The following is a 144,179-nucleotide window of genomic DNA, read 5'->3' as shown; positions in this document are numbered from 1 at the left end:
GGATCGGCACTGGGGCCGAGAGCTCACAGCAAACGCGACTGTTCTCGCACGGCGACGTCCGGCGAAAACGCGTGACACATCTCACTCCAGTCGAGAGCGGCACTCTGCTCCCGGTGGGTCGGCGGATCCGGTTTTCCAGGCGGCGCGCCGCGGCTTATAAGCCCCCAGAAACCATTGTCACTCAAACGGCCCAATACAAAGTGAACACTCGACGGTCGTCGAAGAGGTCCAACCAGCGACCACGCTGGCCACCCCGTTCAAAGTTGGCGGGCGCGGTGACCTCCAGGGAAGGGGAGGTACGGCGCCGGGCTGTCTGGCACTTGGCGACACGTTTGAACATGTTGCCCGCCGATGCTTCTCCGGAGGACACCACTGCCTGACGGCTCAGCATCTTGACTTGTCAAGGGAGAATTAGGGGGCTGTGCCTTTCGGCGCAGCCCCGGGTTTGTCCAAAGGGCGCTCGCAGGAAAATTCTCCATCTTGCAGATTCGGAATCCGGGCTTGTGGTAATGGCACAACAGCATCCCCGCCCTCAGATAAGGCGCCAGGAAGACGAGCTGCCTCTACGTGGCTCGGATGCCAGGCGCGCACGTTCGTCAGGCTCGTCCAAGTTTACGTCCAGTGTCGGGACGCCAGGTCACTTCACGTGCCCAGGTCCCACTCGCCAGGACAGGAGCTCGGCTCACCGCGTTGTCGCCAAGGCACCTCAACCAGCTCCGCTCGGGTCGTTCCTAAGCCCTTGCTTCTCGCCACTGGTCCCGGTTGGTCGTTCTGCAGCTTGCAAAACCGACCGGCAAAAGGCAACACCCAACACGAACAAGTGCCCTCTGTCTCCCGTCAAACACCAGACAAGGCTATAATCCAAATCAACCTAACTGAATTGCTATCCCCCTTTTTGCTCCCGCTGCAACAAGAGGCAGGTGTACGATCTAGTATACAAGGCTCAAACAACCCTTTTTCAAATGAACAACACACCAAAAGATCAGGAACAATTAATAATCAGCAATAACAATGACAAATAGAATGGTCCCCTTGAAATCACTTGGACCGAAAACATACTACTGAGGAAGCAAATGAGGTCATTCATTTTTCCCGGCGATATTTTCGCGGAATCCGAAGCTGCTTATATTTGCGACCCTGCTTATCCGTGTAGCGGCGGTACAATAAGCCAGATTCCTTGCCAAATGAAACCCACTTTTTTTCCACTCCCCGTTAGACGCTCCTCCTCAGATCGGCTAGTGAACAGTCTTCCTGTTGCTCGCGAATCAGAGTTTCTCTTTCAACTGCCGCCTGCTCCTGCCAGCTGGCGGAAACCGGAGCGAGTGTGGAGCCCGCGTCGCCTAATTGCGGCGTCGCGTCTATATCGCGGCTAGCACTGCACGCGTCACTCCCACTCACTTCCAGGACCCGCTCGCCTAGGCCAGCCTCCGAGCTCTGCCTCTCCCGTGACTGCTCGCCACTCATGTTACCTTGATCAGTCCGTGTGCCGCACCTCTGTTCGCTCACCGACTCAAAGTCAAGTTCCCTCGACAGCTGGCGCGCTTTGGATCGCGTGAGGGCCATGTACGCCACGTCGGCAAAGAATGATTTGCCCTGATCCTTCAGCAGCTGTTCCGAGCTATTTGAGAAGAGGTAGGGAAAGTGCTCCGGTAGGGCGGCAGACACAGCGGCTTCTGTGTTCAGTTTCCCAAACTCTCCTTCAATGATAACCGTTGCGATCGGTAAACAGACACTCTCCTCCTCGGCCACTTGCCGTATCCAAGCGCACTCTCCCGTAAGATCACTCGAGGAGACGAAAGACGGGTGAACAACGTCCATAGTTGCTGCAGAGTCCCGAAGTGCTCGGCACTTCTTGCCGTTTACCTTAATTTCCCGCATATATGGCTCCAAGAGTCGTATGTTTTTGTTAGTTTCCCGTATTGTTGCAAAAGCAATTTTCTCTGGGCAGCTCGCAGCGATGTGCCCTTGCTTTTTGCAATTGTAGCAAGTTAACGGCTTCCGTTTTTCAAAAGAACGCGTCGTATCGTTTCGCTGCTTGGGACCATCGTTAGCATTCTGAGACGTATTCTGTCCTTCCCTTACAGTTTCTTTGGTAAGGGACTCGTCTTTCCGAAACTCGCGACGCGTAATTTGCTTCCGTTCGTCGGGCTTCCCGGAAAACCCATCTCTCCTATCTGCTTTTTCTACGCGCACTGCCTTGCTGTGCAAGCTGCGGCGGGTGTAATACTCTTCCGCTAACTCTGCTGCCTTGTTTAGCTTAACCTCTTTTAGCCTATCTTGCAGCCAGAGCCTGACATCCTCATCAATGCAACGGTAGAACTGCTCCAACGCGATGCATTCGACGATTTTGTCGCGGTCGTCGTAAACCTCTTCGCCCTTCAGCCATTCCACCAGATCGGCTTTTAGACGAAACGCGAAGTCAACATTCGACTCCTTGCCCTTTTTTGCATACCGGAACCTCTGCCGGAAAGCTTCGGGCGACAATTTGTACTTCCGCAGTAGCGCTTCCTTCACATCACTGTAGCTCTCAAACGCCTCTTTCGATAAGCAAGTTATTACGTCTGATGCCTCCCCAGGAAGCAAGGCTAACAGATTCTGTGCCCAGAGGGATCGCTCAATGCTATTCCGTTCGCACACGTGCTCAAATTTCACGAGGTATTTGGCCATATCCTCTCCGACGACAAAGGGTGGAAGTTGATCGCGTATTCTCGGAACATTAGAAGTGAGACCAGGCGCGGGCGAGTTATTTCGGATCTCCAACTCTTTCATTTTAAGCTCGTGCTCGCGACGTTCTCTCTCTCTCCTTTCCTCCTTTTCCTCCTCGCGACGTTCCTTTTCTCTCCTCTCCTCCCTTTCCTCCTCGCGACGTTCCTTTTCTTTCCTTTCCCGCTCGCAACGTTCCTTCTCCTCCCTTTCCCGACGTTCATTGATACCCGCCAAGGCTTCTGCGGCTTCCTCAGCCGTTACGTCCCCAGTCCTCATGACCTCAAGGATCGCATTCTTTCTTTTGGTTGAGCCCAACTCAATGCCCAACTCCTCACAAATTTCGAGAAGTTCCTTCACCTTGTACTTCTCCATCGTTCACACTGTCCTCCTGCTGTTTACCCTTTTTGAATATACCTGCCGTACGCTACTATAATGCTACTAGTAAGACATATGCAAGTATTTCACACACTGCCCTGTTTACCCCCTCAGCATCCCCTGGTTTTCAAAACACTCTTACTAGGCTTGAAACACACAAGGTTATCACAATGCAACACCAAATCCTTCCCTAAGCTACTATAACCTGTGTCAGAGAAAGTCTGGTGTTTGAGGTAAACTTCAGGCACTCACCGCGCCGAGGTAGCTGATGCCGGTCAATCCCACCGCTGCCACCACTGTTACGACTTTGAGGTGGTCCCGTAGCGCTCGTCACCCGTTTCGTGACAGAGCGTTGGTAGCGAAGACTCCGAGTCAGGCGTCGGTGAGAATAACAAAAGGGACTTTATACACTATATACAGGTCATTATACAGGACATGAAGGGATCGGCACTGGGGCCGAGAGCTCACAGCAAACGCGACTGTTCTCGCACGGCGACGTCCGGCGAAAACGCGTGACACATCTCACTCCAGTCGAGAGCGGCACTCTGCTCCCGGTGGGTCGGCGGATCCGGTTTTCCAGGCGGCGCGCCGCGGCTTATAAGCCCCCAGAAACCATTGTCACTCAAACGGCCCAATACAAAGTGAGCACTCGACGGTCGTCGAAGAGGTCCAACCAGCGACCACGCTGGCCACCCCGTTCAAAGTTGGCGGGCGCGGTGACCTCCAGGGAAGGGGAGGTACGGCGCCGGGCTGTCTGGCACTTGGCGACACGTTTGAACATGTTGCCCGCCGATGCTTCTCCGGAGGACACCACTGCCTGACGGCTCAGCATCTTGACTTGTCAAGGGAGAATTAGGGCGCTGTGCCTTTCGGCGCAGCCCCGGGTTTGTCCAAAGGGCGCTCGCAGGAAAATTCTCCATCTTGCAGATTCGGAATCCGGGCTTGTGGTAATGGCACAACAGCGCGAAGAAATCGTCGCCGCGCGGTGTTTGGGCACAGAAATCGCGAACATGGGCCAGCGCACGACCGTGTACACACGCCTGGCGCCGCGATTCGGCAGCACGGGGGAGAGAGAGTTGGGGATGTGGTCGGATCCCGCGGTGTCCGGGGCACGCTGCCACTCGTATGAGCAGCGCTCCGAAACAAGCGCGAGATCGATCACTGTGGCGGTCCCGCTGCGACGGGCGAAGGTGGGCTGGCCGCTGTTGATGACGGCAAGGCCCGCCGCACCGGCCGCGCCCATCAAGTTCTTCCCCCGGATGGTGGTCTTCGCAGAGCCCCAGCACCCATGATGCGCGTTGAAATCGCCGCACACCACACAGTCACGCGCGAGCGAAGCGGCGAGGCGCGACAGGAATGTCATGTCGCACTGCAGAGCGGGTCGCACGTACACACTCGCGACCGACGTATCGGTGCCGCGCACACGGACGGTAACGGCCACGCACTCGACCACTGCACAGCACAGATGTTCCGTGGCGATGAGGGCGTGCGGGAGAGAGGCACGCACATACACCGCTGCGCGAGGGGAGCCAGGCGGGTGCGCCGCGTCGGTGCAGGGCGCAGCATCGCAGTCGTCGCGTCGGCACTCTGTGGGGCTGCTGTATCCGATGTAGCCGGGCAGCGAGACCTCCTCTGCACGCGCATACGTTTCCTGGAAGGCGAGGACGTCATAGTCGTGCAGAGGCAGCTGCTCGGCCAACTCGGCATGCCTTCGCCGCAGGGAGTTGCAGTTCCACTGCAGGATGCGCGGACGACATTCAGCAGTGGGACTGGCCATGATGGTTCGGTGGCTGTTGTAAAGCCACTGCCTGCAGGCAGATGGGTCGTAGCGGGTGGTCAGCTGGCAGCATAGCGCCGACTGCTTGCATGGTAACCAGCAGGTTTGCTACCAGCTGATCCACTGTAGTCTGGCCAGGGGGGGGGGGCAGCATTGTCCCGTGTCTCCTGATGGCGGGAGGTTCGAGGGGCTGGTACCAGACGCTTGGGTGCGGGGCTGGGGCCTTTCAGCGCGCTCGCATATGACCGCGCCAAGGTTGAGGACTGCTGCTGCTGCTCCTCCCTGACTGCTGCCCTGACAGCACGCCTCGACAGTGCTGCGGTGGAAGAAGCCATGATGGTCGCCACCTGGCGTTCTTCTTGCCATTTGGGGCAGGCGGGGGTGTCGGCCCTGTGGGGGCCCCCGCAGTTCCTGCAGCGAACCGTCCGGCAGGGTTCGCCCTCCGCATGGCTTTTGCCGCAGGAGAAGCAGTCGGACGGCCAACTGCAGGATTCCAGCACGTGCCCGAAGCGGCCGCACTGGCGACACTGCACCGGACGCGGCCTGGCCGGCCTCACCCTGAAGCCGAGCTTGAAGAGGCTCAGGTGTTCAGGGGGGACCGGTCCCGCGAACCGGACAGTGACGGTGCTCCCGTCCCGCGTCGCCGACAGCACTGGAACGCTCGACTCCATGGCTCCTAGCAGGTCAGCGTCCGCAGGTAATCCGTTCACCCCGTGCAGGTAGCCGGTGCTCTGGCCGCGCACGGCCGGCAGTCGGGCAGTCACCGAGATGCCGTGCAGCTCGGTTATTGCCAGCAGCTCCTCCTGGCATTCCCGGGTGGTGGTGTCGGCGGCCACGATGTTGCGCCTGTGGTTGACGCGCACCGCAGCAACACCGGCCCGCGATGAGAGGGCCGCCGCGAGTGCGAGGCGCGGTGCTCCCCTGAAGGCTCCGCCGGGCGCCGAGGGCCGGAAGAGCACCGTACCGATGACCGCAGGATTCCACCGGGAGTGCTGCAGTCTCCAGGGCCTTCGCACGCCGCCTGTCCCACCTCGATTGCACGAGGGTGAAGCCATCGGAGGTTGGCTCGCTGGCGGGTGGTGTCTGCCTCATTACAGCCGCTGCAGGCACGCTGGGGGTGACAGGGCTGGCGGGCGGGCGCCGCGAGCCGGCCGAAGCGACGGGAGACGAAGACGAGGCAACGGCAGGAGCTTTGTTGTGCCTCTGGTGCTTCTTCCCCTTTCGCCTCGGCAGCGGGGCAAGCTGGCGTGGCGGGTCCCTCAGGAACCGCGCCGCGGGGTGCTCGGCGCCCCGCTTGGACGAGCCGGGGGGAGGTGCGTCCGCCAGCTCCATCGCGTCGGTAGCGTTGTCGCGTGCAGCCGAAGCGCTAGCGGACGCCGTTTCCGGAGGGGCACCTGGTTGGGCGGCCGGAGAGGAGAGGGTGGCGGCTGCTTCTCGGGAGGGTGGCAAGATGGCGCCGCCCTGGCCTGCCTGCTCCACGTGGCCGCTGGCTTCGACGTGCTGCTCCGCGCTGGGGGGAGCATACGGCGGCTGCTTGCGACGCGCGGTTGCCTCGTCGTCGTCGCTCTCCGTTTCACGAGCTCGTTTTCTGGAGCTCGACAGGTCCATCTCCTCGTCGTCAGAGGAAGGGAGCGGGACTGAAGCACGGGGCTCCTCGCTTGCTGGGAAACCCTCCGCGGTAGGCTTCGAGGCTACCTCGGGGGCTGACGGATTCGTGGTGTCTTCCGGGGCAACCTCAGTCTGTGAGGGAACCACGGGTGGAGCAGTGGTGGTGGTGGCTCGTTGACGAAGCCATTCGCCCAGCATGCGTGAGGCCCTCACATGCAGATCCTCCCTAGCGCGTAGCTCGTCAAGGGACGCGGGGCCGAGCGTCAGCCGGCTCATGCTAGCATGGCGTCGGTGGCGCACGGGCGGCGGGCGCTCGCTTGGCGAGCGAAACTCCATCATAGGCTGCGATGGCCTCTTCTCGCGAGCGGGAAGAAGGCCAAGTGCAGCGAAGGCACGTCACACGTGTATCTCGAAGGTCGCAGGAAGCGTCCGTTGTCGTGCTCGGAATAGGCGAGGAAGAGCGCGTGAGACGCTGTAGCGTCTGCTGCTGACGCAGGAGCTCCAAACCTCACGTCCGCACACGATGGTAGCTCCGAGTGGCGACCGTCATATAATGACGTACACTTCAGAGGTGGCACCCTCTCATCTATTGGTCACGTACTCCCCTTCTTCCACCGCCGGCTTGGGAGTGGCACATCTAATGACGTAAGCGGCGAAGCGGACGGTTCGTATTCCAAACCGTTATAAGATTCGGCCCCAGGGCACTATAACGCTTACCCCCCCTTTCCACTCCTACGAGCGGGTCGCAGGAACGGTGGCCTATTTTAAAACTCTGGCTGAAGTTAGCTAAGTGCTCATCTAAGTGCTCTGCGTAAAGCATGTAATTTATTATAAGGTTTTAAAAATGCACATCGCTGCCGATCACAGCGCACTGCTCGGCGGAATCTTAAGCCGCCCCTACCCATGTGACGTCAGTGGGGCGAGCTATCCGATTGGCTGACCAGGGCGCGTGATCGATAATTTTTCCAACTTTATGGTAAACAAATGATCTTCGTAATAGTTGGAATGTTAGTTAATTTGTTTTTATGAAAAGAAAGTAACATAAAGAGAATGCACAAGAACAATTTTTCAGTACGTTAAGCACTTCCGGCACACAGCAAGTGTCGTCTGCTTGCGTTACAACGTACTCCATTTTGAAGGAAGCTCCGCGGTCACAGTTGGTCTCAGTCTTTTCGCGAGCACTATGATTCGACTTTGTTGCCTTGTGGACTGAAAACGTAGCGACTGGCAATATGTCAAGCTGCGACATCGTGTCCCTCTGCAAGGCAGCGTACGAGCGGACTGGCTGCTGCGCATCGGACTACCGCTATCCGATCGGCGCCAGGATTTGCGCGTTTGTGGCCGTCACTTTACACCGGAAGATTACTAAAGCAACAGCGTTTCGCGAGTGGCAAACGTAAGCGCAAGGGGACAGGGTCTGGCCGCTTGACTGTGCCGTAACGGGATGAGCCGAGATGAGCAGAAGGGCAAATGTGAATGGTCTGCACGGTGCAGCCACCTGGTGGCATAGAGCGCAACCATACACAGTAGCAGCAACGAAGCGTATTTTTCTTTGCTGCTGGTGCGTATTTTTCGCAGGAGTGTAATCATCGACACGTTGTTTTTATGAATGTTTAAAATGTTTTACACTTGGTTAGAGCAATATTAGCGCTTTGTTTGGCTGGTTAAGCGCTGCGCCAACAAGTGTCTGGACCGTGTAGACCGATCAGGCCGCTCACGTACGTCTACGCCAAAGTTCCTTCATCAGCTTGAGTTTATGCCTCCAGTGATTTGCCGAAATGACCAGCTTGCCTGTGGTTAACGGACACGTTCGGTGCTACGACAGAATTCTCGCAACGCACACTGCTTCGATAGCTCTCGCTTGGGGTCGACAGCCAAGCGGCTAGCGGAGAGGTCTCGCGCGGGCGGGGGCGGGCTCCAAAACAACCGGAAGTGGACGATGTGACGTCGCATCGTGACGCAGGACCAGTGAAGGCGGAGCGTGGCCCCGCTCGCTCGGCGAACGAGTTGTGGAGGAAAAGCGTGGATGGGGAGGAGCGTAACTTCTAATCGCTTAATTGTAGCTCCATTAATACGTAACGCTTCAATCAAATTGTGGTGCGAATGTTCTACTTAAGCTGTACCCTACGCGTCTACAAAATTTGTCCGAACCGTTTCAGGGGCCCTTTAAGTACTGCCAACTTGCCCTCCTCCTCCACGCCTCTCTCCCACTCACCCCCTTAGCTTCCGGTGCCAAGCGGAACTTACGTAGCTGCAGCTTCCTGTTCCGAGTGGAAGTGACGCTTTGTTTTTTAGCGTTGTTTACTTTCGCGTCACTGGAGAGGCTTTAATTATGGTGTTCTAGAAGGGGGTAGTGGGCTCAGGAGCCGGAGCGCCCTATGCATTGAAGCGAGGCGGCGAGTGTGGACGGGACGTGGATTTCGGTGGCGGCGCTGTAGTCGCGTAGGCAGGCAGGAGCCACAAACACGCGAACATCGGTACTGTAGGAGAGGTGACAGGAATAAGCGCAAGAGCCAAATTAAGTCAGACATAGGGTTCATTAACATGCAAGGTGGCAGAAATAGGCTAAAATGGGAGGAAATCGAAGAACAACTAAGGCAGGAGAACTTAATGGTTTATGGGTTTGTAGAGACACATCTTAGGGACACGGAACAACCGCCCTGTAACCCTGATTATGCATGGGAATACTGCAACAGAGTGCAGGGTAGCAGAAAGGGTGGGGGAATTGGAGCATTCATTCATAAAAATACAAATTGGCAAAGGGTCAAACAGGAATGCAAGGAGCATTTATGGCTAGAAGGAAAAGTAGCAGGGGCGAAAACACTTCTGGGCTTTGTATACCTTTGGACAGGATCAAATGCTAAAGAGGAAAACAAAAAAATGTTGGACTGTATAGCAGCGGACATCAATGAGCTAGGAAAAGGATGTGAAGTAATTGTATTAGGAGACATGAATGCGCATGTTGAAGATATGGATGGGTACACAGACTCCACAGGTAACATGCTGCTGGATATGTGTGAGAGGCTTAACTTAGTTGTCTGTAACTCTACTGAAAAGTGTGACGGGATCATAACATGGGAGGTAGGGGGTCGACACTCGACAATAGATTATGCGTTGATGTCACATAGGATGTACGATAGATTAGGAGCCATGATTATAGATGAACAGGGCTCCAGAAGTATAGGTAGCGACCACAAACGTATCAAGTTGAGTTTTAAGAGGGAAACTAAAGCACGAACGACGCGCGAGGAAACGCCAGATGTGATTTTTTACTCAGAAGACGAAGTGGAAATAGCGGCCAAACAAATTGAAGAGGAAATATCAGAGAGTGCTGAAACTGATTGGACTTACCCAAAGTTAATGAGACTATTTGAGCGTGAGCTAGGTAAGGCGCGAGTCAGGAAAACAAGGCAAGGGATACGAAAACTCAAGAGCTGGTGGGATGAAGAGGTTAAGAAGGCCATAAAGAAACGTCAGGAAGCCTCCAGGGAACACAGGTATTCCAAAAGTAAGGGAGAACCTGAAGCAGAAGTAGAGAGGGAATGGGTAAACTACATAAAATGCAAAAGGGAAGCATCTTATTTGATCAACGAGAAAATCAAGACAAAAGGATCCCAATGGCTGTCAAAAATAAGCAATAAAAAAGATAAACAGGCAGCTAGAAAATTCTGGCAACATCTGAACTCCTTGGGTAATAGGACAAGCCTAGAGCAGAGGTATATAGTAACAGCTCAAGGTACTCGGTTAGAAGGAGAGGCGGCAATGGAGCATATAGGAACCATGATGAGGGAAAAATTTACAGAACAGACAAATGGTACATGCAGTACGTCGGAGAGGGATAGCCCGGTCAACCCACTGCTTTCGCTTGGACAAAAAGAGTGGGAAAGGGCGTAGAAGAGGGTACCAAGTAGCACATCGGCAGGCCCCGATGGTATTCCAATTATGTTAATAAAGAAATTGGGCCCGAAATCTAAGAAAGCATTGAGGGAGGTGGTGAGCAAAATGCTAGTGGATGGTAAAGTACCTGACGAATGGAGGCTAAGTAGGATGAGAATGATATATAAGGGAAAGGGGGACAAAGCTGACATAAATAACTACCGGCCTATAACAGTGACGTCAGTGGTTTACAGGGTGGTTATGCAGATTATAAAGGACAGACTGCAGGCATGGGTAGAGAACGAGGGGGTACTTGGAGAGCTACAAAATGGGTTCCGGAAGCATAGGAGGCTAGAAGACAATCTGTTCTCGCTAACACAGTGCATTGAAATAGCTGAAAAGGAACACAGACCCCTATGGCTGGCTTTCTTGGACATCAAGGGAGCCTATGACAGTGTACTTCAAGAGGGCTTGTGGGGCATTCTGGAAACTTTAGGAGTGCAAGATGGAGTAACCAATTTCTTAAAAGATATCTATAAAGGTAACCGGGTGATTATACAATGGGAAAAGCAGGTTTCGGAGCCTGTGATGATTCGGCGGGGGCTTAGGCAGGGGTGCCCATTGTCACCTCTGATGTTTATGCTGTACCTACAAGGTCTAGAGGCCAAAATACAGCAAAGCGGACTCGGCTTCAACCTATCATTTCTCAAGCAAGGAAAATTGATTGAACAGTCATTACCAGGACTGATGTACGCGGATGATATTGTATTAATAATAATAATAATAATAATAATAATAATAATAATAATAATAATAATAATAATAATAATAATAATAATAATAATGTTTATTTCCCATCAAGCAAGATGGAGGAGGCTGCAGGTAAAAGCTGCACGAACGAACGGCAGCTTGACAGGAGCCCGCAGCCCCCTCTACAAGGCGGCAGTAAAAGGGTTACAGAAAAGAACATCGAAAAACATACATAGGCACCGAAATGGACACCGGGAATGAACACAAAAATTATTCAATGAGAAAGATTAGCTACCTTATACATAGTGTTGTCGTATTGCAGCATTAGTTACTTTTAAAATATCAGTGGTAGTTTTGTTGTAATTATTCAGGAGAGTGGGCAGGGTGAAGGACAGTTTTTCTGTAGAGTAGTTAGCGCGAGGGGTTATAACATTCCATTTTTCTTTGTGCCGGGTAATGTGTATGGAAATGTTCTCTTTTAGTGATGATAAGTCGCGTAGAAACGTTCTATTATCAAATACTTCGCGTTTGAAGGCTAGTGTTAGCTTATAGTCATAAAGATTTTTGACTGGTATAATGTTTGTTTTTTGAAAAAAACTGTGTGTATGGCTGTTATAGGGTAAGTCATAAAGCAGTCTGACCATTTTTTTCTGGAGGACAAAAAGTTTCTGTAAGTTAGTTTGAGTGGTTGTGCCCCAAACCAATAAACAGTAATTTAGATTAGAGTAAAAAAGCGAATTATAGAGAAGTAGTTTGACCTTGAATGGCAGGCATGTCCTTAGGCGAGATAAGGCGCCAACTACACGAGTTAACTTGGTCAAAAGAGTGTCAATGTGGTTATCCCAAAGCATATTATCGGAAAATGTTACGCCAAGGATTTTAATCTGATCAGTTATTTGTAGTGGTTCGCCCCCATACGTTAAGTTTGCTGGAGCATTGAATTGTTTCGATTTCGGCCTAAATATAACAGCTTTTGTTTTATTAACATTGATCTTCAGCTGATTTGCTATTGACCATTTTTTCAGGTGTATAAGGAGGGAGTTTGCTGCACTTACCAGTTGATAACAATCGGGAGCTGTTATAAAAATACTGGCGTCATCCGCATATAAAATATATTTTGATTTTGTACAGATATTTGTAAGGTCGTTGATGTAAATATTAAAGAGCAGTGGACCCAGAATGCTCCCTTGGGGAACACCTCTAATAATAGATTTCAAGTCAGATTGATATGATTCAATTTTTACAAACTGTTGCTGGTGACTAAGGTATGACTGAATTAGTTGCAGGAAATGTCCACGGATTCCATATATTTCAAGTTTTTTAAGTAGTGTACAGTGATGAATACAGTCGAAGGCTTTAGAGAAATCCACATAAATACCCAGTACTAACATTTGTTTTTCAAAATGTGATAAAATAAATTCTTTCTGTTCAAGTAACGCCATTTCCGTAGATTTGTTTTTGCTGAATCCAAACTGTGCAGGTGAGATTAAATTGTGTTTATCAAGGAAGCTGGACATTCGAATATGAATAACCTTCTCCAATCCCTTAGAGAATATGGGTAGTACTGAAATTGGTCGATAATTACCCATGTCATTCGCATCACCCTTTTTGAACAGTACAGTCACTTTTGCAATTTGCATTCTTTTCGGAAATAACGCACTCGATAAGCAGATGTTAAAATGTAAGTTATATAGGGACACAGAATGTCAAGAACATATTTAATTGGGCGAATTTGCATAAATTCTGCGTCACAGCTTGGACTATTTTTAAGAGAGGAAAAAACTGACATCACCTCGGATCCGGTTACTGGACTGAGAAAAGCGCAACGTTGGTTGTGAGCAGGCATGAAGTCGATGAACTCATTGAGTACTCCACAATCAGAATAATCAAGGAAGTGATCATTAAAAGAATTGGCAAGTGCATTGCCGCTTACTTCTCTGCCATCCAATGACAATTTCCAGATACCTGGTGTCGATTTTCTAGGCCTTATAAAGGTATTAAGTTTTTTCCACAGTTGATCACTTTTGTATAGACAACTCTCGAATTCAGAGTAAAGGTAACGAGATCTGCTCGTTCTAATCTCCTTGTTTAGCTTATTTCGATATGTTTTATATTTCTTGAGAAGATTCGGATCTTTTGTTTTAACGAAGCTATGGTAAAGCGAGTTTTTGTAGTTAATTTTGCTGCGCAGTGCGGGTGTAATCCAGGGCTTACGAATATTTCTACCCAGGGGAAACGTTTTTAGCGGGAAATGTTTCTTATAAATCTCCGTTATTTTATTAATAAACCTGTTGTATGCGTCATCAGCATTTTCTATTTCTAGAAGCCATTCAAAGTCAGACTGCAGTAATTCGTTTCTAAAACTGTCTAGACCAGCCTTCGTAATGGGTTGACAAACAACGCGCTGTCGGATTTTACGGGCTTCCATATTGTGTTTCTGTACCATGAGAATTATCGGGAGGTGATCACTAAGATCGGATGATACAACTGCTGTCGTGATGTTCGTTTTGTCAATGTTTGTTATGAAAAGGTCAAGTAATGTTTCACAGTCTTTTGTTACTCTTGTGGGTAATGTAATTGTATTCTCACACCAATTTGAGATAATGAGCGTTTCCATTGCTTTTTGCAGATTAGTATTTGCCAGCATATCAATATTAAAATCACCGCCAGAAATCACATAGTAACCATTGTTAGAAATGAAATCCAGGAATTGCTCATAAAAGTTAAAGAAATTCGGAGCATTTCCATCAGGAGGCCGATAGCAAACAGAAAATACGTGTTTGTTCACACGTGCCGAGAGTATTTCAAAGTCATTGCAAACAACGCAAAACGAATCAAGCAGTTCACAATTGACACCCGGTTTTATCAGCAACATAACACCACCACCACGGCGCGTGGCTCGATTTAACGAAAATGACTGATAAGAGGAGAATGTGTAGTTATTTTGGCCGTCTTTACACCAAGTTTCCGTCAACATGACGACATCAAACAAAAAAGAAAAGCTAGCAATAAAAGCATCAACTTCGGTTTCCTTGTTACACAGTGAACGGGTGTTTAAGTGAAGACATTTGAGGGAAGTTTTGTTATAACTTCCTACAACTGTGCTTACCTCATCAGGAAGAAAGTAAGTGCGATTAGCCATGGCAAACTTTCATACACATGGCTATAACGTAATAAGAAGAATTATGTAGGAAGATCACGTGCACTGCGCACTACAATCACTGAATCACCATTGGCTTTCCGCACCAAAATTTTACCATTTCTGTGCCAGACGTACTGGTGCGCATTTTGCTTCGCCCAGTGTTTTGTTTGTTGTAGCAATTGACGGTTATGGTTTGTCAAGTTTTCTAGAATGGAAGCGCTACATTTGCTCTCCTTCAGTTTATGCCTTCTTTCAAACCACAGATCCCTCACTGCTTGCCTTGCGTATCTGACGATAATTCCGGGAATTTTATCAAGTTTGGACGGCAATCTGTGAATAGCATGAATGTCTGTATCGTCAAGCCTGGACACACCGATCACGTCGGCCACAGAGTTCACTTTGCTTAACAGATTTTCATCAGTGGATACCTGAATTCCGTGAAATTCAAGGTTTAGCCTTCTGCCTCGCCACTCAAGGTCGTTAATTTCACTTCGTAGTTTTTCATTTTCGGCTTCTGTTTTCTGTGCTTTTAGTTGAAGGGCTTCCAGTCTCTTTCGCATTTCTTTCGCGTCCTTTTCTTGAGTGACGAGTCGCTGTAGAACTTCGTCATATTTTTCTGACATCAGCTGAACTGATCTTTCTATGTTTGGCACAGTCTCTTTTAGTGGCATCAATTCATCAAGTTTTTCGTTTATGCTAACTAGGATTGACCTTATGTCGGCTGCCTCCTCATTAGCCATCTTTTCATGCAAGTTCTCTCCTTTGCGCTTCATAGTTTTGCACGTTGCGCAAACCCATTTCTGTTTCGCTGACTTTTTGTATTGTTTCTCTGTGAGCGCAGCACACGTTCCAAAATGGTATGGGTGGTCACAGTCATCACATAATACAAAACTTTCACCTGACGCGAACGTATCCTTACAGGAAAAGCAGACATCTGTGGTCATCGCACACTTTGATTGCACGAATAAATTACTTAAAAGCACACACACAGCAGGAATATACTATGGCTACAGGAACAAAGTACTTAAAAGAGCACACACAGCAGGAATATCAGGGTGGCAGCAGCGGCAGCAAACACATGTTTGACAATGCAGAAGATCTGCAGGAATTAATGGACATATGTGGTACAGAAGGAGACAGGTTGGGCTTGAGGTTTAGCAAAGAAAAATCAGCAGTCATGATTTTTAATGGTAACAGTTGCGGCGAGCATAAGATACAGGAGGCCACGCTGGAGATAGTCGATAAATACAAGTACCTTGGGGTGTGGATAAATAATGGCATTGAGTATCTGACAGAGTACGAAAAATATCTAACGACTAAAGGTAACAGAAGAGCAGCGATTATGAAGAGTAGGGCACTGTGGAACTACAATAGGTACGAGGTAGTACGAGGGATATGGAAGGGGGTAATGGTACCAGGCCTGACTTTTGCCAATGCAGTTCTATGTATTAGAACAGAGACCCGGCAACAGTTGGAAATTAGGCAACGTGGTGTGGGTAGGCTCGCTCTGGGAGCACATGGCAAGACATCAAATCTTGGAGTGCAGGGGGATCTGGGATGGTCTTCTTTCGAGGGCAGAGAGGCTAGTAGCAAGATAGCATTTGAGGAGCGATTGAGAAAAATGGGGGAAATTCGGTGGGCTAGGAAGGTTTTCAGTTACTTATACACGAGGAATGTTGACACGAGGTGGAGGAAGCGAACTAGAAAATTGACAAGCAAATACTTGGGCAGTAGCGGGGGGACAAGTAAGGAATCATCTGTGAAGAAAAAGGTTAAGGAGACAGAGAGGGGTATGTGGAGTACAGAGATGCAAAGAAAATCGGCATTGGAGACATACAGGACGTTTAAGCAAGAAATAGCCAAAGAAAATATTTACGATAACTCTAAGGGAAGCTCATTGTTGTTTGAAGCCAGGACAGGTGTACTGCGGACTAAAACGTACCGAGCCAGATACCAGGAGATAGATTTGGTGTGCGAGGCGTGTGGAGAGGAGGAGGAAACGGCTGAACACCTGATACTTGCTTGTAAACAACTTCACCCTGCAGTTGAATCTAACGGGGAACTATTCAAAGCCTTGGGTTTTAAAGACAGTGAAAGTAGAATAGACTTTGAACAGGTAGAAATAACTAAACGGAGGCTATCTGATTGGTGGACAATATCAACGCAAAAGTAAAGGAGTAAATACATAGGTATGCATGCATATAGAACCATTAAAGGCTAGGTGGCGCGCGCCGCCGCCGCCCGATTCAAAGGGTTGAGCCACAATCATCCATCCATCCATCCATCCATCCTGGCTCCCTCCGCTGCTTCGCCATAGAATAAAGTGCTTCGCGCGCTTGTTCATGCGGGCTTGATTCGCGACGTTGACTGTTTTTTGGTGTTTCAACCCACCGTTCGAGTCTGTTTCGCGCGCAGTAGGCAGGTCGAAACGTCAACGGCAGCGACCCTGCTTCGCTCCCGGCTCTGAAACAGGATATAAGTGGAAAAAAAGGAAAGCAGCCGTCGTTCACCGCGCCGAAAGATGAATAAACACGGCGAATTTGGGAACGCAACTTGCACCGCCAAGACAAAAAACTCGACGAAACGTGTGCGGTTTGTGTGCGAAACACGCTAAAAGAGTAGGTGGATTTTTAAGCGATTCAACTGCACATGGCCTAGGCCATCTGCAGTTGCTAAGGGTGACGATATCTAGCGCATTATCACTGTTGGATTATCTTGTCAGCCAGGGATTTAGGTATGTTATGACATCCAGGTTAAGCCAGGATTCGCTGGAAAACTTTTTCGGTATAGTCAGGCAATCATGTGGGTCTAATGTCCACCCAACACCAACGCAGTTTCTAATTGTCGTTAATTGCCTATCCTTTTATAACGTTGCGAAAATAGTACGCTCAGGCAATGCTGACCTTAATGGAGCTAGTGTAGAAATGAGTTCTCTCCTGAGTGCGCAAGATGCTCCAGCTCAATAAGCCAGGGCTGCTGCAATCGACCATATCATTGAGGAAGGAAACCTAGCTTCAGCCGAGCGCATGCTTCGTAGTATTCCTGCTCTCGAGCACAGAGAATTGGTGGAGCAGAAGAGCGGTCGACGACAGTCTAATACATTACATGGCAGGGTATGTTGCTCGAAAGTTTCTGAAGTGTTATGACTGCATGCCTTGCAATTGAGGCCTTTCTTATGGAAATCCCCAATACAGAAAGCAGAAACTCTGAGTTCACTGTGACATGCGACAATTGAGGGAGGGTTGTTATATCCTTCGCTGGAGCTTTTCAGGGCAGTGAAGAAGTTGGAGGACATCTTCACTGTGTTCTTCAGCCGAGAGAAACTCTGCAGTGACAGCATAGTGGCCAGATGTAATGTTGCTAGTGAAGGACAACTTCGGCTATGCCTTAGGCTGCAGCCAGCACTAAGATGCGCTCACAACAGAGTTGACCAAGTTCTATGTGCTGACCAGGCTGTACTTCTATGTAAAATGGATCAACCAATCGCGACAGGAACGGCGTAAAAAGAAGTTGTACGCAAAGATAAGCCGTTCCTCATAGTGCCTCTCTCGTAGCAGCCATGCACTTTGAGAAAGGAGTAGCTGCCCATCTTTTGTACCAATAAAGAGTTAATGTTTGTGGCTACCACGAGTTCTCTTTATTTTGCTGTGTTACGAAATTTCGCTACCCCTGGTAACCACTACGACCGCATAATAGTGGCATCACCATAGGATTGACTCCCTAGCTTTCAGTGGATATATGCTTTCGTAAACAAAATAGCAGTTAAAGGAATAAAACCTCATCATATCTGGCCTCTGTTCCGAATGTATTAGTACACGCCCCGCAATTGTTTGGCTCACTTGAACTTGTGAATGCAATTCGGTCCTGACCTGTATAAAAAGTGTTAATGGCAAATAAATTAAGCAATTTACCCATTCACATATTTACCTCTTCTACGGTGTTCGCGAGCTTTTAGTTTAGAAACCAGTCGCATCGTTGTGCGGCCGTTAGTCTGCACTCGTTGAGTCGGCTTTATTTTCACGCAAGCTTGAAGAACGTCTGTCTTTCCACCTTTCTCTGCGCCTTGTCTTAATTTCAGATGAAGTTTTCAGAAAACATGCTACGGAGCTGCGCGCTTTCTTTTTTCGGCGTGACACGAAGCGCACACGGCTTTCTCTAAGTTGAAAATGCTCAGTTTCGCATTCCGTACAGGATGGATGGATGGATGGATGATTGTGGCTCAACCCTTTGAATCGGGCGGCGGTGGCGCGCGCCACCTAGCCTTTAATGGTTCTATATGCATGCATACCTATGTATTTACTCCTTTACTTTTGCGTTGATATTGTCCACCAATCAGATAGCCTCCGTTTAGTTATTTCTACCTGTTCAAAGTCTATTCTACTTTCACTGTCTTTAAAACCCAAGGCTTTGAATAGTTCCCCGTTAGATTCAACTGCAGGGTGAAGTTGTTTACAAGCAAGTATCACGTGTTCCGCCGTTTCCTCCTCCTCTCTACACGCCTCGCACACCAAATCTATCTCCTGGTATCTGGCTCGGTACGTTTTAGTCCTCAGTACACCTGTCCTGGCTTCGAACAACAATGAGCTTCCCTTAGAGTTATCGTAAATATTTTCTTTGGCTATTTCTTGCTTAAACGTCCTGTATGTCTCCAATGCCGATTTGGTTTGCATCTCTGTACTCCACATACCCCTCTCTGCCTCCTTAACCTTTTTCTTGACAGATGATTCCTTACTTGTTCCCCCGCTACTGCCCAAGTATTTGCTTGTCAATTTTCTAGTTCGCTTCCTCCACCTCGTGTCAACATTCCTCGTGTATAAGTGACTGAAAACCTTCCTAGCCCACCGAATTTCCCCCATTTTTCTCAATCGCTCCTCAAATGCTATCTTGCTACTAGCCTCTCTGCCCTCGAAAGAAGACCATCCCAGATCCCCCTGCACTCCAAGATTTGGTGTCTTGCCATGTGCTCCCAGAGCGAGCCTACCCACACCAGGTTGCCTAATTTCCAACTGTTGCCGGGTCTCTGTTCTAATACATATGGACTGCATTGGCAAAAGTCAGGCCTGGTACCATTACCCCCTTCCATATCCCTCGTACTACCTCGTACCTATTGTAGTTCCACAGTGCCCTACTCTTCATAATCGCTGCACTTCTGTTACCTTTAGTCGTTAGATATTTTTCGTAATCTGTCAGATACTCAATGCCATTATTTATCCACACCCCAAGGTACTTGTATTTATCGACTATCTCCAGCGTTGCCTCCTGTATCTTATGCTCGCCGCAACTGTTATTATTAAAAATCATGACTGCTGATTTTTCTTTGCTAAACTTCAAGCCTAACCTGTCTCCTTCTGTACGACATATGTCCATTAATTCCTGCAGATCTTCTGCATTGTCAGCCATTATTACAATATCATCCGCGTACATCAGTCCTGGTAATGACTGTTCAATCAATTTTCCTTGCTTGAGAAATGATAGGTTGAAGCCGAGTCCGCTTTGCTGTATTTTGGCCTCTAGACCTTGTAGGTAGAGCATAAACATCAGAGGTGACAATGGGCAACCCTGCCTAAGCCCCCGCCGAATCATCACAGGCTCCGAAACCTGCTTTTCCCATTGTATAATCACCCGGTTACCTTTATAGATATCTTTTAAGAAATTGGTTACTCCATCTTGCACTCCTAAAGTTTCCAGAATGCCCCACAAGCCCTCTTGAAGTACACTGTCATAGGCTCCCTTGATGTCCAAGAAAGCCAGCCATAGGGGTCTGTGTTCCTTTTCAGCTATTTCAATGCACTGTGTTAGCGAGAACAGATTGTCTTCTAGCCTCCTATGCTTCCGGAACCCATTTTGTAGCTCTCCAAGTACCCCCTCGTTCTCTACCCATGCCTGCAGTCTGTCCTTTATAATCTGCATAACCACCCTGTAAACCACTGACGTCACTGTTATAGGCCGGTAGTTATTTATGTCAGCTTTGTCCCCCTTTCCCTTATATATCATTCTCATCCTACTTAGCCTCCATTCGTCAGGTACTTTACCATCCACTAGCATTTTGCTCACCACCTCCATCAATGCTTTCTTAGATTTCGGGCCCAATTTCTTTATTAACATAATTGGAATACCATCGGGGCCTGCCGATGTGCTACTTGGTACCCTCTTCTCCGCCCTTTCCCACTCTTTTTGTCCAAGCGAAAGCAGTGGGTTGACCGGGCTATCCCTCTCCGACGTACTGCATGTAGCATTTGTCTGTTTTGTAAATTTTTCCCTCATCATGGTTCCTATATGCTCCATTGCCGCCTCTCCTTCTAACGGAGTACCTTGAGCTGTTACTATATACCTCTGCTCTAGGCTTGTCCTATTACCCAAGGCGTTCAGATGTTGCCAGAATTTTCTAGCTGCCTGTTTATCTTTTTTATTGCTTATTTTTGACAGCCATTGGGACCCTTTTGTCTTGATTTTCTCGTTGATCAAATAAGATGCTTCCCTTTTGCATTTTATGTAGTTTACCCATTTCCTCTCTACTTCTGCTTCAGGTTCTCCCTTACTTTTGGAATATCTGTGTACCCTGGAGGCTTCCTGACGTTTCTTTATGGCCTTCTTAACCTCTTCATCCCACCAGCTCTTGAGTTTTCGTATCCCTTGCCTTGTTTTCCTGACTCGCGCCTTACCTAGCTCACGCTCAAATATTCTCATTAACTTTAGGTAAGTCCAATCAGTTTCAGTACTCTCTGATATTTCCTCTTCAATTTGTTTGGCCGCTATTTCCACTTCGTCTTCTGAGTAAAAAATCACATCTGGCGCTTCCTCGCGCGTCGTTCGTGCTTTAGTTTCCCTCTTAAAACTCAACTTGATACGCATGGTCGCTACCTATACTTCTGGAGCCCTGTTCATCTATAATCATGGCTCCTAATCTATCGTACATCCTATGTGACATCAACGCATAATCTATTGTCGAGTGTCGACCCCCTACCTCCACTGTTATGATCCCGTCACACTTTTCAGTAGAGTTACAGACAACTAAGTTAAGCCTCTCACACATATCCAGCAGCATGTTACCTGTGGAGTGTGTGTTACCTGTGGGTTTACGCAGCCCATGCTCTAGTTGCGCCATCTGGCGGCGTCGACGTGAGATGCCACACTCGCGGGCTCTCCCTGACCCCACTACCCCCTTCTAGTTCACTATACTTTAATTGCACCAGCTGCGGTTGAAACTGTGAGTGCAATTCCAGTCAAGAACCACCGCCTATTGTAACCAGCGATCTGCTCGTGTTCGCTGCTTCGCGTCAACCTGCGACCGGTTGTGGCACGAGCGACAACGTACAGTGGAATGTATGGCCTGGGCGCTTGGAGACCACTGCCGTTTTTCGTGCATTTGGAAAACAGTGACCGCCAACTACTACTTCAGCGGAATACAACAGCTTGTCACCTTTGCATTCTTCTTATGGCGACTGCCACAGCTCAACTAAGCACGCGCGGGCGTCTCACCATCGTCTAAAAGCAGTCAAAGCGGAAATTCCCGCAGCGCAACTCCAGGAAGCGGAAACGCCGGAACCGGAAATTTTAAAACGCTAAAAACAGGTTGGCGCTACTTAAAGGGACACTAAAGGTTACTATTAAGTCAACGTGGACTGTTGAAATACCATCCCAGAAACCTCGAAACGCTTGTTTCGTGCCAAGGAGAGACTTATTTTAAGAGAAAATGCGTTCTGAAGCGTCCGCGTACCTCTAGCGCAGTTCAAATCGCCCGCCCTCCGATCGAGGAGAACTGACATCATGGTCTCATAGTGACGTTGCGCCATCGGTGAGTAGAACGGCGTCCGCAGACGGCGCTACGGCTTTTCTGCGCAAAACGCGAACGCGCGGCCAGAAACAGAGCCAAGACAGAGCCGACAGCAGAGCGAAAGCGGGAGTATGGTGGCTAGCGGAAGGAGAAACTATAGTGCCTAGAATATACTGGCTAGTGTGCCGTGCACCCGCTCTTTTCAATGGAGGAGCGTGGCGCCGCCTGCAATGAATGCCCACGGTGGCCGACAGAGGTCGCTGCCACACGGGTGGGTGCAGACTGCGCGTGTCGTCTGCTTCGCATATCAGTTTCGCAGCTGTTGCGTCGGTTTCTATGTTGGCGTTTTCAGTGTTATTACAGCGTTGCGTGTTTGTTCTTGGTGTTGTCAAAGAGTGAGTGCGTCGCTGCTGTGTTCGTATGCTTGCCATTACGAGTACTATGTGGTGGCGGTGAGAAAATGCCGAAGAGAAAGTGCGAGGAGAGGACCTGCTTTGTGCCGTTGTGTCGAAGCGGTCACCGCTCGAACAAAGGGCGTGTACCCTTGTTCACTCCACCACTGATACGAAGCGGCAGTAGAATAGGCAAGAATGATCAGGAGAGCGGACAGAAGGCCGGTACCAACTGCTGTGATTTGCGAAAAACATTTCGAAAACAGCTTAGTCGAACGCGCGTTCTCTATCACCGTGATCGGCGTTGTCCACGAGATTCCCCGCGGTAAACCACGCCTGAAACCCTACGCTATACCCACGATATTTCCTGAGTATCCTAAGCATGCATCTTACTTTTCGTGAGTACCAGGGAAAAAAACAAGAAAAAAGGAGCAGTAGTGCTTTAATCTACTATACTGTTATGTTGCACGAAAGATCACTGCCCAAAATTCTTGACCACAGTGTGCAGGCTTCCATTGCGTAAGTAAAGCTGAAGCTAGTGCCGACGCTGCTTCACTACTGCATTGCGCATTTTGACAATGGAGGCCTTGTCTATCTTAGTCAGACCTTGTCAACCGCTGTGAAGGCCGTGGAAGATGCTTTTACTGTGTTCTTTAGCAAAAACGAGTTACATGTAGCGAGCCTAGCTGATTTTTCAGGTCAGCTGCAGACACTGGCCTTTCTCCAACTAGGGTACCCAGAGCATGAAAAACCAGCTTTGAAAACACTTGTGAAGTTCTATGTTTTCTTGAGGTTTCGGTTTTTTTTTGTAAAAGGCATCAACAAAGAGAGGGAAGCGCAAAGGCAACGACAGAAGCTCTTTAAACTGCGTCACTGCCACTAGATCTATCTTCTTCATGTATGTGTGCATTATCTCATCTAGGCCTGTCTTATATGCCCGTGTTTGACTGTTGTTACGCGAGAATAAAATATTTGTTACGCTTAAATGAAATATCTGTTTCCCATTTTCGTTCACTTATATCAGACATAAAAAAGAAATCTGCACGTTTGTACCAGATATTAAAAAATTCATAGTGCACAGAACACCGCGTGCAGTCCATTTTACAGGCAAATTTTTTTTTACCTATTATCCTATCCTCGTGGTCCAATGGGCATTGTGAGGAGATGGGTACATGGTTTACAAACAATCAAAAACATTCAAACCTATGAGGACAACAATAAGATAATAGGCAGAAATAGCAGCAAATAATATTAAAAAAAAGGACAGCGAAATTCAATTCATTTCAAAAGATTATCGGTTACAGCGGTTTTCAATGGTTATGCATCAATATAACATCTATGGAACAGTAACGTAACCTTAGAATTCCTTTACTTTATTAGAATGAAGAATGTAACCTAAAAGCTACCCTTACAAAATTACGCTGCCATCATGGCTAGAATAAAAAACAAGTGCCCTTAGCTATCGCCGAAGAGACACGAAGGCGAACGCCTTGTAAAGCCTAATGTAGTTCACCTTAATGCCCCCTAATAATCCTTAATTAATACACCTTAATCCCCGTAATTCAACCTATTCCCCCGTAATCCGATCACTATAATCAATAATTAAATTTGCTAATGATTAGCATCTCTTATACACGGCTGGACATGCTTTGGTTCGTTTCTGGCCTTCCTTGGATCGTGTGATATGTTCTGTACCTCGCAACACGGCTTAGGAACATGGAGATCAAGGCATTTGCCTTAAAAATTACGTTTTCTCTTCGCCAGCATAGAAACACATCGAGTTCCCCGCTCGAAGCCCAGCTGAGCTAGCACACGCTTTTCATGCAAGCGACAAGCGCTAGAGAAGCCTGTTGTAGTCAAAACAAACCCTGATTTATAAATCAGCTGCCCACATTTGAACTGTGCTGCTGCTACAGCTTAATAAAAACAAAAAGCGCAGCAGCCCGCTTGCCGATGCTGTGGAAACACGGCGGGCTACGAAGACCGGATGGTGCCGTGGCACCCACCTGCACTGCAGCGCTCCTAGCGGCAGCCGCCGGCATTCATTGCATCCGGTGCCACCCGGGAGGCCACGGACGGCACACTAGCCAGAATATTCTAGGCACTATAGAGAAACGAATTACGTCCCACGTTACGTCCCACGGCACACGGAGAGTCCGTTTTCGTTAAACTATAGGCTGCAGCGAGCTCGCAGCGTGGTCGGCGTGGTTTATGAGAAGCGACGAGCCTTTTCGCACTCGCAACAGGGCATAAAAATGTGCGAATCGACGCAAAACTCGGCCTAGAAACGTGCTTCGCCACAGCCAGGGCTCAATACGACCCAAGCTGGCACGACCCAGATGTCGTTTCCCGCACCGCCACCAGGCGCCGCTACTATACCTCACACTCCAGCGCAAGACGCCCATAAGCTGGTACTTCATTCTATGACGCTAACTTCGACGCTCGTCGCAATGGACCCTGACACCGACAGATTGGCTCGCGATGGTGGGCTCAACTTAGCGATTTGAGCACCGACGAGCGCGACCTGCTTCTGAGGGCTCGCACTGCCGGCGTCGTTGCGTACTACGACGGCGGCCTCGACACCGGCTCTCCGGAGCGGGAAAGTAACGAGGGCTTCCCACGACATCACATGGACGTGGCATTCTCGCTGCTTGTTCCAAATGAAAGTTTCGCGAGCCAGCAGAACCCTCACAGCACGACGCGATAACGAAACTACTGAAACTCCAAAGCGTGCGCGGCGCAGAGGCGAGCGCGCAGAGTCGAGCGAAAACGAAACCTTTCGAACACCCATATTACTGAAGGGTAACGTCAAAATGTTATTTTTTCTTAGAATCGAATAGACGTAGACAAGTAACATTTTTTTCCGTCTTCTAATCGAATGAAATGATATTTTTAATACGAGTAGTTGAGTATTAGTAACACAAATTATGAGGAGTCCTTTCGTCATCGGGCTAGTACCGGAATGTCGCTGGGGGGTCTCAAATCGTGTCATGCATTTACCTCAATTTCTCGGTTACTAAAGCTCTGTTCGCGATTATATTGACGCCTTAGACGTTCTAGAACATTGCTCTACCACTTTAACTTGAGTTTCTGGTAACCTTTAGTGTCCGGACACTAAAGGTTACCAGAAACTCAAGTTAAAGTGGTAGAACAATGTTCTAGAACGTCTAAAGCCCAGACCACACGTACGCTTGCGGACGCGCGCAAGCTCGCGTTCACGCGCCCACGCATGCGCAGACGGTGCGGCATGGCTCGTACGCGTCGAAACGCGGCGTGATCTTGGGCAACAGCTCCGCTCTGTTATCGAGCGCTTCGGTTGACTCGCGTCGGCGCGCCTAGCTACGCAGCTACAGCGCGAAACGTTCACCTCTCGATGAAGCAGATTTATATCGTGCAAGAAAGTGGTTCTTCTTTCCTTTTTTACGCTTCTCTAACAGCTATAAAAATGTTACAATTACGTTTATATAAATTGAAGCATTTTGAAACACTGTCGATAACGCAGTACGAAGCGGTGCCTACCAAGGCGTCTGTGAGTGAGCCCAGTGAGCGCGCGCTGTCGCGCGTCTTTGTGGATGCAAACCGCCATTACTCGCGAGGCGCGGCAGGCGCTAGGCGCGCGGGGCGAGCTTACGCGCGTCCGCAAGCGTACGTGTGGTCTCGGCTTAAGGCGTCAATATAATCGCGAACAGAGCTTTAGTAACCGAGAAATTGAGGTAAATGCATGACACGATTTGAGACCCCCCAGCGACATTCCGGTACTAGCCCGATGACGAAAGGACTCCTCATAATTTGTGTTACTAATACTCAACTACTCGTATTAAAAATATCATTTCATTCGATTAGAAGACGGAAAAAAATGTTACTTGTCTACGTCTATTCGATTCTAAGAAAAAATAACATTTTGACGTTACCCTTCAGTAATATGGGTGTTCGAAAGGTTTCGTTTTCGCTCGACTCTGCGCGCTCGACTCTGCGCCGCGCACGCTTTGGAGTTTCAGTAGTTTCGTTATCGCGTCGTGCTGTGAGGGTTCTGCTGGCTCGCGAAACTTTCATTTGGAACAAGCAGCGAGAATGCCACGTCCATGTGATGTCGTGGGAAGCCCTCGTTACTTTCCCGCTCCGGAGAGCCGGTGTCGAGGGCGCCGTCGTAGTACGCAACGATGCCGGCAGTGCGAGCCCTCAGCAGCAGGTCGCGCTCGTCGGTGCTCAAATCGCTGAAGTTGAGCCCACCATCGCGAGCCAATCTGTCGGTGTCAGGGTCCATTGCGACGAGCGTCGAAGTTAGCGTCATAGAATGAAGTACCAGCTTATGGGCGTCTTGCGCTGGAGTTTGAGGTATAGTAGCGGCGCCTGGTGGCGGTGCGGGAAACGACATCTGGGTCGTGCCAGTTTGCGTCGTATTGAGCCCTGGCTGTGGCGAAGCACGTTTCTAGGCCGAGTTTTGCGTCGATTCGCACATTTTTATGCCCTGTTGCGAGTGCGAAAAGGCTCGTCGCTTCTCATAGACCACGCCGACCACGCTGCGAGCTCGCCGCAGCCTATAGTTTAACGAAAACGGACTCTCCGTGTGCCGTGGGACGTAATGTGGGACGTAATTCGTTTCTCCTTCCGCTAGCCACCATATTCCCGCTTTCGCTCTGCTGTCGGCTCTGTCTTGGCTCTGTTTCTGGCCGCGCGTTCGCGTTTTGCGCAGAAATGCCGTAGCGCCGTCTGCGGACGCCGTTCTACTCACCGATGGCGCAACGTCACTATGAGACCATGATGTCAGTCATAGAGTTTCTCACTACATTATAGTGAGAAACTCTATGATGTCAGTACTCCTCGATCGGAGGGCGGGCGATTTGAACTGCGCTAGAGGTACGCGGACGCTTCAGAACGCATTTTCTCTTAAAATAAGTCTCTCCTTGGCACGAAACAAGCGTTTCGAGGTTTCTGTGATGGTATTTCAACAGTCCACGTTGACTTAATAGTAACCTTTAGTGTCCCTTTAGGAAAGCGGCGGTGGCGCGTGGATGCAGGGGCTTTAGTCACGGGAGTTTGAAAACTGAACCTAGTCTAGTAACGTTGACTGTGGCCGCATCGACATCGGGCTTGACCATAGAGGGCTTGACACCATCAGATTTTAGTATGAGGTGTTCCATATTTACCACACACAGTACATGTGTCTTCTTCTTCGTTAAATTTCTTTTTATAGCTCCGCGTTCTAAGACATCCTTATCTAGCTTCAAAGAGTAGGGCACTAGTACTGCCTCTTGAGTTATCATAAAACGCTTCCTTCCTGATCAGCTGTTTCCAGTATCGATATAGTTCCACACTATTCTTCTTTTTCATTGAATTTATCCAATTTTTACCTTCCGCGTTTTTAACCTGTCGTTTAATGATCTGTCTTTCTTCGTCCTCGTGTCTGGCATACTTACTGGTTAGCTTCCTAGTTCTTTTCCGCCATTGTGAGTCAGCGCTCTTTCTGTATAGGTAGAAACACCTTAGCTGCCCACCTGTTATCGTCCAATTTCCTCAGATGTTTTTCGTATAGGATTTTACTCTGAGCTTCCCGTGCTTCGAACGATGCCCAGCCCATGTCCCCCTGTACTGCTTCGTTTGTGGCTTTCCCGTGGGCACCTAGTGCTAACCTTCCCACAGCTCTCCGATTTACTTCTAGTCTCGACTGAACCTCTGCCCTTAAACACAGGACCGCATTCCCGAAAGTAAGCCTTGTCACCATTACTCCCTTCCCAATACCTCTCAGTACCTCATACCTGTTGTACCCCCACAGTGCCCTATGTTTCATTATCCCGGCATCTCTTCGCCCTTTTGCTATGAAAGACTGTTCGTGCTTTTCCGTGTACATCTGCCCTTTGTTTATCCATACCACAGCGCAGCAGCGCCAGATTTCCCTCTAGTATGACTCGTTGTCTCCAGTTACCTTCGGTTTTAAATTACGGCAATAACTCAAAGAAATATATTTTGCCGCCCCTTTAATAAACAATAAAACAATAATATTAGTAAGTTGTGTTTTATTGAACTATATTTAGGTGACGTCATAGCGCATGGCGGCATCCACAGGGCAGCGAAGCAGCGGCTTTAACTAGACGCAGTCAAGATCGGCAGTGCTTGCGTTGGGAATAGTTCGTGATGTCGTCCGAGCGTTACAGCTTTTCTCTTACCACATTCAGGTAAACAAATGCAGCTTTTTATTTCGAAGAGAGTCGCTTTCTTATAAGCCATGCATAAGCTGGCAAATCGCGGTTGTCTCCTGTTACTCGCGAGCGGTTTGTGCTGTGTCATGCGTGCTTGCTTGCTCGAGAGTCTCACCAAACGTAACGCTGATCCTTCATTTATATTGTGGCTCAAAAGACAGAAAGCAGCAGGATCGTTATGACTGGTTTCTGTTAATATCTCCTTCTGGCATGTGAAGCAGTTCAGAAGCAGATTTTGTTGAATGAGATGCATCACATCTAGCAGTATATATATATATATATATATATATATATATATATATATATATATATATATATATATATATATATATATATATATGTTTTCGAAGAACAAATAATAATCAAATACGTACGTCGTAAGTTGTTAACAACAGTCCGGCATCCATTACAATTGTCCAATCTTAAGGGACGTCACCGACATTTGCGAGTTGATGTTCTTCCGAAATTCGAGAAAATTTCCGGTATGATCCCTGTTCCCTGAGAGACTTTCATTCGCAGCCCCTCCGGGAAGCTGGTGCAGATCGAGTATGCACTGGCTGCAGTTGCTGCCGGAGCGCCGTCCGTTGGCATCAAGGGTGAGGAGCCGCGTGGTGTTATTTGCCTCGCCAGCAGCTCTTGATTTTCCTTGACGCGCAGCATCCAACGGTGTGGTGCTGGCGACGGAGAAGAAGCATAAGTCCATCCTCTACGAGGAGCACAGCATTCACAAAGTGGAAATGATCACCAACCACATCGGCATGGTCTACAGCGGCATGGGCCCCGATTACAGGTACGGGGGTGTTTTGGCGTTATCTTTCATAACTTGAGAAGGTGATCAGCATTTCAGTTCTTACACGTTCCAAAGTAGACACTTTGTGGGCGTGCACTGAAAGTTCCGGGATTGGTGAGATCCCGACACATTTCGCCCCAAAGACATCAAGTTCCATTAAAATATTTGTCATTTGGAGAAGCAGTATGTAGTGAGTGTGGAGCATTGTTGCATGTATTGCATGGCTGTATTTGCCTGGGGTTCAGGAGCACTTGAGATGGCTCATCACGTGTGGTTGTGCTACATGAAGAGAATGGGCATGAAAACGAATGCCACCTGCAAATAAACAACCAAAACTTTATCATGAATCAAAATGTAGGCAGGAAATATGACAAAAAAGAAACAGTTCACAGAAAACAACACATCTAATACCTAATGTGGCATAACAGAACAGAGAAAACATAGGGACGGCGGGAGATGGAAATTCAAGAAGATGAGCAAAATGAGAACAAGGTGAAAGCAGGAGCCAACGTTTCGACAAGTGGACTTGGCTTGTCTTCTTCAAGGTGACATATGTTTTATTCGCCACAGTATATATAGGTGGGGGCGAGAGGGCGTAAGGCGATTGGGTGCGGCAAAAGCGAAGTTGTGTTGGCGGCGAGGGTGTCAAATTGAGAATGAAGGAGTGCTGTGCACAAGGCCAAGGACACGGCCGTCTGTCAATCACGTGTCAACGCCCGTGTGTCAGCCAGCGTGCCAATGGCATGCACAGCAGCCCTCTATTACCTGTTTCTCTGGTGGTCGTGGGCTATGGTGTCTCTGAAAGAGATAATAGAAGGAGCGGAAAAAACTGGTGCTTGTAAAAAAAAAAAAAAGTATATATATATATATATATTTATGATAAAAGAATGTCTTGACATTGCAACTAATAGGCATAAACGTTTCAAAGGGAGCTTTATAATCTATTCATTATGCTAAATTTCAAGCTATGGGCAACAGCACTTAACGTTTAGTTTCTTAGTGTTTTTTTTCCTTCATTTATTTATTCCATTTCAGTATTTTCTATTCTTTTATTGTTATGTTTTTTTCACGAGCACCGGTTTGTGTTGTTCCTTCTATCATTTCTTTCAGAGACACGATAGCCCATGACCACCAACGAAACAGATAATAGAGGGCTGCTGTGCCTGCCATTGACACACAGGCGTTGACACGTAATTTACAAATGGCCGCGTCCATGGCCTTGTGCACAGCACTCCTTCATTCTCAATTTGACACCCTCGCCGCTAGCACATCTTTGCTCATTGCCGAACTCTACGCCCTCTCCCTTTCAGAAGTACCCCACCTATAATACTGCGGCGAGGAAAGCATATGTTGCCTTGAAGTAGACAAGTCACTTTGTTCTCGTTTTGCTCATAATAACGGAACAGAGTGCTTTAAGGAACAGTGTGTGAATTTAGCAGCGAGCTGACAGTTTAAACATCCATCATCCGACACAGTGTGGTGACGTTGGTTCACCAGTAGAATTTGGCACTGTGGCTCCTGTGGATGTAGAAGCTTGGGTGATCGTAAGTCTCGGCGGGGGCAGTGGGGCAGCCGGCGGAGTTGGCCATGACGGCACCTGGCTTCGGCCAAAGTTGTGGGCTGGCTTTGTTCTTCAGGCCTTTTAGTGCCTGCATGATCCAAAGTCGAATGTGTCTTTCCACCAACTGCCATCCTTGGATTCACAGTCCTCCGGCACCCAGCCGGGGTGTAGCATTTCCTTCTTTGTGCTGAAGTACCTTTGTTTTTGTATGTTTTTTGAGGTTTGGCTCTTTGGGATGGCCAAGAAATTTCAGTGCAGCAACATTTATTGATGTTGCAACTTACTGTAAGATACTTATCTGTCACGAACTTTTTTATGAGTTCTTTAGCTCATTCAAGCCTGCTCTCTTTGTGGGGATTGAGGTGCCCTCCCACGCGTTGCTCTTAGCTCGGTCTTCGGGAAATGCTGCCCCAGTGACAGCATGGCAGACATGGCTAGCACGCCAGAGCTAATTTCCCGTTCAAGCATACATCATCAGGACACACCCTAATTGGCCTCCTGAATGGTGGCCTCTGGGCATCCTCTCCACCCGAGCTGTCTTCCACTGAGCGTTTCATTGCCACAGGCCGAAGACGAGCTGTTTACGCGGGACCTTTGCTCCCTCCATTTCTCGTTCTCATGCTTGGTGGACTGCTACATGGTTAGCGCTAGTGCAGCAAGTGCGCATACTCTGTCGGTCTTCTGTGAACCTTTGCCCTGTAACACCGCGATAGTCGCACTGTGTTGTACCTTCCATTAAAGGGCCCCTCATCAGGCCACATAGCAAACTTGGGTTATACGCTAGGTGCCCTCTAGAAAGCGTTCACAGCAAGAATTTTTAGGTTGGTTCATTAATAGGCGAGATAGAAATGTTTCAGTGCCGCGAACCCATGATTTTGGGAGGCGAGCGTCATCGCCAACAAAATGTTCTCTCCACTTGTCTCTGTGTAGTCTCCGCAAGTGAAATTCCTTCCCTGTGTTCTCCCATACCAAATCTGGAGGATCGCGTGATGTGTATATCATGAGCCCCACCTTCTTTTTTCTCTCGCGCGTTTTTGCTGCACGGTGCATTTCCGTTGGCAGTCTCTCGCACAAACTGTTGTTTGCCTGGTTTCGCGCAGTGCAATTTTGCACACTGTGCTTAACAACACCTGCCTAGCATTATAAGTCAGTGTTACAGGAACATTGAGGCAGACCCAAACGGATCACAGAGCATGATCGCGCACTGGAAAGCGGTAGAAAATTACATAATTTGGCTCTCTGCATGTGCGACTGCACGACATGGGAACAAGCAGACGAAACGGAAGTACACTTCTCTTGCTACGGCACAAAGCAAAAGAAAGACAAGCAGACAGTCAATTTGTAGGTTTTATTATTTCTCTAAACCTTAATTTGTATAGGGAAGCAACACATCAAACACACAACTACTGTTGCCTTGAATAATTCTTAAAATCATGTGCCACTATCAGCGAGATCACAGCACTGCCCTGTAGGTAGACAAACTTGTGCTGTACATGTCGACTTTCCAGCTGGGAGTGCAGCACCCGCGAGAAGAAGGGCAAACGGCATATGGTTTGAAACTTAAGCTATTTCTGCAGCACACAGGGATGTAATATTTAGCAGACACATTCGCTGGCACGCATTGTATGCATTACGCTTGTCAGCTCCAAATAGTCAGACCTTGTAAGGGGTGCTTTAATATTTGGTTGGCTGTCTGATTCCTGAGCCTTCTCTACACCGTGTCAGAGAGTCGATGAACGCTGCTGTAGCACCTTTGTGTGTTGTGGAGTGGAGGAGCGTCAAGCCCTGACTGTCGCTAGGGTAAGCTTTGTGCAGACCTATCTCTACACCTTGTATGGACCAGAGGCCCAAAAGCGGGCTTTTGATTTGAATTGATTTCTGGCATATGTTTGGGAGAGCATTTGTTGTGGAGCTGTTTGCTTTCAAAGTTCCCTGCAAGGCCTGTCCACCAGTCTTTCCACCTAACCACAGCATTGCCAAAAACGTGCTCCTGAAAGGTGCCAATAAAGTGAGAGGCGAAAGTAGTGCATGAAACATAAAGCTTTGTGTCTATTTCAGTGTCCACGTGCGTGTATTATGGTGTGCTTTGCAAAGTGACCTGAGCCCTTTTGCAGGCTGCTGGTACGCAGAGCACGCAAGTTGGCCCAGCAGTATGAGCTGATGTACAGCGAGCCCATCCCAACATCTCAGCTGGTGCAGAAGGTTGCCTACATCATGCAGGAGTACACACAGACAGGGTAAGGAGAGCTTTGCCTTTAACTTTATGCATTTTGTTGGGGCACATTAAACCTGTAAATGTCGCCTTTAAAGCATAGCATCTGTGGGGGTCTCATTCGTGCTCTTGAGACAAAGAAAAGACAACACAGTAGTGCAAATAATCACAAGGGCATTTATTGCACCTTTCATTCACTAATGCCTGCTAGCCAACTCACAACACACAGAATGTGTCGATGGGCGCGCAACAAATCTAGGAAGTCTAACTCACCGCGACCGAATAGCAAGCAAATATGTACGCTCCATGCTTGACACCAATGCCTAGACACCAATGCGTACGGTCACAGGAACGATGGCACGTTCAAACCATCATGTTCGTTCATTCCGGTGTAGGCCTTGCAAGACGGTCTTGCAGAAGCATGGATCGGCGTTCGCGCGGAATGCCTGCACTGCTTGCCGACCCCGAGCCAGAGAGGAACAGCCCAAATAACCCAGCCGTTTGGGGGAATTAGCAGCGCAACACTCGCACCATTTCTTGTACAGTTGAACCCACATATAACAATATTAAAGTGCCACGAAAATTCCATTGTTATTTATTTATTTATTTATTTATTTATACAAGTACCTGCAGCGCCACAAGGGCATTATTGCAGGGGGGGACAAATTGAAGAAAAGTGAACATGTGGCAAAAACTTGATACAGCAGAGCACAGGTGGTAAGAGTAACAAAATACGTAACATAGATGAGTCATCTCGACGGCAAAACGGTCTTGTGAAATGCGGTGCAAATTTGCAAGACAGAAATGGAAAGGGTACACTATCGCATGAAGTGCAATGCCAGCCAAATGATATAAAGAAAACGGGATAATATACTACGACAGACTGCGTGACAATAAAGACAGAAACTCTGAACACGTTTTACATTCACCAATGCTCCTGGGAAGCCTATTCCAGTGTGCGGAAACATGCGGGAAAAATGAATTACGGTAGACATCAGTACGACAGCGCATTTCAAGGACTTTCAGCTCATGATCACATCGTTTAGAGATGAAGTGGGGAGGGAAAATGTACAAGTTCTTGTTTATTCCTGTGAGATCAAAGTAGATTCGGAAAAAAAGTTCTAATTTTGCAGTTAATCGGCGGTGTGCTAGTGATTTCCAACCAAGGTCCTCTTTAAGCAATGTAATACTGCTACGGAAATTATAATTACCAGAAACAAATCTTGCAGCGCGGTTTTGGACGCGTTCGAGCTTTTCTATAAGTTTAGAGCTTTGAGGGTCCCATACCTGGCAAGCGTATTCGAGTACCGGACGAACATTTGTTATGTAAAGCTGTTCTTTTACTTTCTGGGGGGCGTTATAAAAATTACGTCTAACAAGGTTTAGTATACGAGATGATTTTAAGGTTAAGTATTCAATATGTCTGTTCCATGTTAAATTTTCTGAAAAATAGACCCCGAGGTATTTGTAGTGTTCGACCTTTTCAAGAAGTAGTCCGTCCAATTTGTACACTGATTTCACAGGAAAGCGTTTACGGGTGAATGACACAAGTTGGCATTTAGCGTTGTTCAAAGACATGCCCCACTTAATGCACCAAGCATGAATTTTGTTTAGATCATTCTGCAAACTACTAACATCACAAACATTTTCTACATTCTTGTATATGGCACAATCATCAGCATATAACCTCACTTTGCATTCTAGATTGTGCACAATGTCATTTATAAAGACTAAACATAACAAAGGCCCCAAAACAGACCCTTGGGGCACGCCAGAGGTTACGGTGACAGGTGTTGATTTGGTTCCGTTTATTAAAACATGCTGTGTTCGTCCAGACAGGTAATTTCCAATCCAATGTACTATTGCAGGGTGTATACCGAGACAAGATAATTTATGTAAAAGCAATGCATGAGAAACTGTGTCGAAAGCTTTCCGGAAATCTAAAAATATACAGTCTACCTGAAATCCAAGGTCAAAAGAGTAAAAGAGATCGTGAGCGAACTCTACCAGTTGAGTCGTACATGACAAGCCAGGCCTAAATCCATGTTGAAAATCCGAAAAAAATTTATTGCTTTGAAGGTGTTTCATCACAGCACTGTATATGATGTGTTCTATTGTTTTGCAACATACACATGTTAGAGAAATAGGCCTGTAGTTTTCTAGTACATTTTTGGGACCGTTTTTATGTATGGGAACGACATGCGCTACCTTCCACTCTGCAGGTAATGAAATGGTATTTAATAATTTATTAAACAGAGCGACTAAAAAATGCGCAATTTCTTGAGAGCAGGATTTCAATACCTGCGACGGAATACCATCGGGACCGCCAGCTGATTTGTTGTTCAGATTGGAAATAAGGTTCAGAACACCGTTATATGTGACAGTGACCATAGGCATATTCTCATAGACTATTTCTTGTATTTCAGGCGGTTCACCAGTGTATGTCTCAGAAAAAACACTTTTAAAATAGGAATTCAGACAGCAAGCCTTCTCATAATAATCAAGCACTGTTTCTCGCCAACTGATAAAATAGGGACTGTTGTGTCCACTTTACCATTTATCTTAACGAATTTCCAAAATTCTTTAGGATTATCCCTTAACTTAGCGTCAAGCGATGAAATATAAGTTTGTTTATTCACCTTTATTTCTTGCTTAATACTGTAGTTCACGTGACGCATTTCATGGAAAACAGATTGATTGCGAGTCTTCAAATACGAAGCATACAGGCGGCGTTTTTTGTTAATTAGCGAGCGAATTTTCTTATCTACCCACGGTTTATCTTTCCGGCGTCTAGTTGTCAAAAGCTTGGAAGGTATGTATTTTTCAATTAAGCCCTTTAATTTATCTCTAAAAACTAACTAATAACCGATAATTGTTATAACTGGGTTGCATGAAAAAACATTCAAAACGGGGGATGGCGTAGCTGTTCCGAGAAAACAATAATGACAGGGAGGCCAGTTCTCCTCCCCGCCGCCTCCCTCCATCCGGAGTCTGATTGTGTTGACCCTAACTTTATAACTCTGCTTCCCACGCGCTCTGATTGCGTGTTGTTAACAAGCCGCGATGGTCGGCGTTCAACAATGGCACTGCTATAACAACTGCAAAGAGAGGTCACGTGTGGCAAGTGACGTATGAGCTCCATCGAGGCATTGCTTTGGGGGCCCCAAAAAGCGCCTTTTAGACAATGTGGAAAGGTTGCCGTGACAGCATCTCAGCTTGAGAAATCCAGAAGAAACGCTGGGACGAGATCACCACAAGTATCTCACCACGTACTTCCCACTGGCTTTCACGAGAAAACCGCATGTCTATCAGCCTTGCTTGCTTTATGCAAAGCTTGCCGACATCTTTCTCCAAGGCATCCAGGCGCTCCACGTAGTGAAGTGGAAGGTCCCTCGCAAAAACAAGTCTATGAGGGACTGAATCATCTACAGGACCTCTCGTGGGGACAATGTTGAGGCAGCCTGCCCTACAGTGTCAGCGCTATCGTCGCGGCCGTCACTGTCGCTATCACGAACGTACTTGCATCGGCAAGTACGTTCGTGATGATCGCTTCATCGGTTAGAAGCACTTACTTTCCAAATCTGGAGCAGCGCGCTTCCTTTTCACCAGCAATGTTGTGTATTGCCGATGATCAGCGGGCGAATCGGCCATTTTCCATTTCAGTGGCGAGTCACAATGAACAAAGACAAGCACGAACGACTTAAGGGGGGACCAGAGGGCTCTCTCTAAGGAGGGGCTCACTTTGGGACCGAAAATCGGCCCAAAATTGGAATTTTTAATTTCCGTGTTGCTGACCCGTTTCCGCACCAATCTCTGAAGTTTGGTGTGCTTGAGCATTAGTCCACCATCCGTCCTTCCGTTTTCTGCATTTGCTCTATCAGCATGAAGTGCCAAGTTTAGCATGATGCCACATTTAAAAGGGAAGTGATCATGTGTGCTTAGACGGACGGAAATCGGGCCGTATCACGGGCGTTTGGAGTACCCGAAACTTGCCTGCGAGATGGGCGCAAACAGATGGAGATGATTTTCACCACCAAAGCAACACAGCGGACCGAAGCAGGAGGTATTTACGACGACTCACTTCGGTGATACGATCGCCTCTGGTATCTTGAGAGCGATCTGCGACGGGACAGAGTCCGCTGCGTGCTGTGTTTTTGCTGCTTACAGTTTGCGTTGAAGCGAGAGGCAGCTGCTGCTGCACTTTCTCACTTCAGCGTTTTGACAGCAAATATCCATGGTCATCGAGTGAGATGTGGCCATGTTTTCTTGTGCACGTGTGACACCACGCTTGTTAATTTAGTTAATTGTTAATTTTGTTTATTGCATTTAGTGAGTACTGTACTGTACGGGTGCACATTAGAATCGACTAAATATGGTATTTGTGTTTTGCACGACTGCGGCTTTGACATATGGTATTGACATGCATGACAGGGAGTTCTGGTTTGGGGCCTTGGCCTTCGCGGCTCCCGTAGCAGCTCTGTTCCACATTGGAACTCCGTTAGCTCAGTACTTTCCCAAGCTTTGATTACGACTATAGGTCAAGATTCTTTGGTCACGAATATAGGTCAGTAGTTAATTATGGGTAATATTTCTGGAAAAAATGGTCAACCCATATTCCAATACATACGGTAGATTTAGGTGTACGTTAAAGAACCCCAGGTGGTTCAAATTTCTGGAGCACCCACTGCAGCGTGCTTCATAATCAGATTGTGGTTTTGGCACGTAGAACCCCATAATTTAACCCTTTGAGGGTCGATTTTTTTCGCCATATGCGACCGCCCAGGGTCGATATTTTTTATTGCAGATTCCAATTCTTTGTAGGGACTTATTTCGAAATAAATTTACCGTAATTTTTCTAAGGTGACCGTAAGGTTAGAAAAGGATATTTTGTGTTGGTATATACGTACTCTTCATTCATGAATAACAACAATAAAAAAGGAAATAACCTGATAAGAATTAAAAATTTGATGCATTGTTATACACATAGTTGAAGGCTTTAAAAATGCGCACAAGAATATTTTGCAAGACTCAAATGTTCCTGCTTTTACACTAATATGTACATCCAAAGCGTAATCGAACTGCGTAGGTGTGCACACTCAAGAAAACTGTGTGGTTGTGTGCCCATCAAAAAAACAAAATGTGCAACAAACTTCCGCTAACCTTCATCGCCAACCAAAAGCAATTATTTTTCTCTAGTGTCAAAAAAGTAAAAAAAAAAGCAATGGAAATGCATGCGCAGCGGCATCCTTCCTATGTGCACCCCCGTGAGCACTAAACGAGTGAGAAACAAGCGGTCGCCCTTTGACCAATTAGTAACGAGATAGCCATCAGTTTTGCAAGTGCAAGAAGCCGAAACTGGCCGCAGAACAAAACCCAAACCACCGCCCACGCAGGCGTGTGCCAATGCGCAAGTGTTAGTATATAGACGCGCGGGAGCTAACCAGCTCTAAAACAAACCATGCAACGAAAACCGAGAGAGGGAGGCGCGCGAAAAAGTTTCCTGTATTCCCAGTGGCACATGACAGAAAAGAAAAAAAATTTCGGAAATTGGTGCACTTTTTAAACATACACAGCGCCATAAATATATGGCATCGACCATTTTTGGATTTGTTTGCGGTGCCGTATATTTACGTCATTGACACTCAAAGGGTTAATTTAATTTTGAACGACATATTCTGGTGAAACATGTCGCTTGGTCTAACAGCCACACATGCTTCGCGAACAAGAGGTAGTACAGGGGAACCCGCTTGTAACAATATTCAAGTGCCACGATAATTCTGTTGTTATAACCAGGTTGCATGAAAAAAAGAAATCAAAATGGGGGATGGCGGAGCTGTTCTGAGAAAACTACAATGGTTGGGAGCATAGTTCTCCTTACCACCTTCCTCCATCCGGCTGCTGAGTGAGTTGACTCGTTTCTGTTTAACCCTGATTCCTGCGCGCTCCGATCGCATTTGTTAAGCTGATCGGCGTTCAAGAATGGCACTGCTTTAACAACTGCAAACAGGGGTCACGGACAGCAAGTGACATGCGAGCTCCGCTGAGGCATCGCTTTGGTGGCACCAAAAGGCACCCTTTAAAAAATGTGGGAAGGTTGCCGTGGCAGCATCTCAGCTTCAGAAATGCAGAAGAAACGCTGGGACGCGATAGCCACAAGCATCTCTTCATGTACTTCCCTCTGGCTTGCATGAGAAAACTGCATGTCCGTCAGCCTTGCTTGCTTTACGTGAAGCTTGCCGACATCCTTGTCCAAGGCATCCAGGTGCTCCACGCAGTGAAGTGGAAGGTCCCTCCCGAAAACAAGCCCATGAGGGACTGAATCATCTGCAGGACCTTCCGCAGGGTCAGTGTTGAGGCAGCCTGCCCTATCGCGTCAGCGCTGCTGTCATGGCCGTCACTGTCACTATTCGATGCAAGCACATTCGCAATGATTGCCTCATCGGTTAGAAACACTTTGTTTCCAAATCTATAGCAGTGCACTCTCTTTTCACCAGCAACGTCATGCATTGCCGATGATCAGTGGGGGGATCAGCCATGGTCTGTTTCAGCGGCGAGTCGAATGACTTCGACACAACAAAGACAACCACGAGTGACTTAATCCATTAGCATAATTGCCCAGAATGAGGGCGCAGCGAGCAATCTGGGAGCAGTGCCGTCAGCGTAGTTGGGTCGGTCCGTTCCTGTTTCGGAAGGGGGCGCGGTGCAGAGCTAGGGGCGCAGCCCGTTTGTGTTCGGACGAGTGGAAGGGCGATGGGAGAAATGCGCATGAGCCTGGCGGGCATCTCTCATGGAGAGAAGCACACGATGGCAGTTGGGGTAGTGGACGATCGTGCAGCGGCTCGCATTTCACTTTTTCTTTTTTCTTTCCAAGGATTTAGCATTCCGTTACCTTTCGGCACGGACACCCAACAACCAGGCTTCATCGTTATAAGTAATAATCGAGCATGAGGGCATTGTAGTAAGCGGGTTATTTCTCCATAGAAAACATACAAAGGTTGACTGTGCAGCAGCTTTTCATTGTTATAACCAATGTATTGTTAAAACTGGGATCATTATAAGTGGGTTCGACTGTAGCTGCAGCAGTGGCTCACCGAGGAAATGTCCACATGCTGTCCATAACATGCGAGCCGACATTGTCTCTGGGGTACACCGCTGGCGTCCGCTGGTCACGGCAGCAGCTCTGCAGACTCGACGGCACGACTCGAGGCCAGGACTCCGGAAACAGCGACACACTCACGAGGCTTCCATACTCACTCGCTTCAGGCTTGCCAATGCTCTGCAGGCACTAAGCCTCGCTCTCTCATTGGAACATGGTTTTAACAGCGCGTTTTGAGGACAGGACATAGAAAGAATGCGCACAGGACAGTCACCAATTCTTTCTGTGTCCTGTCCTCAAAGCGTGCCATTATAACCAAGTTCCATCAAGCCAGCAACCAACTAGCCCAGCTGTCTGTTACTCGCTCTCCCACAATGCAGACCAGGTGGCTCTCGTACAGACGCATGTCATTAAAAAAAACACTTGCGAAGAGGCTTAGCTTGTTGAAAAGTTCTAACACGCTACAGTAACCATCGCTGAGCTCAAGAAAGCATGACACTGTCACTAGCGATTAAAATCCACGCTAGCCCTGTGCTTCGGTTCAAACACTGGTCTCGAACGAAGCAAAACTGTTAAAGCTCTCATCAGATGCCCCAAGAGACCTACGTTAGGCTGCCAGATGTGGGGCTCACCCGTACTCTACGTACCCGCCGTGGTTGCTTAGTGGCCATGGTGTTGGGCTGCTAAGCACAAGGTCATGGTATCTAATCCCGGACACAGCGGCTGCATTTGGATGGAGGCGAAATTCGAAAACACCTGTGTAATTAGGTTTAGGTGCACGTTAAAGGAACCCCAGGTGGTCCAAATTTCCAGAGTCCCTCATTACAGTGTGTCTCATAATCAGATAGTGGTTTTGACATGTGAAACCCCATAATTAAAATTAATTAATCTGTGCTCTACACCAGGTGTGGGGGTCTCACCCGTGCTCTTGGAACAAAGGAATGACAACACAGTAGTGAAAACAATCATAAGGGCATTTATTGCACGTTTCATACACCAATGTCTGCTAGCCAACTTGCAACACATAGATTGTGCCGAGGGGCGCGCGACAAATCTAGGAAGTCCGACTCACTGCGACTGGATAGCAAGTGAATATGTTCGCCCCATGCTGGTGCTCGACACCAACGCGGGGTCGTTCACATGTACTGTAACGCGAACGTTCGTGCATTCGAACGATGACGTTCGTCCATTCCGGCGTAGGCCTCCCGAGACGGTCTCGCAGAAGCACGGATCAACGCATGTGCAGAATGTCTGCGCCGCTTGCTGCCCCGAGCCAAAGAGGTAGAGCCTACTCCCTGTCGCGCCCGACTAACCCCGCCGTTAGGTGGTGTTAGCAGTGCAACACTTGTGCCATCTGTCGTATTATTCTGCAACCACACCGACTGCTGCCGTAAAGCTACACGGCAAAGCTGGATTACAGGAGACGAGAGCCATGCGAGGAACACAACATCCGGGGACTTGTGAGAGTTGCCTATCCCCACACATCAAGTAAAATGTTCTCAAAACAATATACCGTATTTACTTAATTGTAACAAAAATTTTTTAATGATTTTCATTGCTTGAACTTCAATGTGGCACCAATGGGAAGGCCTTTGTAGAAAAATGAAATGTAGAAATGTGGGACTGGTCGGAAGGGCCTCGTAGTAGCTTGGTACGGTCCTCGAATGTGTGGTTGTGTGGTCTTTTAATGAGTACTGAATCTTCAACGAGCTCAACAGCATGGATGACTTGATTCTCGGGCCATTGCTTTTGAAAGTAGTTTCACTTTCACGAGACTTAGCTTGTTTTGGCACTGAACCCCTCGAAGTACATGGCTGACAGCGATCTTGACACTGATAACGAGTTTTGAACAGCGCCAGAAACACTTGTAGAGGATGCTTTCAGTGCAGAGTCGTGTGAAATCTCCCAAAGGGGGATTGCCCGAGAATACCACCTAAGGAAAGCTCCATCTCCTTCTCAGAGGATGATAAGTGAACTCGTTTCCAAATTGATTCCTTGAATAAAAGTACCATTTCTGTTTCCGTTCACCTTGCATTACATTCGCAGTTTTATTTTTTCTTCATTTTGTGAACTGAAGAGCCAACCCTCACATTACAATCACAGTCATGTTACATTCGAGTAAATACGGTAACAAAAGGCAATCGCAGATAACTGTGGGTCACCTTGATAATAACAGGTCCTCTTATAACGATTGCTTTCTGCCTCACAAGCTTATGCAGGCTATGTAGGTGATACAGACATGCACGCAGGCATTACAGAAGATGCTGAGGCATCGGCTTCTTCTTTCGTGTTGTGGTGGTGTTGAGTACTGCTTGAGTGAAAGGTTGACAGACGCAGCAGCAATGGAAGGTGCCCTGGCCATATTGAAGGCGTGCAAGTGTTTTTTTTATAACGCCAAAAGCAGATGCACCACTTATCAGTTCGCGCGACTGCCCAACATGACGGCAACATCGGCGTGCAAAGACGTACCTGCACCACAGGTGCTGCCGCTAACCACGGAGCACGTGACAAAGATTATCCGGCACAAAATTGAGGCTATGTCTCCTGCTTCCATGTGCTCCTACACCTTTGAATCTATGTTCCTGATAATATCACTTGTCCAAGCCATCGTTCATGAGGAGCTGTCCAGTTTTGGCCTGGACTCTGTGCGTGCCATCGATTCCTCACGCTCGACTGACAATCTCTTATGCTCAAAGTCAGAAGCTCCTGCTACATCATCACAGTCCGACCGAATGGAGGACTGCTGATGGTCAGCCTATTTGCTTCAGCTGCCGTCTTATAGGTCACATTGCCCGCTATTGCAACCACCGTTGGTCCTGGCTTCCTCGTGTGCCCTTTGCCTATAACTGTCACTCTTAGAGCAATCCTCACTGTTTTTAACCTAGCCTCACGTGATTGCATGCCAACAGCAATGGCGCTCCCTCCATCTATGCCTGGATTCCAGTCCTGTTCGTCGCTATCTCGTCGTCCGTCATCTCGCTTGCCCCAAATTCACCCACTGGATGTCTACCCCCAGTAAACTAGACAGTGCAGCACCCGGAGGTGACACTGCTTTAATGACCTGTCCGCAAAATCTTCTGACCACACTGCCAACTAGACGTAACCTAACAGATGTTGGAGCGGACAGTTTACACATTGTTGCTCTCGTTGACAGGGGTGCACAAATATCTGTGATGTGTTCTCAGCTCCGTCATCGCCCGAAGAAGGTCATCACATTGCCCACATTATCAACCATCCGTGTCACTGATGGTGGAACACTTCTTGTCCTTAGGATGTGCTCAGTACCCATAAGTTTCGCTGACAGCTACATGATGGGACTACAGTTAAACCTAGATATAACGAACTTCAGTATAACGAAATTCTCGATATAACAAAGTACAGTCGAACCCGGTTATATCGAACTTGCAAAAAAAACGCCTATCAGTTCGATATAGAGCATAATTCAATATAAGCCTGCTAAATAATTGGATGTCATAAAAGCCCATACCATTTATAAAATCACTTTGTTGATGAAACTAGCTTACTTTCGCATAAATTAGTCCTGCATTTTATTCTGCTTGGGCAATTTCGAGGGCACAAGAGCCTCTGATTGGCTGTCTGAGCAAGCGCTGCGGGCGGCACAGGATCATTTTTTGCCGGGGGGTGTCGACAGCTCGCCCGAGCCAGCGCGGTCACGGTAGGGGGAGTGGTTGGATGGAGCGTCGCTGCCGGGTTTCCCCGCTACCGCGAGAAAAATCTAACTTCTGGGGGCACTGTTCCGCCGCTTGACGTTCAATATATCGGGAGTCGCTGCTATTGTTGTTCGATGTAAGCGTACGTTTTGCTATACAGTCGAACCCGGCCATATCGAACTCGCAAAAAAACGCCTATCGGTTCGATATAGAGCATAATTCGATATGAGCCTGCTAAATAATTGGATGTCATAAAAGCACATACCATTTATAAAATCACTTTATTGATTAAACTAGCTTAGTTTCGCACGAAATAGTCCTGCATTTTCTTCTGCTTTGGCAATTTCGCTGCCTGCGACGCACGCGCTTTTCCACATTAAGGAGTCGGAGCAGCTGAGGCTGCAACTTTCCGCATTGGCGCAGAAGCACCGGACTAGTGCGAGCGCACCAATCACTTCGGAGGATGTGGGCCAAGGACCGTCGTTGCTTTCCTCATTGTGCCCACTTTCACTTGTGCTCGGTACGATGTTGGCAATGTAGTCTTCATTCAGCGGCGGCTGAATGCTCCGCCGGCGCTTTATATGCGCGGGCGTCTGTTAGCGAGCGTTATCGCAGGCCTCCGAGATGGCAACAAACGCCATGGTAATCTCGGAGGCCGCAGCACATGATCTAGGTTGCAGACGTCCGCCACTAGCGGCACTCGTTGCCTTTTCGCGGAGAGAAAAGGGAGAGGGCCAGGAACCGAGTTTAAGGACAACGCGGCTGGCATCTAGTAAAGGAGGCATTGACACAAACACAGCGAGACAAGTCGCACTTTCGCCATCTTGCATGACGAGGGCACAAGATCATCTGATTGGCTGTCTGAGCAAGCGCTGTGGGTGGGCCAGGATCATTTTTTGCAGGGGGGGTGCCGACGGCTCGTCCGAGGCAGCGCGGTCGGGCGCGGTCACGGTACGGAGAGCGGTTGGATGGAGCCGCGCAGCCGGGTTTTCTCCGCCACCGCGAGGGAAAGCCAACTTCCGGGGGCACTTTCCGCCGCTTGACGTTCGATATATCGGGTGTCGCTGCTTTTTTTGTTCGATGTAAGCGTAATTTTTGCGATATATACTCATTGTAACTATATCGTGTCCAGAAATTGTTCGATATATAGAATAATTCGATGTAAACGGGTTCGATATAGTCGGGTTCGACTGTATATACTCACTGTAACTATACCGCAACCAGAAACTGTTCGATATATAGAATAATTCAATGTAAATGGGTTCGATATAGTCGGGTTCGACTGTACTCAACTTTTCATAACCTTTTGTCCATAGAACACCATGTAATTAGAACCTACATATAACAAAGTGTCTTTGTATGCGATTTCAATATAACGAAATTATGCTTCCTCAGCAAAGGAATGCCAAGACAAATAAGCAGAAAGTTCCATGGACGTAGACTGTCAAATGATTGAATTACAAGCGGCTGCTTGCAAACGCACCTCTCAAATCGCGCGCAGCGTGACACGAACGATTGCCGAAGTGAAGCCACATCATGTCCAAGTGCGATAACATCCTATCGCACCCCGTGCACTTCGTGCTTAGTGTAGAGGGCACTGCCTCTAAAACCAGCTTAGAGCTGGTAGAGCATCCAACAACCCTATGCTGTGAATGCGTACATAATGGTTGACGTGCGACAATAAAGGGTCTTCAGTTCTGCTTCGGTACGGCCGTGTGTGTTGGCTGCTGCGGGTCTCTGGTCTTGCTCGTAGTACGCGTAACATGGTGTCAGAAGTGGTCACGGTGCGAGTGTGATGAAGCGCTTGGTTTTTGTGCCAGCGATTCCCCTTCTGGCAGCAACTGCATGGGCAGCACGTTTCTTCACCATCCACGGAGCCTAATCCTCCAGCCAGCAACTGCGTAGTTGCTCCTGTCTGCCTCAACAACGCTTATTTTGGCAGTACTCGCTACCGCCAGTCGGCCTACCACGCGCTAGTCAATTGCCTAAAGGGCATAGCCGCCGTACTCGGCAAGCATCATGCCCTTGCTGAACGGTTCGTTACAAATGAACGCTCCGCAAGCCGATTCGTCGCAACCAGCCGCCGCTACAGCTCCGGCGAACGCATCATGGGTAGGTCTTTCCTTGCGCCAGCCCGATGACTTTGACTTCGAAAATGCGGGTTCCTGGCCAATGTGGTTAAGCCTATTCGAGGACTGCGTGTTCGTTTCAGGCCTTCACCAAGTGCCGCGAGACATTCAAGTTCGGACTCTGCTGTATTGCATGAGCCTAAAAGCTCGCCCGGTTCTTGCTTCTTTCGGCCTGGACATGTCTCCAAACGACTACACGGTCATAGGTTCACGTTACATTTCGTCCATCCCGTTAATGAAGTGTACGAGTCGGCGCAGTTTCATCAAAAAGTCCAGCAACCGGATGAGACTGTGGACAGCTACTATGTGGAACGCAGCAAAATATCTAAAAGGTGCAACTACTCTTCCGCTCAGGTCGAAGAATGTCTCGTCTGCGACCACTTCATTGTGGGTCTACAGGATGCTGCACTCACCGGTAAGCTCTGCAGGAACCCTCAGCTGACCCTCAAGGAGGTGTGGATTCAAGCAAGGCAAGTGGAAGACGCCGAAAAACAGAGGAGTAAGCTTGGGGCACAAGCAGCAGTGCAGGGTGCACTAAATCTCAATGCTGCCAAGCACGGGGTTCTCAGCTGAGATGTGAAAGACGCGCCGAGCTGACGCCAGGCAGGCAGAAAGCTGCCAGCCAGAATTTGCGATTTCTGTGGTCACGCTCCACATGCCCGCACCAAGTGCCCAGTGCGCAATTCGCAGTGCACCTACTGCTAGAAAAAAGGCCATGCTAATGCAAGAAAAAAGGTCGTGCTATAAAAACAAGACAGGCCAGTGTCCGCAGTCCAGCTGGATGCAGTTTAGAGCATGGGCAACGCCAAGTACGTTGAAATCACCGTTGCCAGAAGTCTTCAATGTTGACTCTTGTGCAGAGGTTTCTGTTGTTTCGGATACCTTCTCTCATCTCCCAGAAGCCCTCGACAGAGTTGACAGCATCCTCTGGGGACTGAGCAAACAGCCACTCAACGCCATGGGATCCTTCGTAGCAACCTTGCTATGGAAAGACAAGTCCGTTGTTCAACGCTTCTGTGTAATCAAGGCCCTGACAGTGCCGCTATTAGGCTTCCCGGCACAGGAAGCTCTGGGAGTTGTCAAATTTGTAGACAAGGTCTTTGCCAAGCCGTCCAATGCTCTGTTCTAAGGTCTTGGCACTCTTTCACTAGAGCACAAGATACGGCTTCAGCCGGAAGCAGTTCCGTATTCCCTCAGCATGCCAAGGCGCATTCCTATTCCACTCCGAGAAGTGGTTAAGGCACAGCTTCAGAAGCTGGAAAAAGATGGTGTGATACGCAAGGTGGGGGGACAAACCAACGCAATGGTGCGCAGGTCTAGTGGTCATCCCAGAAGTGTCCGGGGGCCACAGACTGTGTGCCGACCTCACCAAGTTGCATAAAGTTGTCTTGTGAGAACGTTATGATCTGCCGACAGTAGACCAAGTCCTGGGCCTTCTGAGAGATGCGAAGATATTCACCAAACTGGATGCCATAGAACGACAGAAAGCTGAGCTGTAAGGATTCATAATGCAAAAAAGAGGTGAGGCGTGCAGACAGGACACAAGAGTTGGACACAAGAGTTGGTTGGCGTTCGTGTTGTCCACTTCTCTACTCTTGTGTCCTGTTGGCACGCCTCACCTCTTTTTTGCATTATGAATGCCATATCTGGTTTTTTGTCAAGTCAAGCTTGTGGAAGAACTACAAGAGCTCGTGACCTTCATCACGCCGTTTGAGCGCTACTGCTTGTCAGATGCCCTTTGGCATCACATCGGCACCAGAATTTTTTCGGAAGCAGATGTCATGACTTCTGGAAGGTCTGGAAGGCACAGTGTGCATGATTGATGATGTGTTGGTTTTCGGCCTCTTGAGATGAGCATGATGCTCGCCTTCAAGAAGTCCTCACAAGGCTTTCTCAAGCTGGAATCACCTTGAATAAGGAAAAATGCAGCTTTCGCTGGACATAGCTTTCCTTCCTTGGGGTGAATGTGTCAGCACAAGGCACCCGCCCAGATCCCAACAAGCTCAAGGCAATGAGGGACATGAGTCCATCCACAGACATAGCAGGTGTGCGGCGACTCTTGGGCATGGTCAATCATCTGGGCCACTTTATCCCACATGCATCGGAGGCCACAGCCCCAAACAGGGCTTTTTTAGGCAAAAATGCTGCTTGGACATGGTCTCATGAACAAGAATCTGCATTTGCTGCAGTTAAGGACATGCTCACTTCCGACTGTTGCGTAGCAAAGTACCATACTGCATACCCAACGATAGTTTCTGCTAACGCAAGTTCATTTGGCTTGGGAGCAGTACTTCTACAAATGCAACTTTCGGGTGACAGGCGTCCTGTTTCATTTGCTTCTTGGTCCTTAACAGTGATGGAGCATAGGTACAGCCAACTGAAAAAGAGGCTTTAGCTGCTGTGTGGGCTTTTCAGAGGTTTGACAAATTTCTGAAAGGTCTGTTGTTTGAAGTTTAAACAAATCATCAACCACTAGTCTCTCTCTTTGGCAAGCTAAACTTAGACGCACTACCACCTTGCATCCAGCGCTTGAGACTCAAAGTCATGGCATACCAGTCCAACGTGCAGTACGTGCCAGGAGAGCTGCTTGCCACAGCTGACACATTATCACTTGTCCGTATGGAGCCAGCAGATACTCCTCATGCTGTTGACACAATTGAAGTATTTGCCACCGAGGTCTCGCAAGTTTTGGCAGCAGTAGCAGTACTGCAGCCAGGAAATGTCAAGATGGCGCAAGCGCAAGATGGCGAGTACAGTGCACTGATTTCTCTTTGCCAGAATAGCTTCCCAAGAAAAGACAAGCTTCCACTCCACATTGCAAAATACGCTGTTATCATCGACATGCTCTCAGTCTGCAGTGGCCTTCTTCTCAAAGGCATTCGCTTGGTTGTCCCAGCCGCCTTACAGCCAAGAGTGCTAGCGCTTATTCATGAAGGTCATCAACAGATGTAGGTCCAGAGGCCGTGAGTCAGTATGGTGGCCTGGCATCAGTACAGACATTAAGGTCCTTATCTCCAGGTGTGAGCAGTGTGCTTTGTATCGGGTGAATCCAGCAGAGCCCCTCTGCAGCAAAGTGCTTCCAGATCGTCCCTGGGAATTGCTAGGCACAGACTTATTTCAGTTAAATGGACAGACTTTCCTTCTTGTAGTTGACTACTACTTCCAATACCCAGACTAAGTCACTGTCAAGACTACAACGACATGCCGAGTCATTGAAATCTTGAAAAATATCTTTGCATGGCACGGCATCTCGAAAACGCTGAAATCTGACAATGGCCCTCCATTCCAGTCCAAAGAGTTTGCGCAATTCATGACATCATATGGCATTGCACACGTCACAAGTAGCCCAAACTACCCTCAGTCCAATGGAAAAGCTGAGCTAGCTCATGGTGTGCACAGTGAAGAATTTGTTCCGTAAGCCACCAGATCTCTACTTGGCCCTCCTGAGCTACAGAGGTACAGTGGCTGTCGCAGGTTCCAGCACTGCACAACTTTTTATGGGCAGAAGACTACGAACAAGGCTGCCCAAGGAGGAGCAACAGATGCTACCATCAAGTGGTGACATCTGTTGAGGGAAAGTGTGCGAGGTTGAGAAAGAAAGATGGAGGCTTTAGGCATTGCGGTAATGTGATCAAGCGCACGCGTGAGTGGCAAGGTGTGTGTGTGTGTGGGGGGGGGGGTGTAAGTCAGCGTGCGTCGCGATTTCTGGCACGCAGCTCGGCCGTGGCTGTGCACGGCTGAGCGCAGCCACGCACTCTGCTTTAGAGGTAATCTGCCGCGTGTGCAAAGAGTGGGCTGAGATTGCGTGGCATCACGCAAGCTGTCTCCTCATGCGTTTAGTATTGAAGGTTGCGTAATCTCGAGTTTCAGTGACTCATTGCAGCAAGAGGCAGACAAAGCATCCGCTCCCCACTGCCGGTGTTTTTCATAGTAGCATTGTCCCAGTGTGTGCGACACTATCAGCCGTTGGGGCAGAGTGCACACGAAAGTGTGACTGGCTTCGCCTAATTCTTACTGCCTATGTGAAGATATTGTCAATGTGGCATGAAACCGTATCATTCGTCGCCGACTCCCAAATTCATCAAAATTAATTGTTTTCTCATTCAAGTTAGCTTTTTTCGATTGCCCCATAATTCCGAAAATTCTGTGGCCGCTTTCCATGTTCAAAAAATCAATCGGCGACTGTACTTATTTGCATAAAAGGTCGAATTTCAATACAATGAAATTTCAATGTAACGAAGCAAATTGTCTATTTTACCTACTTCGTTATATTGAGGTTGAATTGTACTTGCTGTGCTCGAGCAGTGCTCCTGTAGACTCATCCTCAGGATAGACTTTCTATCAGCCCATTCTGTAGCGTTTGATCGTGGAAATGGTGTGCTCCAGCTCGACCTATTTCTTCACTCTGACGCTCTGCCCACGCGTCAACTGTGTTTATGCCAACAGAAAGCTGAGCTAGTTGGTAACGATTCATTATGCAAAAAAAAGTGAGGCATGGAGACAGGACACAAGAGAAGAGAAGTGACAGTCTTCAGTTGATAGTCGGCGTTTGTGTTGTCCACTTCTCTTGTGTCCTGTCTGGACGCCTCACCTTTTTTGCATAATGTGTTTATGCTATGTTGTTTAAGTTCAACTGCCCTCTCAAGCCGTTATATACATGAACTTTGTGTCCCTGTCTTCAATCTCCGATGGTGATTATGTGTTGACTCCAATATGCAATGTTCTATTGGCCCGAAATATTACTGTTCCCGAGACCCTCATTATCATTACTAATAACACAGTATCACTGCCCATCTTGAACTTTAGCTGGTGCACGCAAATTATGCCTATAGTCATGGCTCTGGCCAATGCCAATTCTGTCGATGAGCATGTCATTTCTGCATTTGCTGCTGATGATTCTTCGTCTTCCACTGTGGCCATCACCTCGTCCAGTTCAGCTGATGTCAGTTTTGACGAGATGATAGTTCCTGACCTCGTGCCAGCACATGCTGCTGATCCCCGGCAGCTGTTGATGTCTTATTGCCACATCGTTGACTTTGATGACCGCCCTTTGGGCCAGACATTCGTCGTAACTCATTGGATTCATACTGGAGGCACCAGCCCTATTCGACGACATCCTTATTGCATGTCCCATGCTGAGCGACAAGTGATTCAGCACGAGGTTAAGATGCTCACCAAAGACGTCATTGAGCTTTCCTGTAGTCTCTGAGCATCACCTGTCATGCTCGTAAAGAATCAAGATGGCAGCTGGTGCTTCTGCATCAACTACCGCCACTTGAACAAAGTCACACTTAAGGATGTGTACCCACTGCCTCGGATTGATGATGCCCTTGACTATCTTCATGGGTCTACCTACTTCTCATCTATTGATGACCTGGACCATGAAAAGACTGCATTTGTTACAGTCGGTGGTCTTTTCCAATTTAATGTTATGCCTTTTTTCTTATGGAATGCCCCCACCATGCTTGAAAGAATGATGGACTTTTTGTTTCGTGGCTACAAATCGTCGACATGCCTCTGTTATCTAGATAATGTAATCATTTTTTTGCCAACATTTGGAGCCATCTGACTCGCCTATTGGCAGTGCTTGGCATTTTCCAATGAACTGGCCTTCAGTTAAACCCTTCAAATTGCAGCTTCGGACGACATGAAATTACTGTCCAAGGTCACCGTGTGAGTCTTCGTGGCATCCAACCTTATCCCGACAAAATTAGTGTCTGGAAACATTTCCGTGTTACGCATTTGGCCAAAGACGTCTAAAGCTCTTTTGGTTTGTGTTCTTATTTCTGACGTTTTGTCAAGAACTTTGCCGGCATTGCCCGCCCCCTAACACAGCTCCTGGAGAAAGAAATCAAATTTTCATGGGGTCCTGAACAAGCTGATGCATTTTGCATGTTCACCAGATTGCTCACTACTCCTCCCATCTTGGTGCATTTTGACCCCACAGTGCCTACAGAAGTTCAAACCGACACCAGTGGACACGGCATTGGCACTATTCTCACACAGCGGCAACTAGGTCAGCACTGTGTCATCACTACGCCATTTGCCTCCTTCCCTTTCAGAGTGCAAGTTCTCATTCTCTGAACGCGAATGCCTTGCTCTGGTTTGGGCAGTCAAAAATTTTCGACCCTACTTGTCTGGCCACACCTTTTCGGTCATCATGGACCACCATGCGCTGCTCTGGCTATTCTCTGTCAGAGATCCGACTGAACAAATTTTGTTGCTGGGCATTAAAGCTTTAGGAATACAGCTTTGATGTTGTTGGCGCCATGCACCAGAACGCTGATTGCCTGTCACATCATTGCGTGGACCTTCCCGACTCCACTGCTCATGATTCCGACAGCTGCATCCTCGCTATCTCTGACTTGAGTGATATACGCAATCAACAGCTCAGCAATGCAGACTTGTGGTCTATCTTCGATCGTCTATGCTCTAATCACTCCTACCTGTCCCTCCGCCTGTTCATGCTCTGTGATAATCTTCTCTGCTGTTGCAATACCAACTCTGACAGTCCTGAGCTTCTGCTCGTAGTGCCTACGACCTTTTTTTCTACTGCTCTCCACCAGCTCCACAATGCCCCAACTCCCGGCCACGTCGGAGTAATCCACACATACGACTACTTGCACTGTCAGTTTTTCTGGCCAGGCCTTACCATTCTGTGAGCCGGTACTACGTTGCTGGTTTCTAGGTAGTTCTTCCAATGCCGCAAGCAGTCGTCCTTACAGCCTGCCAGCCCACTTCAACCTACAGACATTCCGACTAGCCCGTCCTACCACATTGGCCTTGAACTAGTTGGACCACTCCCGACGTCTCTATTGGGGAATGAGTGGATCGCCATAGCTGCTGACTACGCGACAGGATCACTAGGGCACTGCCAACTAGTTGCACCACTGACGTTGCAGACATTATCCTCTACCACAGCAGCTGCTGACAGATTGCAGTTTTCCTTTCCCAAGTCGTCTGTGATATTGTTGGCTTATGTTCCACACGTCACAAGCTAACCACCATCTTAACTGTACGCTCATCCCAATGCTATCCATGTGTGTTTGAGCAGATCACCGGGATTGGGACAAAAGTTTGTGTTATATGACATTCGCGTGCAACTCGTCCCACCATGACACCGCCGGCTTTTTCCCCTTTTTATCTACTGTCTGGCTGCCACCTCCCACGTTACCGTTTGAAACACTACTTCCATCAGCTACACATGCTTCTACAGAATATGTCTGCGAAGCTGCTGCTCCTGCTCAAATGGTTTGTCGCATCATGAGACCTTCTCTGCCTTGCAGCCGACTCAAAAGGCCTCTTACGATAGCCACCACACTGCCATTCATTTCAAACCAGGCTCTTTGGCCCTTCTTTGGATGCCTTGCTGCCACCTGTCTGCGAAACTTCTTTCCCGCTACTCGGGGCCCCTACAAGGCTTTATGCCAGCTCAACGAGGTCACATGCGAGATCAGCCCATTGGATGGCTGCTTGTTACTTTCAGTGCCCTCCACCGGCATTGTGTCCCGTCACAAGCTGTACATTTCATTCATAATGGGAACAGCGCGAACAAGACGACGACGGAGTGAAAGGACACAGGACGAGCGCTGACTCACAACTGTTGCGAGTCAGCGTTCATCCTGTGTCCTTTCACTCTGTCGTCGTCTTGTTCACGCTGTTCCCATTATGAATGTATACCAACTCACCCAACTTTACACTTTATTACTGTACATTTCAGCCTACAGCCTTTCGTTCCCTAAGCGCCGACACGTCCAGCCACAGCGGGTCATAGGTTACAGGCCATTCTCGCATTCTGAAAAAGGCGCCCAGCAGGGTAACGAAGAAGACTATTGAAAAAGCATGTTCGTGGTTGTTCTGCCATCTTGGCTGTCACTTCTCTGTATACTATTCTTTATCTACTGCATACCGTATTTACTCGCATAATGATCGCACTCGCGTAATGATCGCACCCCTGAATTTTGTCGTCAATGTTCGATTTTTTAAATTTCCCGTGTAATGATCGCACCCCGAACTTGCCGCAGCGATATGTCGTGTGCCAAGTCTAGCTAATAATGATCGCGCTTACCATCTGTCGAATGCTACGCGAATGACTCAAGAGAAGCCAAATGGTCTGCATGCACCAAACATTCTTAAGTAGATGCCTCATTTCATTACTTTCATCACTTTCCGCACTTCCATGACAAGAAGAGGTACAACGAAACTTGCCTTTATTATGGGTAGGCTTTATAATGGTTGTGATAAAAAAAATACAAAAGGCGCCTTTCGATTCTTTTCATCTGCACTCGTGAGCATGCAACAAATCGCGCGCGACAATGATAGTAGCCACGTTTACACTGATACGTTAAAAGTGTACCCTATTCATACGCCGACGCTTGTAACACAGCTAAGATATTCGCCCACCCTTAGTGGAAACGTGCCGTGTTAGGATATTAGTGAAGACAGATGCCGCAGTTTCCGCAGCACGCCGGCCATGCGTTTCTATGTCACTGGCAGCTAAGTGCGACCATCTGTTTCTGTCCCCTCAAAGTTGACATGGCTATGTTATTGCCGCAACCTTGCCGATATTAACGATATTATTCATCACTGATACAGAAGAAACTGTTTCAATGCACGTAATGTACTCACGAGAAGAAAAAAAAAAAACTCGCGTTCGGCTTGCTCCGCCGGCCGCCATTTTTGTTTTGGTGTCCCGCACCAACGCATCCTCTAGAAAGATGCCTGCGGTGTCGCTCGCTTACCCATTGTAGTTGTCGCGCCTTGAGTTGCGGTCGGTTGTCAAGAGATGGCGCCACCTACTTCCCTATCTTCGCCAAGGGGGCTGGGGTGGTGTGGTGTCGCGGCGGTAGTGGCGGCTGCGCCGGCCGCGCTGCCATGCGGTGATGTGCGCATGCGCACATGTGTTGCAAGCGACCACCGCAAAGATAGCTAGCTACCACCTCAAGTGGAAAGGAGGAAAAGAGGAAAGGTAAGGGCAGTAGGTTTTCGGCGCACGTGGCAGGCATCTTTTTAAAGGAGGCGTGCCTGCCCACATCCCGCAGCAAACGCGGGACGAAAAAATTTTTTTTTTCCACGGGAAAATTAACCCGCGTAATGATCGCACCCCTGAATTCGCGTCAATTTTTCTGAAAAAAAAGTGCGATCATTATGCAAGTAAATACGGTACTCTTTATCTTGGTCGCAATATGTTTGTGCAAGGTTTTGTCATTCTTAAGGCATATTCACACCGAAAGCGGAGTGTCTAAACGGCCAAGCGGATTTTAAACACGGCGAGGCGGTGAGCGCGTGTACCTGTTCAGACCGGACGGCTTGCCTGGCGGCCCGCATCGCAGGGAAGGTGGGGCATCTCGCAATTTCTTTGGCAATTTCAGGGACGTGCCGCCATCTCACGGCACTTTGGGTTTGTATGCGCACTTTCAATCTTTTTTTCATCGTGGGTTGGCGCGCTTCCGTCCGCTATCTACTTCTGCAAGATGATGAGCTCAGATGAAGAAGACGAGATCGTTGGCATTTTACTTGCCCCTTGTCTAGTCGCTTTTCAAGTTTTGTTACCGTGCAACACAAGACAAGAACAAAAGAAGGTATAAAGCGACGACACGGCGCCGTGTCGTCGTTTTATACCTTCTTTTGTCCTTGTCTTGTGTTGCGCTATAACAAACCTTACTATGAACCCGACCAACTGACCCAAGTTGCCATTTTGACACTTTTCAAGAACAGAAGCGAAAAGCCCAGAGAAAGACATTCGTTTACATTCATTAACCATGCGCTTCCTCAGTGTCGGGTTCCGATTGGCTGTGGCCAAAGCGGCCAACTTGTCCGCGCGATCGGTCCGGGCGCGATCCGGCCAAGCAGCCGTGTATTTTCCGCAAAGCAGAAATTCCGCGGCCACTTGGCCGGGTCCGTTTGTCCGCTCCGCCTTCGGTGTGAACGTGCCTTTACACCTGAGACTGTGTTTAAGCCTGTGTTGGTACTAGTGCTTATGCTTTGGTGCATTAACCCATTGATTGCCAAAGCTGGCAATATGCTTAGTAGGAGGTATTGGTAGCCTAAAAAAACTATTAGTAGATAGCCCGACAGCCAATATAACTGTGCAAAATCGGAATCTTGTCGATAAATGGCAGTAGGATGTCCACTTCAGAGTGGTTTAATTTTTTTTTTATAGCGAAACTGTAGCCGATTTGTCCTTCCGTCTGTCGGTCGCCTGTATGCCGAAAACTCCTCCAGTGCAATCCTATGCGCATGCGCAATGAAAAAGGAAAGAACGAGAAAGAGAGGCACAGGATTAGCCAACACCACCTAGATAGCAGAAGGCCTGTTTAGCAGGTCCACGATGTCATGCTACCTGGCCTGAAATTTCCATTGACAAGGCTGGTGTGATGAAAGTGGTGACTTTAATATCACTGTGCCTACTCGGGAGCATCCCTGTTAGATGCTGTGGCAGTCTGGCCAGGTAATACGTCGTCATGAATCAGAGCGAAAAGTAGGTGGTATTAAATTAGCTGCACCAGTAGTGACGTTATTGCTCTCCGTCACAGCCAAGCGTGCGTGCAGCAATTTCTCTCCAGCTCCGAAATGGGTTGGCCACGTGTCAAACATTCTCCTGAGCAGCAGGCAGCTTTCAATCAGTGACGCTGTGAGCAGAACCGGCAAAGAGCTCTTCTACGCCGTGCCGATGCTGCAGCCTGGGAACAACAGGCTCGTGCAGTCGAGCACAAGCAGCAACTGTGTAGCGAGGATCTGGAAGCCTTGCAAACCATCGTTCAATGGACCATCAGGATTAACCCAGTGATAATTGCCGAGGCCGCACGTCTCAGCTTCAGTGGTTAACCATCTGTACGGAGTGCTTGGGCAGTGATTTTTATGCTTGCCCTCATTGGTTTTTTTTTAATTGACATTTGTAAAATGTTTGCACATGCATTCTGACAACTGTGTGCCCTCAAGGCAGTGCTGTGCATGCATTTTCGATGTCATATTCCGCTAAAGAAACAAACAGTGCCGTCGTATGTCCCTTTCTCACATTCTGTGATACTGTTGTGCTGTTTCTGCTCATCATCAACCAACCAGCAGAAATGCACGTGCTTCTGCCAGCAAAATTAATCATGGCTGCGCAAAGTGTGCAGTGATACAAGTAAACAATGGTTGAGAGTGTGAAATATTGATTCTGCTCTCCACGTGCCTGAGTGTTTCAAGATTTTCCACTGAAAGTTGAATCTGTGACTGTGTTATGGTTCTGAACTAAACAGTGCTGCTGTGTAATATAATAAAACTCCTTTCTTTTGCATTTTTCAGCATTTATTACTGTAAAGCATTATATAATGAGCACGACAGTAGAAATCCTCGTAGAATAATTAGAATGTGGGGCCATGGTGCAATTACATTTAGTAGCCAATGGCTGAACAGTACGCAAAAAAATTGAAAAGTGTGCGTTGTTAAAATCAGCCTGCAGGGGTGGTGACCTTCGAACTTCTCCCAGCTGCTGCGACGAATCGCTGTGTAAAGATAGCAATGTGCAGAGAACCAAGCCGTCTTCGGACAGCCCAATTGCGCCAGCAAGGCTAGCCACGTTTGGCGGACTGGGTATTGTTTGTTGGTTTGCTGTCACCTTCACGGTCTAATTGGAGCAAGAGAACTCCTGGAGAAGGGTGTTTTACGTTGCTTTTTCACGGGCCCCAGTAATCGTCACAGTCGTTTGACAGACATGGCGGCTAACCGTGGCATTGGCTCTGGAATCAAGAGGCGCCAGCTTGAGTCAAGCGTGACAACCCTTGTCTACGAGGACCCTCTCCGCTCAGTGTGTTCAATGAAGCAAAAGGCGTGGGAATGAGTGTCATCTCTTGCCCTCAAATGCGGGTCGACTTCGACGACTTTGGACGGTCCAATTGGACGAAGGTTGGACTGCAGTTTTCCTTCACCTAGGGATCTAGGGAAGACAGAGGGTTTTTAAGCAGCCGTTTTCGGCTTCTTGGTGTGCTTCATTTTTCAGTCATGCTAGACTGATGAAATGTAACGTTCTCCTGTCTTCATGTGGATATTGCAAATAAATCCCATACTCCTAGTTCTCGATGAGAGCAACTTCCTCCCTTCAACCACGTCCCAAACGTGGATGAGTCTGACGACGGCATGGGCCGCTACCCCTTATTACATGCCTGACCCCAACTCGCACAACTGGTTGCCAGCGGTGGGATTGTCCTACAACTCGTAGACAGAAATGAGATCTCACGGACTTTGGGACGTTGTGACCGACCAGTATCTCGATCAAATTGGAGGCAACTTGGGATTGACCACCGCTTACAACTGACTGGATACAGCGGAGAAGAACTGGTGATATGGTGGTGCTTGAGTGGCTAAGCGTTTGGTTTTGGCTGTAAGATTTACCAGGCTTTAATTTCTCTGGGTTTGTAGATTTGAATCGCTGGGGATATTTTACTTGTATTCTGATTTGCTTGGGTATCCCAGTAAATATTGTGTGACAGCAGAGCCAAAGCTTAATGTAGCCACCATGGTCCTATCGTGTTTGACGAGAGCTGACCTGTTGTGGTTGTGTGAAGAGCTCGAGGAAGACCTAGACGAGGACTTGACGGAAGCAGAAATTCGTAAGACCATTCTCCAAAGTGACAATGATTTGAAACTCATCTAACAACTAGGTAAATGAATTCTGAGCAAAGAACAGGAACAGGAAGCAATTAGGCTAGAACAGGAAGAAATCAGGCAAGAACAGGAAGAAGGTAGGCAGAAACTGAAAAGAATTTGGCAAGAAAAAGGCCTAGCAGAAGTAACGAGGCAGTACGTTGCTGCATTGAACAAAGAGATTCAAGGTTTGGCACAGGCACTTGAACGAAGACAACAGTGGCTTGAGAAATCTGTAGGCTGGACACAGCAAAAGTGGGACGAAGTCGATAGCAGATATTGGTCGAAAGCCGAGAGAAGTAGTACCTGCGAGATTAGCCGCACGTTCGTAGGTGAACTCAAAGTGCTAGCAGCTAGCGATGCCTTAGTAGCAACAAAGGCCGTTAATGGCCGTAGTGAGAGCGACGAGGTGATGTGCCAACAGAGCACTGTAGAGACAGCTAGGCCAGCTGTGAATGATTTGACACAGTTACTGCACGTGTGCATCGCATGTAATGTTAACGAGGTCGTTAATGAATTACAGAGTACTGCTGACCCGACAGACACGAGCACCCATGTCGAGTCAGATCTGCGTGCTAAAGTGCAGTGCCAGCTGGACGATGCAGTTGAGGACAGTTTGTAGGATTGCGAGCTGTGTAGCTCAAGAGAAGACAACTGCATTGTTCAGGGATTGGTGCAGCTGTCCACCACTCTAGGTAGCCAAGAGAGGGATGATTTAGTTGTGGCGATTGAGACCGACGACCTGTGTGCCAATGCACAGCGTGAGCTGGGCAATGCAGTAAAGGGCAGTTCGCAGGAGTGCGAATTGCTTAGCTCGAGTAAAGACTGCTGCATTGTTCCAGAGTCGGTTGAGCTGTCTGCCAGTCAAGGCAAAGAGTTAATTTAAATGAAAACTCGGACTGTGCAGGTAGGAGAGCGATCTGGGCCGACGAGATGTGTCCCGGCCAGCTTGAGGCGTGAGAAGGCGGCATGAAAGGGAGTTCGAGGAAAAGTGCCATAGAAAGAAGCGCGGTAAAGATCGGAATGCGGTGATCTGAGACTAGAGTTTCTTTCAATATATAAAGTATGAGCTTTCCTTATGTTTTCGTTTGAGAAGCTCCGAGGTTTGAAGGAGATGTTTTATGTCAACCTTTAGTTTCGTGAAGTGTTAATTAGTAGATAGGCTTTCTTTTTTTGTGTGTGTGAATAACCTGGAGCGTCAAGGTTATCGGTTAGATGCCTGTGGTAATGTGCATGTGTATTAGTTAACTTTCTTTTTTTTAGAAGTGTTTTCGAAGTTTCTAAGGTTGATCGCGTAGGTTTTCAGTAAGTGCATGATTTGCACCGAGGAGCGTTGTTAGTTCCATTTGCGCATGTCCTGTGCGGACAAAAGGAAGCAGAATGTTTGTGGCTGGGTCGCTTATGTGTGTTGAGGGCGGCCGTGTTCGGACTTTTCTAGTAAGCGTGCGTAGAACTAGTTATTAGAAGACAAATTTTTTTTGAAGGTTCTTCTGAGTTGTTAAGTTACGCAAGTTTAGTTCTTTTAAGGTATGTGTCCTGTATGGACTAGAGGAAGAAACGTGAGTAAGTGCTATGAAACGTTTGCTTACGACGCAAGCACGTGTTGTGAATAGGGACCACGAAGCTAGCACAATTGCTATTACGTACCTCTAGAGTTGACGAGACTATTCAGTGGCACCAGTACAGGTGATAGGTACGCCACTGCGATGGGGTAAGAACAGGCTGTTCGTGAAGTTAGGGTGCTTAAGTTATGTTGGGGTATTGGTGGTTTAGAGCCTTCGGTTTAGTTCTGTGTAAACCTTTGCTTTTATGCAGCATGACAGCCGGTTTTGGTTAAATTAAAGGGTAACGTGAATGCTCGCTTTGGTGGCACAAAATTTTGGGGGCAAAATTTGGGGTTCCCATTTGAGTGGGTTACGTTGAAATTTTGATAGAAAGCCTGGTGGGTTAACGGCTGATTCCGGGCTTTTGCATGCTGGGTAGTATTGTGTTGCCGGAATCGACTCTTCTGTGCCGGTTGTTGTGAGATGGTTTAAGGCATTCCAAGTTTCCAGTTGTAGAGAGCCAAGCCACATTCTTGGTCGCCAGCCATTCTCATCCTGCCCAGCGGTTATCATCACTGGCCAGTCGAGATTTTCCGGGCCATGGAGAATGTCACGATCCGCCCAGGTTTGTGAACGAGGGAGGGCTCGAGGCACCCTCAGTTAGACAGACGCTCCACAGCATGGTGGTGATGAACAATGACTGACCGCCGAGCAGCTGTGCTCGTCAGTGTTTATTGGGTGCCACCGGCGACTAATATTTCCTCCCAAGCCTGGCAGGCCACTGAGCCTGACGGGCCAATGAAGATTATGCCCCAGGGGGCATCACATGCTTGTTACAGAGGGGCTGTTACGATCGGCCTGTGGTGGTAGTGACCTTCGAACCTTTACCAGCTCGCTGCGATGAATCGAATGCGCAGAGAGCCAAGCGACCTTCGGACAGCCCAACTGCGCTAGCAAGGCTAGCCACGTTTGGCGGACTGAGTATTGTTAGTTGGTTCGCTATCGCCTTCACGGTCTAATTGGAGCAAGAGAACTCCTGGAAAAGGGTATTTTATGTAGCTTTCTCATGGGCCCCAGTAATCGTCACAGTCATTTGACAGATGCGGTGGCTAACTGGGGAGTTAGCTCTGGAATCGAGAGGCGCCAGCTTGAGTCAAGCGTGACAACCCCTGTCTATGAGGACCCTCTCCGCTAGGTATGTTCAGTAAAACAAAAGCGTGGGAATGAGTGTGTGATCTCTGGCCCTCAAAGGCGGGTCAACTACGACTACGACGAATTTGGTCCGGTTGGATGAAGGTCGGGTGGCAGTTTTCCTAGGGAGGACAGAGGGTTTTCAAGCAGCTGTTTTCGGCTGCTCGGTGTGTTTCAGTTTTCAGTCATGCTAGACTGATGAAATGCAACGTTGTCCTGTCTTGATGTAGATATTGTAAATAAATCCCGTACTCATAGTTCTCGATGAGAGCAAGTTCCTCCCCTCAACCATGTCCCAAGCGTGGATGAGTCGGACGACGGCATGGGCCTGCTACTGCATTTTTACATGCCTGACTCCAACTCATACAGCATGCACATTGTTCAGTTTTTGTTTCCTTTTTTTTTCATATTTTAGGCTTGCTATCAGAGCTGAGAGGTACCATTGGCACACTTGATTGGCTCACTTCACTGCATCAAATGTTAGTATTGCATATCAAAGGGAGAGTGGCTGAGAACTTTTCTGAAATGCTGCAGCAGAAGCCAAAAATAAAAACATATTTTGGGTGAAGCCTTTGGCCAGATGTTTGTTTTGCTAGTGCTGTCTGCTGATCCCTTGGGGATATCTATCATGCATTCAGGGGTGTGCGGCCCTTTGGTGTGTCCTTGCTGGTGGCTGGCTGGGACAATGGCCGTGGCTACGTCTTCCAGTGTGATCCATCGGTGAGTATCTTTCACACTGACAATCTCTTGAGTTGTGCATCAGCCAGACCATTGTTGCTTTGGCCAACAAAGTGCAGCTAAATTCCATAAAATGGAAAATTCAGGGGAAGGGGGGTAAGAGTCCACCACTGATCTCTACTATAGGGCACTGGATAGCACCTTGACTGAAGCCCCGAACCGAAGTTCAGCATTTCTGCTTCTCATAAAATGCCCGCATGTTGTGCTGTAAACTACACAAGCAGGCCAGAGAAGTCTTTGGGGAATACATCCACAATGGCCCATTGCTACACCAACAGCGTTAACATGAGTGGCATGCGCTGAAAACGCTGGTGATTGAGAAAACGCTTTACGTTTAAGAAAAAGTATTGCATACAGGTTCAGATTATTGTAAAAGCTCTTAACGACCATACAAAAACGACACTCCCTAAAAGCAGGAAAACCAAAAAGAAAAATTATGGCCACAGTATAGTCCGACTACATGGGCTACAGTCGCCGACTGAGAACCCGGATATGCTCTGTAATCCGGACAGCTTTGTGGCACCGCCACTGGCCCCATAGACTTAATGTGTAAACACTACCATTATTTCGAACAGTCACCAGCTTTACATTTGATTATCTGGACTCCGTCCATGGCTGTAGCGCACGCCGACTCTGCCGCCATTATCTCCTGTGCCAATCTTGACCGGACATCAAGTATAGCCTCAGAAATTAAGCGCTAAATGGTAATCGCTAAGGCCATGCCTTAGTCGCAGCACTGCGCCTGAAAGATTTCACGGCAAATGCCTGAATTGTGAGGTCTCATCAACATTGTGATCATCACACCTATCACAACTTCAAATAACGTCACAACTTCAAAACATCCAGCTGAAAACTGTGCAGTTTCTCTTCATATTCTTCGGGCAATTTTTGGCATATACCTGACCACCTTCGAAGAGAAAATACTTTTTCTTTTCATAAAACTTGATAGCCAGTACCTGCTCGCTTTGAAGTCACTCCGCATTAGCCCTTCCTGTAGGGCTAACTGCATCATTCGTACTTTGAACAGATCGGTCGTCACAGGCTGCTGTGCCGCTCACTGCTCTTGCACGTATTCTGCGAGCAGCTCTTCTATTTTGGCGAAGCGACCCTGCTACCCTTCCTTGTTGCTTTGCTGGCAAAAATATTCTCATGTTTGCGCCAGTCCCGCACGCAAGTGTCGGGAACTCCAAACGCCCCTGATGGCGGCCCGATTTTCGTCCGTCTCCGCGCACATGATAACTTTCCTTTTAAATGCGGAATCATGGAGGACTCTGTGTGTCTTCACAGTCGGCGTTTCCACGCTGACCGAGTAAACGCAGAAAATGGGAAGACAGGCAGTAGACTAGGTTACACCAGCGCCTGGTTACACGTACAGCATGGAGGTATGCACATATGGAGGCAGCTAGGCTAGAAGTGCATACGAGGCGGCCATTTTACGAATGCTGATGGTGATATGGTAACGTAGATTTAGGGTTGTACTCGATTCTAATTCGCATGCAATTTTTGTACCCTTTTTATTCGAATGAAGGTGCACGTTAGATTAGAATAAATAAGGTATAAGTGCCCCCATGTGCGCTACATAAAAACTAGACCTGCACCGTGAGTAGCATGAACAGCGGGGGCTCAAACGATGAGAACCGCCGTTAGTCTCAAGTTCGTCAGTGGAGCCCAACTCAAAAAAAAAAAAAAGTCTAGCAATGCGCATCACTTCAGTATGCAACACGTGTCACTGAACAGTGGGTAAAACTAAGATATGAAGTGCAACTTCTGTGTGTGAGCCCAGCGACGTTTTCAACTACAATGAAACGAGTGCGCCAAGCAATGTGCGCAACATCATAATGAAGCCTGCTGAATCAGAAGCGTGAACGGCGAGGCTCAGACAACATGAAGCACGGGTTTCGTAGCAGTGGGTGAACGTTTCCAACTACAACCATGCCGAACGTTATTTAGGTTGAAGAAAGGCTGCAGACGCTCGCGCTTCCACCAAATCGTCCGATAAGATACGAGTGACTTCTGATGAACGGCCACTTTCCTCACCAAGGCGCGGATCCCACGTATTTTCAATGTTTGCCTGGACGATCCTGTGCAGCCAAATCTTTCAGCGAGCCGTGTTGCTTCTTCCGGATGGAATAATGAAAAATCTTTACCTCTAGCCTCCTCGGTTGTTGCACCCATAAGCACAACATAGGCTAGGCAACGCCGCAATACGTAAATGGTGCCAGCGCTAGCGAAACGCTTCCTGCCAAAACTTTGCCGCCAGAAACCAAATGAAGCGTGATTTCGATACCAAAAAAAGCACGTGCTAGCACGTGACCACGGCGACTAATAGCAGGGGCAACTCTCTGGAGGCGTGGCAGGCAAGAGCGAAAGCAGCAAAGTTTGGAGGAATTCGTTGCTTCTTTATTTAGGGGCTTTACTGGCGATAATGCTGTGGCGCCATCTGCTAACTGCAAATCAAGCCACTTTTATGGCTTGATGTCACCTCTATAATCCTAGCAGTGCCAAAACAAACAGCTGATCTCAGTAATAACAAGTCAGCTTTGTGCTCTGCGGGTGATGAGACTAAGTGACAGTGCTATTTACAGTGAAATCTTGATACAGTTGGACCTCTAAGTAACAAATCCGGCAGGGAACTAAAAAAAATTCGCTTTCGCGGGAATTTCGTTGTTGCGAAAAGAGACAGCACAGATAGGTAATGCGTTGCAGAACGAAACTTTACTGTCAAAATTCTATTAGCCTACTTTGGCAAGCTTGCTCAAGGATATAGAACCACGTTGCCGACAGCACGAAGTGCACCACATGTGTCGATTAGCACTGGCAGCACTGCTGTGGAGCATTATTCTAGGTGAGTTGCTTTTCGTGATGTGATCACTTTTGAGAGATCTTGTGTAACTTGACATTGGACGCAGTGCAACAGTGTGACACGTATGCCATGACGTCTGTGATTTGATAGCCAGCTGATGCGACTAAGATCAGCCTCGCAAGTGCTCCATGCATGCAGCACCATTTCTCCAGCGCACGCTGTCGCCCGTAGCGCCAACGCGTCTGGTACGGAGTACGAAAGTGATTGTATTGTTATGTTGCAGAAGTTACATATAAAGTTGTATTTACAATACTGTTACGAGGCAAAAGAAGTCGGAAATATATTTACAGGATATTTACAATTACTGTAGCAGCTGACAAGACGGTAGACAGTGTGTGAAGTTGCGCATAGTCCTCTTTGGACCAAGCTTAAAATGTCTACTTTGTCAGCATGTCACATGACCTCCGGTGGCTAAAGCACCGGCCCGGTGCTGGTTAGGAGGCGGTCGAGTGAAACGACTTAAGAAGGCGTGATGTGTACCACATCGGAGCAACGCTGAGCCACGGTTGGATCAAGAGGGGCGATTTCGTACGTGATGCTAGTTACTTGACGCAAAACACTGTAAGGGCCAGAGTAGTGTGAAAGTAACTTCTCCGAGAGGCGAAAGGAGAACTAGGGCACCCAGTGTGTAATAGATGTCATGATGGCGGGCGTCATTTAAGTACCACTGATTTTCCTGCGACTCCACAAGTTGAAGTCAAGCAATATGGCGCGCTTCTTGTGCTTTAGTATGGCTTCATGGGCATACTCGAATGTGAAGTTCAGACTAGCAGGCAGAACAGTGTCGAAAGGTAGAGTAGGGTCACGGCCAGGCAAGAGGAAGAATAGAGAGAAGCCTGCGGTATCATGGCGAGACGAATTATAGGCAAAAGTTACGAACGGCAATGCAACGTCCCAGTTGAGATGGTCAGCGGAGACATACATAGACAGCATGTCAGCAAGGGTTCGGTCGAGATGCTTGGTTAGACTGTTCGTTTGTGAATGGTAAGCAGTAGCAAGTTTGTGCTTAGTCACGCACGAGTCTAGAATGTCATTGGCAACTTTAGAAAGAAAGCAGTGGCCTCGGTCGGTGAGGAGCTGTTGAGGGGCACCATGGTGAAGGATGACATTCTCTAGGAGGAAGTTGGCGAGATCATTTGCACAGCTTGTCGGAAGAACCTGTGTGATTGCGTATCAGGTGGCGTAGTCTGTTGCTACAGCACTCCACTTGTTTCCCGAAGTAGATGTAGGAAAAAGGCCTAAAAGATCAACACCTGCACGGAAGAATGGTTCGGGTGGTACATCAATACAAAGGTGTAAAGGTCACACGTAGCGATATAATGGCAGATGTCATGTCGGCAGGCCAAAAGGAGCGCTGATGAACGTGGTGATAAGTCTGCGACACGCCAAGGTGACCGGAAGTTGGTACATCATGAAGCTGGACAAGAACAGTCTGACCGCAGATGCTAGGGCGCATCAAAGAGTCGGTCAGGGCCGTTTGGGTGCGTGTTCGAGCGATACAATATGCCGTCGTGAAGTTCAAACATGCGAAGGTAAGGATTGGGCGTCATTGAAGTCGGCTGTTGAATAAGGTCTTGTAAGGAGGAATCACGACGTTCCGCTCCAACATCCCGAAAAACAGCCAGAGAGAGATCGGTGACAAGTATGCCGGTCGCAGAAACGTCAGGTGGGTCGACAGGATGGTGCGACAAGCAGTCCGCATCTTGACGTAACCGGTCGGTTGTGTATACAACTGAACAGTTTTATTCTTGAGGGTGTAGAGCCCCACGGCCAAGGTGCCCTGAATGATCGTTCAGGGACGAAAACCAACACAGAGCATGGTGATCAGTGATGACTGTGAATTGCTGGCTGTACAAAGAGGGGCAGAATTTACACTGCCCAAACAAGAGCCAGAGACTCGCGTTTGGTGATAGAATACTTGCGCTCAGCAGGGGAAAGAAGGCGACTGGCATAGGCAATAACACATTCTTGCCTTTGTTGTTTCTGGGCCAAGATAGCTCCATACCGTGGCCACTGGCATTGGTATGGACTTCTGTTGGAGCTCATCAGCTCCAACAGAAGTCCGTACCAATCAAGACAATGGAAACGGAATGTTATCACTGAAACAACATATCATAATTGAACAAAATATTGTCCGAGTTGCTTCCTATTATAACCTGCAATATCTACATATTTGTTGAGAATAAACGATAAGTTGCAGGCTAGCGATTGGTGTTTGTAGCAGTATGTACAGAAATGTGGACTAATCCATTTGTCAGATTTCCTTGTGTTTATCTTAGGCTTGCGGTGTTCTAAGCATGCTAGACGTTCAATGAAGTTCTTTACTAATGTGTCAGAAAATTGGATCACATATAATAAACGGTATGTGTAAAGGTGATCTACTCTGACAATATTAAACAATTTATGTGCATCTCTAGTCGTAGGCAAAGGTTCCGGGTTTCCGATGTGACGAATAATTTTTTTCTGCTATATCAAAAGTCTGTTTATATTGGCTTTAGTTGTCGGGCACCAGACCAATGCACAGTAGTTTAGGAGTGAATTGAAAAGGGCGTAATATATCTGTAGTTTGGCGGAGGCTGTCGGCATGCCGCGACAACGGCATAGTACTCCCGTCACAGAGGATAGTTTTTTACATAGATAGCTTACATGTGTATCCCAAGTTAAAGTAGATGAAAAATGAACACCAAGAATTTTGTAAATCTCAACAATCCCTATTTCTCGATCCTCAAAAATAATTTTATGGTTTAATATTGCCTTTTTGTTTTTCGCATGAAATATCATAACCTTTGTCTTTGTTGTATTAATTTTAAGTTGATTTTCCTTAGACCATTTATAGATAGCTTCTTTAGTAGATCGTTACATTGTGATGATAACTGGTTTATATCAGATCCTTCCATTAAAATGGTGCTGTCGTATGCATATATAATAAATTTTGCCCTTCTGTCTAAATCTACGATATCATTAATATAGATTACAAAGACGGCGCCGAATAAAACAAAACACAAAGAAGGGGGACACGAGACAGCACAATGTTAAATACAGACAGATGTTAAATAAAAGTTGCGCCAGCACACTCCCTTGCGGTGCCCCAAATTTATTGTGTAAGAGAGTTGAGGTTTCGCCATTTATACATGTGCACTGTAGCCGTTTACTAAGATTTGATTGTAATAAATTTAAAGAATTACCATGTATACCATAAGACTGCAATTTGCCAAGTAGTGTAGAATGATCAAGGCAGTCAAACGCCTTGCTAAAATCTACAATAGAGCAAGCGTAAACATGTTCTTTTCTATGTTTTGTAGGATGTATTCCTTTATTGAAAGTAGAGCTGTCTCTGTTGATCTTCCCTTTCTGAAACCGAACTGTGCATTTATTAAAACATCACACTTGTTGAGAAATTTTGTCATGCGAGAGAATAAAATTTTTTCGAGACCCTTAGAAAAAACAGGCAATACAGATATTGGCCTATAGTTACTCGGTACATTGTGATCACCACCTTTAAAGATCGCTGAAACCCCGGTACATTTCATTTGTTCTGGGAAGCTTCCAGATTGCAACACTAGGTTGAATATATGTTCCAGTAAATTAAAAATGTAACATAAACAGTATTTTATGGGCTTTACCTGTACATTTTCAATATCGACTGCATTGCTATTTTTTAAGTTAATGAAGGTACTGTAAACTTATATTCATCAATGGGCTGCATAAAAATGGATTGCTGAACAGTGTTAAGTAAACCTTTGGTGGTAGAAGGTGTATTTGTGGGATCGCCGTATGCGAGGGCGGTTTTAACAAAGTGCTTGTTGAAAAAAAATCTGCAAGTGATTTACCGCTGAGTACGGAACCATTGTGTATTACTGTATTCGGGACACTAGTTTTGTTCTTACGACCCAGTAAAGTATTGATTATTTTTCACGTTACATCCGGTTGCTGTCGATTGACATCCGCAAAAATACTTTGATAATATTGTTACGGTTAATGTTAAACCGGCTTTATTTAAGAGACGAGATTGATGGCGAAGTCAAGATGGCGTCCCGAGGCTGCACATGCTAACGTCTTCTTTCTCTTCTGCTCGCCCGGCTCATGCCGTAGCAAGCCCTGGTTGCCAGACGAAGCCTGCTGGGCAAGTCCAAATCACTCTGAAAGCGTAGGGTGAAACCGCTTAAGACGAGCAACATGTACTAACTGGGTCCGGCTAGACCGACGACCAGTGGACGTCAAGTCGCTCAAGCGATCTACAATGACGAATGGGCCCGTTTACTGGGGTAAAAGCTCTCGCATAAGCCACGTTTACGTTCCGGAGTCCACAACTACACAAAGTCTCCTTTAGCGTACGAGACAGACTGGTGTCGGCTGTCATAGCACTCTTTCGATCGGTGTTGCGATGCCACAGTACAAAGATGAGCGATACGCCGGGCTTCTTCGTCAAGACTAAGCGTCTTGGCAACAGAGTACTCGCTGTGAAAGTCAAACGTTAGTATAGTGTCAATGCAGCTTAGCGGTGAATGTGCGTAAAGGAGATAAAAAGAACTGTAATCGGTCATCTCATGCTTTGCAGTATTATAAGCATAGGTGATGAAGGGGAGTACGTCATCCCAGTCCTTGTGATCGGAAGATACGTACATGGCCAGCATGTTAGTTAGAGTTGTGTTCGTACATTCTACAAGCCCATTTGTCTGAGGGTGATAAGGCGTTGAATGACGGAACTGCGAACTGCAGAGACGAAGCAGTTCTACGGCATCCGCAACGAACTGACGTGCGCGATCGCTAATGATGACATGGCGGGGATCATGTAGAAGAATCATGAATCGAAGCAAAAACGTTGCAATGGACACAGCTGTTGAAGATGGTACGGCTGCCGTTTCCGCGTAACGGGTCAAATGGTCGACACATACGATCACCCATCGGTTGTCGTTAGATGATCAGGGAAATGGGCCCAGAAGATCGATACCCACTTGTTCAAATGGCAGGTGAGGCGGCGGTAGAGGGAGAAGACCTGGCGGAGCGGTCGTAGGGCGCTTGTAGCGTTGACATTGTTCGCAACTGGCAACGTAGTGCTTGACTGTGTCCCGCATTTTGGGCCAGTAAAAACACTCCTGTGTTTGGTTCAAAGTTCTGATGAATCCTAGATGGCCAGAGGTCACATCGTCATGCATGGCTCTCAGTATGTCCGTTCGCAGACTCTGCGGCACTACCAAAAGGAAGCGTGCGCCTTTAGCTGAATAATTGGTCTTGTAAAGCAGGCCGTCGCGTACACAAAATCGACCAGTGGGTCCAGGACGCGATGCGGCTACAAATAGAGCTTCCAAACTAATATAATTTTCCTGCTCTGCTTTGAAAGTCGTCGAGTCTGGGAATGTAGAAAATACGGGAGCAGAACAGTCATCAAAATTGTCTTCGCCACACTCCGTCGTCGTCAGAGGAAGGCGGGAGAGACAGTCCACATCTGCGTGGCGACGCCCGGACTTGTAGGAAATAATGAAGTCGTACTCCAGCAGTCGAAGAGCCCTACTTGCCAGTCGTCCACTCGGGTCACGGAGATTCACCAACCAGCATAACGCGTGGTGGTCAGTAACGATAGTGAACGGGCGTCCGTAGATATAGGGCCGAAATTTGTGGACAGCGAAAACAGCTGCCAAGCATTCTTGCTCGGTCACAGTGTAATTGCGTTCCGCCTTAGTCAAAGAGCGACTAGCATAAGCCACAACGTGTTCATCTCCATGATGACGTTGCACTAGTACGGCACCGATGCCAATGCCACTGGCTTCAGCGTGCATTTCCGTAGGTGCGGATGCATCGAAGTGACGCAATATGGGCCCTGACGTTAGTAGAAATTTTAGCTGGCGGAACATGTCATCGCAAGCCGATGTCCAGTTGAAAGGGACGGCTTTTTGGAGAAGACATGTTAGGGGGTACACCACGTCAGCGAATCTTGGGACAAAGCGACGAACATACGAGCACAGGCCCAAGAAACTCCTCAACTCCCGCACTGACTTCGGTGCTTCAATGAAGCTGACTGCCTCAATCTTCCGTGGATCTGGCCTCACACCGTTTTTGTCGACCAGATGCCCGAGTACTAACGTCTCGGTTACCCCGAAACGACATTTCTTGGAATTTAGGATCAAGCCGGCTTGTTTGACACAATCCAGAACAAGACTGAGACGTCTGTTATGCTCACTCAATGTGCTGCCAAAAATCCCCACATCATCGAGGTAGCACAAACAAATTTTCCATTTAAGTCCTCGGAGGATAGTATCCATGAATCGTTCTAATGTTGCTGGCGCGTTACAAAGGCCGAACGGCATAACGTTAAATTCATAAAGACCATCTGGTGTCACGAAGGCCGTTTTCTCCTTATCGTCTGGGTGCATGGGTATTTGCCAATACCCTGATCGCAAATCCAGTGATCAAAAGTAGGCAGCGGAATGTAAACAATCGATGACATCATTAATTCTAGGAAGTGGATACACATCCTTTTTGGTGACTGCATTCACTTTCCTGTAATCAACGCAAAACCGCCACGATCCATCCTTCTTCTTCACTAGGATTACTGGTGCTGCCAACGGATTAGAGGACTCTTGAACAACACTTTTCCGCAGCATGTCTTTCACCTGTTCAGCAATAACTGTCCTCTCTGTTGAAGAAACGCGGTAAGGCTTTTGCCGAATTGGGTGCGCAGATCCAGTGTCAATTCTGTGGCGAGCACGAGAACACGGGAGTGAAGCCTGCTTGTCGCCTTGTGTGAAATCGAATACAGAAAGATGTGCCCACAAAACTTGTGCGAGAGCGTGGCATTCATGTGAGGGCAGCGCCTTGTTGATCATCCATAGGATCTGCTCTTCAGAAGTGCTTTGGTGAGGGTCGCTAGTATGAGACTGCTCCTCCTCGCTTAGAACTGTAATGTAGCTGTAAGTATTCTCGTCAAATTCAGCGAGTTTCATATCACGCGGAAGAACAGCAGGGACGCAAGAACAATTGAAAGCCCACAAATTTGAGGTGCCATTCACTACTCTCATGACAGAGTGTGGTACAAATACATCTTTCTTTGTGCAGCTCGACGTAAGTGGCTGGACTTGAGCGTCAAACAATGAAAGGTCGGCAACAGCGAAATTGACAGGGATACGTGACAGCGACCAAGGTGGTAGCAGCAGATCGCTCGAAACAACACAATAGTTTTTCACTGGTAAGGATGTGTCGGCAAGGGTGGTGAGCAGCGCGCTATTCAAAGTAATTTCGTCTGTGCCACAGTTAACGGATGCACCACAATCCTGAAGAAAGTCAATCCCGAGAATCACATCATGAGTGCACCGCGGTAGTACGAGAAATTCTGTTTTAAGATGTTCTCCTCCGAACAAAACACTTGCAACACAAATACCAAGGGGAACTAGGCACTCTCCACTGACACCACGAAACATCACATCACCATTCCACGGGAACATAACTTTCGACCCAGCCTCTCTTTGAAAGTCACACTCATGACGGAAACGGTAGCACCAGTATCCACTAATGCTGTTGCAGGTATACTATCAATTGATGATTTATGATGATGATATCAACTGATCACTCTGATGACATCGTACGTACCATTCGACGTGAAATAGAAGCAACATCTCCTACCCTTCACCTCCACCAAAAACATTACGGGGGTAAAAGAAGTTGGAAATATATTTACAGGATATTTACCATAACTATAGCAGCTGACAAGGTGGTAGGCAGCGCGCGAAGTTCAGAGCGCTGTCCTTTTCGGATCAAGCTTAAAACATCTTTTTTATCAGTGTGTCATAATATTTACAAGAGAGACATTGATGCGTAAACAAGATGGTTATCGAGGCTGATTCCACCTCTACATGTCAAATCGTCATCTTCTGACTGGCGCCACTCTTGGTTGCATCGTAGCTTAATCCCCTCCTGTAAAGGCGCCATTACGGTGCTAACTGTAACCGGGGGGAACTCGCAGCAAAGTAAGGCTTCAGCTGGGACACAGTAACAACGTCCGTGGGGATGCACGAGTCCAGTGGAGTGATCTTGTAGTTCACATCGCCAAGGTGACGCAATATCGTGTAGGGCCCTGTGTAGCACGGCAGCAGCTTTTTAGACAAGTTGATATGGCAACATGGTGTCCATAGGAGGACGATGGAGTCAGGAGGAAATCGAACGCCCGATGTCGGCTGCCGCACTGGATCTTTCGCGCGGCTGAGACTGAGTGAGCATGGAGCTGGCAATCTGGCTTGCTGTGCGAGCCTAGCCGAAGATGCGTTGAGCATCTTCAGTGGGCGTATTTGTCGAGGAAGGAAGCAGTGTGTCAAAGGGCCATGAAGGGTGGTGGCCGAACAGAAGGTAAAAGGGTAAAAAGCCAGCGGTCTAGTGACGGGACGAATAGTAAGCGAAGGTCACAAAGGGTAACGTGCTGCTGTCCCAATCACTGTGGTTGTCAGAAACATACATACCATTTCTGTCAACTTGCGATTGAGCCGCTCTGTCAGTTTGTTTGTCTGCATGTGGTAGGCGGTGGAAAGCTTGTGCTCGGCAGAACAGGAGCGAAGTAGGTCTTCAACTACTTGGCATAAGAAGGTGCGGCCGTGACCAGTGAAGAGCTGCCGGGGTGCACCGTGATGGAGGATGACGCATATCTGCCAACCCTCCCGATTCGCCCGGGAGACTCCCGATTTTTTACTGAACTTTCCGATTGTACGATCACTGTCTTATATCTCCCGAAAAGTGGTCTCTGTTCGTGCAATAATGATTTTTGCGAAACTGGCACTGCGAAATCTAAAGCCACATCGTAATCGTCAGCATCACCAACAACGGCCACACTAACATCATCGGTATCATCGACTAAGCAGCCACAAGGTCCTCGTGGGAACAGCGACAGGACCTGATGACATACGTATGAAATCGATAAGCATATTAGGCCAGAAAAGTAAATTAAAATTACGACAACTTACTGAACAAATAGTTGTAGGGGGAGATGTTCCACAGGACTGGAAATCAAGCAGAATAATATTAGTTTACAAAGGTAAGGGAAGCGAGGACAACATTAAATCCTACAGGCCAATAACTATCACATCAGTCATATACAGAGTAGCAATGCAGATGGTGAAAAAGAGAATGGAGGAACGGGCAGAACGTGAAGAGATCTTGGAAGAACTGCAGAATGGATTTAGAAGGAACAGAAGGCTAGATGATAATTTATTTGGTATAACACAGTGCATAGAGATAGCGACAGCCAGGCAGAAACCGCTATGGATAGCTTTTTTAGACATTAGAGGAGCCTATGATAATGTAAACCAAGAAAAGTTATGGAGACAGTTGAGGGAATATGGCATGGCATGGCATGAAGGATTATAAGCATGGAATATGTGCGGCCGTACAAGTAGGGGTGCAATTTGGCAACTGACCAAACTTAACGCCAGACATTCCCGTTTGGTAATAGAAAATTTCCTCTCGGCCGGTGACAGGGGGTGGCTGGCATGTGCAATTATGCGCTCTGCATTGCGCTTCCATTGAAGAAGTATTGGCCCAATTCCATGGCCACTGGCGTCCGTGTGAAGTTCAGTGGCAGCAGATAGATCATAATGAGCCAGTAATGGGGGAGCCATAACCAAGCATACGAGGGCGGACAAGGCTTTGGTTTGAGCAAGGCCCCATGTGAAAGCAACATCCTTCTTAAGCAAGTTGGTGAGTGGGTGAGTGGTTTCAGAATTCTTGGAAATTCTTGATAAAACGATTGAAATATGAGCATAGCCCAAGAAAGCTTCTTACGTCTATGGCAAAAGACGGGACAGAAAAGCTCTGGACAGCGCAAATCTTGTCAGGGTCAGGCTGAACGCCAGCAGCACTGACGAGATGGCCAAGAATGGTAATTTGACGGCATCTAAAGTGGCACTTCGATGAGTTCAGTTGCAGGCCGGCACATAGGAAAACAGCAAGAATAGCCTATAGGCTTGTTAGATGACTCGTGAAAGGTGGTGAAAAGTCAATGACATCATCTAGATAACACAGACATGTGGACCATTTATAGCCGCAAAGTAAGGAGTTCATCATTCTTTTGAAAGTTGCTGAGGCATTACAAAGGCCGAATGGCATAACCTTGAATTGGTAGAGGTCACCAAATGCAAAGGCAGTTTTCTCGCGGTCCATGTCATCTACCAAGATTCGCCAATAGCCTGATCGGAGATCTATTGATGAAAAGTACTTTTCTCCGTGTAAGCAGTCCAAAGCATCATCAATACGCGGCAAAGGGTAGACGTCCTTGCTTGTGAATTTGTTGAGGGGCCTGTAATCCACACAAAAGCTCCAATTGCCACCTTGTTCTTGACAAGGACAACAGGGGATGCCCTCGGGCTGCAAGATGGCTCGATAATACCTTTAGTCAACATCTTATCGACTTCTCATTGTATCACTAGCCGTTCAGCTTGTGAAACATAATACGGCCGGTAGTGTGTAGGACTGGTGCCTCTGGTGTAGACACGATGGGTGACCGCCGATGTCTGGGCTAAAGGGCGACTATCAAGGTAAAAAAAATGCAGCGGTATGTTTCCAAGAAACTGCGGAGGTCAGCAGCTTATGCCGGTAGAAGATCAGGTGCAATCATCTTGCTAAGTTCGTCTGTGAGATTCGCTATATCAGAGGTCCCTGTAGAGGGCAACGGAATTTTGGCATCAAGAGCCGATATCTTGCAATTGTTCACAGGTGAGATGTCGCCCAAAGACATGCCTCTGGGAACAATTTGAGTCGAGCAGTTAAAATTAAGGAGAGGGAGCAAAGTCTGATTGCCTGTAACAGTTAACACGGACGGAAAACAGCCAAATTTATTTCAAGTAGTATGTCAGCGGTGGGACATAGTACATAGACACAGGAACAGATGGGAACGACAGTGGAGTACATATGTAGTGGCTTGATGTGACAGGCGGAGAGCATAACCGTGGTTGTGTGACTGGTGGACTATAGCAGCCATGGGGAAGTTCAAGCTGAATGATACTAGACGCACAATCAAAGAGGGCTGAATGGGATGATAGAAAGTCTAAGCAGCGTATAATGTTGTAAGGGCATTGTTTGAAAACGGTAAACAAAACAGTCGGTTAGGTGCCCCGTGATGCCAATGATAGCAGCGCACATACCAAGCACAGTAGGCGTTCCTTCGTTGGCGACTCGGAGGGCGCGTGATGCAGTGGGTGCGAGAACTTTGTTCAGGCATTGGCGCAATTGCACATGCATCACGGATACGTGCGCACCAGTGTCAAAGAGTGCTGGGACACTGACGCCATCGACTAAAATGACCATTAAATTCTGTTTGGTTGGCAAAATGATCTGAGGGGTTTGTGGTTGAGTCTCCAATGCAGCGTCACCTCAAGGAGCTGCATCGCTTAGTTTTCTGGAGACGGGCGTGGAAATGGCAACGAGGGACTGTTCCAAGGAGCACGAGTGTCCTTGTTTGGCTGTTGCAGTGCCAACGGAGGTTGTTATTGATGCTCGTTCTGTTCGGGGCGATAACTGGTGAATGGTGGTTGCAGAGGGAAGAAGACAGTATGATTGTTACAATGGCGAGCAATGTGACCGATACTCTGGCAGGCAAAACAGATTGGCCGATCGTCTTCGGTGCACCACTCAGCTGTATTTCGGTAGCGTGCAGGATACCGTGGACCAGTCCATACACCTGGAGCATGAGACAGCTGTGAAGTGGCAACGGCACATAAAGAATGAACTCCAAGATTAGCAAGTTCTTTGCAGATTATCGCCTGCACAAATGGTGCTGTAGCAAGTTGTTTGGCTCACTAGGGTAGGAAAAAAGGGCTGTAGGAGCCATTGCTTCAAGTTCTCACTACACATCAAATGGTCATCTGCACACTGGCACCACATTTCGATGCGTTGTAACAGTATCTTGTTAACCGAAGAATGTCAATGGAGATTACAACCTCTTCGCGCAAATCTAAGTCCAGCACTGAATCCGCATGCGATGCCTGCGGGTGGCACCAGAACCAGCGTTCTTGAAGCAAGGAATGCATATGCCCGGTCACTCGCTCAATCACGGCCCAGCGTGGCACTCTATGGCGCGACTGCCATCTCAAGTGCCATAAAAAAATTCCATGTCGGTGGGATGTGTATTTCCTTGCTTTTTTGCTGCGGTTTTCTCGCCAAGGCACACATTATGCACTACATTAGGTGTGCAAAAATCATCATAACATGTCTGTAGCAACATGCTGCCGCTTCAAACGGGCGATCAACAAACAAGATAGCAGCCACGGCATATTTCTGGCGCGATCACTTCTGGCGCACAGTTGTTTTTGTAAACAAAAATGGCAGTGCTCATACAAGTGTAATGTGGGGGTATTTCATGCAATTTTAGTGCAATCACATTTGAGCACATTTTGAGGCCTGATCGCCTTTGCAAGTAGGTAATTGCGTGGGGTTACATTACGTCAAATTTCGTTGATACGGGATTGTAGTACAGAGGCATTTCGTTGTCGAGAGGTACAAATGCACTGAATACTATGCACTGAATACTACGATGCCCCGCAGCGTCCGCTTTTTGCGGCTTGCCGTCTGCTAGCCTACTGTTCTGGCAGCCGTAAAGGATACATGAAAATCTAAGAACCCTCAGGTTTCGGAATATTAGTTTGTAGTACTATGGCATTGTCGAGAATTCTCAAGAGCATTCTATTTTACGAATCGCCTACCAGTTGCAAATACGTAATCACGCCTGCAAATCTCTCAACCATTTTTTCTTTCAGTAATTAGTACTTGCATCCCTAGGAGCTGGCCAGTTCTGTAGAGTTAAATGTGACAAATTTTGGAACACTGGTGGCGAATGGCTTGAAGAAAAAAAAAATTCGCATAAGAAGCGGCTTCCTGTCAAATCAAATAATGTTAAGTCCTTTGGCGTGAATTTGAGAATGTGGCCTGATTTTCCAAACGCATGCTGTAGGCTCCCACCCTTCTGTCTGTGACGTTCTAAATGAAAAAAAAAAAAAAGATCACTTAACAGCTACTTAAAGTTATGTCGGCATCCACCGTGCAGTAAGCAGCCAGAAACAAAAGAGAGACCTTAAAGAATTTAAAATTATAGACCTGTTAGCTTGCTTCCAATATTATATAAAATATTCACCGAGATAATCTCTAATAGAATAAGGGCAACACTGAACTTTACTCAACCAAGGCAACAGGCACTCTACACTCTACAGTGGATCACTCTGCAATGCACTCTGCACTCTACAATGGATCACATCCATGTCATCAATCAGGTAATCGAGAAATCCACAGAATAAAATCAGCCTCTCCTTATTCTTTATTCAAGAATTACCCCGCATTGCCCGAAGGGGATATAGCAGGAGGGTTACAGGAGGGAAATAAACAAATCTCCACTTGTACTTCACACATACGGCTTTCATAGATTACGAAAAGGCATTAGATTCAGCCGAGATACCAGCAGTCATAGTGCCATTGCGTAATCAAGGAGTACAGGACGCTTACGGGAATATTGGAAAGTATCTACAGAGATTCCACAGCTACCTTAATTCTCCACCAGAAAAGTAGGAAGATACCTATAAAGAAAGGGGTCAGACAAGAAGACACAATCTCTCCAATGCTATTTGCTGCATGCTTGGAAGAAGTATTCAAGCTATTAAACTGGGAAGGCTTAGGAGTAAGGATCAACGGCGAATATCTCAGCAACCTTCGATTTTCAGATAACATTGTTCTGTTCAGCAACGCTGGGGACGAGATACAACAAATGATTGAGGACGTTAACAGAGAGGGTATTAAAGTGGGGTTGAAGATTAATATGCACAAGACAATGCAATGATCAATAGCCAGGCAAGGGAACAAGAGTTCAGGATCGCCAGTCAGCCCTTAGAGTCTGTGAAGGAGTATGTTTACCTAGGTCAATTACTAACAGGGGACCCCGATTATGAATGAGAAGGAAATTTACAGAAGAATAAAAATAGGTTGGAGCGCATTCGGCAGACATTGTCAGCTCCTGACTGGATGCTTACCATTATCATTGAAAAGGAAGGTGTACAATCAGTGCATTTTACCGCTGCTGACATACAGGGCAGAAACTTGGAGACTGACAAAGAAGCTTGAGAACAAGTTAAGGGATCGTGCAAAGAGTGTTGGAATGGAAGAATGTTAGGCATAATGTTCAGAGACAGGAAGAGAGCGGTGTGGATCAGAGAGCAAACAGGGATAGCCGATATTCTAATTAACATTAAGAGAAAGAAATGGAGCTGGGCAGGTCATGTGATGTGTAGGTTAGATAACCGGTGGACCATTAGGGTTACAGAATGGGTGTCAAGAGAAGGGAAGTGCAGTTGAGGATGGCAGAAGACTAGGTGGGGTGATGCAATTAAATTCACAGGTGGTAGCTGGAATCTGTTGGCGCAGTACAGGGGTAATTGGAGATCGCCTTAGTACTGCAGTGGACATAAGATATGATGATGATGACACAGAAAAGATCGCTGCTTGACTGGTGTGCTTAATTCATGGCTTGTCACAGAATACAAAGTATGCACATTGCATTTGGCTCTTAATTCTGGTAAAATGTACAGGTTGCATGCTGTTGGCTTATTTTGAAGCGGCGAAAGTGAAGTTCATTGCTTCCTTTATTGACGCTTCATGCAAGCCCAGAATGCGGCTTTTGTAGTGTCATTGGCCCAAGTGCTTTTGTTGCACTCGATAGAGGTAGATTTACTGTAAAAAATATCACTAATATTTTTACTTATGTTTCTGAAGTTTTTTTAAAGTCGCGCATATGAAATGAGCTCGTGTAATCAAGAGTTCAACGGAAGCCCGTCTGGTCGGAATGAGACATGACAAAGAAAGACGTACACCGACCAAGTAAAACTTGTCCCTGTGCGGATTGCGATTGCGTCTACATAGGGGAGACGGGCAACTTTAAACAGCAGCTGCGCCAACATCAAAACGATGTAGATAAGAGAAGAGTGTCTTCAAATTCCTTGGCAGAGCACGCAGCAACGACTGCGCACAATGTTGACTGGATGAAATCTAGTCTAATCGGCTAGGAAATAAACTGGAAGTCACGTCGGTACCTGGAGTCTCTCGAGATACAATCTATGGAACACACGCTCAATCGAAACGAAGGAATCGTCCCCTGTCTTACGCGCGGTGCTTGTGCCACATGCTAAAACTTATTTAAACAGGCACTTCAGCCTTTTTCACCCCATTGTGAACAAGGCTTTCGTATGGAAGCGGAAATGTCTTGTTTTTTAAATAATTTATACAGTTGAGCCCACTTATAACGAACCTGAGCGTCACGCGGAATTCGTTCGTTGTATCCAGAAGTTCGTGATATGTAGGCCACACATAAAAATTGACATCAATCAAGACAAAAATTTATTCAGAAAAAAAAAATCGGTGATCATTGTCTGCCTCTTCAGAGCACATCCAATGACGGCAGTTTCAAGCTTGTTCAAAGCTGCGATGTGTTCGTTACCCAAGGCCTTAAAATACACAAGATTTCTAAGTGCCTCAATATGGCTCACTCATAGGCTATGCTGTGGTCGCGCTTACGGGTGCTGGCTCCGATGGATTGCTGTCGTCGTCCGATGCTTCGGCGTCGCTTGATGCCCGCACTTCCCGGATGGCGGTCTCGTCGCAAAACGACTCTGCAACTTCAACAGCGTCGTCTACATCAGCAAAATCTTGCCAATCAAGGTCGCAGCCGGCCAGGTTAGCATCAACAACGCGTCGCCACAAGTCGTCGTCAGGCTGGCTTTGTTGAGTGTCTTCAATGCCTGTTTCAGGTGCGTAGGCGAAACTGGCCTTGCGAAAACAATTCCGGATGCATTCGGGTGTCACTTCCATCCATGCACGCTGCTTTGATCATTTCAACCGCTGAGTACAGCGAGACCTGCAGAGGCACATTGGCAGTGGGACACCAGTAGGAAACAACGCCGACAACGCTAGCATAACCAGCACAACCACAAGCAAGAAAAGGACAGGCGTGGCGGAGTGGCGTTAAGGGGGGGGGCAGAAGAGGGGGGACGAAAGCACGTAATTACATGCTACAGAAAACTTCACCGCTGCACTGACGTACCCGATGGCGAGTGGGGTCCCGCAGCGAATGAGCTGTCACTTTCGGGCTTCCCTTCGACTTGTGTGCTCACGTGGCTCATGCGTGCTGGACCAGCAGTTCTTTTCTTTTTATTTTTCGTTTTCGCGGCGATCCCTTCGTTGCATCGCCGCTCCTCCGTGCCTCCGGCGAGACGCCGCGGGAAAGCCGATTCTCGGAGCATGCACAGCACAGGGTCGGCGGCTCTCACCACGTGGAAAGTGGTCCGCGACACCAAGGGGTTCGCTGTAGCTGATCGGCTAGGCTCACGGGCGTTCGTTGTAGCTCGGTCTCAGCTACAACCAAGTGCCATAGCCCTAATGTATATTTTGACGGCCACACCGGACTTGTTCGTGATAAGCGAGCGTTCGTCTTAAGTGGGGCCGTTATAAGTGGGCTCGACTGTACTCGGTCGGTGCACGTCTTTGTTTTTCAAATGAGCTCGTAAAGTGCCCACTCTGCTTAAATTTCCCGTGTACCATACTCTGCCGCGTCACGCTTTGCCAAAGCGGTGCAACCATAGAGAGCAGGCCGCTCGACTTTAGCCATTTTTCAGAGCGCTTCTGCTAGTTTATCTCAGAGTCTTTCAAATATATCCATCAGCACAACCTATCGGATGTTTATCGTAGTCGTACCAGTGTCATTAGGCGATGAATTCCATAATGATGCTTCCAACGGCTGAAACAGCAAGTGCGCATTGATTTTTTCACGGCAGCCAACGGCTGTTGGCAGAAAAAGCGTACCATGCGCAGCGTGCCGATATGCAGTCGCAGCAGGGCCTGGCCTCAGACACCTCCCAGGTGCAATCTCGGGGGTTATGCCCAGGCCGTCCATTCACTGCTCCCTCACCCTTGGGCGTGCCACGCAGGCTGGCAGCTGGGCGTGGCCTCCAAGGTCGTATTAGCATCGGTTCAATCTGGGAGGCCACAAGCTGAGCCAAGCCAAGCCGGTGAAGTTTGCTTGCCTCCTCGATCACACAGTGGAACGTTGTGTTGGGTTCCATGTGCTGCTTGACCGCGACAAGCTAAGTGGAAAGCGGACACGAAAGACGGTTACAATGGAACAGAAGGTAGCTATTTAACTCTTTCATTACCATGCCTATTCAAGTCGATCACCAGGAAACAGTGCTTTAGATCGCCAATTTCGACGTATTGGAGACGTTTCTTATTCATATAAGGCCATCCAGCAGTTAATACAGGCACTGCACTTTCAGAATCAGTTTAAATTTTCACACTCTGGCGATGTCATGATTTTTGACAGAGCTTTTTACGAACTAATGTGTGTATGTTGTAGTGAAAAGGAGGCGTGGCTGTCACCTTCTGCCGTGCTCAAGAAAAAGGCATGCCGCTCACGATTACGCTGCGCTAGCATCAAAATTTTGTAATCTTATGACTCAGCAGGTCACAAATTAAATGCTATTGCCAGCTTTGCTGTCCAACAGTGCTGAGGGGTGACAATTAGCTGAAAATGACGCCACCTGTTCACTAGTGAGCTTTGGTTGGGAGTCCGAGTCGTTTTGTTCCACTAAAGTGTATTTCTGAAGGTCCGCTGCATGTTCAACATGTGGACCCAGCTTTTGCAACCAGTTTCCAAGAGTTTTGGTAACGCTTCTCTGGTAAAATTCCGGCAAGAGGTGCTGCTGGTGTCACTGCGCGGTTATCGAAAGTCGCTCCCATGGCGTCGTCCTGCATGGCTGTGTCGCGAGAAAAGCGTCCTGCTCGAAACTATGCTGCACCTGCACAAGTTATGATTCTGAAGATGACAGTAAAGCAGATTCAAGCTCTGGCGGCGAGGATGTTTTGAGTCAGCATGGGACATCCACAGCTGTTTACCGGCGAGTTTCCTTTATGGCCTTGAGCGGTGTCTTTCCTTGTGCTCACTTATCTGCCAATATTTTTGCACAACCTGAGAGCTCTACTGATTATCTTCAAGGTGCATCCTTCGTTTGGTTATCATGTGCTGCCATCAGCAGCAAAGAAACTTCCTTTCATGCCGAAAAAGCCACCCATAGCACATCTCGGTTCAGCACTACGGATCAGCACAAGAGAGTTGGGATTTCTTTCTACTGTTCTTCTCTGCAGAGGTGAAAAAGAAAATGTGAAAAAATGCAAACAGATATGCTTAGATGCATAATCTTGTAGTTGCCCAGCTACGCTGAAAGCTATCAGTCCGGGAAGAGGTGCATGACGTTCCTTTGACTTCTAATAGGACCATCCTCAGGAGATGCCAAAAAGGTGGAACTGCAAAATGTCTTACGAGGACCACAAAGTTGAACAAAACCGTACGTTTGGTGGGAAAATTGTGGAGTGCACCCATGCTTCACCAAATGAGGAACTGCTTCACCACATGGCACGAGCGATGAACTGCTTAGTTTCTTTTTTGTATCCGAAGAATGGCAGCGTACTGAGCATTTATTTTTTCAGACAGTATTCCTGCATCATTTATCTTTTAATTGTATATTCTGAATTTTATTTGATATTTACATTTTCGTAGATATGTTTTTTATTGTTCTTTTTATAAACTGGCAGCAAAAATGGAGCTTTCTAAAATTTTTGTTTTACATAGTAATCTTGTTTGGCATCATGTTTTTCGAAAGAGCATTTCATTATGCAGAATATGCTATGCTGAAATGTGCTGAAATATTTGTAGCAGCAAATAATTTTTTTCTGAGACCTATAAAAAAACAACCCTTTTCTCACGGTAATGAAAGAGTTAAAGGCTGTCGCATGTTGCACACGCCAAAGATTCTTTTGTTGTTTTATTCGAATTTCCTTGCATGCGTGGCCACGTAGTGGTTCTGTGGACTGCAAAGCCGTCTTTTTAGTTCTTTGTTTACAATTGTGCACCTCGTTGGGCATATATTGCGGTAAATGGCAATAATGGATATAAAGCAGTAACGGATATGACAAAGTAATTTCAGCTGTGTAGATAGCCCCCGGAAAGTCTGTGAAGTACCTAAAGAATGCTGACGCATTAAGATTCGTTGGCGCTATACGTATTTGTATAGAAGGTCGAATTTCAATATAATGAAATGTCAATGTAATGAAGTGGCAATTTTACTGACTTGAATTAGTATTGAGGTTTAACTATATAAAGAAAAGGTCCCTTGCTTGCAAAGGCGGAAACAGCTTTAGCTTGGTAATTTCGATGTGCTGTTACAGTCAAACTCACTTATAACAATAGTCAAGTGCCAACAAAATTCCATTCTACAAGCGACTATTTTTATAACCAGGTTTCAAAAAAAAAAGGCGCAAAATTCAGGACTTCTTAATTAGATAATAAGGGCAAGGGTCTTATATACGTTCGATAATGGTCGGTGCCCTTTAGTCAACTTTGCTACAATACAGCATTTTTACGTGGCAAGGCATATACAATGTATTGTGATGAACCATATTTGCTGGTAAGACGGCACTGAAACTTACCAAGAGCGGTGAGAGAACAGTGTGTAATGTGTCGAAGCTCATTATGGGGGATGTCAGTCATTATGCAACGAATTTAAGACCCTTGTCGGATGACACGACATAGTCGGTTGTGAAAGTGCATTCTTTTTAATTTTTGACCTTTTTTATGGTCCTTCACAATGTTATTCCTGGTTTGCAGTGGTAGAAATGCATATTTCCTTTTCACTGGTAATTACTTCATGCATTGCTGATGGTTCGTGGGCTGATAGGCCATTTTCCGTTTCTATGGCAAGATAACTAATTGGAGAAACCAAATGCCACTGCAACTTTGGCTGGGAAGGACGTGGTGAGGTGCACCGAAGATGGCCGAACATGCAGGGAAAGCTGAAGGCGCAACCACGGAACACCTACGACCTTGCAACTGGTTTCTCCTTTCGCCTGGTGAGGGTGGCCATAGCGGGCAACACACGTTTCGGATAAGTGTAATGGAGACTGGAGAGAAGCGTGCGAGGCTGGCAGTGCGGCGATGACATGCAGGCGGCTGCGGCTGCTTACTGTTACAACCGGTGTCATAATGAGTGGGTGCGACTGTATTCACATATTTTCGTGTAAGAACTCATGTTTGCATATATATTTTGGAGACCCTCTGTGAATAGTGTCAACAGTTTGTGTGGTAATGCTCTAAGGATCTCAAAGAACCTAAGGCTCTAAGAAACCCAAAGGATCATCATTTGCTATTAGTAAAGATTTCTCCCCAACTACACGGCAGGTGAGAAGACAGCTCATTGCATTTTATTGCATTTACGAACACACAGAGAAAACAATTCAAACTAACAGTTGACAGGCTGCGCATAGACAACACGACATACATATTTGATATCACTACTAACTCTGTTATTCCTTCCAATAGATAGTTCAGCCTTTCCATCATGCCTTTCCGTCAGTGTCATTATCGTTCACTAACATTGGAAGCCTTGTGTGTAAACGTGACCAGCTTTCTGCCTTCCTTGAAGGTAGCAAATCTGACATACTAGCATTAACTGACACTTGGTTGTATCCGTATATATCTGATAAGGAAATATTTGAATGTGTTCACGACTACAAAATTCACAGATATGACCGAAAAGATAAAAGATGCATCGGCGTCCTTCTAGGAATAGGACAAACACTTCCATCCTATGTAATTAACTCATACTCTAGCCTAGAAATTATCTGGGCGGCATGCATGTTCTCATCCTTGTGAATACTTATAGGTTTATGTTACCGACCTTAAAATTCTACTAATTAATTTATTAATCACTTGCGCAGCAACATAGAATCAGTGATGAAGCTTCACCCATATTATGCCGTCTATCTGCTAGGAGACTTCAATTTTCCTCTGATCGACTGGGTTAACTTATCTTCGTCCTGTAGTACTTTGACAAAATTTATCAATTTAACCTTAGATTTTAACCTGTTTCAGGTTGTTACGCAGCCTACATGGGGTAATAATATCTTATGCCCCAACCACTGGCACGCGTCAGCAAGCTTCGGCGCGCGCCGACAAGCAAAGGCTTTGCATCGCGTTGGTCGGAGGAAGAGGGCATGCAACCACTGGACAGAAGCTCTGACGCGCACCGAAGCTTGCTCCTCGGCTGCGGCGCACTGTAGCTGGACTTCATCTGTCAAAGCCCGGCCTAAAACAGCCTGCTGTAAACTAAGCTTGAAACAATAAGTTAGAGATCTGTATGGGCTTTTAGATATAAAAAACATGTTTGAATAATGAATATACGCCTGCCGTAACAGTTTGTTTTTATTTTTGAAGTAAAAATAGGGCACAAAATATCGACATCAGTGCTCGCGTGTCATCTGCCTGCAAGATCGCTTTGCAAACACCTGGACGGTGCCATATCATATCAAAAACTGTTGTACCATTTCATTTTTTGGTAGCTCATTGCACAGCTAACTATGTAAGAATTGGGCATGCGAAGTATCACTGAAAACATCTGTGTTGGAAATATTGTCACGTAGTAGTGACGGTAAATAAATAGTGCAGACTCAATCGCAACGATAGCGGCGAGCAATGCTGCCAATCGTCGAAAATCTCATCTGCGGGTCAAGCGCGTCAGTTTGCATACATCAGCCGTTGAAAGTTACAGCCTATTCGCTGGTGCCCGCGCACCTTCCAGAAACTACTATACAATTCGTGTCGCACATGCAATCAGATTAACAGGGTTCGTCGACAACAGACAGAACCATCAATAACATTCGCGAAATTTTTGATACGTTGAGGCGCATCCTGGACCGAGCGATAACGTTTAACATTTTTTAGCCGGTGAAATACGGTAACCAGATACAGATAAAGCATCGGTGTCAATATAATTATGCTTGTTGGTGCATGAAAGAAACATGAAAAAGTGGGTTCTGAGAACATCAGCAAAAAGGAATTGAAACACCTGTAGCACTAAAAAAAAAAATGAAAATATAGAATAGCTAAGATTTATGTAATTTGTAGCTTGTCTCCCCCCGATTCTCGATTCTGTCAAATCTAGCCCATGGAGCACCTCTATTATTGTAGGTTGTTTTGATGCATCAACACCGCATCCGAAGACATTCACGTTGTGTATTGCTAGAAAACATTTTCACAGTGTAACGGCCATGTTCTATTGTAACTGGTTTCCACATGTCAAGTTTGTCTTTCTTTACATTAATGAAATGACATACCGTCACATAATAGGTACAAGCTTGAGAATTGGAGGGTTTTAATAGGGGTCTTTCGTTGCCCTTTGTCAAGTCGTACTATTGAAGCGCTTATTCGAATGTATGGGAGCAGCTCATTTGCATGGTATAAGAAATATGTAAACAGGTTATTTTCATAATTTATACACTTTGTCAGCACAAAAAAAAAATTGCACTTTATTGTTTTCAGCCTGCTATGATGTTTTGACTGAGAAAGATATATTCAGTTCGTTCTGCGAGGCACGTAATAGTTGCTATTATTTATTATTGGCATATTTTATTGCACAACACTGGATACAGTAGCCAGCCATTATTAAAGCTCAGAAGAAATTAATAATGCATATGATCAGGCACATCGTATATTATTATTGCACTTTCTTAATTCATGCCCTTTCTTTAATTGCACAAAAGCTACTGCACTGAAATAGTATACTAGTACATACTTAAAAAGCACAATTTTATACTATGATAATAATCAATCATTCAAATGTTTATTGTGCCCAGGAACAGCTAGAGAGCCTTTGTACTGGTGCACTTAACGAGCACTATGCGAGACAAAATGTACAGAAAACATGAATGTGGTAGACAAAAAAATGCAAGATAGAGAAATAAATAAGGAAAAAAGGAAACGAGGAGAAGTAAAAAGGAGTTAATCCTTTGTGATTATCTACAATCTTGCAACAAGGCAACGCAACGAATGTGGAATGCTACCTGGTATACTGTTGCGGCACGAACAAATGCATATGATGGAGCTTTAGGGAATGTATAATGTCATGGACCACCTTATACAGGAACAAAGGGTGTGATTAATTAAGTCTTGAATCTAGTGGTGTGAGTTGAAGTATATTTGAGAAGGCTCAACTGTGGTCGCCAGGATGGTAAAGTGGTGCTTTAAAATAGATATAAATTTATTCTGGATGCATTCAACGAGGTTAGAATTAGATTTGCTCGTTGCACCCCCTCTTACAGAGGCGTACTCCAGTAGTTGGCGGCACACAGCAGAATTTCAGAAACACAATAGGTGAGTGAAAATCATGCAATATACGGCATGCAATTCCAAGAGCGTGAAGGGCATGTTGTGTAATTATCTATGTGAAGAGAAGCTTAGCCTTTTGTTGAAGTACACACCTAGATCTTTCATTTCATCGACCATAAGGAGTGGAGCATCACGTAGGGTGTATCAAAATTTCACGCGGTGCTTTTTCTGCATATAACTTAATGCCATATATTGGAAGCATTTCAGAGTACTTATTGTTTCTGCACCAGTTTGAGAGTGAAAAAATGTCTTTTTGGAAGTCAGTGCAGTGGTGAACACTGTTGACAGTCTCAAATAGTTTTAAGTTGTCGGCACACAAAGTCATGCTGTTCATTTTTTAAAATGCTCTTAGCACTAACAGAAAGCAAGGAATCCAATATTGATTCAAACACTTTTGACGCACTGCAGAGTATAGATATAGGTCGGCAGTTAGTAACTGCACATCTAGCACCTGATTTGTGCATGGGCAATGTCCATGCTACCTTCCGAGTGCTAGAAAAGGTACTAGACTTTAGGGAACTATTGAAGATGTTTGTGAGAACAGGGAACAAGTATGCTTCCATACGTCTTAACCCTTTCAGATGCCACTTTATCCAGTTGATTGAAAAGTTGCTTTCACCGCATCTCTTGCATCTTCAGAATCGTAGAAAGTGTACAGCTGCAAATATTAAGAATTTTCAATTGTTTAGCGAATTTTGTCAAGTTTACAGAATTTCGACTTCATGCGAAAACTCACTACAGGAATACAATAAATGAGAACATGTACTAGTTCATGTTTTGAAAAGCTTGAAAAGCACTTATCCAGCCACTTGAAAATTATGCCTGGTGCATGACATTGTAAAAAGCAATGAAAGAAGTGAACCCGCTACATACAACATACTGACACAGAGTAAAAACACCCAGCCGTCTACCTTCCCACTCATTTTGCTAAAAGATTCTGCACGTTATTCAAAATTGCAGCACAGTTCCAATAATAAGTGTTTCAAGATGTATGAAACACATTTTAAATACCATTACTTTTATCAGTGCTTTTGCTATTGATGCACTTTCCTGCTGTGCACAATTGTGTAGACAGCGTCTCAAAGGGTTAAGTTCTGCAGAAGAAATACCATCAACACCACAAGAAAGGGAAGGTTTAAGGCACTTCATACAGTTGAAAACAAGGTTTTCATTGACTGATAGCGTACACACTGTGCCAGATTGGGAAGGAAGGTTACTTGAAGCATATTTCACACCATATAGCAAACAGAAATGTTCTGCAAAGGCATCAGCAGTGTTCGAGACAATACCACTATTTTCATGACGAAGATGTACATCTTTGGCACTCTTTTTAAAAGAGTGAGAGCGCACAAAGCTCCAGAAATATTTTGAATTATGTGTCACGCTGGCTTCAACACAATCAATGTGGTCATAGTGGTGATCCTAATAATAATAATAATAATAATAATAATAATAATAATAATAATAATAATAATAATAATAATAATAATCTTAGTGGTAACTTGGCACTCTAGACTAAAAAAAAAAGGCTGATGCCTGTATGTTAGAGCATCTGATAACCAGCCACCTAGAGCAGGAATTTGCAGGATGCAGAAGACACTCCTTCCCCTCCATGTGCACATACACGCACTCACACACTTGCTCAATAACACAGCACGGCGCACATGCACACATTCGACGGATGCACAACACACAGGAGTGCCAATTCAGTCTGGTTCCAAGGAAGGAGAATCCAAATGGCCAAGGGGTGTGAAGAGAAAGCTCTGTATGCCAGATATAATCATGGAGTTGTGGTGTCGGGGCCATAGAGGCACGATGAGGGCTCGGGCTGTGCTGACCACTTGTTCAGACGAACTGAAGAAAGATATTGCTGTTCAGAGAGCCATCAAGCATCCTGCAGTATAAACTAATGCAATGTTGCGCTGGTATTTGTCATCAGGGAAGGGAGATACGGGACACAAACCCAAGAATGGGCCAATGCTTAGATACAGTGCTGGTGACATATGCGGAAAAGTTGAGAGAAGAGCTAAATGTTACACCCAGAATGGGTAGGGCCCGAACCGTCTTTATAGAGGTGCCTCCAAGGAAGTAGGTTGGACGTGCAGTAGTTTTGTTGTGGCTGATACACATGGCAGCACTTTTTGCAGTGCTACTACAAAGTTTATTGTAGGCCTAGTCATTCACCTTTACGGAATGTATTTATTGCAAGCACATATGCTGTGCATTGGCATTTTGTTGTTGTGGAAGTGTTAACTTGTTAAACACATTATGCGCAACTGCATTAGTAACTTGGTTTTGAGTAGATCTTTGTCCTGACTACAATTTATAGTATCGCAGCAATATTTTAGTAGGAGCTGAAGGGATTCCAGCAGTGTAAGCATACCGACTGCACTCAAACAATGCACTCGCACCATCTACACTTTCCATAAACAAAAGGGAGATAAAAGATCAATTACAGTTTCATTGACTCAGTACTTGCTGCTTCTGAAGCAGGCATCGAAGCAATCGTGGTATACGCTGCTACATGCATAGGTCTTGCATGATGCAGGTCCTGCTATGCACTGTACACGGGGCACAAGTTGCAAACAGATAATTTCTTTGTGCAGTGCTCAAGTATAAGGACACACTGACTCAAACATGACTGCATTGTCACGTCTGCTTTAGTGCGTCAGTGTTCTTGATTTCTACACGAGCGATTTATCTCCAACTAGCCCAAAAGACGGATGCATTTGAAAGAAGTGAGTGAAGGAGCACAGTGAACTTGTACTGAACTGGATTCACATGCCGAATAGAAGAGCGCAGTGTCAGCTGAAACAGGCGGCACGACTGATTATGTAAGTACTTCCCATAGTTCGGCTACTAGTGTGTTTCGCTTTTGGAAGTTATCTTTGCCACTGGAAACAGCGCAGAGCTTGCCCTTTAAACTTGAGTCACCCGACACCACACGAAACAAAGCCGCGGCTGACCACCCCAAGTTCCACACGGTTCATTCACCACATCACACATCACACGAAGTCAGGAGTGCCATATTCTAAATCACTGCAGCACCAAACGGACCTGAAAATTCATTTCCTTCGACAGATTTTTCTCAGCTGGGTTCGTTCCCTCGCCATTTACGAACTCGATGGATGCACTAGGCCTACGCGTAACGTAAACAATATTGGCGATAGGCGAGTGCTGATTATCCAGACTTCGGAGCTCGTAAACATCTTTCCATTCGTTTTGAGCACAAAAAAATACACATACAACAAGCACAGACGTTGCGGCAATCGTGATTCAGTTGGCTGTTTTAGCAGACGATCGTACTGAGCCCAGCGAAACCCAGTGGGCAGGTTGGATTAGTCGGCGTCGTTCGAAGTCGCTTCGGATCCACGACACACTGCCACAACCCACGGTCATCGGTTGGTCGGTCATGTTGTTGTTTGCCTACTATTACAACACTGTCTTTCAGGAATATGGTCGCGCGCGTCGTGTGTCCAAAGAACTCGGACGATCTTTGTAGACGGCGTCTTAGCATGGGCGGCCATCATAGGCATAGCAGTCGGATTGGTTGACGCTTGTGACACGTCGCAGCCTCTCATTGGTGCATGCCGGCGCAGCTTCGCCCCACGTCGGCAGTAGACATAATCGCTGCGCGTTGTCACGCTTCACCGTGTTCCCGACCGCCACTTTTGACGCTTTTGACGCTTCGGCGTGTGCCGAAGCTTTCCGACGTGTGCCAGTGGTTGGGGCATTAGATTTAATTCTCGCAACAGCACCTGAGACAATTGATCACATTGTGTTTATTAATGGTTTCAGCGATCATTCCTTACTGAAAGTAACTCTCGACGTACCCTCATCTTTTACAGGTTTCGTTACTAAAAAAATATGCGATTTTAATAAAGGCAATTACAACGTTATGAATTCGGAATTCAATATATTATAATAACGAGACCGATCAAGTTGTCCAGCGCTGTTTATTCCAAAAGAAGGCAACGCCCCCAGCTCACGCGTGAAGAAGAAGAAGAACAGGGAAGATGATGATGGCTATGTACAAATGAAAACGACGAAGTACGTTAATAGTGCTTACACTAACTTCCCCCTGTCATGGAAGCAGCCCGCCTGGCCGCAGATTAGAGATTATCTAAACGGGGAGTGAAGGGCTTCATCCGCGAGACGTGAACAATTTCGGCATTCCGGCGGCGCCGGTCAGTGACAGAGTGCACTGGGCGGACGAGATAGTTCACTGTAGATGTTTGCTGCACAATGGTGTATGGGCCAATGTAGCGTGGAAGGAACTTCTCACAGAGGCCTGGAGTGCGGACTGGAGTCCAAAGCAGGACTTGGTCTCCAGGGTGAAAATGTAAGTCACAGCGTTTGTTGTCGCAGTGACGCTTGCGCTCAGCTTGGGTAGCTGCTGTGCTTTGCTGGGCGATTCGACGGCAATGTGCAACTCGGGCTGCAAAATCTTCTGGAAGCGATGCGTTAGGCGAAGAAGGTACGAAAAAGAGTTCTCGGTCGAATATGGTGGAGGGAGATCGGCCATATACAAGGAAGAAAGGGCTGTAGACGGTAGTCCGTTGAATAGCAGTATTTTATGCGAATGTCACAAAAGGAAGAATTTTATCCCAGTCAGTGTGGTCAGGACGGATGTACATGGAGATCATGTCAGACAGCGTACGGTGCAAGCGCTCAGTAAGGTTTGCAGATGATAGGTAGAAGTAGATTTGTGGACGGTATTTGTGGCCCGAAGAACTTCCTCGAGAACTTGTGAAATGAACGCCTTGCCACGGTCACTGAGAAGATCGCGAGGAGCCCCGTGGCGCAAGATGATGGAGCACAAGAAAAAGTCGGCGACCTCAGAAGCGATACCGGATCGCAGAGGGGCAGTCTCGGCATATCTTGTTAAATGGTCGACTGAAGTGACAATCCAACGGTGACCGGAGGGTGTCAACGGCAAGGGGCCATATAAATCAATACCAACAAATTCAAAAGGTGCATCCAGGCAAGGGAGAGGTTGTAGCAAACCGGCAGGAGGTGATGTCGAGCGTTTGTGGTGCTGACATGACGCACAAGAGGCAATGTATTTGGCCACCGTTGTGGATAGGCCAGGCCAGAAGCAGTGGGTCTTTATGCGGTCGTAAGTCTTGTGGAAGCCTAAGTGGCCAGCCGATACGTTGTCGTGAAGTGCCTCTAATACCCGCAGGCGAAGGCAGCGAGGTAGAACTGGGACCCACCGGTGACCTGTTGGGTGGTAAACGTAGCGGTGAAGCACGCCACCTTGAAGGCAGCATTGTCAAAGTTGGCGTCGCAAGCGGCTGTTGGGTGGTTCGGCGAACCCACTAAGGCGATCCATGAGAGCTTGACAGTAGGAGTCGGCCCGCTGTAGCGAGACGAAATCAGAGCGTGATGAAGGCATAACTTGGTCCAGGGCCATTATCGAGAGCTGGTGTGAGGCAGGCGTAGCATCGGAACGACTTAGTGGAAAAGACGACGGCGAGTTACTGGGAGAGAGTGAGAGTGGGCAGCGAGACAATGCATCTGCATCATGATGACTTTTTCCAGACTTCTACGTTATAGTAAAGTCATATTCCTGCAAGCGGAGTATCCAGCGTCCTAAGCGTCCTGACATGTTTTTCATTGATGACAGCCAACACAGAGCATGATTGTCGGTGACGATGGTAAAGTGGCGGCCGTAAAGGTATGGACGAAATTTCTGAATCGACCAAACGATAGCCAGACACTCTTGCTCTGTAATGGTGTAGTTCCGCTCGGCTGGAGAAAGTGTTTGGCTGGCATATGCTATGACTTGCTCTTTAGAGGCTGCATTACGTTGCAGAAGTACTGCGCCAATACCTTGTGCGCTTGCGTCAGTATGGAGTATGGTGGGGGCTCGATTATCGAAGTGGCGAAGCACTGGTCCGGAAGTAAGATGCCGCTTAAGATCTTGAAAAGCCGACTTGCAGTCGCTAGTCCATGTGAAAGAGGCACCGGTAACCAGTAGCTTGTGTAGAGGAGCTGCTATTGCTGCGAAGTTGCGTATAAATCGACGAAAATACGACGCCAAGCCGAGGAAACTACGGAGATCTTTCTGTTGCTGGGGGCGAGGAAACTGGAGAACGGCACTGATCTTTTTGGGGTCTGGCTGGATGCCATCTTTTGAGACGACGTGACTCAATACTTTTATGGACTTGCTTGCAAATTTGCATTTTTTTGTATTGATCTGGAGACCAGCATTTGCAAGGCACTTGAGAACTTCGATTAATCGATGAAGATGTTGGTTGAAGTCAGACTAAAAGATGACAATATCGTCCAGATAACAGAGGCAGGTCTTCCATTTTAGACCACGAAGTACGTTGTCTATCATGCGTTCAAATGTGGCAGGAGCATTACAAAGGCCAAAAGGCATCACATTAAATTCATAAAGTCTGTCTGGTGTAGCGAACGCGGTCTTTTCTTTGTCAGTCTCGTTCATCGGAATTTGCCAATATCCTGATCGAAGATCAAGGCTGGAGAAATACTCCGCCCCTTGTAGTGTGTCCAAAGCGTCGTCAGTTCGAGGTATTGGATACACGTCCTTGCGAGTGATCTTATTGAGCGCTCGATAATCGACGCAAAAGCAAAAGGAGCCATCTTTTTTCTTTACCAGGACCACGGGAGAAGCCCATGGGCTAGATGAAGGTCGTATTATCTTCCGTGCAAGCATGTCAGCAAACTGTTGTTCAATGACCTTTCGTTCGGACGGTGATACACGATAGGGTCGTCGTCGTATTATAGCAGAACCATCAGTTTCGATGTGGTGTGTAGCCGTAGGAGTTTGGCTCAACACAGGGGAACAGCTATGGAAACAGGCTTTGTGCTTTGCCAAGACCACCATTAAGGCTTCGGACTGCGTGGCTGTTAGGTCAGAGCCAAGAACGGCTGGAGGAGGGAAAGAATCATCCAAACCTGAGGTTGGTGCTGGCGATGAAGAAGGGCAAAGCGTGACTATAGAGATAGGTTGAGCGTCGGCTAAGGTTGCCACTGTCGTCCCTTTGGGCAGCATCACAGGATCTGGGGTCGTGTTGCAAGCAGACGGAAGGGTGCGGCCATGCGAAAACCGGACGAGACAGGTGGCAATGAGAATTCCGCGAGAAGTACAGCGGGAAGAAGGGGCGACTAGGGCGTCTCCATCGGCGATCTGACTGGATGTTACGGCTACAACGTCTTCGTGACCAGGACGCAGGACGTAGTCTGCAGCGATGGCCAAGTTCGCACATGAAAGTGAAGAGTCCGTAACAGGTGCAAGCGCTGTATCCGTGATATGGGCAACTTCCTCTCTACATGAAATGACGGCTGAAGCAAAATGTAGGAAGTCCCAGCCCAGTATAAGTTGATGGATACACGTTGGAAGGATGATAAACTCAATGTGGTGGCATATGCTGTCGATGAGAACACGAGCAGTACTCTGTCCGTCGGGGTAAATGAATGCATTATTAGCACCACGCAAAATAGGTCCAAGATAAGGCGTTTTTACTTTCCGGAGCCGGGAACACAGATCACTTTGAAGAACAGAAACGGCAGCACCGGTATCGATGAGAACTGACGCGGGAACACCTTCGACAGTTACAGAAAGCATGTTGGCCGGGCGAACAGGAGGAATTTGTGAAGACCGATAAGAAGCAGTTTCCCCTCCAAAAACTGCAACAGTTAGTTTTCCGAGTGCTGGTCGACAAGATGGGGAGTGGGGTGAAGTGGTGATGTAGAGCGCCGGTAAGGCGACGGAGAACGACGTCTGGCCGAACGGGAACTATGAGGCAGATTGGGAGCAGCTGGAGGAGACGGAGAACGCTGTTGAGGGAACGAGTACGATCCGGGATAGTAGGCGTCTAATCGACGAGTGTGGTCTCTCGTGCTCAGCATAGCCTCGTCTTTCATCCTGCTGGCGACGGCGGCAGAAGCGAGATATATGGCCGCGTATACCACAGTAAAAACTAACCGGACGAGGTGGACATCACTGAGGGTGCGATAGCGCAGCAAGTCCTCTGGTTCCCATCGAAGCCAAATGGTCATAGGAAATGTCAGTAGGCATGGAGGTCATGGTAGGAATGGGTAGCGAAGCGACATCCACGTAGGTAGGTGTGGGGCGCGCTACCGGAGCAAGATGCGTCGTGGGTGTAGTCATCGCTGTCAACTCTTGCTTTACGACCTTGCGCAAGTCGAAGGGGGGGGGGTTGGGGCGCAGGCAGCAGGTGGACGCCTTAGGTCTTGTAGTTGAAGCTCTTCGCGGATGATGGTGCGGATAAGAGCACGTAGATCGGGAGAATGGGGAACCTGAGGATCGCTGCTGTCATGTGGAAGACGAATAGACTGCAGCTCGTCTAGGCGTTGACACGTTGAAGTGATGTCTTGAACAGAAGCCGGATTTTGCACGATTAAGGCGTTGAACACGACAGACCCAATGCCTTTTAAGATGTGGCGAATGCGTTCGGCTTCCGTCATGCTAGGATTCGCACGGCGGCACAGAGCCAAGACATCTTCTATGTATGATGTGTACGACTCTTGTGGAAGTTGGCGGCGCGTTCCCAGCTTCTATTTGGCGACTTCTGCACGGCCAGACGAGGAAGCGAAGATTTGCCGCAGCTTGGAGGTAAACGTGGGCCAATCCGCGATGTCGGATTCGTAGTTGAAATACCACGTCCTTGCAACACCGGTCAAGTAGAAGGCGACGTGCCTCAATTTCTGGGTGTCGTTCCACTTATTGCACGAACTCACGCGGTCGTAGTGGTCGATCCAGTCGTCGACGTCATCACCGCGGAGTCCCGCAAAGACAGGGGGATCGCGCTGAGGGCTCGTTACAGTCCAAGAGGGCGCTGCAGGTGGGGTCGTCTGTGTGGTAGGGTTAGAGGTGCCGGAAGGGCTGGGGTTGGAAGTGTCCATCGTTGTGGGGGCAGCTGGGCGCAGGCGGCGACCGGAACGGAGCTCCAGGGAGGATGGGAGCGCGAGAGGACGTCGGGGTCTTGACGTACCTCCACTTTATAATACCGAGACCGATCAAGTTGTCCAGCGCTGTTTATTCCAAAAGAAGGCAACGCCCCCAGCTCATGCGTGAAGAAGAACAGAGAAGATGATGATGGTTATGTACAAATGAAAATGACGACGTACATTAATAGTGCTTACAATATTCTTTTGCCACATGTTACTTTCATTTCACAGTCGGTTGGTGGAGGAAAATTGGATACTCTTCAGGAATAAGATGTCTGCCTTGGTTAACCAGTACATCCCTGTCGTTAAGATAACAATGATAAATCTAACCCATGGCTCACCAGATCCCTAAACTTACTGAGAAACAGGAAAAAGCGCTACTAAAAAAGTGCTAAGCACTTGCGCATGCAAGCAGCTTGGGACACATACAAGGAAAGCTTAAAAATTTGCTGTTCTGCCCTGTGTTCAGCTAAGGATAAATACTTCACTCATGACCTACCATCTCCTCTAAAATCTAATCCCAGAAAGTTCTGGCACATTATAAACCAAGATCAGGACCACAATAACATTTCTTTATACAGCAGTAATGCTCCCATTCCAGATAATCACTGTGCTTCTACTTTAAATACTTTAAATACACCACAGAAGATCAGCCTGATTTGCCGGGTGTATCGGAGCTAAACTACCAAAACATGTCACCAATAGAAATAACAGTTGAAGGTGTCGCATGCCTCATAAATCCTCAACCTCAAGCTAACCACATCCTGTGGCATTGACGACGTTAATTCTAAAATGATGAAAAACAACCGTATAGCATCTATTAAAATTCTGTCTCACATCTTCAGACAATCTTTAGAGACTGGCTAGCTGCTCTCAGATTGGAAGATAGCAAAGGTAATACCCATATTTTAGTCAGTTAATAAATGTGCATCGGGAAACTACGATCCGATATCATTAACATCTATATGCTGCAAAATGCTATAACATGTAATTGCATCAAATGTCTACAGTCACCTGGAAGCCAACAAATCTTTGTTTTGTAACCAACAGGGATTTCGTCTTGTGGAACGCAATTATTAGAATTAACAACTGATTTGCATACTAACATGGAAGAGGATCTACCAACTGATTGTACTTTTCTAGACTTTTCAAAAGTGTTTGACCTCGTAGCATATTGCTGTTTGATTTTGAAATTATCTGCTCTTAAATTAGATTCTCTTAGACTAACATGGATTCGCAATTTCCTTTCTAATCGTCAGCATTTCGCAGCAGTTAATAATTTTTCCTCTCCTCTTTCGCACGTTACTTCAGGTGTACCACAAGGCAGCATTCTTGGGCCATTACTATTCGCAATTTCCTTTCTAATCGTCAGCATTTCACAGCAGTTAATAATTTTTCCTCTCCTCTTTCGCACGTTACTTCAGGTGTACCACAAGGCAGCATTCTTGGGCCATTACTATTCCTAAGATACATTAATGACTTACCCAATAACATTTCCTCACACGTGCATATTTTTGCAGATGACTTCATTCTTTATCGTTCCATCAAATGTGCCGATGATCATACAATCCTCCAAAAAGATCTAGAACTTATTTCTCTTTCGTGTAACACTTGGCTAATGAAGCTTAACATTTCTAAATGTAAAATTATCTCTTTTAGCCGCAAGCACACTAAATCTATGTTTCTTTATCACATAAATAACATCACTATTTTGCATGACACTCAATATAAATATCTTGGTGGTCACCTAACTTCAACTCTTTCATGGTCAACGTACATTGCATACATATGCGCCAGTGCTTCGAGGTCATTAGGGCACATAAGACTCAAGTTACATAATTCTACTAAAGACATTCATAAACTAGCCTATCTAACATTCATTTGACCTCAGCTTCAATACACCGCATCCGTCTGGTCTCCCCATCAGAAATACTTGATCTAAAAACTCGAATCTATTCAGAATAGGGCTGTGCGTGCTATTTCACGTTGTTATGACTATAATAAAAGCATGACACAAACTCGACCTCTCACTACAGCTCTTGCATCATCGTCGTGATATAGCCCTGCTATCATTATTTCATAAATATGTCCATAATGCAGCACCATCAGTTCAATTTCATGTGCATCTATGGAAAGACTAATTCATTTAACTGCTCTGCTCTTCCAAGAGCCATTCGCCTTTGGAACAATCTTCCTAACACCATCGCTTATGAGAGTGACCAGGAAATTTTCCGGCATCTTCTGACAACGCATTTTTGAAATTCTACATAACCTAACGTGTTATTTTTTCTTGAGTTTCCCATTATTATTGTGCTACTATCCTTTAAATACTGTTTTGTTATAGCCAAATATGTCCCGCTCACTCTGTAATTCTTTTGATTATATTTTACTTTGTGAAAGCTTGTTCACTGACCTCTCACGTGCAAAAGCATGCGGTTTGTCCTTTGCACAATTTTAACACGACATTACTGTATGTTATCGCATTTCTTACACTGTATTTTTGTATTTTTATTCACATATGTATCGTAATTATTGTATAATCTTTGAGTGTACTCTCCCCCCTTACACAATGCCTGTAGGGGCCTGTAGGGTGTCTTTAAATAAGGCTGCAATGGTGAGCGCGTTAAAATGTGGTTTTTCACTGAGAAGAGTTTTTTTGTTTACTCGCAAGTCTGTTTCTCCTCCCTGGAGAGTACCTTGGCTGCTTCCTCTTTCGAGAAACGTGGTGCAAGGAGCAGCATGGTTTGTGTGTTTGTTTATGCAGGGGGCCTACTTCCCATGGAAGGCCACTGCTATGGGCAAGAACCAGATGAGTGGCAAGGCATTCCTGGAGAAGCGCTACAGTGAGGAGCTGGAGCTCGAGGATGCTGTGCACACAGCCATACTGACACTCAAGGAGGGCTTTGAAGGCCAGATGACGGCTGACAACATTGAAGTCGGGCTGTGTGATGCCACTGGCTTCCGTCGCCTGTCACCAAAAGACGTCAGGGACTATCTGGCCAACATTGTCTAGCTGCTGTGGACCAGTAGTGTGCCTTTCGTTTTTGTCTTTTTTTGTCTGTGTGTGCAAAACATAAAATGAGCCATGTGACATGTGCACTTGTCAATAGTTCCTCGTGTGTTCTTTTTGTCAGCAAGTAGGGGTGTTTGAATAGGGAAATTTCCGACTAGAATTGAATACGAATATTCTAGAAAAACAACCACCGAATATTGAATTAAATAACAATAAATTTTCTCATTTCTAATATGAAAGTTACAAAAGCCCGTCTGGTAAAAAAAGAAGTAATGCTTATATACATTGATATTTGCATATATACTGTGCATTCGCTGAAGACAAGTGTGATATCAGCACTGCACATTGCTTTAAGGGGATGCAAACATGGTGAGAGTGGCAAAGTAATAAATGTAAGGAATTTGTATATATCGGCAGCATTAAACCTACCCAGTATTATGAACTGGAAATTATTTGAGCAGAATTTATCTGCCCCTCGCTCTGGAAATGGTTCCCATGTGCAACAATTACAGCTGTCCTGTAGCAGAATCATGGGGAGCAGTGCTCGCATCCGTCGTGTCATCTCCCTGGCATTGCATTACAAAAATGTAGCAAGCTATCAGTAATTTCTTTTGTGCGAAAGATTGCCCTGCTGCTTAGAACGTTTGGCTTGTGCAAGTTGTCAGCGGGTCAAGCGTGTCGACTTTTATACATGAGTCGTCGTAGGTTCCAGAGTAATCGCTGGTGCCCGTGTGTCTTCCAGAAAATACTACACAATTTGTGTCCTGCACAGAATCAAGATTCGGTGAAACCAGACTGGATAGAACCATCTATAACATGCAATAAATTTTCTGTACATGCAGTCGCATCCTGCACTGAGCGATAACGTTTGTTAGCCAGTGAAGCACAGTCGCCCTGAAAATAGAAACAAGCACACGTGCCAATGCCCCCTATAAAGGAATACTGACACAAAAATTCGAAGCTGAGTTAACTTGCGATATCGATTTATGTGGGCACACACACATCGTCTGCAATATATAAACAGCGAATATAGCTTAGAACATAATCGAAATTAATTTTAAAGTGTACGTGCACACAGCCAACGGCTAAACGTAGCACCTCGTGACATCGACATTAAGGATGGAATGTAAACAAGTGAGAAAACACTACGTCACAAGAACCGGGGCGGGCTCTGCGAGCAAGTTTCTCGCCCCTCCGATAGCACCGATGTTCTTTTCTTCGCCGCTGACAACAGTGCAGAAAATCAGCTATAATTTGTTTCCGACACGAAATAACTCGGAGTAAAGTGGTCTCGAAAGTGTGCATGTCATAGTCGTTGCATGAAATAGTAAATCATTGGCATGATTTTGACTCGCAAGCGATCAACGCAGCCTCCGCAGCAATAGTCTCTGCGAAGCTGCTTGCCTGGCTAATGTTTTTTCTCATTGCTATGAACAGGGTTGGGAAAACCAATTGTATTTCACTTATAAGCGACATAAGTGTGCAGACGTCGATTGTGTTGACGAATATAGGTGTTTATTACGAGCTGCGAACGGATCGCTTGTGCTGTCGGCCTCAAATCCGATGGCCAACGCGCTAGGCCTATGTGGTTTCGTAGCGACTGCCAGCTTGCCTGGGTTGCTCGTTCGCTACCATCGGTGTTGATGAGTGGCAGGAGTGGTTCGACTTCGTGCATGCCGCTGGACGCTTAGAATGGACCCCGTTGAAGAGCAGCCAGATTTGCTCATTTTGGGCGTGCCTGGTATAAACAAAACCCACTGAGCTTAAAGTAGTCCGATAATCTTCCACCAAGACTACGTTCCGCAAAGCCTGATGCTTTTTGAGTCGCTGCTTTGTAGTGGATCCAATCAAAAGTGGTTGGCCACGTCTGATTCGGTGGCAACTTGCACCTGCAGGAAATAGTTGCCGTTGGAGGACGAAAACGAGGACGACAGTGATGGCAAGGACATCGCAGAACACGTGCAGATGTAGCAGGCGGACTAACAACACGAAGCTGGTGTGCGTGTGTCACAGTTTTGTGTGATCACGTGCACAGCTGTGTTTAGATTCCTTTGGCCTTCTCGTTGCTCTCTGAAACCGAAACTTGCCCTGTCGCTACAAATAAGACTCCAAATAATTATCTGTCGTGCTCTGCAGCCGATGTTTCGTGCCGTGGTTACTGGGTCATTAGGTACTTATTGCAGCGAAAAAACCAAAATAGAAAATTTTTGTGTCAGTACTCCTTTAAAAAACAACAAACATAACATGAGAGAGAAAAAAATCACACTTACTGAAGAAAAAGTACCAAAGCAACAGCCTCTTAAGGTTAATTAGGGTGGATTAAGGGTGTGTAAAGGAGGATTAAGGTGCATGAACCAGGATTAAGGTGTATTAAGGAGTAGGGTGGATGAAGGAGGATTAAGACCGATTAGGGTGGATAGATAGCACTGTAGATTTATGAAGTGGCTACAGGAAAGTAAACTTGACATTTGCTCGCACAGGCTCGTAGACCAGTTTGTTCACTAATTATGGATATGCAATCTCAAATGGTTTGTCTACGGCACTCGTACATGCTCGCCTTTACAAGACCATTTCCTTGCAATACAAAGCATGAGTAAATTTGCCGAAACAAGGAAGCATTTTTCAGAGCATGTATAAACACTTTATTTACAGTAATAAATACAACACATTGGTCAGGCACATCTTGCAAAAACATCACAGAACAGCTTGCAGAGGAGCATCCCAGCCGTGTATAAGATACGATTACTGATTAGCAAACTTGATGATTGATTAGATATTGTATTAACATGGATTAAGGTCGATGAAGGCAGATAAGGGTGGATTATGGTGGATGATGTAGGATGAAGGTCAATGAAGGATTATGGTGAAATATGTTGCAGTGCTAAAAATTGTTGCCTGCAGAATATTGGCTGCATTACTACATCATGACCACAGTTGTGATTGATTGGTCAACCTTTGTAATCAAAGCGCATTGATGCAATGATTTCGGCTCGTGTTAAATTAATGGAAAAAGTTTCCGCACAGAACAAAACCACAGAAAGGTGGTTTTAAACAGGGTGTCTGCCAACCGGGAAAACCGGGAATTCGTATAGTCTGGAAATACTCAGGGAAAACTCAGGGAATTTGTGCTTCCATCAGGGAAAATTAGCTGTAACCTTATTGAAAGGGAACGAAAGTCGTGTTAATGCTGGTTCCAGTAACAGGAATCGCAACGAATCGTCACTGACGCTGTTTCATCGGCACGAGGTATTGCCAGAGTAGTTAACGACCGATTTTCCGGACGCCCGATTTTTCAGACATGGCCGATAATTCGCATGGCTTTGCGGCACCAACACGTACTCCATATAGTCAATGTATATTGCCCTGACTGCATTTCTGAAATCGCATTAATCAAAGCCACCACTGCCGCCATTTTGATTATCTCGCCGCCTTGAACCGGCACTTTCGCACGCAGATCCGCTGGCAGCCGTAGTCACCACCGCGGCGACAACGTTAAGCCTGTTTCACATGCAAGCGAAAATGCTCGCGAATCCTGCCGCCGCGCCGCAGAAATCTGTTTCGAGCGGCGGCGGCGGCACTAGCGGCGAGGTTCGGGCAAGTTGGAATTTCATCGCAGCGGCAGAGCGGCAGCACCGCTTCCGAACGGCCCGCTTCGACACGTGACCTGTGGAGGACTAGTGCGGGAAAGCCTGCGCATAGGACGATGTTTATTTACTTGCTACACGGGGTACGGGCAACATGCCCAGAGAGCTTTTCAACGAATTGTTAATTGCTAAGCGCAGGATATGTATTCATAAAATAAAAATTTGAGAGGCAGGGACAAAGCAATGCTTATGTTGGTAGTCGCAAACTACCGAAACTGGCTTAAAGTCCCGTGCTTTTTGCCAGCAGCACTGCTATTCGCTGCGGCGGAAAACGCGCGGCGGCAATGCATGTGAAACGAAACCTCGCGACAAGCTTCGCAGCGTCGCGCCGCTGTTCGCTCCGTTCGCTCAATCGCTTGCATGTGAAACAGGCTTTAGGCCTAGCTGCTTCTACGTTTGCTGTTAAGCTTCTTGCCATGCCGTGCCGTGTTTTTCATTGAAATAATTCGCCGCTGTCAGCAATGGCACCGACTCCGCCTTTGTAATCCTCGCGATTGGCTTCGAAGCTCGCAGAGCACAGCGCGTCGCGTAATGCCAGTTTCCGAAAGTTAGCTTCGCCTCCGTACAGCAATGTTACGCGGTGAAGCATAAGCGTGGAAAGGGGCAGTTGTCACGGGACACAGTATGCATTCCTTAATTATACACGCGTGCACCCCCGTGTCCTGTCACAGTACGAGCACCGATACGCTTAATAAGTGTACTGCCAGGCCTTAAGAGCTTTTTCGGACGTGTCTGTGTCAATTTTAGCTCTTAAGGGCAGTTAAAGACATGCATTTATTTTTTTCGGACTGCCCGATTTTTCGGATGTTATTGCGACCCCTAGGGAGTCCGAAAAATCGGTCGTTGACTGTACAACTGAGTAAGAGGATGCTTCAAATGATCCATGTGGTGAACGCGGTGCAGAAGGAGGATGAGAACAGAAGGAATTAACGGGAAAGCAAGCGTGCCGCCGCCTCTTCGAAGGAGCGTGAGCTCAAAGAAAGTGCTGGCTGACGCCGAGATGCAGGTGTCCCACATCCAAACAAAAATAAACTCTTTAAAGCAGTGAAACCCAACACTGAGATGTTGTGTAGGGGCTGAAAGTATGTCAGGACAGTTGAGGTTGACTTCCCAGCTGCTGAGAGAGAATCTTAGTTGTGACAAAGTTCAGGGCTCATACCGATGACCTTGCTATCAGTTGATAGAAATAGCTCGTATTCAAAAATAATTTACTTATGTATGCATCTCCTTTTCATTCGTATTTGAAAATGTTCGACTCGATTTCGAATGGGTTTTACCATTTTTTTCGCTGTGCATTTTACTAACACCTTCCTTCTGTTTTTTTAAAAATAAAATAGATATTACTCCTTACTATTCAAACTGGATTAAGTCATTCTTTTTTCAACATGCTTACTAGAGAGTGACAGCATCGGGCAATATGGTGTCAGCCTGTCTTGACGTAAAACAAAGTTCTGGCTCATTCAGGGAATTTTGCAAAGGTGCTCAGGGAAAACCTGGAAAACTCAGGGAATTTGGAAATGTCAACTTGGTAGACACCCTGTTAAAGCATTCGCTATTAAATAGAAGATTCCCGGCCTCCGCCTAGATGTCGATATCAACAGCAAGCATGTGCGATCATGGGAACACCCCCTTGCGCATTGCCTGTATCCGTGAGAAACCCATATAACAATCGCCGCCCACTCATGCGTGCGTGGAAGTGCAGTTTAAAGCAAGTTCCAAAAATCCAAGGTGTCCTTAGGTATCGCCTAAGAGGCGTGAATGTGAAAGCCTTGTAAAGCCTACTATCATTCACCTTAAGCCACCTCCATCCACCGTAATCGGTCTTAATCCTCCTTCATCCACCCTAATCGATCTTAATCCTGCTTCATCCACCCTAATCCTCCTTAATATGCCTTAATCCTTGTTCATGCAGTTTAATACTATTTTACACACCCTTAATCCACCCTAACTGACCTTAATCCTTGTTCATGCACCTTAATTCTTAATACACACTAATCCAACTTAATACAACCTTAATCATTTCTAATCCACCTTAATTCAATCGCTAATGGAATCATTGGTTGGCTAATAATTATTCTCTTATACACGGCTAGACATGCTTTGGGTCACTTCTAGCCTTGCTGGGTTACATAATATTTTGTGTTCACAACGCGGCCTTGAACAGAGATCTAGAGGCTTTCGCCTTAAAAACGCAATGTGAACTAGCTAGCACTCGTCACCTGCAATACCATCGATATACTTGCCACTAATTCTTACAGGGCTTGCATTCATTGTATGACTGATGCAGATAATAGCTCCTCTACAAGCCGCTATTTCAATTTTCAGTAAAACGGGCAACAGGTCTTAACAATAGCGAGAAGTGCGATTGAGAGGCTGTATCTTCGCACATAAATGTTCACAGTGGAAAGCAGGATCTGTAGTGTTGCATTTCCGACTGAATAAAACAGTTGGCGACGTGCGAGGTGATGGAGTCCCAGCAGAATATTAAGCATATTGAGGACAACCCCATTTTTATGCAACGTACAAATTGCGGCAGCAAAAACGCTGGTGAGCAGGCTGGAAGAACTTAAAAACTGCAGCTTTAGGGGATGCTTTGATACGAGCAATAAGAAAGACACCTCACCTCGCAAACAACACTGTTCCTTGTCGGAACAAAGTTGAACAAAGTTGGACAAAGAACAAGAGAGCAGGAAACAGCATACAACGTTCACTACGCCGAGCTAAAGCGCCGAGCCACCCGAACTGAGGAGAAACATGGTGCGGACGAAAAAAACAACCAAAGCGCAAGATCCGCGCGTTTCCAAGGGCAACGGTAGCGAGACCAGTCATCGTGCAGAAAAACGGGCGGAACACCGCTTCCCGCATGGGGTACGCGCAGGGGGCGAGGAGGTCGCGCGGTGGCGGCAGAGTTCAAAGTGGCGGTAGGGTCCCTCACCAGGCCCCATAGCAAATTTTGGTTATACGCTGTAAGTTGTTACATGTCCTCTAGGGAGCGTTCAACCGCAAAAATGTTTCAAATCGGCTAATTAATAGCCGAGATAGAAATATTTCAGTGCCGCGAACCCATGATTTCAGCAGGCGGGCTCCACTGCCAAGCAAGACGCTCCGTCCACTCGCCCCTCCGCAAGCGAAATTCCTTCCCTGCGTTCTCCCATACCGCACCTAAAGTCCCTTGAAGTAGCGACACTCTTTGAACTCTGCCGCCGCCGCGCGACCTCCTCGCCTCCTCCTCGCCCCGTGCGCGTTCCCCCGCGGCAACCAGTTTTGCCCCCGTTTTTCTGCACGACGATTGGTCTCCCTGCCGTCGCCCTTGGAAACGCGTGGATCTTGAGTTTTGCTTGTGGTTTTCTTTTTCGTTCGCGCCATTTTCCTCCTGAGCACGGCTGGCTCGGCGCTTTAGCTCGGCGTAGCGAACGTTGTACGCTGTGTTTCTGGTCTATGTGCTAGCGCTATGCCGGGCTGTTGCGCATATAACTGCAGCGAGAAGCCTGAAGATGGTTATGCCGTTTTTATGATACCACAACGAAAGCGTGACGGCTTGCGTAGGAAGCAGTGGCTGCATGACATTGGCCGAAAGAACTTTGTTCCGACAAAGAACAGCGTTGTTTGCGAGCTGAGGAGTCTTTCTTATAGCTCGTAGCAAAGCATCCCGTAATGCTGCATTTTTTTTTTTCATTCTTCCGGCCTGCTCACCAGCGTTTTTGTTGCGGTTGTCCTCAGTATGCTTAATATTCTGGGGCGTCTCCATCACTTCGCACGTCGCTAACTGTTGTTGTTATTCAGTCGGAAGTGCAGTATTATTGCTTCTGCTTTGCGCCCTGAAAAAATTAGTGGCAAGTATACCCGTAGTATTGCAGGCGATGAGCGCTAACTAGTCAAAATTGAGCTTTCTTTAAGTTTTAAGCCGGAAGCCTTTAGATCTTTGTTTCAAGGTCGCGTTGTAAACTGGAAGTATCACGTTACCCAAGGAAGGCCAGAGGGCCCAAAGCATGTCAACCCCTGTATAAGAGAATGATTACCCAAGTTAATTAATGAATCATTAGTGGTTGACATAAGGTGGATTAGGGAGGATTAAGGTTGATTAGAGTGCATTAAAGAAGATTAAGGTGGATTAGAGTGCATTACGAAGGATTAAGATGTATGAATAAAGATTAAGGTGCGTGGAGGAGCATTAAGGCGGATTAAGGTGAAGTGTTGATGAAAGGGTATTAAGACCGATTGGGGTGGATTAGGGTGCATGAACAAGTACTAGGGAGGATTAAGGTGGATAAAGGAAGATTAAGGTCGATTAATGTGGATTACGGTGAATTAGGGTTGATAAAGGAGGATTAAGACCGATTCGGATGGACTAGGGTAGATTAATGTGGATTAGGGACCATGGAGCTGGTTTAGGTTTGATAAAGGCGGATTAGGGTGTATTAAGGTAGACTGGGACCATTAAGCATGATTGAGTGCGATTAAAGCGCGTGAATAAGGATTAAGGTGGATGAAGGAGGATTAAGGCGGATTATGATGGATTAGGGTTGATAAAGGAGGATTAAGACCGCATAGGGTAGGCAAAGTTGCATTAGGGGCGATGTAGGTTGTATTAAGGTGGATTGGGAGTATTAAGGTGGATGAAGGAGCATTAAGGTGGATTAGGGTGGACTAAGGTGAATTGGGGTTCATTCAGTATTAAGACCTATTAGTCTACCATAATCCTCCTAATGCACATTCGTCGACCTCAATCCTCCTTCATTCACTTTAATCCACCATAATCCACGAAAGTCCTCCTTAATGCACCCTAATCCACCTTCATAGACCTTAATCTACTCTAACCCTCCTTACTGTACTTTAATCCTCCTTAATCAACCGTAATGCTTCCTCATTAACTTTAATCCACCTAATCCACTATAATCGTACTCAATGCACATCAACGCACCTTCATCCACCCTAATTAACCTCATCGACCTTAATCCAACCTAGTCCTCCTTTATGCACCTTAATCCATCTTCATTCACCCTAATGCGCCCTCATTGACTTTAATCCACCTTAATCATCTTTAATACACGCGAATTCATCTTAATCCAAGCACTAATCAATCATTACATTGCCAATAATTAATCATCACTTATACGCGGCTGCACATGCTTTGGTTCGCTTCCCGCCTTTCTTCGGTCACGTGATATTTTCTGTAGCGCTCAACGGGACCTTGAAACAGGTCTAAGGCTTTTGCTTAATAAGCCACACACAAAGAGATGTGTCACAAGCAATACTAGATCAGACGCACGAAGTAAAGCATCGGATCATGTGGCAGAAAAATTGTCTGGAGTATAGAACTCGCCTCAAAGCTCCCTTTAAATCAGTACGCCCCGTTCATACGGCTTTAAGAAAAAAACCAACCTTCTCATAAACGTTGCCTCCAACATTATCGATGCTGTTATTAGCATTTCTCAAAATTTTCAACCACACTGGTGCGCGCAACTGGCCCAAAATAACACACCTCCATAGAATCCTGCGGCCCGTGGGAGCCCAGGAGGAATAGCGCGCCGTGCGCAGCCGGCGGGCGAGGAGTATCGAGGAGGAAACCGTCGTGAGGAGGAGAGTGTCGCTACTTTCAAATTATCAAGGGGATTTAACCGCACCTCGAGGATCGCATGACGCATACGTCACAGGCCCTGCTTTCATTTTTTTTCTCGCTTTCTTTTCCGGTGCTACGCACTTTCGTTGACGGCGTCGCACGCGAGCTGCTGTCTCGTTTGCGCAGCACACAAGGAAACATAACTAGCGGTATAATTCAGTGCTACGCGAATACTGAGGCAGGACAAGCGGATGGCGTAGCATGATCACGGGATGGAACACTAGAAAATCGCATAGTTTCGGTACCTGCGCACGTGGCTGCATGACCTTGGGAACAAACAGACGAAGCGGAAGTACATACCTCTTGCTTCGGTGCGAAGTAAAAAAAAAAACACGCAGACATTCCGTTCGTCTTTTATTATTTCTCTAAACTTCAATTCGTCAATTCAAGCAACAGATCGCACAGATAACAGATGTCTTGAATTCTCGAAGTCGCGTGTCACGACGAGTGACGTCACACTGCGGACACCAGTACGTAGGCGTAGGCACACGAGTACGTCATCCTCCAACTTGGAGCATGACGGTTGTGAGGAAGAGGAAAAACAGGGCTCTGTTTGAAATTTGAGATCTTTCTGCGGCGCCTAGCGATGTAAAACTTTGCAGACACGATCGTTATCGCGCAATGTATGATCTGTGCTTGTCAGCTCAAAATGGCCAGACCGGGTGAGGGGACCATTAAGAGCGGAGTAGTGTTCTTGTATATGCTCCCTGCGGGAGCATATACGTGCAGGACTTGGTCCGGAGTGTTGCGGGTACAACGAGAAAGTTGTGTGCGCGGACTGGGGAGTTCTTTACGAGAACGTGGTTCTGTAGCGAAAAATAGACAATCCACGCCTAAACACCATCGGGACAAAGTCAGTCTTGCCTTGAAAGTACTCAGCAAGGCATTGTCCCCAGGAAGGGGTTGCCTTGGTCGTCTTGCGGTGGTAGGTCGACGGGGGCTCGAGACAGACAATCGGCATCCGAGTCTTTCCGTCCGGACTTGTAGACCACCATTGACGTCAAATTCTTGCAATCGATGGCTCTACCATGCTAAGTGTCCTGTAGGGTCCTTTACGTTTGCCAGCCAACAAAAGCGTGATGGTTGCTACGACTTTGAAAGGCCTACCATAAGGTAAGGATGAAACATTGTGGTAGCCCAAACGATGGGAAGGCATTCTTTTCCCGCCATAGAGCAATTGGCTGCCGCTTTCAACAGCGACCGACTAGCTGAAGCAATGCTTTGAAATCCGTCTTTCCTCTGGACTGGAACAGCGCCGAGGCCTAGGCTACTTGCGTCGGTGTGGATTTCCGTGTCGGCGTCTTCATCGGAATGGACGAGTACTGGTGGTGACTGCAGGCGTCGCGTAAGCTCATGGAATGCTTCGGCTTGCGGTGCTTGCCACTTGAACTGGACGCCTGGTTTAGTGACATGGGTTGGTGGCTCGGCGATGCGAGAAAAGTCCCTAAAGGGACACTAAAGGCAAATACTAAGTCGACGTGGACTGTTTAGATACCATTCCAGAAACCTGGAAACGTTTGTTTCGTGCCAAGAAAATGCTTAGTTTACGAGAAAATTGCATCTGAAGGGTCCGAATACCTTTATCGCAATTCAAATCTCCCGCCACTCAACTGGCGGAGTGTTGACGTTGCATACACCATCACCCCCCTTTGCTGCCGTCGGTGAGTAAAGCGGTGCCCGAGCGACGGCGGCACCGAGCCAAGACAGAGTGGCGGATTTACCGCTGCAGCTGGTCTTTGGTCAAGTGGCCTTTATTCTTTATTCATCAATTACCCCGCAGCGCCCAAAGGCGTTACAGCAGGGGGGTTACAACATGGAATAAAATACATCTTCATTCACACAATGCACTTGCTTTTCAGTCAGCCTATTCCACTGTTTAATTGTTCTGACAAAAAATGAATTCGCATACATGTTCGTCTTGGCAAGGTACTCGAGGATTTTGCAACTATGATCAGTTCGCTTTGAAATGTAATGAGGTTTCTGTAAGTTTCCCTATTAATTCCAGTTTTATTATAGTCAATCGAATATAGAAATTTTAATCTCAGTTTATTGCGGCGGGCAGAAAGAGATTCCCATCCTAGCTCAGCCTTTATTGTATGTGCAGCTCTCCCTCCTTCCGTACCGCCCCAAGACGAACCTGGCAGCACGGTTTTGTATTTTTTCTAGAGCGGCAATGAAGGTTACCTCGTGGGTTACCTCTAGGTTACCTAGACTGTTTGGGTACAGTGGTTTGGGCATCCCGTGACATCACATGGAAGTTGAATTCTCTGATACTTGCAGTTTGTGCGAGTACTACGTGATAACTAGGCCGTGTCTGGTGTGACCGGGGCACAGCAGACGAAAGGTGCCCAAAATGTCTACGTTCACCCATGACCTCACGTCCGCTATAACTCATGATGTCACATCCGTTCATTTCCATGTCGTCTGTCTTACGGAGCCGGTTGCGCTGCGAAGCGGTCCGTATTCCGTGCCCACTTAGAGCGTGAGTAATTCATCTTTCCACGCTATATGCGTGTAATAAAAGCTTGGGGCTGTGAGCTGTTTGATGCGTTACTATTAGGTACGTTGTGCGCATATTTTGCCTCCTGGCCGCGTCAAATTGCAGCCGGCATGTGGAATGGGCCGTGGCATCTTATATAGAGCTGCTATGTGAGTGGCATTGCCTCCGTTAGGATCGTCACTGCGTGTGCAGAACCATTCAGTAGTCTGGTTCAGGGGAGGATGCGCGAAAGAACGAGGATGTAAGAAAACACTGGCATGACGACCTGTTCCGTCAGATCGTGTTACATCGCGCTTCTTTTTCCAGAGCATCTCGCTCGAGCGAGAGGATCTTAGAACAGCATTACTACTGCTTTTTTACAGCTTTGCTGCGGCTCATTTAATCATCACCTGCATTCTTTTAATAATACAAATGGCATCGTTGCGCGGAAGAGCGTCTCTTGAAGTTTCCAAACAAGAGCCAATGCCGCCGTGCCTGCTGCATACACGCTTACCTTTCCTAACGCAGTTAAGACGCGGCACCAGCTCTGCTACTGCGTGATACAGGGTCACTATAATAATAAAATTAAAAAGAACAAACGAAATTAATGCAGAAGATGTCAAACGTTGCCAAGCGTGATAAACGGACCTGCCTCGCTAGACGAGTTGAATAAATCGGCGTCCTGAAGTCAGCTTCGCCGCAGTAGACTAGTGTTACGCGGTGAAGCATGTCAGACGTGAAGAGTGAACGCTTTTACCGACGTATGTAATATGTGTTCCTTAATGATGTACGCGTGCACCTGCCGTTTCCTGTTACATTACGCGCGCCGAGGCGCCTAATAAGTGTTCTGGTTGGCATTCAGCGCTATTTCGGACGTGACTGTGATGCTTTGAACCGTTGGTTTGTCAACCTCGTTAGCCAGTTAACGTTTACACGGTCATTTTATTTTCTGAACTGTTGATTTCTTCCATAATAGCTACGTAATTTCGTAGTTTCCTGTCCAACTGCTTTGGTCATATGCGAGTCAAGGTGTTCTCTTTAGCCGAGTGCAGTTTTCGAAAGCGAAACGACGCTTTTGCATCAGCATATAGTACCGTCGCCCATTCACAACACAGTCAATCAATGTCATTTTGGATGTCACTGGGAAACCACCGAACGCGGGGAACACACTCGCACGCGGGGAACGGCATAACTAGCCATGGGATTAGCGTGCCTCTTGGGAAGCTGCTTTGCATCATAGGCCAGGTACGCTTGCTATGCTTCACTGCAAAACATTTTGTATGTCTAACCGCCTAACATATTTGCATTGCGGGGAAGCTAACCTTACGGAACCTAATTTCGCAACGCTTTTTAGACTCCTGCATCTCTACCAGCAACTACCAAACGCTTGACGGTACGTCTCTTGGCAAAGGTCCAGCTAAATGTCCCCTGTTGGGAGTGGGGGAAACTCACGCATATGAAAGCTGCCAAGGAAAGCAGTTGCCCTGATGAAGGCATGCTCCCCTGTCGAAACATTTGCACCAGCCTGTTTGACCACCGTTATCACCGCAACATATTTGTGTGTTGCGGTGGAGCATGCCGATATTGGGAAAGATTTACGTGAATCTGGAATGTGTGGTTTCAGTCAGCGACGAACCTAATTTTCTACTCTCTAAAAAGCAGATATTCGTGGCAGGATGCACGATGTCTTGAGAACTTTTGTTGGCTAAAGCCATACATGCCATGCTAGCTATTGTCACAATAATATGCTTTACCGCATACGCAAGAGGCCTCGCTGCACGACACGCCCGCCGTAGTTAGACAAAACCTTACGTGACCGTTCACTGCAAAACACATCCTGTATTGCGGTGAATTGTAATAAAGCACATTTGTCAGTTTAGAATGTAAAGACCCTTGCCCTTCGCTTTTGTGATATTATGACTCAGTTTAATGAGAACATTACTACACTGCTAAAAACATCCACATTGAAATGGAGATATGAACACTGATGGCAGCCTGTGTGATGTTCTATCCCTTTACTTTTTTGTGTACCTGTCACGCTGTCATTATTAAATTTTCCTGTACTTTGTAAGGTGCTGACGTACATAATACTACATTACAAGGGGCCAGTGTGTAATTAGTGTTCAAGGACCAGTGTGATGGCTTTTCTCAAGAAAGGTTTGGGTTATTTTTTCGTGAAGGCTTTTTTTAGAGAGGTAGCTTTCTAAGAGATCAGATGTCAGGAAATAGACCTCAGTGGCAAAGCAATCTTGGCTGCCTTTTGCTCAAACGTGCCCTAGACATAACTGAGTGATTTGCACTTGCAACTGGACGGCAGCCTTAGCTTGGGAGACCAGTGATATGGCATACTTTATCAAACTAGGCAACACATAGCATTACCAGTCCGAACAGAGACCTGTTTAAATGTTTGTCACCTTTAACACCTAGATTTTCGACCATGAATTCAGAAAAATCTGTAGCACATTTAGAACCTAGATTCTAAATGCTGTATAAGTTGGCTTCTTGTTGACTGCAGTTGTGCTCGGCTTCTGTCCAAACGGGAGAGCACTTCTGCATAGCTTAATAGGGAACATCCTTATTTACATACCTGCTTCTTATTTATCTCGCCTACAATCACAATCAAATGTTTATAGCACATGAATGTGCTGTGCATGAATCTAACTTACGATGCCATGTTCAACAGCACAGTGTATGTAGTTGGTGTTGGTTCATTCAAGCTAAGCATTACTACAGCCTTTAACTGTAGGTATCATGGTATGAGAGCAGAGAAATGGATATGCAAAGACAGTTGGGCGCATTGAGACAACATCTTTGTTGTGTGTGAAAATGTGGCAGATACACAAAATGGGGAGAACACATGCACTTTCATATTTTCTCGCGCACAAGAAAAGCTGGAGGAATAGGGTTTCTTCACTGTGCCATAGAAACTATGGCACAGTGAACTATGGCACTATGGCACTATGGCACAGTGCTCTCAAAGGTAATTCTGATTCATTGGATATGTTCCTGTGCTGTGTTTATTTTCTTGAGTGCGCTTTAGTTTTTGCATGTTAATGTTTCAAACTCGTTTTTATTTTCACAGATTTAACATCCCACGCCTTGGTTTGACTTCCTGGTACAGGATACTTGCACTTAGCATGGAGTGATAAAGCAGAGCAGTGTACTTTTATTAAATGTGCAGGTTTTAGCAGCATAGCAGCAGTTCATTAAAAAAAATTTGTGCTGAAAATCAAGTGTTCCTACCCACATTCCTCGTTGTCTATTTATTTATTTATTAATACTGTCAACCCTCACAGAGGGTCATAACTGAGAGGACAATACAATTACATAAATCGAATATGGACAGTGTCAATGTACGTAAAGTTGCTTAACACTTGTCAATTCACAGTGAATAAGAATTTCACTTGAATGCTGTTCAGCCCATTTCTTACATTTATAAAAATACGTACAATGAAAATCAAGTCGCACATATCAATCACTTGGCACTTCAAAACTAAATCGAAAACTCCCATAAATATGCCTCGGCAGCATTTTCAAAGTCGATGACATCTTTTAGGCTAACAATAGCGTTTGGCAATTGGTTCCACATTTCTATCGCATCCGAGAAAAATGAGTATCGGTATGTATCGCTGTTGGTATGGCATGGCTTTATGACGTAGTCGTGGTTAGTTCGCAGGTTTCTTTTGCCTGGAGCGTGTAGATGTTTGAGCTTATCAATCTTAAGTTGATCTTGCATTATTTGATAAAGCACATTCAGCCTATATTTTTTCCTACGTACCTCAAGAAGATCCAAGTTGCAACGCTGTAACATAAGCGTGACCGATTCCTTCCTTCGGTATGTCGAACAAATAAAACGTGCCGCCAGACTCTGTATCCTTTCCAACTTGCTCTTAAGCGTCACTTGATGGGGAATCCAAACAACGGCTGAATATTCTAGTATCGTCCTAATTAAGGCGGTGTATGCAGTAAGTTTTACATTACGCGATGCACGTTCCAGTTTTTTTCTCAGAAAATATAACTTTTGATAGGCAGTCATGCAGACGTTATCTATATGTTGGTTCCATGTGAATTTTGCTTTTATTCCTGTATTCTCTTCGGCAAAACCACTTATATGGGGAACTGATCAGGATAAGTGCTCATGAGCATTTAAAGAACAGCCTTGAACCCTTCTCGTGCACTGGGAAAACGTATAGATGCAGTGAAATTGAAACAGAAGGCAAAATAGCAAACATGATGCAGTATTTGTCAGACAATTATGTTAGCAATTTTTGCATAAAACAATTTACTTAGAGCATTCTAGCACTACAAAGCACCCATCTTTCTTGTTAGGCATACATTACCACAAGCTCTTTAAATGTGGTCACAAGAGAGATGCTGGCTTTAATGAGGAACTATAGAGGTTAAAGGCAGCCATGAAAATGTATTAAGAAATAATGCAATGCATAGCATTTACTCAGTTCAGAGAGCTTCCGAAGTTGCCATAAGGCCTTGATAGCTGTGGATGAGGGAACAGTTGTAGCCTAATTGGAGTATGAAAAATGAACATTAAGATCGAAACAAGTGACAACTCGTAATGCAGTTAAAAAATCTTGCTATACGTTTAAAAAGACAGTGAAATGAAATTAGTGTGACAATTTCCTTTTCCTTTTACTTCATTTAGGTTCAACATACTTATTTTAGTAACACAAGAAAGCAGAGGCGTGAAGCACATAAGAAAGATGTTAGTCTGTTTTTATATTCTGCCTTCTCTAAATTAAAAGTTCAGTAAAGTTAACTTAGAAAGCTACAGTGAAGCCATTGCTTCTGCCTGTATGGTGCATAACAGCAGCAATCGCCAGCCTAACTGCTTGGGTTTACAGTGCCTTATTTGTATTGTATGCCTTTTAAGTGCTGAGCTATTGGAAGATTGATTAAGGTGGCCAACATGCCGAACCAGTAGTATACTGAGTAAAATACACGGAGAAGGGTGGAAAGATAGGACAGAGCACAGGGGATGTATTCCGTGTCCACCTAGTGGAAATGTCTATTTCATCCGCTGCTGAAGTTCTGATTGGCTGGGCTAGGGTATGCATGAGAAGGAGACATGCTCCCCCAGCTAATTCAGCAGAAGAGGATATGTAAATGTCCACGAGATGAATACTTACAAAGCTATTTAATAAAGTACTTCTGTAACCAACATGCCTGCTATGCCATCCTTGCTTTCAATGTCTGTCTTAGTAAAAGTGTGAAAGAACAAGGCTCGTGCATAAAAAGTCTTCCTGAGGGTGTGTGCCTTGAAGCCCGTAGTGGTAATCACAGGAAACGGGGTGGATCCATTGTAGCACCAAAGGGCAAGCCTTCATCGAAACAAATATGGAGGGAAGTGACTGCATGCTCAAACTTGTCAGCTCACAAGTTTGCCAAGACCAAGTGATGTCAGAAGTTGATGAAGCCTACATGGTTAATGTATAACCGCTTAGGCCAAAATTATTTAGATACTTTTTATGAGGACTACATATTTACTGAAAATCTCAAAATAATGATATTAGTGCAGAATACCTTCCACTAGTTGTGCCGTGCTTGAAGGAATGAAAATGTTTGCGTTGTACTTGTGGGGTGCATGAAGTTAATTAAAAAAAAAAACTCAGCAATGGAAACAAAATGCAAAGAGTAGTACTCGAAATATATCGCCACCTCTTTAGGGCTAGATGAATTCAAATAATAATAATAATAAGCAAATGAAGATCGGGCATGAAAGATAGATGTTTCGGCTCCCCCATGAAAGCCTTGTTCACAAAGATTGTGAAGAAAGCTCCAGTTGAACCGGCTCTTATTTTTCATTTTTATGGTTGGCACCTAATTTTAAACTACTTACCGTGCCTCTTTTGACCAAACCAGACAGGCTGCAGTCAAACTCTTCACTACTTCAATGCAAATAATTGGAGGTTGGCAAATACATTTTTCTAATAGGAATAGTAGGAAATAATAGTCAAACACTAATGCATACAGTTACAGCAGGCATATTTATCTTGGAATTAAGCACCATGCTTTTATTGTCTAGTAAAAGAAAGACAGCTATCAAGGAAAATTAGGATTATTTTTAAACAAGAGTAATTATACCTCATATGCTTGTAGCAGATGTAGTGCTTCTCAAGAGTCACGTCCAAACTGTACACACTAAAACATTAAGCTTGGATATTCAAAAAGACAAGTACATTTATTATTCGCGAAGTGACTTTTAATGTGCTCAATTATGTAAAGTGTGCCATTATATGATTAATGTAATTTGCTAATGTAAAGAAAGAACAAGCCAGGATCTCTTGCTTCATATTGACACGTGTGCTTATCTTTATCGGGCGACCACGTTTCGCCGCTTAACAACTGTAATCGTACAGCGACGGACGCGCCTGCATGTATCCGACGTTTCTGGAAAGTTATCGATGCTTCTACCCGGCTGTCTGTTGTCGCCGAACCTTGTGTTATCTGATTTCATCGCGTAACGCGAATGGTGTAGAACTTTGTGGAAGGCACGCGGGTCCAAACGATTAGTCTGGAACATTCGACGACTGCTCTATAAAAGCCGACGCGCTTGACCCGCTGATCAGATTTCCGACGATCGCCGACTCTGTTCGCCGCTTTCGTTGTGCTATAAGTGTAGCCTGTTTCGTGGGCACAGGTTCGCCCAATAAAATCTAGTTTTGCCTTTCACAGTATTGCTACTGTGTTCTTAACGTCACCACCACGTGACAATATATACGCTGAATCAAGAAGGTAATTAAGGAAGAAGAACGCCAGAAATAAACACAAATATTTGTGTGCTTTCTGGCATAAAATAATTCTCATGTAAGCCACATAACATGCTTTCCAAAGCATCCGCTGCCTTAACTTACAGCTGCATCACATGAAGGCACTTTCTAAGAACACATGTTTCATGATCATTCACTGTGTTAGTGACTCCCACTAAAGTAGATTGAGAACATATCTGGGCATTGCATTGAATAGCTGATGTAAAGTGAAAAGACTGCTGCTTGTAGGTATGAATGAACCAAGTGACTAAAATATATAGGTTCTCAAACTTCTAGTAGTAAGTGTGGCAGCACTTAAGAAAACATATTGCAACTAAAAATTGCAACAGAGGATGAAATAACTGAAATAGCTAGGAAGAGTTTAATAGACCAATAAACAGGAAACTGCAAATTCCCAACATTTCTGAATACTTTTCTTCACATGTGCTCACCTCATAAGTATGACTTTCCTTAATGCTTGAACCTCTGCTTTAATTTCATAATTCCCCATTCTCGCTGCATTGCTCAAGCTGATTGACATCTAACACAAAGGTTGGCAAAAACAGCTGAGCATGTGCATGTGCTGTGAGGCAAGCTGCCCACATCTGGTAGCCACACGTCAATTTCTCAGAGTAGATGAAAGGGAAGCCTTGAGGGTAAACCATAGAGAAGACAGATACCTTGGTTCAACGATAACTGAAAACACCAACATGGAAAAATTGGACAGCCCACAGAATCAGCAGAATTGACATAGTTTGGAAAAACTGAAAAGATGCGTTATGAAATTTATGTTACACAGGTTCCAGTCAAGTTGAAGATTTTCACTGTCTAATAAACTTATAAGACAATACATGACCAGCAATACTGTATGGAACCTAAGCAATTTTAATAAAGTCACCTAGAAGTCAGGATGGAAAAGTGACTGAATTGAGGATGCTAAAATGGATGAGGTGGAGGCAGATTGTGAAGACAGGTCTTAAAAAATTAACATTCAACACACACTTAAGTTGGCAAAGATTGGACTCAATGTTCAAGAAGAAATTGACTAAGATAATTGATTGGTATGCATACATGAGAGAGCAGCAACAATACAGCAGAGATAACTGTCATGCAAGAGGAAAGGACGTCAGTCTAAAAATTAACATTTGATCAGAAGAATGGTTATGCATGGGCTCAGGCTCATGTACAATTCTGTATGGTACGCATGATGTCAGAGCTGCATCGCATAAGGAACTGTGTCCTAACATGCCTCGGTTATGAAATGATGTGGGCCAAGGGTGGAACAAGGATAGCATCAAGAGGGTGCCTCCTCCAATAGGAGAACGGGAGGGAAACGGGGCGAGAGAGATTTTCTACGCAACAGATACAGAGTCATATGAGTCATAGTCATAGAAACCATGACACAAGGAGCTGCACAACAAGGTACATAAATTCAAATCTCTGTACAGTTAAACCTCAGTATAACGAAATTCTGGGTATAACGAAGTATTTAACTTTTCATAACCTCTTCTCCATAGAACACCATGCATTTAGAGCCTCAATATAACGAAGTGTGTTTGTGTGCAATTTCAATATAACGAAATTTCGCTTCTGCCGCAGAGGAGTGCCAAGACAATGAATGGTAACTTCCGCGGACGTAGATAGTCAAATGATTGAATTACAAGCGGCCGCTTGCAAACGCACCTCTCAAACTGCGTGCAGCGCGACAAGAACAACAGCTTGGAGCCGCATCATGTTCCGTATAAATTAAGTCCAAGTGCGATCAGATCCTATCGCGCCCCGCGCACTTGTGCTTTAGCTGCGAGTGAAAGTGTGCGAGGGTGAGACAAGAAAGATGGTGGCTTCGTAAGTGCGGCCTTTCCACGCGAGCAATGGCATAGTGGGGGAGGAAAGCGAGCTCGCGGTAACGCGATCAAGCTCGCGCGAGGGGGCGGAGTAAGTTGGCGCGCCTCTCGGCCATGGCTGCGCGTGGCTGTAAGCGCGGCTGAGCGCATATGCAGCCGCGCACCCTGCTCTAGAGGCAATCTGCTGTGTGTGGAAAGAGCGGGCATGTCAAGACGGCGTGGCATCATGCAGGCTGTTTTCCCGCACGTTCAGTATTAGAGAGTTTTAGCCCAGCGGGTTTACGGCCAGCGGAGCGGAGCGGGCGAGCGGAGACACGACTGCGCATACGCACAACGCTGAGGCGGCCAGCGGTTTTACGGAGCAGCGTTTACGCCCGCTGGAAAGCACTCCCCAGCGGAGGGTATACGCAGCGCGCGAGCGTGCGTAAGCGCGCGCGGGCGTGTATGGGAAATGCAAGATGGCAGCCGCGAACATGAACGCCGGCAGTTCTGCATCGACGACGGCGACTGCGACGCTGACCCGTACATTAGTACTCAGTATATTATTAACAAATAATGTACTGAGAACATGTAATATATCTTTATTCAACATTTCTTGCATTATAAAAGCAAGCGTAATTCAAATTCATTTCTCAGTAACTCCTATTCGGACCACTAGGTGGGGAAGCAGAGCGCCCCGCTCTCTCCGCTCGAGCGGGTGAGTGATCCGCCGGGCTAAAATTCTTTTTTCGCGAGCCGCTCCGCTGGCGCAACGGTGGAGACCGCGAGCGGAGCGAAACGTAAACCCGCTGAGCTAAAACTCTCTATTGTAGGTTGCGCAATCTCGAGTTTTGATGACCCGTTGGAACGAGAAGCAGACGAAGCATTCGCTCCCTGCTGCCGGCGCTTTTCATGATAGCGTCGTCGCAGTGCGACCGGGCGACGTTTTGGGGGAGGAGTGCGTGCGAAAGCATGGCGTCACTGAATTAGTACTGCTGATGTGAAGATATCAACGTGGCATGAAACCGTATCATTCATCGCTGACTCCTACATTCGTCAAAATAAAAAGTTTTCTCATTCAAACTTGCTTTTCTTTATTGCCCAGTAATTCGGAAAATTGCATGGCCCCTTTCCGTGCAACAAAAATCTATCGGCGACTGTACTCATTTGCATAACAGATCGAATTTCAATACAACGAAATTTCTATATAACGAAGCGAATTGCCGATTGTGTTATATCAAGGTTTAAGTGTATAACGTAATTTCCTGTTCTCTACACGGGGGTGGCAATGTGGGCTTGTTCGTTGATCATCATGGAACGGCATGTAGTGTAGCGCAGCAAAAACAAGAACACAAGAAGAAATGAAACACAGACACAAGCGCCTAATTACGTCAGTGTTTTGTTTCTTCTTGTGTCCTTGTTTTCGTTGCATTACACTACATGCCATTCAATACATTCACTGTCACATTCATGAGCACTGAAAACCTAGAATCAACTAATATCTTGCCTGATTTGGCATAATTAAAAAGAAAGAAATGTGGGTATAGTAGGTCTAATGGAGTTCTGCTGATTTTAGTATCACTTACATATAGCTTAAGAATGTTTAATCGTTTCTTCCGTTAAGGCGGAGTGCACGCTCAACTGCTATAATAAGTGTGAACGTAGGCATAACGACATTTTTGGCTCTTGCAACAATTTTATGGCATGTTGTGCGATCTAATCACGCGGCTTCAATTTGACGAAGTTGTCGATTTAACAAAATAAAACCTCACATCCCAATAAAATTTATTAACTAGACTTACTGTACTTTATATAACTATAAGCAGCTACAGCCGCCACGAGTGGCGAGCAGAATTGAAATGAAATTGCTTTAGTCGAAACACGCCGAGCGCTGCTGCTAAAGTACGCGCCACATGCATTGGGCAATAAAAAATCTGCGGGAACCGCGGTACCGTACGCAGTTATTAAAAGCAGCACATAAAAGTGCCGCGGACTCAGATTGGTTAGTAAATGCATTCGGAACCAGTCTTTCGATTACGGAATTAATATATCAGCTGCACACTCGCATAGCACGGCCACGTAGCAAACGTGCCCGTGCGTACGCTTCACTATGCGTGGATCGGCTGGTTGCAATATTGGGGCACTCTATGGGTGCATGTTTAAAGCACAGCGTTTTTTGCCTATCGCGTGATCGTTGCGGGTGCTCCACGGCTGAGTGTATTGCATGGTACAGCATTGGCCCCAGTACCAAAGGTACACAGGTAGGGTGGTCCGTGCAGACGAAGCGTGAACGCGAGCTCAACATAACCACGTCGTCATTATTCTGTAGCGATTATTTATGCGAAAGCATCAAATGGACCATTGAGCAAAAAAGCCGGCGTCTGTCGTCTCAGCGAAACAGCACCTCGAATCCCATTGGTTGTGACCACGTCACGAGCGTGCCTCTACGAAGCAGAGCGGGTGAAAGGGTACATCTGCCGTCGCTCTAGCGCGCCAGGTGTTGCGTGAGGGAAGAGGGCACCGCCGCAACGCCACGTCATCCTTGCTCTCGCAAGCCGGCGCCCAGACCATATCTCTCCCCCCCTCCCCACCCACTGGGCTTAGCTGCTGCACGTGCCCAGTGGGGCAATGTCTCCACTAATGTCTCTTCGGAGTGCCATCACTATTTAAAAACCTAACATCAGTACCCTAGCAAAAAAAAACTGATAGAAATTTCTACCTGTCTCTTAGGAATATGTATAGGTTGTACGGGTCCTTCTAAGAGTGATATATATTCTTACCTGACCCATAGAACTCTTTACCAGAGTGGTAAGGAGCAGGTAGATCTCACTGTGCTGCCTACAAGACCAAATAGCATGATATATCGGTCTTTTAAACCCAGATAGAGATCATCATACGACATACAGAAATCTAATTGAGGCACTGATAAAGCATGTTAGAAATAGCAAACACGCCGGTGTCCACACGCCTGAAGAGACGTTTTAAAATGAACTGAATATACAACCCTGAGTGCATTGCCTGCCACGTTAACAGATTAACAAACACAGTTGGGATATTAGAGTATCAAATAAAAATGAAGTGTGTAAACTGTGTAATTACCTAAACTTTTTACAGCTTGTATGCAGATATATTATCCTAAACATGTTTCAACATAAATTAAACCACACGTTTTCAAAGCACAGCAGCGTTACTTAGTCTGTGAAACTACATTGGGGAAGTTGCATGAGAAAAGTATTAGTCCATTTTTTGTAGCAGGTGTGCTCCAGTTCTTTTAATACAAAATTACATTTACAAAATTTGCGAGACAGATGTGCAGCATTTAATGCATATCCAAAACAAGATTACTGTTGTCATCATCATTATATTTATGTCCACTGCAGGACGAAAGACTCTCCCTGCAATCTCTAATTACCCCTGTCCGGCGCCAACCGATTCCAACTAGCACCCGCAAATTTCCTAATTTTGGCGCACCACCTAGTCTTCTGCCATCCTCTACTGCACTTCCCTTCTCTTGGTACCCATTCTGTCGCCTTAATGGTCCAACGGTTATCTAATCTGTGCACAACATGACCTGCCCAGCGCCATTTTTTTCTCTTAATGTCTATTAGAATATCATCTATACCCGTTTGCTCTCTTATCCAAACTGCCCTCTTTCTGTCTCTTAACGTTACTCTGTGCGCGGTCCTTAACTTGTTCTTAAGCTGCTTTGTCAGTCTCCGAATCTCTGCGCCATATGTCAGCACCGGTAAAATGCACTGATTGCATACTTTCCTTTTCAATGATTACGGTAAGCTCCCAGTCAGGAGCTCACGATGTCTGCCGTATGCAATCCAACCCATTTTTATTCTTCTGTGAATTTCCTTCTCATAGTCGGGGTTTCCTGTGATTAGTTGACCTGGGCAAACGTTCTCCTTCACAGACTCTAAGGGCTGACTGGCGATCCTGAACTCTTGTTCCCTTGCCTGGCTATTGATCATTAGCATTGTCTTGTGCATATTAATCTTCAGCCCCACTCTTACACTCTCCCTGTTAAGGTCCTCAATCATTTGTTGTAACACGTCCGCAGTGTTGCTGAATAGAACAATGTCATTGGCAAGCTGAATGTTGCTGAGGTGTTTGCCGTCGATCCTTACTCCTAAACCTTCCCAGTTTAATAGCTTGAATTCTTCCAAGCACGCAGTGAATAGCATTGGAGAGATTGTATCTCCTTGCCTGACTCCTTTCTTCATAGGTATTTTCCTACTGTTGTAATAAAGATTACTTACAAAAGCAAAACAAAGCACTTTCAAGAATGTGGATACTAACAGTAGCTCTAACATGTGAGGCTGAGTTTATGAATGCCATAAATTAGGCACTACCAACGGGATTTCATTAAAGCTACTTTCTGGGCTAGTTGGTGCATACTTGATTTGAAAATTATGACAACGCTATTGCGTCCATCCACAAAGAAACAAGGACAAGACACAAGCAATATGACTACCAACAAGACTAGGGTTTATTTTACACTCCATTATCTAAACAACAACAACAACAACAACAACAACAACAACAACAACAACAACAACAACAACAACAACAACAACAACAACAACAACAACAACAACAACAACAACAACAACAACAACAACAACAACAACAACAACCTTTATTTCCATCGGGAGGATGGAGGAGGTTGTGGGTAAAAGCTGCTCGTAAACGGCAGCTTGACAAAGGCCCACAGCCCCCTTCTACAGGGCCACAACAGCAAAGCAGGGAAAGACACACACAAGTATGCATATAATCTCTTCGCAATTTAGCAGAGCCAAAAATAACACGATCATTTCAGAAATGAAATAATATAGAAACAAAGAAAATAGAACAACAATCAATACAATAAGTGCAGAGGGTATAAAGCTGTACAATAAACACAGGATTAAGTATACACATTATAGGAATACAGATTGACTTACTAGGAATGTGTGCAGTGAAGCTGTCGTAATTCACGTTTAGATATATTAAGTAGGTCAGTCCCGGATTTTTTGCAGTTGTTTAATAGAGTTGGAAGTGTGAAGGATAATTTTTCCATTGTGTAATTGGTTCTAGGAGTTGGTACAATCCACTCCTCTCTATGACGGGTAGTGTAAAACACAGTGCTCTTTTTCAGTAATGACAACTCATGCAGACATTCAAGATGATTTTTTAGTTCGCGCTGGAATGCAAGTGCTAGCTTATAATTGTAAAGATTGAATACTGGTATTATGCATGCTTTGGAGAAAAGACCCTGCGAGTGACTGTTGTATGGTAGATTAAAAAGTACTCTGATAAGCTTTTTTTGAAGTATGAAGATCCTTTGCAAATTTGTATACGTGGTTGTGCCCCAGACCAAGAAATAGTAATTAAGATGAGAGTAAAATAGGGAATTATAAAGCAGGATCTTTACTTGGTACGGAAGATATGATCTGTAATGGGAAATAATGCCGACTGCTCGAGCTAACTTAGTTAGAACAGCATCAATATGACTATCCCATAGCATGTTCTGAGAAAATGTAACACCCAGAATTGTAATATTATTTGTGATTTCTATTGGTGGCGCCACCATAACTTAAGCTTACATGAGAATTTAGCTGCCTCGATTTAGGTCTAAATATTACAGCTTTCGTCTTATTAACATTTATGTTTAGATGGTTTACTATTGACCACGTTTTAAGCTTAGTAAGGAGAGAATTCGCATAATTGTGTAAAATATGGCAGTCTGGAGCAGATAGAAATATACTAGCGTCGTCGACATACAAAACATGTTTAGGTTTAGTAGAGAGGTTAGTGAGATCATTGATGTAAATGTTAAAAAGAAGCGGACCAAGAATGCTGCCCTGAGGAACACCTTTAACTATGGATTTTAAATCAGAACGATACGTTTCGATTTGGACGAACTGTTTTCGAAAACTGAGATATGATTTGATAAGTTCAAGAAAATGACCTCGGATTCCATAAATTTCCAGTTTCTTCAGCAAAGTTAAGTGATGAATACAATCAAATACTTTAGAAAAGTCGGCATAAATACCCAGTACAAGGTTTTTTTTCCAAATTCGGACAAAATAAATTCTTTCTGTTCCAGCACAGCTAATTCGGTCGATTTGTTCTTCCTAAATCCATATTGAGCATGTGAAATAAGTTTGTGTAAATCAAAGAACGAGCAAAGCTGATAATGGATAAGCTTCTCCAAGCCGTTGGAAAATATGAGTAAGACGGAGATGGGTCGGTAATTATTCATATCATTAGGATCACCCCTTTTGAAGAGCATATTTACTTTAGCGATTTGCATTCGCTTTGGAAAGCATGCACTTGTTAGGCAAAGGTTAAAAATATGGGTTAAATATAGACGTAAGACATCCAGCACATATTTCACCGGACGTGTCTGAATTCCTTCAGCGTCGCAACTTGAACTATTATAACGAAAAAAAAACTGATGTAACTTGATCCTCTGTTACAGGGCTTAGAAAAGCAGATGAATTATTTCTAACGGGCATAAAATTATAAAAATCTACAAGTATACCTTGATCAGAATAATGAAGTAAATACTCATTAAAGGAATCTGCAAGGGCGCAGCCAGACACTCCACAGTCATTTATTGACAACTTCTCGATTCTTGGTGAAAGTTTCGTGCGTTTAAAAAGAGTATTCAACTTTTTCCATACGAGGTCACTTTTCTTTAGGCAAATGTGGAATTCAGAGTAAATGTAACTAGATCTGCTTTTTTTAACCTCCTTGTTTAATTTATTTCGGCACGCCTTAAATTGCTTTAAGGTATCAGGATCTTTTGTTTTAATAAACTTATGGTAAAGCATATTTTTCTCGTTGATTTTTCGGCGCAGTTCTGGAGTTATCCAAGGTTTGCGGATTTTTTTACCTAGCTTAAAAGTTTTTATTAGAAAATGTCGCTTGTAAACCTGCAGGAGCTGGTTGATAATTTTTTCATACCCTTCGTCGGCATTTTTTATCTTCATTACCCATGTAAAATCTGACTTAAGTAGTTCAGTCCTGAAGCTGTCTAAATTTGACAGAGCAGTAGATTGAAAAAAAAATGGGTGGTCGGCTTTTGCATCCTTCTAAATTCTGCTTCTTTACCACAACAAATATCGGAAGATGGTCGCTAAGACCACAGGATATAGCTCCTGCTGTGATGTCTGTATTATCAAAATTTGTCACAAAAAGGTCTAGCAGTGTTTTATTGTCTTTCGTAATTCGGGTAGGTAGTGTGATTGCATTATCGCAACCATTTGATGTAATAAGCATTTTCATGTTTCTTTGTTCGTTAGTGTTTGCTAACATATATATATTAAAGTCGCCGGCTGACGTGACAGAGAAACCATTTGCAGAAACAAAATCGAGAAACTGCCCGTAAAATAAAAAAAAAGCTTGACGCATTTCCTTGTGGCGGCCGGTAGCAAACAGAAAACACATGCAAATTTACACGAACTGACAGTATTTCAATATCATCACATAGCACAGAAAAAGAAGGAAGCAGTTCACACTTTACATTCGGCTTCATCAATAGCATGACTCCACCACCACAACGATTTTTCCGATTTAAGCAGAAGGATTGATAACATGAAAACCGAAAGTTATCCTGGTCGTCTTTACACCAAGTTTCAGTTAACATGACAGCGTCGAACAAAAAAGAAACACTAGAGATAAAACAATTCAGTTCTCTTCCTTGTAAAGTGAGCGAACGTTTAAATGAAGGCATTTTAGTGAATTTTTGTGCTGGTTCGTTGCAACTGCGTTTACATCCTTTGGAAGAAGGTAATTGTCATTAGCCATTTCAAACTCCGACAACACATTTTACACCCATTTGTTGGACATACTGAAATGTGCTATGACGGAAGGTCAGGCACACGGGGTACTACGATTGCCGACTGGCCATCTATTTTGCGCATGAAGATCTTTCCATTCCTGTGCCAGACATACTGATATGCATTTTGTTTTGCCCAGTCCTTCGTCAGTCGCAACAGATGTCGGTTATGACTAGTCATATTTTCCACAATGGCAATGTTGCTTTTTTCGTCCCTCAGTTTATTCCTTTTCTCGAGCCACTTACCTCTGACAGCTTGCCTAGTGTATCTAACTATTATTCCTGGGATCCTGTCGTGCTTTGCAGGTAGCCGATGAATTGCATCAACGTCTGCGTTTGAAAGCCTTGAAACTCCTATCGTGTCAGCCACAGCGTTTACTTTATCTAGCAGATTTTCAGGTTCGGTGGACTGAATTCCATGGAATTCAAGGTTCAGCTTTCTGCTCCTCCATTCAAGTCATTGACGTCACTTCGCAACGTTTCATTTTCTTTTTTTTTCGACCTTTCTCTCCAAAATTTCCAATCTCTTTTGAATATCTTTTGTCTCTTTTTCCTGGGTAGTTAGCCTTTCTAGCACTTCATCACAGTTTTCCGACATTAGCTCTACAGCTGTTGCAATGCTAGCTACAGTTTCTTTAAGCGGCATCAGCTCGTCGAATTTTCCATTTATAGTAACGAGTAGGGTTTTAATGTAGGCTATCTCGTCATCAGACAGCTTTTACCCTTGATTGTCTCCTTTGCTGTTTCCATTTTTGCATGTGGGGCATGCCCATTTCTGCTTGGCTGACACCAATTTACTTTTGTAGTGCTTTACGGTAAGCCCAGCACAGGTTCCGAGATGGTACAATTTGTTGCATACAGTACATTTGGCAGAAATTTCCTCGGGCGTAAACTTGTTATTGCATGAGGAACAAAAGTCTGTCGACATCGTGCGTTAAAGACAGTAGTTTCAAGCAAAACAACAACAACAAAAAAAGGACAAAAGCAGAATAATAGGGCGGCGGCAGTGGAAGCAACCAGCACATATTCTTAAAAGCGATCACAAGGAACGACACCAACCTGCGAAAAAGCAGAGCGGTGTTCAAGCGATGGCCTTTCGCGCTGCCGCTGCCGCCGAGTGCTGGTAGATCCGAGCAGTCCGTCTTATATCTTCAGAGAAGGTCGCTTGTCGCGCCGCGGGTGGTTCCAGGCAGTTCGCAGATCGAGGTAGTTCTGCCGCACTTGCGCAGTCGGCTTCCTTCGTCAGGTTCAGCCTGGGCAACCAAGCCGCTGTGGAGACGAAACTGCGAAAAAGCACAGCGGCGTTCAAGCGATGGCCTTTCGGGCTGCCGCTGCCGCCGAGTCAACTCGGCGGCAGCGACTTTAGCAAGCAACTTTAGCCACATTTAAACAAACACGTAAGAGGACGAACAGTACCAACTTCACCATGCCCATTTGTGCTCGCGGATGATGTATAGAACGCCAGGTCTAATTGACACATGCTTTTATCATATTACAACTTCATATGAAGCTATTTTCTCTAGACTATGCACTTTTGCATTCATCCCAAAAATGTTGTGATATGTGACAGAACACAAGTGAGCTTGTGCAAGAAGAACAAACTGGCATGGCACACTGACAGGAAGCAAGGAAACAGGACAAGCATCGCTACTGGTACAAGATCTACAGCAATATACCAGAACATGACAGTACAGCAATATTATTTAAGCAAAGGTGAGTACAGATCTGAGAACTAATTCAAGTAAGAACATGGATTTACAATTTTAAAACCACTTATTCATGAACAGAAACAGCTAAACTTCAGTGCACATATTGCAAAATCAGAAGACACAATTCTTCGCTGGGCGCTAGTTCAACCACCCCACGTCGAAATGTGTAAAAGCAGTTTAACCCGTGTAGCCTTCAGCACGCGACAGCAAAAAAGACTATCAGCAACAGGCTTCATATATAGTGTTCGAAGTCTTTGATTCAAACTTTAATACACTGGTAAAATAAAATTTCAGAGCTTGCTTGTTTGATTCAGAAAAAAGACAGTGTCTTAGTCATGCCGCCACAGTTAATGGATAAACTTGCACCAGCTACACTGAGTCAAAGGAGAAAATAAAGTGAGGAAGACAGATGCATGGTGTGAAAATGATGCTGTTGTATCAAGTAGCATAACTGCTCACTTAACATTCAGCTGCTTTCCATGCCTGTGCATACAGACTGAGAAGCTTTACCTCTTCACCATCTGCTAGTGAAGCACTGTTTGTTCACTGTGATCACCCACTCAAGGCAGTCACTTGGTTAAGCAGGGCCCTTCGCTACATGTAAGGACACCGACCCGAAACCGTGCATAACTCCTGTAAAATATTGTCATGCTTAGGATACTGCGACTGTTTATCAGCAGCTGCATCACTACTGCCAACATGCAGACCACGCAATTTCCCAAGCACTTGCTCAACAAGAGTACAATAATGAAGAGTGGCAAATTGGGCTAGCTGGTTCATTATGAAGACAAGAAGCTATCGCAAGGAAAAATAAACACCGTAGAATTTTGATGGCCCTGGATTGTTTAATATATTCAAACATCAAAAAGCTGATTATTACAGAACGCCATAAAGCGTGGTGCACTGTTACCAACTGTTGTTTTTTAAAGCTATAACCTGTTATTACCAGACATTCATGTACCATGGCTGAAGACATACTGTTCATCATTACTATGTATTGACCACGGGAATTAGTCTCTTTCATAAAGGTTTGGTATTGTCGCTACAAAAATATTGTGGTATATTTCCATAAACACACAAAGGTGCATAACTTCACTGGGTGTTACATAAACTAGTGGCTCCTCTCTTCTGACGCAGACTGAAAGGTGCTTTGCATGGAGAAGTTCAACAGGAAATAGTTTCTGGCACTGCAGAATTATACAAGAATTCGCTGCAGTAAGAATTCTACAAATGAGAAAACGCGCACCTCAGAAGCTGAAAAATGCACTGTTCTTAGTCTTTATAGTTCAAGTGTGCTGGAGAGAGTGGAATGTTCGTTGGTTGATGACCATTGGGTAATATTCAGTGACACTTGTTGAGTCACAGCCACGGTTGTGGACTACAGCCTGTTTTTCACTTTCATGCAAGTTCAGGCACAGCTTTCCAGTGCCTAACAAAACGGTCTGCTGACCAGCTCTCCTCTCCTGTACACCAAAAAAACTCACTGCTTCTGGTGAAAGATTTAAGCTAGCTTTAGCTGCCTGTAACTTTCGAGCAAGTACATAACGTTCCAATATTTGTAAAGGAACATCATTAGCACCGCTGACCAATTTCACAAGAAGTCCATTACCGCCTTCAAATGCAAATGAAGAATGTGACCAATGAGGTTCTAGTTTAGCCGCACTTTTAGGAAAATGCACATTGTATGTCATTGCACCCAATCCATACAAAGACTGTGATCTCACAACAAACTCCGAGAGAAGTTCGGATGATCTCAATATGGTCATCCGAAGTGACGGTGTCCAGTAGAAGTATATAACACCCTCCACAAGCAAACTGGAATGTCTGACATACTTATCCGGCAAAAAGCCATGAAGGCATGGTGATGAGTAATGAAGAACCCACCACTTCCATTCACTAGCTTTCGAGATTGTGAAGTCTGATAATCTTCGGGGTGTACGTGTGAACCAATTTGGTGGCTTGATTGCCAATAACCTCCTGTTTAAAGAGGCTAAACTTTGTTGTGAACCAATGTAAACATCTTCTCTCTTTTAAATATGATCACATATTTATTCTTTTTAAGCTGTTGTATGGTGTATATCTGTTTCAACAATATTTCCTTGCCGAATCCTGGGCTTCATATTTGATTTATATGTATTGTCCTTTGTAATAATGTAAATGCATTATTTCTTACTTATTCTTTGGGCAAGTGAGGGAGCTTGCTTCTCCTTGAAGCACATTACACCTATACAACACACATAGGTACTGATAGACTATAGATCTGGCAAACTAATACGAATACACTATTGCACTAATAAAAAGAATACATTAGTAGACTTGTACAAGCAGAATAGCACAGATACGTCCAGAATAGAACTAAAAGGAATTTTATCAGTGTAGCAGTTGTATCGTTTCATAATGCAATAGAAAAAAACTGATATAATTTTTATTAGGTTGCCCTATCAGATTTTTTGCTAGGGATCTTTCAGTGGAAATGCATATCAACCTTTTGACTAATGCTAATAACTGAACACATGGCTTCTTGTGCTGCAAGTTTTCTTGGACTCCTGCTTCCCTTAAACTTATACTGTTTAATATGCTTGCAAGATCAAAACTGGAGTATGCTTCATCAATCCGGGATACACCAACAAAAAACACAGCTCTCATATATAGTTGAAGCCATACAAAACCAACCTGTAAATTTAATTGCAGCTGCTTATTCCCATACCGCAAGCATATCAACAATTAAAGCTTGCCTTGATTGGCCAGGCTTGTCAACAAAAAAACTTACCCATTTATTTCACAAATTCTCAATTGAAACATATGTTATTACCTCCATGTATCTCATTGAGAATGAACCAGAACCTCAAGGTACAGGTGCCAACTTGCCGAACCAATCTTTACTATTCCCCGCAGGGGCGTCTGCGTCAGCAGGCGTTTGGTGCGTTGCGACACCACGTACCCGAGCACACGAGGGTTGGACCCTCCCGCGTGTAGCCGTGCGCGGCTTAGCCGTGTCTGGGGAAAGGGGGATCCTGGGGGTTGAGCCGATGCTGGGCGTTTGGACCTTTAAGGTCCCCGGCGGAGGCAACACACCCCTTTGGCCTCTGCTTCGCATTGACGGCGCCTACAGACTGACCCACCTGGAGGAAACCGGCAGTCGCCTTTTCCTGTCCTCCTTTCTAGTCTTCGTCTTTCTCTCCCACTTTTGCATCTTTCCTGTCTCCTCTTCACTTCTTATTACTTCCGTATTTCTTGGCGGCAAGGGTTAACCGTGTGTAATATATCCAATCTTGGGTATATAATTAGGTTATAGCGGCGATGCATGGCTGGCGCCTGCAGGTATTCTTCCAACCTTGTAGCGTCCCCTTGTTGGGCTCGGTGGTGGGTGGCCACCATCGCCGCCGAAATTTCCAATGCTATATGGCAAGCAACTTTCCACCATTACCTGATCGCTCCTTCAAGAGGGAGCGAACCGATGAAACTTTCACGTTTTTGATGCAAACAAAGCAATCTTTTCCCAAGTACCACGCTGTACACAGTCAGAACGATAGCAAAACAGTCAGAATGATCTCACCATTTGTTGTAGCAAAATGCCTCACGGAAGCAATTGGCCCAGGCTATAAAGTAACGAAGATGGGAAGTGGTGATCTTCTTCTCGAACTTCGCGACAAAGCACAATATGACAAGCTCTCGAAACTTGCAGCACTTGGGGAAATTCCAGTATCAGTGGGCCCACACAGATCCATGAACACAGTGCGCGGGGTCGTCTCAGAAGATGACCTTCTCGAACTGAGTGAAAGCGAACTACTAGAAGGATGGCAAGACCAGAACGTAGTAAAAGTGCAAAGAATAACATTAAGGCTTGATGACAAACAAATACCGACCAAACACATAATCATTACTTTCGGAACCAGCAACCTGCCTGAAACAATAGAAACCGGCTACTGCAAGCTACATGTTCGACCATACATCCCAAATCCGCGTCGATGCTTCAAGTGTCAGCGTTTTGGGCATGGGTCGCAAACCTGCAGAGGGCGTGATACTTGCGCTAAGTGTAGTTCAACAGAACACGCTTCAGACATCTGCACTTCAGCAATGTGCTGTGCCAACTGTAAAGATCACCCATCCTACTCGCAATCGTGCCCCTCGTGGAAGAAATAGAAACAAATCATAGAACTGAAAGCCAAACTGAACCTATCTTTTCCAGAGGCACGTAAACGTTTCGCTCTCCACAATCAGTCTAGTCCTTCCTACACCGATGTGGCGCGCCGAGGGGCAGCGCTACATCATTCGGCGGCCGCCCAAGTCACACGGAGTGTGACCCGGGTCACGCCATCAGCCCCCCCCCCCCCCGGCTGGAACAGCCAGCGCTGTACCAGCCCCCGCAAAGGAGGACCAGCAGACCCTCGGGCTTGTTGGACCCACGGCCACTGCCCCAGCAGATCGGCCCAACATTGCCGCGAAAGAGCCCGCCGCGCAGGCAGTATCCACCGCCTCAGACGAGGTGATGGATACGAGCACAAATCCGGCGTCTCAGACGGCCAAGGAACGGCGCAGCTCCCTCGAGCGCGCCCGGAAGATAGAGAGATCCCGTTTCACGGGGCCTGGAAAGGTCTCGTGAGATAATCTAATCTATATTTCTTAGACACACAGCACAAAACACATACATTATGGATACACAGATAATACAATGGAACGTTAGGGGTTTACTCCACAACATAGACGACATTCAAGAACCCTTACGTAAGTACAATCCAAAGCTGCTGTGTGTCCAAGAAACGCATCTTAATCCTTCACGCACGATCTTTCTCCGGCAGTATGCCGTTTATCGAAAAGACCGCAACGACGCCCTTGCCTCGTATGGCAGTGTGGCAGTAATTGTAGATAAGGGTGTTGCTTGCCGGCAACTACAGCTTAAAACACCCATAGAGGCAGTTGCAGTTCGTGCGGTACTGTCTAATAAGCTGATCACAATTACCGTTGTATATATCCCCCCGAACTACCAACTTTCAAAAACAGAATTTCACACGTTTATCTATGAACTGCCCGAACCTTACATTGTCGTTGGAGATTTTCATGCACACAACACCCTTCGGGGAAGCCGTCGTTGTGATGCCAGAGGACGCTTAGCTTAAAACTTCCTCTTCACTACAGATGCTTGTTTGCTAAATGGGAAAGATCCTACATTCTACAGTGTCGCAAACAAAACATTTTCATCTATCGATTTAAGCATCGCATCGAGTTCACTCTTGCCGCATCTGGAGTGGAACGTGATCAAGAATCCGTACGGGAGCGACTATTTCCCCGTTGTCATAAAACTAACAAAAGGTGATGCGTGCTCTCCATATGTATACCGGTGGAAAGTCGATTGTGTTGACTGGACACGATACAGAGAGCTGTCACATTTGACTTGGAATGACATCTGTAATCTTTCTATCGAAGATGCAGTGGCATATTTCACGGCGTTTAGAGTTGATGCGGCGTCAATATGTATCCCCATAACAAATCGATCGCCCTGTAAGCGACGTGTTCCATGGTGGAATGCCGACAACAAGAAAGCGCGTAGAAATCAAAATAATGCTTGGAACAACCTTCGAAACTCTCCAACAACAAGTCTGAGGGTAGAAGAACACGGCGCCGTGCCCAAAGGGAAAGCTGGCAAAGATATATTTCTAGCATTAACTCTTATACTGACGAACGAAAAGCCTGGAACAGAGTGAATAAAATCAAAGGTCGGCAAACTCATCCTCTACCATTAGTAAACACGCAAGGAAATACTCTTCAGGACCAAGCTGACTCTCTAGGGGCACATATTGAAAACATTTCTAGCTCATTGCATTACTCCGATTCATTCCTTAGATACCAGCAACAAGCTGAGCGACTGCTCCTGGATCGAAAAGGCAAGAGCGATGAATCCTACAACCGTCCTTTTCATATGGCGGAATTTCAGGCTGCAATACATAGTTGTAATAAATCGGTTCCCGGAACCGATCGAATAGTTTACGAGATGATTGAACACCTACACCCCGAAGCACAAAAAACACTCCTTTCTCTTTTTAACGCCATATTCTCAGCCAGCTATATCCCGTCAGCCTGGAAGCAAGCAGTCATAATCCCTATTCTGAAAGAGGGCAAGGACCCGTCTTTGGCCAGCAGCTATAGGCCTATAGCCTTAACAAGCTGCCTATGTAAGTTTTTTGAGAAAATTACTAACCGTCGCTTGGTGCATTTTCTTGAAAGTAACAAGATACTAGATCCCTTGCAGTGTGGCTTCAGGGAACATAGATCCACAACAGATCAACTTGTCCGTATCGAGACAAATATCCGGGATGCCTTTGTGCACAAACAGTTTTTCTTATCAGTATTTTTAGACATCGAGAAAGCATATGATACTACTTGGCGTTTCGGAATCCTTCGTGATCTACCTGGAATGGGCGTCCGAGGCAACTTGCTAAAGGTGATTCAAAGTTATGTGTGTAACCGCACATTTCATGTTCGTATTGGTAATGTCCTATCTCGTCTATTTACTCAGGAAACAGGTGTGCCACAAGTTGGAGTGCTGAGCTGTACTTTATTCCTTGTAAAAAAGAATTCGCTCCATACTATCATACCACGTGCAATGTTTTATTCCGTATACGTGGATGATATCCGAATAGGTTACAAGTCATGTAATCTTAGTATCTGCGAGCGAGAAGTGCAACTTGGCCTGAATAAGTTTTCTAAGTGGGCAGACGGGAACGGCTTTAATCTAAACCCTGAAAAAAGTACATGCATTCTCTTCCCCAATAAGAGAGGGGTAATACCGGAGCCCGTTATTGGCCTTAATGGACAACAGCTATCTGTTAGTCATGAACATAAATTTCTAGGCCTCATTTTAGACTCCAAACTAACTTTTATCCCACACTTAAAATATTTGAAAATGAAATGCTTGAGAGCAATGAATCTACGATTCGTTAGATTCAGCATACAGGCTTTCTACGGGGCTGGTCCTGAACGCACCAGTAGACGGATACCCAAGTGGTGGACGGTGTCACTTCCCGCACATCTTGGGGAAGTGACAGAAGATGCCTCTTGAGCTTGTACAAAAGCCTTATACGGTCACGCCTTGACTACGGAGCCATTGTGTATAACTCTGCGACGCCTAGTGCTTTGAAGATACTCGATTCCGTCCACCACTTGGGTATTCGTCTTGCTACTGGTGCGTTCAGGACTAGCCCCGTAGAAAGCCTGCATGCTGAATCTAACGAATGGTCCCTACATCTTCAAAGAACATAATTAAGTCTCTCATACGCCCTCAAAGTGAAATCAGATTTCCATCATCCATGCCATTCAGTTATTTACGACCTGTCTACGGCTAGGCTTTTCCGTAACCGCCCAGGCATTAGAGCTCCTCTGTCCTTTCGGTTGGAAGCATTGTCCGAAAAAACAGGTGCGCCGATTTTAGAGAATGTCATAATGGCAACTACGCGGCTTCCACCGCCGTGGGAGTGGCAGTCTATCGAATGTGACGTCTCGTTTGCAGAAATATCAAAACGAGCACCTGAGGCACACATACGGTCACATTTTCTTGAGCTTCAGGAGAAATATTTTTGTGCTGAATTTTACACAGATGCCTCTAAGTCTTCTTCAGGTGTTGCTTACGCAGCACTAGGACCAGCATTCTTAATATCCGGTACATTGAATCCATATACATGTATCTTTACAGCGGAAGCATATGCAATACTCTCTGCAGTGAAGCACATCAGGCAAATGAATCTTACTAGGGCTATAGTGCTCACAGACTCATTGAGTGTAGTGCGAGCCCTTATGAATGTACGTAAACATAAAAACACTGTCTGTAATGAACTGTATACATTGCTATGCTCAGCTTATAGTGCTAAACAAATGATCATCCTATGCTGGGTACCTGGCCACTGTGGCATAAAGGGCAACGAAGCTGCTGACGAGAAAGTTACTTCAGTAGCTTTTAGTGACACGGACATAAACATACCCATCCCAGCCACAGAGCTTAAAGCATACTTGCGTCACAAGCTCAAATCCATTGGCAACAACAGTGGAATGCTGAGATATCAAATAAACTGCACTTGATAAAACCCAAATTAGGATATTGGATATCGGAGAGAACATCACGATATAACGAAGTGCTCCTTTGGCGATTAAGGCACTCACACTTACGGCACTCACTCTTACCTCTTGACTGGGGGGTATCCTCCCACTTGTAGTAAGTGCGGCCAAAATCTCACAGTCCTGCACGTTCTTATTCAATGCCCTGCAATAGAAGCACAGAGGAAAAAGTATTTCATTTCCGCATATGGCGAAAATATTCCTCTTCATCCGAAATTTTTTCTCAGCAATGAACCGCTTTTTAATTCGAAACTAGTTTTAGAGTTTTTAGCCGAAACAGACACTCTGGAAATCATTTGGCCACGAAATTTTTAGCTCACGTATAACAGCCCTGCACCCAGAGGCTTTCTTGAAGCTAAAGTGTGAATGTTATGTTTTATTGCATCATGATTTTAACGAAACTCCATTACCATAACCCACAGTAATACTTAGCCAGTGTCATTATTTTACCAAGTATATATTTTATGCCACCCACAGCGACCGATTTTAGGCCTTTTTACAGCCATGTCACATATACCATGAGAAATTCATTGTCTAATTCATTGCCTGCATCATTCACAATGCACCGTTAACATTACCTTTGTCATGGCGCTCTTTGGCCATACCTGGTCCTTGCGCCATAAAACACCACACATCATCAATCCTTACTATTCCTGTCAAAGGCAGCCTCAGAACACACACACACATGCACACACACACACACATATATATCAATGAGCTACAAGGAGGTAATAAAAACATGTATCAATTGATAATTTGTGAAATAAACGGATAAGTTTTCTTTTTGCCTAGTTAATCAAGGCAACTTTTAATTGTTTATATGCTTGCGGTATGGGGATAAGCAGCTACAATAACATGTACAGGTTGGTTTTGTATGGCTTCAACTAAATATGAGAGTTGTGATTTCTGTAGGTATAACCCGGATTGATGAAGCATACTCCAGTTTTGATCTTACAAGCATATTATACAGTATAAGTTTAAGGGAAGCAGATGTTCAAGAAAACTTGCAGCACGAAAAGCCATGTGTTCAGTTATTAGCATTAATCAAAAAGTTGATATGCGTTTGCATTGAAAGATTATTAGTAATATGAAGACCTGTGTACAAGGTGCTTAATAAGAACAGTGTTTAATTTTGTAGGTAAATGTGTTAAAAGGACTACTTATAATGTGAAAATCTCTTCATTTTACTTTTACCACCCCACCTTACCACCATTTTACCTTTATATATATATATATATAGTCACGTGGTGGTGACGTTGAAGAACACCGTAGCAATACCGTGAGACAAAAGTAACTTTTATTGGGCGAACCTGTGCCCACAAAATCAGCATACACTTATAGCACAACGATAGTGGCGAACACGGTCTGTGATCGTCGAAAATCTGATCAGCGGGTCAAGCGCGTCGGCTTTTATACAGCAGTCGACGAATGTTCCAGACTAATCGTTGGGACCCGCGTGCCTTCCACAAAGTTCTACGCCATTCGCGTCAGGCGATGAACTCAGATAACATAAGGTTCGGCGACAACAGACAGCGGATAGATGCATCGATAACTTTCCAGAAACTTCGGATACATGCAGGCGCGTACCGGGCTGTGCGATAACATTTGTCAGGCGGTGAAATGTGGTCGCCCGTTAAAGACACGTCTCATTACCCCCCTCTTAAAGAGCATCGACCCGATGTTGCAAACAAACGAAGAGAAAAGCACTCGTAGCAAAGAAAACAACAAAATAAGGAATTTCGTCAGCGTCCGTAAAAGGGTTTAAGGCGCACCACGTGGACCAATTCAGATCGTGCGCGGCGCCGCTGTGAATGCGAAATGCTGTCCGGCACGACCTCATAGTCCAGCGCGCCAATACGTCGGATGACCTTGTAGGGTCCGAAATAGCGCCGCAATAGCTTCTCACTCAGTCCTCCTCGGCGTATCGGGGTCCATACCTAAACACGGTCGCCGGGCTGGTACTCGACGAAGCGTCGTCGCAGTTTGTAGTGTCGGCTGTCGGTACGCTGCTGGTTCTTGATCCGTAGGCGGGCGAGCTGTCGAGCTTCTTCGGCGCGCTGGAGATAGCTAGCGACGTCAAGATTTTCCTCGTCAGTGACGTGCGGCAGCATGGCGTCGAGCGTCGTCGTCGGGTTCCTGCCATAAACCAGCTTAAACGGCGTGATCTGTGTTGTTTCTTGCACCGCCGTGTTGTAAGCGAATGTTACGTACGGCAGGACCGCATCCCACGTGTTGTGCTCGACGTCGACGTATATTGCTAGCATGTCGACGAGGGTCTTGTTCAGGCGCTCCGTGAGACCATTCGTCTGCGGATGGTAGGCAGTTGTCCTCCTGTGACTTGTCTGGCTGTATTGCAGAATGGCTTGCGTGAGCTCTGCTGTAAAAGCCGTTCCTCTGTCGGTGGTGAGGACTTCTGGAGCACCATGTCGCAGCGGGATGTTCTCGACGAAAAATTTCGCCACTTCGGCTGCGCTGCCTTTCGGTAGAGCTTTAGTTTCAGGGAAGCGGGTGAGATAGTTCGTCGCCACGACGATTCACTTATTTCCGGAAGTTGATGTCGGAAACGGTCCCCACAAGTCCATCCCGATCTGCTGAAAAGGTCTGTAAGGAGGCTTGATCGGCTGTAGTAATCCCGCTGGCCTTGTCGGTGGTGTCTTGCGTCGCTGACACTCTCGGCATGTCTTGACGTAACGGGCGACATCGGCGGTTAGGTGTGGCCAGTAATACCTTTCTTGTATTCTCGACAGCGTCCGGGAGAAACCGAGGTGCCCAGCGGTCGGATCGTCATGTAGGGCGTGCAGTACTTCTGGACGCAGCGCCGACGGAACAACAAGGTAGTTGGCGCGGGCTTGTGAGAAGTTCTTCCCGAGTAGGTTGTTTTGAAGCGCGAACGAAGACAATCGACGCTTAAATGCCCTAGGGACAACGTCGGTGTGCCCTTCCAAATACTCGACTAGGGCTTTCAGCTCCAGGTCTCCTCGTTGCTGTTCAGCGAAATCTTCCGCGTTTATTACTCCAAGGAAGGCGTCGTCATCCTCGTCATCTGGCGGCGGCGGGTCGATGGAGGCGCGTGATAGGCAATGGGCATCTGAGTGTTTTCGTCCGGACTTGTATGTTACAGTGATGTCGTATTCTTGTAGTCTGAGGCTCCACCGTGCCATCCGTACTGAACGGTCCTTTAAGTTAGCTAGCCAACACAACGCGTGATGGTCGCTGACCACTTTGAATGACCTGCCATATAGGTAAGGGCGAAATTTCGCTGTAGCCCAAACGATGGCGCGGCATTGCTCTTCGGTTGTAGAATAATTGCCTTCCGCTTTTGACAGCGACCGGCTAGCGTAAGCTATCTCGTGTTCATGTCCATCTTTTCTCTGGACTAGGACGGCACCGAGGCCCAGGCTACTGGCGTCAGTGTGGATTTCGGTATCGGCGTGCTCGTCGAAGTGCGCAAGTACGGGCGGCAACCGCATGCGTCGTTTGAGTTCTTGAAATGCATCGGTCTGCGGCGTTTCCCACTTGAACTCGACGTCACATTTAGTTAGCTGTGTCAGTGGCTCAGCGATGCGTGAAAAGTCCTTGACAAATCGCCTGTAGTAGGCACACATGCCAAGAAATCTACGCACTGCCTTCTTGTCGATGAGCTGCGGGAAATTTGCGATGGCAGCTGTCTTCTTGGGGTCGGGGCGGACTCCAGACTTGCTGATGACGTGGCCTATTAACAGAAGCTCATTGTAAGCGAAGCGGCACTTTTCTGGCTTCAGAGGGAGCCCTGATGACTTCATAGCCTCTAGTACTGTTGCAAGCCGCCTAAGGTGATCGTCGAAATTTCTGGCGAAGACAATGACGTCATCCAAGTAAACGAGACAAGTCTGCCACTTCAATCCTGCTAAAACCCTGTCCATCACGCGCTGGAACGTTGCAGGTGCCGAGCACAGTCCAAATGGTATAAACTTGGAACTCGTAGAGGCCGTCTGGGGTGATGAAGGCGGTCTTTTCGCGATCTCTTTCGTCGACTTCTATTTGCCAATAGCCAGACTTAAGGTCCATCGACGAGAAGTATTTAGCGTTGCAGAGCTGATCTAATGCGTCGTCTATCCGTGGGAGGGGGTATACGTCCTTCTTCGGTGATCTTCTTCAGACGACGATAATCGACGCAGAAACGTAGGGTTCTGTCCTTTTTCTTCACCAGGACAACAGGGGATGCCCACGGGCTTTTCGACGGCTGGATGATGTCGTCGCGCAGCATTTCGTCGACTTGTTCTCTTATAGCTTCACGTTCTCGCGGTGAAACTCGGTAAGGGCTCTGGCGGAGTGGTCGAGCGCATTTCTCCGTGATTATGCGATGCTTGGCGACTGGTGTTTGTCGAATCCTGGATGACGTCGAAAAGCAGCCTTTGTATCGTCGGAGCAGACTTCTGAGCTGCTGTTGCTTAATCACGGGGAGACTGGGATTAATGTCGTAGTCTGGTTCGGGAACCATGGTCGTCGGGTAGATGCGGCGGAATCGGAGAGGACAAACGCATTACTGGTTTCCAGAATTTCCTCGATGTACGCGTTCGTCGTGCCCTTGTTGATGTGCTTGAACTCCTGGATGAAGTTTGTCAGCAACACTTCAGTTTTCCCTCCATGCAGTCGAGCGATCCCTCTTGCGACGCAAATTTCACGGTCTAGCAGTAGACGTTGGTCGCCTTCGATGACGCCTTCTACGTCAGCGGGTGTTTCTGTGCCGACCGAAATAACAATGCTGGAGCGAGGCGGGATGCTCACTTGATCTTCGAGCACACTCAAGGCGTGGTGGCTATGAGGGCTCTCCGGCGGTATTGCTTTATCTTCCGACAACGTTATATCTTCGACTTCAGGTCTATGATTGCGCCGTGCTGGTTCAGGAAGTCTATACCGAGAATGACGTCTCGTGAACACTGTTGGAGGATAACGAAGGTGGCAGGGTAAGTCCGGTCATTAATGGTTATTCTTGCCGTGCAGATTCCAGTCGGCGTTATGAGGTGTCCTCCAGCGGTCCGAATTTGAGGGCCTTCCCACGTGGTCTTAACGTTCTTCAACTAGGCGGCGATGAGTCCACTCATTACGGAGTAATCAGCCCCTGTGTCCATTAAGGCGGTAACTGCGTGGTCGTCGAGAAGCACGTCGACGTCGGTGGTTCGTTGTCTGGCGTTGCAGTTAGGTCTCGGCGTCGGATCACGGCTGCGTCGTGTTGAACTGAAGTTGGAACGTCGCGTCGTCGTCTTTCGTCGGTGTAGTCTTTGCTTCCACACTTCTTCGGGACGGCGGCGTGTCGTTATGTCGTCGAGGTAGTTTCTTCAGCGTCTTCGTCGGCGCCGGAGGATCTTCGTCAGTTCGACGAACAGCAACCGCACCTCCATCGGTTGCTGCTTTTAGTGTTCCGGATATGGGCTCGCTGACCGGCCCATATCCGGATATGGGACGATCGTCAAGGGCTACACTGAGTAGCGGCGAGGTAGTCGGCGACGTCACGAGGGCGTTCACCTTCCCTCGGGCGCTGTGCGTTGACGGCGAAGCCTCGCAATCCCAGGTCGCGGTATGGGCATCGGCGGTACACATGGCCGGCTTCGCCGCAGTGGTAGCAGAGCGGGCGGGGGTCAGGAGCGCACCAAACGTCTGTCTTCCTCGGGTAGCTGCGCTGGGCGACGGGTGGGCTTGTTGGCGGCGGCGGCGGTGGTGGTCGACGGAATTGCGGCGTTACAGGGCCCTGGCCCGGTCGTGGAGGGGGACCTTGACGGCGGGCGACGGTGGCGTAGGTCATCGCTTCTGGCTGGGGCTGCGATGATTGTGGTTGTACCTCGGGAACTCCGAGCTATCGCTGAACCTCATCTTTCACGATGTCGGCGATCGAGGCCACTTGAGGCTGTGACGAAGGCAGGACCTTGCACAGTTCTTCACGCACAATGGCCCTGATGGTCTCTTGAAGGTCGTCCGAACCCAGTACTTGGATGGCGTACTGTGGCGTGAGCCCCTGGCGGTTATA

The 144,179-nt window shown here is 46.4% G+C and overlaps 1 protein-coding gene across 2 annotated transcripts; it reads left to right on the top strand.

Moving 5' to 3' along the window:
* The first annotated feature begins 28,438 nt into the window (after positions 1 to 28,438).
* Prosalpha2 (proteasome alpha2 subunit) lies at positions 28,439 to 100,295 on the top strand. 2 transcript variants are annotated; one of them, XM_075693905.1, is made up of 7 exons: positions 28,439 to 28,573; positions 29,117 to 29,193; positions 29,255 to 29,387; positions 33,063 to 33,185; positions 62,057 to 62,138; positions 88,177 to 88,228; positions 99,951 to 100,165. In XM_075693905.1, exons 1-7 carry the CDS (start codon positions 28,533 to 28,535, stop codon positions 100,031 to 100,033), a joined length of 591 nt encoding a protein of 196 aa, XP_075550020.1. In that variant the 5' UTR covers positions 28,439 to 28,532; the 3' UTR covers positions 100,034 to 100,165. The 2 variants fall into 2 exon arrangements, with proteins under 2 accessions (XP_075550020.1, XP_075550019.1); XM_075693904.1 differs by lacking the exon at positions 88,177 to 88,228 and having other exon boundaries at positions 99,951 to 100,295.
* Positions 100,296 to 144,179: the final 43,884 nt, after the last annotated feature.

Source organism: Dermacentor variabilis, chromosome 5 (genome assembly GCF_050947875.1).
Source record: "Dermacentor variabilis isolate Ectoservices chromosome 5, ASM5094787v1, whole genome shotgun sequence".
Classification (NCBI taxonomy): domain Eukaryota; kingdom Metazoa; phylum Arthropoda; class Arachnida; order Ixodida; family Ixodidae; genus Dermacentor; species Dermacentor variabilis.
This window is presented reverse-complemented; position numbering and strand designations above follow the sequence as displayed.

Coding starts and splice junctions, on each gene's coding strand:
- Prosalpha2 (XM_075693904.1), top strand. CDS start 28,533: ATGTCGTCCGAGCGTTACAGCTTTTCTCTTACCACATTCAG. Junction 28,574..29,116: donor TTTTCTCTTACCACATTCAG/GTAAACAAATGC, acceptor TTTCATTCGCAG/CCCCTCCGGGAAGCTGGTGC. Junction 33,186..62,056: donor CAGGAGTACACACAGACAGG/GTAAGGAGAGCT, acceptor TCATGCATTCAG/GGGTGTGCGGCCCTTTGGTG.